Source organism: Nyctereutes procyonoides, unplaced genomic scaffold, assembly GCF_905146905.1.
Source record: "Nyctereutes procyonoides isolate TBG_1078 unplaced genomic scaffold, NYPRO_anot_genome, whole genome shotgun sequence".
Classification (NCBI taxonomy): domain Eukaryota; kingdom Metazoa; phylum Chordata; class Mammalia; order Carnivora; family Canidae; genus Nyctereutes; species Nyctereutes procyonoides.
The window spans coordinates 68,596,376-68,739,069 of record NW_026575049.1 but is presented as its reverse complement, the minus strand read 5'-3'; the positions used below and the strand labels follow the sequence as shown (position 1 = coordinate 68,739,069).

At 50.5% G+C, this 142,694-nt stretch overlaps 2 protein-coding genes and 1 pseudogene across 3 annotated transcripts in view; 1 reads left to right on the top strand and 2 right to left on the bottom strand.

Moving 5' to 3' along the window:
• The window catches only part of BMP10 (bone morphogenetic protein 10), a 7,392-nt gene extending 2,827 nt beyond the window's left edge, over positions 1 to 4,565 (top strand). The window contains exon 2 of the mRNA XM_055329197.1: positions 2,890 to 4,565. Coding sequence (XP_055185172.1) covers positions 2,890 to 3,830 — 941 coding nt within the window. The 3' untranslated portion in view covers positions 3,831 to 4,565. The remainder of the gene's footprint in view (positions 1 to 2,889) is intronic.
• A 28,969-nt stretch (positions 4,566 to 33,534) lies between these two features.
• Positions 33,535 to 121,707, bottom strand: ARHGAP25 (Rho GTPase activating protein 25). 2 transcript variants are annotated; one of them, XM_055329248.1, is made up of 11 exons: positions 121,248 to 121,707; positions 81,434 to 81,630; positions 74,042 to 74,129; positions 70,017 to 70,133; positions 56,013 to 56,220; positions 50,988 to 51,120; positions 48,014 to 48,087; positions 41,964 to 42,085; positions 40,956 to 41,152; positions 37,602 to 38,131; positions 33,535 to 35,366 (listed from the first exon to the last, which is right to left on the bottom strand). In XM_055329248.1, exons 1-11 carry the CDS (start codon positions 121,306 to 121,308, stop codon positions 35,159 to 35,161), a joined length of 1,935 nt encoding a protein of 644 aa, XP_055185223.1. In that variant the 5' UTR covers positions 121,309 to 121,707; the 3' UTR covers positions 33,535 to 35,158. The 2 variants fall into 2 exon arrangements, with proteins under 2 accessions (XP_055185223.1, XP_055185224.1); XM_055329249.1 differs by lacking the exons at positions 70,017 to 70,133; positions 74,042 to 74,129; positions 81,434 to 81,630; positions 121,248 to 121,707 and adding an exon at positions 62,797 to 62,945.
• Positions 121,708 to 134,409: 12,702 nt separating this feature from the next.
• On the bottom strand, positions 134,410 to 134,587 carry LOC129512246 (U2 spliceosomal RNA; annotated as a pseudogene).
• Positions 134,588 to 142,694: the final 8,107 nt, after the last annotated feature.

Sequence of the window (142,694 nt, the reverse complement as noted above, 5' to 3'; positions counted from 1 at the left end):
CTTATTTTTTCAACAGCTTTACTGAAGTGCAATTGACCTGCGATAAACTGTACATATTTGAGGTGTATAATCATCAGGTTTTGACAGTGGTAGACACCCGAAGAAACCGTTGCCACAGTCAAGATGGTAAAGATATTCATCACGATGAAAAATGTTCCTGTTCTCCTTTCCCCTGTTCTGTTCTCCTAATCCCTTCCCCCCACTACCATGAGCTTTTTATTCTGTACTTTTCTCATGGATGGAGCAACCAGTCTACTCCATTTGTGGTCTTCCCATGCTCCCCATCCAAGGAGAGTCAAGTCTCTCCATTCTTATAAGAGGGGAACAGCTCCCAAGATCCTTGATGTGTCAAGGACCCATGGATGCCCATGGGAAAATAGTAAAACAGTTTATCAAACAGATAAATCAGTTTGATCTGATGTCCAGAACCATCAACTAGTCAATATTTTAAAAGCATTGCCTCAATTTAAGACATCGTGGTAGCCTGGAGGCCTAGAAGGGAGTTTAAGCTGTGCGACCTCCCAGCATGATGACTATCTGGTTGGGGAGAGCCACTCATAAAAAGGAAACTGAAGGGCAGTCCAGGTGGCTCAGCAGTTTGGTCCCTGCCTTCGGCCCAGGGTGTGATCCTGGAGACCCGGGATCGAGTCCCGAATCGGGTTCCCTGAGTGGAGCCTGCTTCTCCCTCTACCTGTGTCTCTGCCTCTCTCTCTCTCTGTCTCTCATGAATAAATAAATAAAATCTTAAAAAAAAAAAGGAAACTGAAATGTAAAGGATGTAAATGGTAAAGCTCAAAGGAGAGAGAGAAAGTATTCGAATCACGAAATCTACTCCTGAAACCAATATTACACCGTATGTTCACTAAGTAGAATTTAAAGAAAAACTTTAAAAAAAAGGGGGTGGTGGTGGTGGTGGTAAATGCTCAAGTGACCCAGAAGACAGTGAACTTCTAGATGGAGAGGTGAAGGAAGGAAAATCCCACAAGGAGGGGACACAGCTAGAAAGGTGGAGGCGAGGGGAGAAGGCTTTCCAGGAGCCAGAAGCACGTCTCCAAACGTGCGGCGCACAGCAAGGCACAGGAGTGTTTTGGCAAATGGTGAAGATATCAGTCTGCTTCAAAGAGGAGGGCTTATAGTTTCTTTAAATCTTTCAACAAACCTCAAGTGTTCAATTACAATGTTCCATGGGCTGTAGGGGAATGAATGGGAACTATGACTCGATCAAGAGGCGAAGGCCTGGTTCTGGCTGGTTTTAAGAGTCTTGCTGGAGAGTTTAAATCCATCTCATTGACCCATATTTCCCACTGGCAGTGTACGAGATGATTTCAAGTGGTACCCTTCCCAGAGAACGCTGTGAATCCTGTGAAATTATTATATTTTTTTTCACTAAGGTGGATCGGATAAAAGAATCCACGTGACCATCACCTCGGTCTCCTCATTTCATGAATGTGGTTGCTTAGGACAGGCCTAAAAGAGAGATCATGTCTAAAAATCATCTTACAAAGTTAAAGAAAAATATTAAGAATATGGTCTGAAACAGGGCTCTGCTGTCATGGAACCCTTTGATGGATGACAGATGCCTCCAGGGGCATTTTGGAGTCCTGTGTTACCTGGGACAAGTGTACAGGAGCGTTGGGCTCCTACAAAATTCTCAGATAGGAAGTCAACATGATAATATTTGGAGGTGTGCTGCTTCTTCTTTTTTAAAGATTTTTATTCACTCGTTCATGAAAGACACAGAGAGAGAGAGAGAGGCAGAGACACAGGCAGAGGAGAAGCAGGCTCCATGCCGGGAGACCCATGTGGGACTTGATCCTAGGACTCTGGGATCGTGCCCTGAGCCAAAGGCAGATGCTCAACTGCTGAGCTACCCAGGTGCCCTGGAGGTGTGCTTCTGAGACTGAAGGAACTTTCACAATTTATTTCATAAACATTCGGAGGGATTCTTATGCGCCAAACTCCATGCGGGTCACTAAGGGTACGAGACTGAAGCAACCCATCGGTCCCAAGGTTCAGTTTCTCCCATTCCTCCTGTTGAAGACCACACCCCCCAAATTCAAGCACCGCGACCCCCCCCCCCTTGGTTTATGGCTATCTTGTCGACCTCATTAGACTTCGGTGTCTAGAGCAGCAGTCAGCAAACCCTTTCTGTAAAGGGCCAGATAGCAAATATTTTAGGTTTCGCGGACCATGTGTTCTTACAACTCTGACATTGCAGGGCAGCAGTAGCCACTGATGACACCGAGATAAATGGGCCAGGCTGTGTTCTCCTGATCCTTTATTTCCAGAAATAGGTGGCAGGCCCAACCCAGCCCATGGGCTAGAGTTTGCCAACCCCTGATTAGCCTGGAGGTCTTTTAGGGAGCCCAAAGCTCAGCCCACCCTGTGGGGAATCTTCACCCATTACAAATGCAAATATGAAAAGCCATCAAGTGCTCCTCCCTGAAAAGTTTCAAAAAAAAAAAAAAACAAAAAAAACCCAAAAACCACCACTCCATGTCCCATTTGATGTCTCTTCCCTGTTTAGGATAATTAGGGGCTTGCCTGCCGGGTCTCCAGGGTCCCTCCCATCTTTGTAATTCAGTGGCTGATAAACCATGCAAGCAAGGCTGGGAGAGTGTCCTCCCATTCATTAGGGAGCCACTTTCCATCCCACTCTTGGCAGCCTGAGTCAGTTTAGGCTTCTACCATTGACCTTTCAGTGCTTTCTGTTGGAAAATGCTAACATTGTGTTTGTTTTCATCGATTGTCCCCCCCATCCCGCCCCATTTCTCTGTATCAAGCTTCCCCCACAGACAGGCCCTCTGAACGCATAAAGAAGCGTCTGTTTTTTCCCCGTGACACACTACAAATCTGATTTTTGTCTTTTCTTTCTTTTTTTTTTTTTAGATCTGTTTTCCCAGCCAGCCAGTTTTAACGGGCTCCGAAAGTACCCTCTCCTCTTCAACGTGTCCATCCCTCATCATGAAAAGGTTATCATGGCTGAGCTCAGGTTGTACACACTGGTGCAAAGAGACCGCCTGATATATGATGGAGTAGATCGCAAGATTACCATTTTTGAGGTACTAGAGAGCAGAGGGGACACTGAGGGCGAAAGGAGCATGCTGGTCTTGGTGTCGGGAGAGATCTACGGAACCAACAATGAGTGGGAGACTTTTGACGTCACCGATGCCATCAGGCGTTGGCAAAGGTCGGGCTCATCCACTCACCAGCTGGAGGTCCACATCGAGAGCAGACACGACGGAACCGAAGATGCCGGCAGGGGACACCTGGAAATAGACACCAGTGCCCAAAATAAGCACATCCCTTTGCTCGTCGTGTTTTCTGACGACCAAAGCAGCGGGAAGGAGCGGAAGGAGGAAGTGAATGAGATGATCGCCCATGAGCAACTTCTGGAGGTCAACAACCTGGGCCTGGAAGGCTATTCCAGTGGGCCGGGAGAAGCAGCCCTGCTGCAGATGAGGTCAAACATCATCTACGATTCTACTGCCCGCATCAGAAGGAACGCTAAGGGAAACTACTGCAAGAGGACCCCGCTCTACATCGACTTCAAAGAGATAGGCTGGGACTCTTGGATCATCGCCCCCCCCGGATACGAAGCCTACGAATGCCGTGGGGTTTGCAACTACCCCCTGGCAGAGCACCTCACACCCACAAAGCACGCGATCATCCAGGCCTTGGTCCACCTCAAGAATCCCCCAAAGGCTTCCAAGGCCTGCTGTGTGCCCACCAAGCTAGAGCCCATCTCCATCCTCTATTTAGACAAGGGCGTCGTCACCTACAAGTTCAAATACGAAGGCATGGCAGTGTCCGAATGCGGCTGTAGATAGAAGAGGAGTCCCGTGCTTATTTAACGACTGTAAATGTGTATATTTTGTGCTCCTATTTAATGAGATTATTTAATAAGAGTGTACAGATCACAGAGGCTGGCTGCCTTAGGGAAGTGGGCAAATCAGTTTGTTGTAATGTTGAAATGCGTATTTTGCTAATTCAGTCTCGTCCCTTCCAATCCGTTTTTCTCTGGACTTGCCGTTTGCTGGCATTGCCACTTCCGGCAGCGAGTGGCAAGCCCCGCTCACTGTCTAACCCGAGCTAGAGTGTCAGATGGTAGGTGTTTGTGTATGTATATGTGTATATAGGCCAACTCATAGAACTCTTCTGGTTCCATAAAGGTAGATTATACTCACACGTGTGCACGACTCCATGAAATGTGTATATATTAAAAACCAATGGTACGTTTCCAGTCAACTCTTCTCTGAGTAGGATCTGTCTCAAGATAATTAGCACCCAGGGTTCGAGCATCCTGGGATCAGTCCTAGGAATTCCTAAATGCTACTGGAGGCGGAGGCGTCGCTTTTATGGGTTGCGTTTTCCCTGGTGCTCAGAGCCACAGGACCAGGTAAAGGGCACTCGCTGCCTGTTTGAGGGGAGAGTGATCTGATGTGGAAACCAGGTGGTTTCCAGAGGCAGCGGCCTCAAGCTACACTAGCAAAGGAGGAGCCCCCGGAGCACCGCTGCGCTCTAGAGGGCAGCACCCGGTCAAGAAAAGGCGACCGAGGAGCCTGCAGGACGTTCCTGAGAGAACAGGACCGCAAGGCCCAGCCCGGCCGCGTGTGTTGGACTGTCGGGAGCGGAGGGCAGAGGAGGGGGGGGGCGCTCGTGGGAGAGGAGACCAAGGGATGTAGATGCTCTCCTAGGATGTGTCTGTAAAATTATCAGCAGTTTTAACTGGAGAATTAAAGCTTTTGGACAAAATAAAATCACCCAAGACCAAGAGGAGGAAAATCAGAAGGGCTCTTGTCTGTTGGACTCCTCTTCATATTTTGCCTCGATTTTTCCTAGTCCTCCCTTGCCTCTGCGCCTCTGCTTTTGCTCTTTCTCTTTTTGCCCCCAGCGCCTCGGGTCCTTCTCTCATTCCCATGTCCGCCCCTGCCCCTGTCTCCACCGGTCCTCAGTGCCCTTGCTGTGGGTTGGAAGGGGACATTCGAAACCACGCGCTGTCGGGGAGAGTGAAGTTAGCCCTCTGATCTCGAGATTTCCTCCCAGTATGTCATTTGATTTTGTGCTTCTTCTTTTTTTTTTTTTTTAAGATTTTATTTATTTATTCCTGAGAGACAGAGAGAGAGAGAGGGGCAGAGACACAGGCAGAGGGAGAAGCAGGCTCCAGGCAGGGAGCCCGACGTGGGACTCGATCCCGTGTCTCCAGGATCACGTCCTGGGCTGAAGGCGGTGCTAAACCCCTGCGCCCCACAGGCCGCCCTTGATTTTGTTCTAATAATGTTCTTCACTAAAGGTTTTATCCAAGAAGAATAGTTAAGTGTAAGGAAAAGGAAAGCAGGGTCCAACAGGATAATTCTAAACAAGCGAACTCATCAACAGGGCAGGTGACTCAATGGCTAAGGCTGGAATCTGCAGTCGGGGTTGTAGAAACCCTACGCCCCCCCCCCCCCCCCCCCGTTCTGCAGTCTTCCCAGTTCGGAACTGGCTCGGACAAGGGGCTGGGCTGCTGTCCTGATGGGGGTGGTCCCCTAGGGTTGCCAGCACCGCGGGTGGGATGGACACGACCTCGGGGCCCAGCGCCGGCCCATGTGCAGGAGGTGGGTGCTTGCGGGGCACCCAGCGCCATGTGGCCCTGACCCATGCGGACCCCTCCGGGCATCCACGCTGATGCCTCGCGCTTCTCCAAATGGGTCTTCAGCACGTGGGCCCCCACTCGCCCGCCGAATGCCTCCTGGTGAAGCCTTGCTTGTGTGCGTGAGTCCCAGCCACAGCCTCCCTTTCACCAGCCTCCGGGGCCAGCAGCCCATATGGCGCCAGGAACCAGAGGTGCGGGGAGCTGCTCTGCCGGACATTTTGCCCAATTTGGACAACCTCTCTGCGCGTCCACCGCCCACCCGAGTCCAGAGGGCAGGTCCTGGGAATTCCCTGCCTCCAAAAGGTGGCGTTTTGACCATCGCGGGCACGACGCAGTGAGGGACGCTTGAGGTGCCCCTTGGCTCAGAATCGTCTGTGTGCGAGAGGGCGTCCTGGAGGCTGGCGTGCGGACGTGCCTGAGTGTGCATGTGCCTGTGTGTGCGTGTGTCTGTGTGCATAGCCGGCTGGGACAGCCCCCTCGGGGCCCTGCACGAGCTGGGGCGCGTCCTTGACGTCCGCGGGACGCCCCGTCTGCATTTACCTGAGCTCTGCTTCTCCTTCCTGAGGGACATGCGCTACAGCCTCAGCTGAACGGGGAAGCTGCTGTCAGACAAGAGGCCAAGTGCTCTCTCTGTATAAAACATCGACGTGACGGGCTCGTGCACACGTCGAGGGGGGCCATCCTGCCACCGCAGCCTGCTTCCGCTACCCACGCGCTACCACCCGGCTTTTGCCAAATTGCTGAGACCTTGCCAGGCCGCCCTCAGGGACGCGCGTGCAGCCCTAACGTTAGAATGGAGCGGGATGTGCCAGGCCCTGCCTCCTTGGCGCTCCCCGCCGACGGGGCCAGGTTGGGGAAACACCTTGCGGCGAGCGCTCACATCCCTCTTCTGCTGGAGACACGTGAAGGTCCAGGCCGTCAGCGAGCAGGCCGTGGACCCCAGACGTCGGTCCTTCTACCACAGGCCGCACAGAAGCACGCAGTTCTGTGGTTTGCTTCTTCACTTGACGGAGAAAAGAGCACCGAAGGCCGCAGACTGGTTCTTCAGATGCCGCTAGTTGCATTCTTTTTTGTTTTTTTTTTCTCATGGAGAAATGCAAAGGCATAAATGATCAGTAGGAGCTCCCCCGCCCCCGCCCCCCGCCCCGGGGCTCCTCTCAGGCCTCCTGCAGCGAGTCAACATCGCTGCTGCAACGCCATCCGCCATCCTCGGGAAGCAGATGTCCTCTCTGGTCACAGATCATGGCTGCTCCCACACTAGTCATTTTTGACTCTTTGGTAGAAGAATCATGGTCCCTGCAGCTGATGCACCTCATTGACCATCGAGGAGGCTGTGGCAGAGGGACTTGGACGGCCAGCAACCAAGACACTCTTGTAAAAGTTCCCAGGCTTCTCACCATTCCCTGATGAGTATAGTTATTTTTGTAATATAGTGTAGAGTATCAGAGATTTTGTTATTTATTTATTTATTAAAATATTTTATTTATGTATTCATGAGGCACAGAGAGAGAGAGAGAGAGAGAGAGAGAGACAGGCAGAGGGAGAAGCAGGCTCCATGCAGGGAGCCCGATGTGGGACTCGATCCTAGGACCCAGGGTCATGCCCTGGGCCGACGGCAGATGCTCCAGCGCTGGGCCCCCAGGTGGCCTCACCCTCTGGTTTAGAAGCTAAAGCCAATACGCTGCTCCTTCAGGCCGTGTTCTACTAATATGGCGGGAAGTTTTAACTGACCTGGGTGTACTGTGAGACGAAAACGTAAAAAAGAAGTGTGGGGGGAGGGAAGGGCTGGTGGGGGGAGTCCCAAAACGCATTTCATCTTAAGGAAAAATAAGCTTCAAATAATCGTCGTCAAAATAGTGTTTCCATTTTATTTAACAGGATGACTCCAAACGTACACTTGTGGTGTCTGCACACAGCGAGGTGTCTCCCTCCCCGTCTGAGGTCAGCCATCGATCACTGCCGAAATTTGGACACAAACGGTGAACACGTTTTACGCAAGAAAAGAAACGCGCGTGCTTGAGCTGCCCCCGGGTGACCGTGGTGTCAGCTGGTTCCTGGATCTGCGGGAGTTCGGCAGGTGGGCACGGGCGTCCTCTCTCTCTCTCTCTCTGGGTCGTCCATGAATAAATAAATAAAATCTTTAAAAAAAATAAGAGAGTGAGCTTCTGCTATGTGGTTTTCCCATTTCACACGACTTTCTGTGACTCCCATGAGCATCACAGACACACCCAGAAAATGAAATGAGCTCTTCTTTGTCAATAATCAGGAGATCTTTCTTCTTCGGATTTGGAAAGACGCAGATTAAAGAGATATTATTTTAAGAGGCACATTTAGGCTACGTTTCACTGGAATCTGATTACTGATCCTCACGGGACCTCAGGTGGAGGGGACTTGTGCACCGCAGTACGCACCCCCAGCAGCCCCCAAAGCACTTTGAACCTTTTCTGCAAGTATCAGTCAAGGGAAGGTGGTGGTGCACTACCTTCTACAAGGCACCGATGACATTTTTAGAGGGCTCTGCCTCGATGGGCCTCTGTCTAACCTGTGCACACAAGGGACCGCGGGAGAGACGAATGGTTGGGGGGATGGAGCCGAGAGCCCAAGAGGGGCCGCAGGCCGGGGCGGGACTGAAAAGGCCTGGAAAGCCACTCTCACCCCTTGATTTTGAATTCTTCAGCAATCCATGCTCTGCTCCGTCAGTAATTCCGTTTGCAGTTGTCTCACACACTGTGGGGCCTGGACCTGTTCTCCACGCGTGGCCCAATGGCACAGGAAATCATTATCCTAGGACTTTCTTATCTTCTGAGACAGCCTGGGTTCGCAGTGGATAGACACGGCTGCAGGTTTTTTTTGGGGGGTGGGTTGTTTGCAGAGTGAGAGAAAACATGATCTTATTTTCATAACGTTGCATTTCATTTGCATACTCCCAGCGTTTCATACTCCTAGTATTATTTCATAATGCTGGGATTATGCGTTTAATACAGTTTCTGGTGGTGTTCCTAATGTGAACTGGTCTTGGGGGTGTTGCAGGAAACTAATGCCATGAGATGGGCTGCATGTGACTCCAGTCACATGGACGAGAGCCCACTTTTGCGCCAGAAGTGACTATTTGTAAATAAGGGGCCTATTTGGAGAAGGTGAGAGCTTGTTAACTTGGGTGTTTATAAATGGATTATGTGATTATCTCCAACTCACTCTCCCGAACTGTCAGTTTACAAGAACCAGTTCCTGCCCTCTCTTACCCTTCCTCAGACTGGTAGCACAGATCCAAGGTGCTCATCGCGTTCCGAGAAGGGAGCCCCCGAAACACGAGGACACCTCGGGCTGTTTTCACTCTTAAATGTGATTCTGAGAATCCTACAAAAAGTTTTAGGCCATTTAGTTCAAATTGAGATTCTTCAGTGGGAGGCATGAAGCCCCACAGTCAAATCAGGATTTGGCAGAAAATATTTAGTTCGCGGGACGCAGGGCCAACTTTCTCGCACCGCATGGGGGTAGTGCTAGAAAATCCGGTTCTAGCACCTTGGGAGTATTCCTGCCTGAAATGCATCACCTGACCTGACCCAGACTCCAGAAGCATCACATGAGCCCATTAGAAGGACACGCTTACAAAATAACTAGACTGTACTCTTCAAAAACATCCATGAGAGGCAACGGCAGGCGGAGAAATTATTATAGATTAAAAGAGACGAAGAAGATGTGACACCTCAATGGAACGTGTGATCCTGGCCTGGATCCTAGGTTGCTAAAAAAATGGCCAAAAAGGGAAATTATCTTTTTGTTAGGCTTCCTGCTGCTCAGTTTGGGCGAGTGTCCGACTTTATCAGTTGCAGACTCTCAAATGCTATTTATTCTCAAAAATCTCCTGCATGGTTTTTTTCCTCTTTTTCGGAAGCAGCGAGGTTTGCACAGGAGGACCAAGTAGGCGTTTGCTCAATGCATGGTGGAAGAAGCAAGCGGGCTGCACAAAAAATGAGACCTCTGCCCAGTAGCAAAGATGAGACCTGGCCCAGTCGTTTTGAGTAGCAAAACTCAACGGAAGGAACAGCGCAGGGGGGCGGGGGTAGGCGGGGGTGGGTAGGGGCGAGGGGACGCACTTCATCCGTGTGGCAAACCTGACGTCAGTACGTGAACTACAACAAAACATTTCCCTGAATTAACCAAGCTCAACACTCCGTGCCCGAAAAGAAACATGCTTTTCAGGCAATAAACCATCTGTTTCAAGTGTTTAGAAAACGAATCTCCAATCGCTGGTAATTTAAACTTCCTTATACCCCAGTTCAATGCTTGATAAGGAGAGAGTGCTAACAACATGGGAACTGAGTTACTATATTAAGGAACCCAGACAGAACACAAACCAGCCCCCTGTGGTTTTTTTGTTTATGCTGTAGACCCATCTGCTTTAATTAACGTCATATTTACATGAGGCCAGCTCCCGGCACATCTTTTGCTGCAACTGTCCCATGTTCTGTTCTTCGTTTTCATGAAGTCCCTGCAGAAGCGTAACTGAGACCGTGCTGTGTGAGGGATATACAGTGGGATCCCGTCCCAGCATCCCAGCTCCCACAGGCCAGGCCCACCTGCTTTGTGCGATTGGGAGGATTGGGAGCCAGGTGTCAGGTGGCCAGATAAAAATATAGATGTCCAGGTAGATTTGAATCTGAGATAAGCAGCGAAGAACTTGTTGGGTGTAAGTAGGTCTCAAAAAATTACACGGGACATGTTTATACTAAAAACGTGCCCATTGTTGATCTGAAATGCAAGTTTAGTTGGTCGTCCTGTGCATTTATGTGCTAAACTTGGCAGGTAGGGCTCTGCAGGTTACACGAGTGGAGCCCGAGGAACATAAAAGAGCTATCCTTCCTTTCCCACTCAGGCTATTCAGAGGATCACAGATCAAGGCTCGCCGGGTTCGTTGTTCAAGAACAGCTTTGAGATTGGAGGTTAAGATCTACTTGACCCTGATAACTGTGATACTGAAGACAGTAGCATTACCTGACTCCTAATCCTCCCCAGTCTCCTGAAAATCTCACCTTTACCTCTTTTAAAGATTTATTACTTATTAGAGGGAGAGAGGGAGAGAGAGGCAGGGGGAGGGGCAGGGGGAGAAGGAGAGAGAGAATTTCAAGCAAACTCCCCACTGAGCATGGAGCCCCAAGTAGGGCTTGATCTTACGGCCCTGAGATTACAGCCTGAGCCAAAATCAAGAGTCCGACACTTAACCAATTGAGTCATCCAGTCGCTCCAAAAATATTACCTTTAAAAATTCTATTTTTCTTTCTCTCTTTTTAAAAAGATTTTATTTATTTATTTATTTGAGAGAGAGAGAGAGAGAGAGAGCATGAGCAGGGGGGAGGGAGAGGGAGAAGCAGGGTCGCTGGGATCATGACCTGAGCCGGAGGCAGATGCTTAACCTACTGAGTCACCCAGGCGCCCTCTAAACATTCTCTTTTTCATGTTGACTTTGCCTGTTTTAGATTTTGTCATATTCATACAAGTGAAATTGCTGGAGAAAAGGACATGCACATTGAGAATATATCATTCTGAAAGATATCAGCAAGTTCACCTCTGAAAGGTCGTATAAATCATACTCTATCAGCTGTATACAAGAGTACAGCTTCTTTCTTTCTTTCTTTCTTTCTTTCTTTCTTTCTTTCTTTCTTTCTTTCTTCTTTCTTTTTAAAGAATTTCATCATTTATTTGAGAGAGAGAGAGGGAGAACACGAGCAGAGGGGAGGCGGAGTGGGACAAGCAGACTCCTCATTGGGCAGGAGGTCCGACGCAGGACGCGTTTCCAGGACCCTGGGATCATGGCCTGAGCCACCCAGGCCCCCCAAGAGTACCGTTTCTACACAGTTTCCAATATTCCACACTATTACTTTTCTTTTTTTTAAGATTTTATTTATTTATTCATGCGAAACACAGAGAGAGAAAGAGGCAGAGACACAGGCAGCGGGAGAAGCAGGCTCCATGCAGGGAGCCCGACGTGGGACTCGATCCCGGATCTCCAGGATCACGCCCTGGGCCAAAGGCGGCGCTAAACCGCTGAGCCACCCGGGGATCCCCATACTATTACTTTTCTTAATGGATGATGCTCTCGTTGATGGGATCCCCCAAGTTCATAGGTTGGAGCTATAACTCCCAGTACCTCAGAGTGTGAGCTTGGTTAGAAATACGGTCTTCAAAGAGGTAGTGTAAATGAGGTCGGTCGGGCAGGCCCTAACCCAATACGATGGAGTCCTCACACAAAAGGCAGATTTGGGCCTAGAGACAGACATGAACACGGGGTGAACACCCTTGGAAGATGAAGGCAGAGGGCAGCCTGGCGCGTCTTGAAGCCAAGGAACGCCAGCGATTGTCAGCAGATCGCCAGAAACCAGGAGGGCGGCACGGGCGACACCGTGTCCCACGGCCCTCCGGAGGAGCCAGCCTCGCCAACACCTTGCTCTCAGGCTTCCAGCTCCTACAAGCACGAGACAATCACCTTCTGTTTTTCGAGCCCACCCAGTTCATGGTGCTCTGTTACAGCAGCCCTGGGACACGAACACAAACACTAAATACAATAAACATGAATAAACTTACATTTATTTCTGTCGTGATTGGTGAGTTTGAACGTATTTGCACATTTTTCTTGACTAATTCTCCTTATTCTATCAGTAGACTTCCTGTCTGTTTCCCATTACTCACGGTCTCCTACCGGGTTCGTTGGCGTATATTATCCCATATAGACTGTGTGCAATTAATCCTTTGGCAATAGTTTCCCCGTTTGTTGCTCATCTTTTAACTTTTCGAAAATACTGTATTTTGCGGTTCAAAAGTTTTACATTTTCATTCAGTCTTTCCCCTTGTGGCTTCTCGGTCTTGTGCATCGTGCTTAGAAATGGTTTCTCCATCTCAAAATTATGAAAATGTTTATTCCGCAAGGGACCGTTTGGCCTAGCTTAATGAAACAGCCAAAGGGAGAAGAAGAGGTAGAGGGAATAGGGACGTTTTTCCCTGCCCCAGACCACCATAAGCCGGTCTCACACTGGGCCTGGGAGACGTTTAAAGCCTCACTTGGTCGTGTTACCGTCTCCAAAAACCCTCAATTTTGCAGTTGCCTCTCAAACTGTAGTTCCTGTGACTTGAGAGCTCCTATGCCCAGGGAACCAGGAGTTGGCCCCGGGTTCTTTCGTGCTGACGTTGCATCACATCTGTAGGCGATCTTACCGGACGCTCCCATCACCTGTGCCCATGTGATAAACCACACCCGGACAGTGCTTGGAGCCCCGACGGTAAGTGGAAGCCTTCCTCACTCACCAGTGGGGAACCTGGCCACGGGCTCCTTGAGTGTCTCTCTCTTCCCTGTCTCTTACATGGCTACCTCCGGGTAACCAGACCTCTTCTTTGATGGCAGAAGTTTCCAGAGTCCATGTCCTAAGAGTGATGGATGAAGCTTGTTTGGTGTTTTATTATCTAGCCCTGAAAGACACGCAGCATCACTTCCTCCACTTCTATTAGGTAGGAGCGAGCCCCGCAGGCCAGCTCGTGATCAACGGGATGGGAATTACACCCATGTTCTTAAGGGAGGTACGCTGATGATTTTTCAGTAGGAATTCCCAATAGCATCTAAGAAATCTGAGAAACCTCTAAGCTGACTGTCTCTCTCTTGTGTACACTGTCCTTCGGGGGTCCATGGGATGCACCTGCATTCCTTGCCCCGCTAACCCAGAGAGAGCCAGCCTGTCCCCGCTCAACAGTAACTTCTCTTCTCACTCCTCCACCAGAGCAGGGCAGTGACGTGGCAACTGAACTTGGATCTCCTGGGTGGGGCCCAGATTTAAGCCCTTGGTCTCCTTCCCCACAAACATAGGGAATGCATAGCAGGCTCTCTGCAGGGCACAGTTTGAAGCAACGCTTACTCCACGTCAAGTGTAGGTTGGCCATTCCTCCCCTCCCCTAAATTCTGAAATGCAGATGCAGTCCAAATGAACTCCTTTCACAAGCCACGTTTTGAATACATGTTTGTGTTCATTTGGAATGCACTGGAATGCATTCGGTTCGAATACATTCGGAAAATGTTTTTCTTAAATTAAGTCAAATTGTGATAGGTTTCAAAAGCTCGGTGACTCAACATGACTAAGCACCACGTTTTAGCAGGAGTCGTAGGCCTCGTTCGGTTCTTTTTGTTTGTTAGGTTTTTTTTTTTAATAAATTAATTTTTTATTGGTGTTCAATTTGCCAACATAAAGAATAACACCCAGTGCTCATCCCATCAAGTGCCCCCCTCAGTGCCCATCACCCAGTCACCCCCACCCCCCACCCACCTCCCCTTCCACCACCCCTAGTTCGTTTCCCAGAGTTAGGAGTCTTTCATGTTCTGTCTCCCTTTCTGATATTTCCCACTCATTTTTTCTCCTTTCCCCTTCATTACATTTTAAATAAATTCTAATTTGGAATTGCTTTTTGGACAAAGTAATAACAGCAAAATTAAGTGACTTAACTAAAGTCAACTAGTCAGTGAAAGATTAATCACTAAGACCTAGATACCACAACGTCTTATGTCAGGCTTCAACCTCAGGCAACCAAGATGTTTTTGGTGAACTTTTACCCTAAGACTTGCCTCAATACTTGGTGGTAGTGGTGGTTGTTGTTTTTAATGAGAGGACACAAACAAAAAATCCCGGACCCTAATACACCATCCTCTACATTTTCCAAACTTTTATGAAAGTATTTGAACAAAAGCCACATTTTAACAAATAAATACTGCCGAGCAATATTATTTAGTGAGCACAGACCTACATAATGTGGTTGGATGCCATTGGCTCGAGGAGTTGCAAAGTGAGAAGCAAAGTGCTTTTGAAACAACCCAGGAACGTGGTGTTGAAAAGTAACATGTGGAGTTAAGTAAAGGTTGGAGGTGGTGTGGATTCACGGGGCGAGTACAGTAACCAAGTCCCATGATCCATCACCTTTAGGTTTGTTGTTTTTTGCCATGACAACTGCTTATCTTTGGTAGATGTTTTTGGATCAACAGCTGACACTCGAGGAGGTGGCTTTCTAACTGGACTGACAAATGAAGACCAAATATGAAAATGAAGCAGCAGGGCAAGAGATTTCTATACTGAAGGATATTAAGGGATTTATTATAACCGTTCTTTTCATAATTGCACAAGTGATGTCAAAAAAGACATTAGATGGAAAATACTGGTTTCTCTGAGCTCTTATTTTCACAAATAAGATGCAGCTAATCACTCACATGGCAAATTTGAGCCCTTTGGAGCTACTACTAGTGCTATTACTAGCACGATAACTTAAAATCGGTAATAGATGAAACCGTTGGCCTCTAGCGCTTGCATCTGGGCAAATTAGATCAATCTCAGTCCCAGGGACAGATTTCAGACTCTGCTAGGCCACCACCCTGAGTTCGTTTGGCCCTCTTGTCGTTCTGGACAAGTACAGTGCTGGCACTGGTATGGCCCTCGTCCTTGTCTTCTTCTTAGGCCACCCAATGATCCCGCATTCTCTTCGAGCTATCTGGAGCAGGGATGGCAACTCTGGGGGCCCAGTAAGTAATAAAAACAGTGAGGTGGCCTGGAGACGGTGGAGGGCTTCGCTTCTACCTGTTGGCAGCAGCACTGGTGCGGTTCCAGACAATTGTTGCCTCGGTAGCCTATAGGCCCATGTGTGCCCGATTTTCCATTTTTTAAAGATGAACTAGAAATCTGGAATTGAAAATTTTTTAAATGCTTCCATCTGATTCCAGGAAGTGTCTACATTCTGCAAAGTACAAATAATGCACATCTGTGAGCCAGATTTGGCCCACACCCTACCTCTCTGGCCTCGAGGTTAGCTGGAACACTGGGAGAGTCGCAATCCCCCCGAATGGGTCTGTGGCTCTCCCAGCGAGCCAACAGCTCTAGCAACTGTGTCCAGGCTGGAACTGTTCCTCCTGAGGCCTCTTCTCTCCATTTGGCTCTCAGCTGCTGTTCTTAGTTAAGAAGAATCAGGAATTGGTTGGGAGCTCCCTTGCCCCCCAGAGCTCGGGAGTTTACCTCTGCTCCTTGGTGATGCAAAGTCAGCAGCATCTTTAGCGTCCCCAGTAGGCCTGTTAAGGCCTGGCCTTGATATTGGAATTGTTTCGACATATTAACATTAGAGTAGGACTTTCTCCAACAAAAAGGCATTCTAGTCCAATAGTTCTCAGGTTACATTAGAATCATCTGAGGTATTTAATAATTTTTAAAAAACAATGTCTGGTCTTACCCAGGAGAATCAGATTTAATCAAAAGGGGTGTGATGTTGGGCAGCAGTTCTCAAATGTTTTGTCCTCCAGACTCCTTTGTTAAGGATGCTTAAAAATTACCGAAGATCTTAAACAACTTTATGTGGTTTGTATCTATTTATATTTACTGTATTTACTATTTATGCCTACTATATTTTTAACTAGAAAAACTTAAATATTTATTAATCCATTTTAAAATTAATCAGCTCATTGTATATCAATATAAAATATCTTGTGAATAATACATTTTCCAAAACAAAATTGATAAGAAGACTGTCATTGCCTTTACAATTTTGCAAATCTCTTCAATGTCTGACTTTAATGGAAGACAGCTGGATTATCTTCTCTGCTTCTGCATTTCATCCATTGTAATATGTTGTTTTGGTTGAAGAGATGAAGAAAATTTGACCTCCTACAAATTTGCAGCTAGAAAAAGGGAGACATAGGGGTGCCTGGGTGGCTCAGTCGGTTGAGCATCTGTCTTCTGCTCAGGTCATGATCCTGGGGTCCTGGGATCGAGCCCCATGTCAGGCTCAGCAGGGAATCTGCCCCTCCTCACCCTCTCCCTCTGTGCTCTCCCTCCCTCTCTCAAATAAATAAATACAATGTTTAAAAAAAAGGGGGGGAGACATATTTTAAGAGCCTGTTCAGATAATTGTGAATATCCTTTAATACTACACTAAAACTCATTGAGTGATAGTTCCATAATTGTTACTGGCAGAGTGAAATCTTAAATAATATTAACTCTGTACTAGTTGCATTCAATCCATTGGCCTTTTTGTGCTTTTTTTTTGCTTCACAGTTCTGGATGCTAGAAATCCAAAATCAAGGTGTCAGCACGGTTAGTTTCTTCTACTTTTAAGAACATTTTTTGTGTATGGTGATGCACACTGGTACCTTAGTTTCAAGTGTATGACATATTGATGCTGTGCTCACCACAGGTGTAGCTGCCATCTGTCACCACACAACGCTCTCACTGACCATACCCCGTTTGCTGTTCCTTTTATTTATTTATTTTTTTAAGAAATATTTTATTTATTTATCCATGAGAAACTCAGAGAGAGAGGCAGAGACACAGGCAGAGGGAAAAGTAGGCTCCACGCAGGGAGCCTGATGTGGGACGTGATCCCGGGACTCCAGGATCATGCCCTGGGCCAAAGGCAGACACTCAACCGCTGAGCCACCTAGGCGTCCCAATTTCTTCTTTATTTTTTATTTTTTAATTTTTGTTTTATTTACCTGTTCATTCCACGACTGGAGGTCTGGCAATTCCAGTGGATATTTTACCCAAAACTGATCCTACAATATCATGCATTTGTCATTTTGAAAATATTTGTTTACGGATCTTCCAACCGTTGGCATATTTCATCTTACATACACGACATCACACGTCATGTAGCTTCTGGAAAACTGCACTGTTCATTCTGTGAGAGAACGAAAATGATAAAAGCATGTGTCTTGGATTGTTGCGAAAATGGTCTTGACCTCTACAGGCCCTCTGGTATGTCAGAAAGAGCCCTTTTCTAGAACTGTGCGGATCTACTCTGGAAGGTGCTACCAGCTAGCTAAGCAACCTTAAGAATGGCCTCATCTTTCCGCAACAGTTTCTCAATTTTGAAATGAAAGTTTGGAACTCGAGTCGGTGTTTATCGGGGAGGTACTGTTGGCATTCAAGGCGGGAAAATGAGTGGTTGTGAGGGACTGTCCCTTGTGCGAGGGGATGGTTACATCTCTGTCTCCCTCACTAGACACAAGTTGTATGGCGCCCCATCTTCAGCCCTTGCAACACACCCAGGACCCCGGAGGGAACCCTCTAGGAGCTGATACTGCCTCCCATTATGATCTTTTGGACTAAATGAACTGTAAAATGACCTAAAATAATGCCTGGGTGCTCAGTGGTTGAGTGTCTGCCTTCGGCCCAGGCCATGACCCCGGAGTCCTGGGATCCAGTCCCACATCGGGCTCTCTGCAGGGAGCCTGCTTCTCCTTCTGCCTGAGTCTCTTCCTCTCTCTCTGTCTCTCATGAATAAATGAATAAAAATCTTTAAAAAAATAAATAAGAATTTTAAAATGACCTGCAATAAGCAAACGTATTTTGAGTTTCTCTTTTGCTTTGTGTGTATATGTGTGCATGCGTGGGTGCATGTGTGCCAGTGTGTGTGTGCACATCTGTGTTAAATACATCTGACTTGAACAAATGTTTGTGCCCACTTTGGTCTAGTGACACAGAAGTAGCACAATGAGAGGAGCCGCGTGTCCTAGGAACTCAAAGCCCGAGTGCTAGGGCCAACCTGCCTGCTTCTTGCTGAGCCTCTCTATGCCTCTGTCCCCTCCTTTGCCCAGTGAGAAAAAGAAAAGCATCTTCCTTATAGAATCACGGGAGGAATGAACCATGTGAATGCGTACAAAGTACTTGGGACAGCGTGTGCAAGTGGATAGAGAAGCAATAAATGTCAACGATTAGCCTTACTAAGTCGAGGCAGGAAGCCCCACTTACCTCCGTGGAAAATTTTGGGTCACCTTTGACATTTTGTTCATCTTCCTCGATTTCATTTTTTCATTCTTTTTCCCATAAGGCTGAATATAAAACTGACTTCATCATACTTTTATGTGACCACATGTGCAGTTGGTTTTAAGGTGGGGGAGGGACACCATGTTCACAATCCCTGATGGCTTCAGTGAAGAACTCGCAGGCTGCCTCCCTGAGGCTCATTCTAGGTAAAGGCAAGGACATCTCCCAACGCCCAATAAACCTGGCACAACAGAACTTGGGGGGATCGGAACACACGGTTTTAAATGGGATTGATCTGAAAGTCTCTCTGTCGGCAGCAAAAAATCCCACAGAAACAGGCCAAAATGGAACTCCTGAGATTTTTAGCTTTGCGAATGACCCGTAAGAAGAAATTTCCAGATGTAAAAGGGAGACCCCCTTGCCAAATGTTGAAAAAGGCTTAGAGAGGAATCCTGGAGGTTGGGTCATCTTCATCTTCCTCCTCCAGGAAGACAGAGATGGATTTACATCTGGCACGCTCTCTCGGAGAATCTTCCGCGGGGGGCCGGAGAATCTGCCCACTTTCACATCACCAGAGAAATGAGGGTGGTGGGGGGATAAGAAAGCAAAGGCACCTGCTTCGTGGGCCAGCTGTGGTCCTGCTTGCAAACCGACCTCCCGCTGACTCGCGGACCCGGTCGGCACTGCAGAGGTGAGGGGAAGGTGAGCCCACAGCAACGCTTCTGTACCTTCGTGTACCTTTGTCTCTGAATAAACCCCCTCTAGTAGAGCTCCTCGGCCTGTGTTTCCTGTGTCTGTTCCTAAATGGCCCAAGCACTTAGCTACTCTTTCTTCAAGATTCTACAAACGACCAATTTAAGAACTTGATGGGCAAGATGCATTTAGGGGTCTCTTGTAATTTAGGGTTTCTTCCAATTTAGGGTCTCTTCCAACTCTGTAGGTGCACACAGTTATATATCTGTAGAGTTGGAAACGGCTTTAGAATTCATCTGGTTGTTTTCATCTGTTATTTTTCGACATGGAAACTTCCTGGATCAGAAATCACTTTCACAGCAGGACTGAGCCAAGAACTCCCAACCCACAACCCTTTCTACCGCTTACCCCAGTTAAAGATTCATCCCTGAACATGACCCCGGGGGAGGCAGGGGCTCCATCACTGTCAGGCCTGGCTCTGTTGGCGATACGTTGGGAGGTGGAACGCATCCGTGAAAAGGTAATAGAAATACGTGGGCATTTGTGAATCTTGATAGAAAAATGGACACTTGGGAACAGTGTTTCAGAAACGCAGATGTCAGACAAGGGACCTCTGTGATGTGTGACACGGGCGGACAGAAATAGGGTATCCCTGGCTCTTACCTCATAAGGCATGCGGCTAGGTCAGCCCCCCGGCCGCTCAGCCAGCTGGCCACCCTTCTAGTTCTCTCTCTTCCTCCCTGTCGCTCACTATACTTGTTCTTGGACTGACTTAGGGTAATCCTATATTCTCCAAAATTCCTCACCTGACTGTGTGACGTTTCCGGCTGCCTCATTGCAGACAGGATGAATGGAGACGACGAGGGGGTCAAAGAAAGAAGGAGATGAGAAACTGGCCGGCACCAGGCCATCAGCAGAAAGGGAAAACAACATTCTGAAATTCCAGATTTGCATCAATTTGCTCAGAGGCCACTTTTTAGAAGTTTGAGCTGGGAACTAAGGACATACGACCGTTAATGGGCCTCTTGAGAGACGTGAACTTTGAATAACTGGCATGAAATCCTGCTCCCTTTATTTCAATCCAGTCTTGTCTAGCCCCTTCTGGGACCTAGAGCCATCCCGCCAGAGTGATGCCGGTTTCTGAATTAACTGATGGTTCTGCTTTGCGTGTGACGTCTCCTCCGACCGGAACCACCCTTACCCTACCTAGTGTAAGACTACACCCAAGTGTCACCTTCCCCCAGGGGCTCCCCCATATTTGGCATTGGGTTCTTCTTTTTTGCTGTGTCCCATCAGCACCCGCTATGCCTCGCCATTACAGCACTTGTCCTGTTGATCTGGAAGCGTCTACTCACAAGAGCTGTATTTTTAATAATTTCATCCCATACCTCCCGGGAACATTGTCTCCACTGTTTCCTTTGCCGGAATGCCCTTCTCAGAGCTCACTCTGAAAATCCATCTATTCCCTTCCCAGAACCCTATTTACTTCTTCTCTAGCATGAATCATCATCTGCAGTTCTTTTATTTGTTAGCTTTCCAGTATCTCCTCTAGAAGGACCCTTGTGTGAGGGTAAGAACCTTGCTCTTGTCTCCATCCCAGAGCTTGGCTTTCACATATTAGCTAGAATAAATAATAACATGCCTGGTATACATACATGATAGTCCAAAAAAAAACACCCAAAATTCAATCCAGAGGGGCATTACTGTATGTTTTTCCAAAACCTAATTACCCGTATTTTTTGTTGTTGTCATGGAAAATTTTTATTTCACGCTGGCCAGTATCATTAATATCACACCACACACACACACACACACACACACACACACACACACACACACACGTTTAGGGGAAACCATGCAAAAGACTTTTTCGGTGAGATGGTGTCTGCCCGTGACAAGGACCGGGATACTTCCCGGAGACTACTGGTTCCTCAGGGGTTTGAGATAAAGCGTATTTTCTTTAGAAACCCTTCTTTTTGGAACTATGGGAAGCACCCTTGGGCATTCCATTCTAGGTTTAAGAGCAGGGGCCAGACCCAGGAGACCTGCCCTGTAGCCAGGTGGGATCCGTACGAGGCTCACTCCAGCCCAGGGCTCTCTACCCACCCATTAACATTCCCACCTCCACTAACCTATGGTGCTGACGATCTCGGATGATATCGTCTCCTCAATCCCCACTGCCCCCCCAGCAAAGAGAAATGTTGTTTGTCACCATGGAGTAGACAAGACATGATCTTTCCTTTCTCTCTGCATTTTTTTTCTCGGCATAGCCGTCATTCAGGTCCTGCACAGGTGATTGCAGAGGGCAGGAGGAGGCGGGGCCCCGTGGATGCCCCGGCCACTGCTCGCACCGGTCACTTCCATGCAAACCACTCTACAGCTAATTCAAGCGATGGAGCCCCTCCAGAGATGAAGTGCCTGGTGCTGAGAGGCCCGTGGGCTCCCAGATGACTTCACAACCCCCCTGAAAAGACCCACTGACTCTTAAGAACTTTGGCTTCCTTGCCTTCACATTTCTTGAAACTTCCAGCTCACTCGGGACTGTCCCACATCGAACTATGTCAAAACGCTGGAATTTAATGAGTCTTCCTTCCTCATCTACCTCCCTTGCTTTTGACGTCAGTAGCCAACCCTTGCCTCTGAGTAATTTCCCTCTCGAGTAGCCGAGTTTTCCCCGGAAGCTCCTCATATTTTGCCGGCAGCGTTGACACAGGGCACCCTCAGTCTGAATTCAAAACTGGGCTCCACCTGCAATAGCAGCAAGAGCGAGGCTGGGCATGTGGCCTCCTTCACCCATTGATCGTGTGCTCGTGTAGCATTATTCAGCGAAATAGGAGTCACTGTCCTAATGATGGCAACTCCTCAAGATTTTTATTATTCAAAGAAATAATCCGTGTGAACTGCATATACAACGGCTAACATACAGGTAAAGCTTACATGTGAGCAGCAGTAATAGAACCGGAATGAGCCGCCAATCATGATAAATGATCAAAGTTTATCAGCATCGTCACTGTTAGGGTGTTGATGAAGAGAACAGGTGTTAGGATAAAGCAAGCCCGTCTTTGAGCCTTCCGCCCACCACTTGCCGTCTTTGCCCTCTTTTCCTCCGGTGCAAATATGAGCAACATTCGCTCTCAAAAGACTGCTGAGGGGATTCGGTGAGGTCAAGTCAAAAACCAAAGAAATGAAAACTTAGGGCCTGGCTATTGGCTAGGGGTTCAGTAAACCCCGAGCTGCTCAAGGAGAGAGCTCAGCGGCAGATCTCTTTTCTCCTCTGTGAGGACAAAGCTCAGCGATTCTTTTTTCTCCAATGATGCTTTTTTGTTCCTTTAGGATTATTTTGTCGGTAAAGTGACCAGGCCCAGAACTGTGCTCCTCAGGCCATCTGTCAATCAACCCGTGGTGACTGAGCTAGAGGCTCCCGAAATTCAGTTCATGGTGCTCTTGCTTTCTCAGGAAGAGGTTCTCCATGTCCCTGGGCCAAAACAACTATCTAACGCCTCCATTTATTGAGTAGGTTAAGCCCAAACAATTTAGTAAGCATTTATTTATTTAATAGTTCAGTGGCCGTTCAGAACAAAACATAATGCACATACATTGAAACAAAAACAAGACCATTCTTCATTTTACTTTTAAATTGACACAATTGGGGCGCCTGAGTGACTCAGTAGTTGAGCAGACTCTGCCTTCGGCTCAGGGCGTGACCCCGGGGTCCCGGAATCGAGTCCCACGTCGGGGTCCCCGCAGGGAGTCTGCTTCTCCCGCAGCCTGTGTCTCTCTTTCTCTTTCTTTGTTTCAAATAAATAAATAAATAAATAAATAAATAAATAAATAAATCACCACAATTACTAGCAGGCGGTGCTCTTCTCGGGCATTGCGTGCTTTCCCAAACCTTGGCATAACTGTGGACCCGCCACTCTTGTCCCCTGTTCCACATCGGTCTCGTGCAACCCGTGCATTTTGTCACAGCCACCGTCAAAAGCCGAACTTCAAAAGATTCGATGTCATTGAAAGGGATGCGGATGATCCAATGCTGAAGCTGTGCGCTATCTGCAGCTGGTAGTCTGCGCTGGGTCCCGCGGATGTTGAGCGTCGCTGTGTTTCCCTCAGAAAGATGAAACACCGCGGCGCCCTGTGGGTGTGCTGCAGCTCCGGGCCGGGGTGCCTCAGCACACAGTGTGGGAACTTCCCGTCGGATTGGTTGCCAGGTGCCGGGAACTCTCCCCATCACTGGGTCCCAAGCACCACGCAGGTGGACACGGTCTGTGCCCCGTGACTCGTGACTCTTAGAGGTTAGTGGATGAGACCAACATGAACCAAAGAATCTTACCAAAAAAGGGACTCTCACAAAGCGCGTGCAGGGAGTGAAACCAGCCCGTCCCTGCCTGGGCCTCGCTCTCAGGCCTCAGGGAAGAATCTGTCCTCATACGGTTCACAGCAGGTGCTTCCTCTGGCAGCTGCAAACCTAGAGTTGTGCTCAGCACCGTCCTTCCTAAACAATGACTTGGACGGAGAAGAAAACTAGTATGTCTACAACTGGGGAATTAAAAATAACAACATTAACCTTAATGAGATGCATCCGGTGGGGACAAGGATGCCCATACTTACCTGGTTCTCAGGGGAGATATTCAGAGGGGGCTCTCCAAGAAAAATCACTTTATTTCCACAAGGCTTTTGCTATAAATCCTACAGGTTGGGCCAGGGTGCGTGTCTGAGTCTCTTAGGATGGATGCTTTTTGTCCAGGTGCCAGACAGACGAAAACCTATAACCTGGAAGCAGGCTATCTGGCATCTTAGGCCTCTGTACACTGGACCCTGGCTCTCATCTCCAGAATTGTAGTTTTTATTTTATTTTTATTTTTTAAAGGATTTATTCATTAGAGAGAGAGAGAGAGAGATCACAGCAAGGGGAGCACTAGAGGGAGAGGGAGAAGCAGGCTCCTCACTGAGCAAGGGCTTGAATCCAGGACTCTGGGATCATGACCTGAGCCAAAGGCAGACGCTTCACCGACAGAGCCACTCAGGTGCCCCTGAACTACAGTTTTTATTATTTTATTTTTTTAAAGAGTTTATTTATTTATTCATGAGAGACAGAGAGAGAGAGAGGGAGGCAGAGACACAGGCAGAGGGAGAAGCAGGCTCCATGCAGGAAGCCCGATGCAGGACTCGATCCCAGGTCTCCAGGATCCCGCCCTGGGCTGAAGGCCGCGCTAAACCACTGAGCCACCCGGAACTACAGTTTTTAAATTCACAGCGTGTAAGTAGAGGAAGGCCCCACAGCTGTCTTACCAAACTAGTCGTGTGAAGCAAGAGTCCCAGAAGATGACACTGCAGGGGATGGGTGACCTCAGCCTCTCAGCCCCTCAGCCCCACCCAGGCCCACCCAAACATCCTCGCCCCCCGGTCTAGCCCGACCTTGGGTGGATGGAGAGGCGTGAATCTAGAGCTCCCACTGGTGGCAGCAGAGGGCCTCCAACATCGGTCCCCTTGCCCCGTTCCTCCCTCGCTCACAGGGAGTTGAACCCCAGGCTGACGCTCGGCAGGAAACATTAAAAACTACCGTCTTCCCTTTTACGGGGACAAATCCGCCCAATGCTGGCAGCTTTCTGGGGACCTTTGGGGAGCAATGGCTGCCTCCAGGCCTTTATGGACGCTTCCGGACTGCTGAGCCCCAAGGCCTCCGCTAGTAGGAGGAAAGCATAATGAATCGCCTCATCCCCACCACCACCTCCTCGCCTCCCCTCTTCCCTCCTTTCTCTGAGGACCTTTTGGAATCAAGATGTGCAGTTTACACACACAAATACACAGACACACAAATGTACAACTGGGCTACCGGTGCCTCCCACCAGCAGGGAGATGGGTGGGGTTGCTGGTGGCCAGGAGGGGGGTCTGCAATGAGAAGTTCAGAAAAGCCCCACTCAGGAATTAAGAGAAATACCTCCCTCCCTTCCTTTCCTTGTTGATGCTTCTTCCTAGGTCTGCTTTATCTCAGGCCAGGGTAGTGAGACTGCCAGGGGTAGGGAGCAGGAGGGGCTGAGGAGGCCGCTCAGCCTTCCCAGAGTGCAGGCGGCAAGTCCAGCTCAAGGGCCTGGTGCTGCCAGGAGGTCCAGCCCGGGTTACCAGGGGATCAAACTGTGGTTCGGACCCAAACCTTTGTAGCAATAAAGAAGCGCTATCCTCTGGCATAGCCCCACGAGCCCGCTGCGGGGAAGACTGGGGGGGAGCAGGTTCCGTATCCAGGGTTCCTCGGTCAAGCCAGAGACTGCCTCACTACAGCTTACGAACAAAAACACCAATCCTAATTATAGCTTAATAAATAATCTAAGAAAAATCTAAGAAAATCTAAATAATAAATAAAATCTAAGAAAATAATATCTAAGGATATTAATGAATGAATATTAATAATGAGCTTAATAAATAATCTAAGAAATCTAAATAATAAACAAAATAGCATCTAAGAATATTAATAAATTAATATTAATAATAGTCTTAATAAATATTAATAATAAGCTTAAATAATTAAGAAAATCTAAATAATAAATAAAATAATAAATACAATCTAAGAAAATAATATCTAAGAATATTAATGAATTAATATTATTAAGCTTAATAAATAATCTAAGAAATCGAAATAAAATAGCATCTAAGAATATTAATAAATTAATATTAATAATAGTCTTAATAAATATTAATAAGCTTGATAAATAATCTAAGAAAAATCTAAGAAAATCTAAATAATAAATAAAATAATAATAAATAATAAATAAAATCTAAGAAAATAGTATCTAAGATTATTAATGAATTAATATTAATAATGAGCTTAATAAATAATCTAAGAAATCTAAATAATAAGCAAAATAGCATCTAAGAATATTAATAAATTTATATTAATAATGATCTTAATAAATATTAATAATAAGCTTGATAAATAATCTAAGAAAAATATAAGAAAATCTAAATAATAAATAATCTAAGAAAAATGGGATTTATCATCATGTAAGGCCGGGTTTCCTGACCCCCATGCAGTGATCTTTCACGGTACCCATGGATCAGCGAGATTTTAGAGTTCTGACCCTATTGATCTTCTGTGATAGTTTAAAACAAGATGCAGCAAAACCCCCGGCTTCTAGTTATGAAGATATAAAAATGTGTACTGATGGGTAGAAGGGATCCTGAAAGACCGGGGTCCCTCTAGGCTGGGGATCTAAGGATGAGGCCTTAAAACTGTTAGGTATGAGGGGCTGAACTGGGCCTGGCTCCCCCTCCTACGTGGGAGCCCAACCCCCAGTATCTCACAGGACTGTTGGTGGAGATACGCCCCTTGAGGGGTGACCAAGGTGAAAGGAGGTCACACGGGTCTTGGACCTAATCCAATAGGACCTTATGAGGAGAGGAGGTTGGGACAGGCAGGTGAGGACCCCGGGAGGGGGGGTGGCCCCCTGCCCTTGAGAAGAGAGAGCTTAGAAGCCAACCATGTGACACTGCAGGCTCGGGCCCCAATTGTGGGGAGAGGGCTTCCTGGGGCGCCAGCCAGCCTCTGGCTCCTGGTCGTGGTCATGGCAGCCCTGGGACAAGCCACCGCGGCGGGTGGGCCTCATTGCTCCAAACAACCCTATGGAGTGGGTGGACGTAGGGTCCCCACCGGTGCTCCTCTCTGGACACCGTACAGGCTCGGCAAATGCTACTAGGTGTCCCCTCGGCACTGCCAGGAGGCTCTGATGCTGGAGACAAGGGCTGCCGAGAGGCTGCTAAAGGGGGTGCGGGGTGGGGTGCGGGGGTGGGGAGGGCTCGAGGTTGGGCGGCTGCCTTCACTCAGGGCATGAGCCTGGGGCCTGGAGTGGAGCCGAGGCCAGCTCCCTGCTCAGGGGAGCCCACTTCTCCCTCTGCCTCTGCACCCCCCCCCCCCCCCCCCCCCCCGCCCTTGGGCTCCCTCCCTCCCTGCCTCCTCCCTCCCTAGCTCCCTCCTTCCCTCTCTCCCTCCCTCCTTCTCTCAGTCCCTCCCTCCTCCATCCCTCCCTCCCCCCTCTTTCCCTCCCCCCTCCCTCCATCCATTCCTCCTTCCATCCCTCCCTCCGTCTGTCCCTCCCTCTCTCTCTTTGTCCCTCCCTTCTCCCCCCCCCCCCCCCCCCCCCCCCCGTCCATCCCTCCTTCCCTCCCTCTATCCATCCCTCCTTGGGTCCCTTCATGCCTCTCTCCCTCTGTCCCTCCCTGACTCCCCCCCCCCCCCCCGCCCGTCCCCCCCATCCCTCTCTCCCTGCTTCCTCCCCTCCCTCCCTCCCTCCCTCCATCCCTGGGTCTGTCAGTCCCCCTCCCTCTCTCTCTCTTTCTCCCTCCTTCCATCCCTGCCTCCTCCCCTCCCTCCCCTCCCTTTTCCCCTCTTCCCTGCATCCCTCTGCCCCCTCCCCCATCCCTGCAGTGGCATGGAGGAGTGAGCAGGGACCCTCCTGTGCATATGCTCATTTCACCCCCATCCCGGGTCCCAGAACAGGAGGCTTGATGGGGGGGGAGAGGACAGTCTGGCCGCTGCCTCTCTGCCAGGCGTTTGCTCCAAACTGAGTGCTTTGGTGGAGGCCCCCCCCACCCCAGCACCCTGGCCGGAGGGAGTACTGTCCTGAGCACCCCGGCTCCCCACCGTGAACTTGCCACACTGGCGACAGCAGCCTGTCTTGCCGGCTGCAGCAGGAGACCCACATGCCCTCGCTGACTGGGTGCCCGTCCTCGAGCCCCGGGGACTTGGAGAGCTGGCGAGGACCTCTGCGTCACTGGGACGGCAGGGCCTGGTGGCAGCTCTACTGCGGGAGAAGGCGTGCCAGTGGGCATGTGGGGCACAGCACCTGCTGATGGAGATTTCCTGGACCGGGGGTCGTGAGCTGCGGTGCACCCCACACTCGGGCCACTAGCTCGCCCATGTCCACATCTACCACCCTGCTCCGTCCTCATGTCCTCATGGTCGTCCTGTGCGGTGGGGAGCTCGGGTCCCTCACTGCTGGCAGGCCAAGGCCTGTAGGGCGGAGGCTGCGACTGCACCGAGATGTTCAGCGTTCAGCGCCCGGGACGTTCGGGGGGCTCAGCGGCTGGGCCTCTGCTTTCGGCTCAGGCTGTGACCCCGGGGTCCTGGGATCGAGTCCCACCTCGGGCTCCTGCAGGGAGCTTGCTTCTCCCTCTGCCTGGGTCTCCACCTCTCTCTGTGTGTCTCATGAATAAATAAACAAAATCTTTTAAAAAAAGGATGTTTAGTCTACCTTGAGATAAATAATCAAAGCCTTGTAGCACTTCCCTGGGGAGGAGACTCCTATTTAAGCCTCAGCAGAACCACCCACCTCGAGGAGCCAAGGAAGTCATGTTACACGGGAACTTGCAGCCTCCTTGTTCTCTCCGTCACTGAATCTTTCTGATATTGACTCTTTCATCCCCAAAAAGGGCTTCCCGTCTACCAGAAGTAATAATAATAATAATAGTAATAATACAAATAAATAATAATAATAATAATAACAAAGAGCCACCTTAAGATGGACTTCTTGGAAATCTCCCGAGGCCCAGGAGTCCTCTTATCCCACATCCCTGAGTTGTTACCCAGCCTTGTAATAGGGTGCGGTCTGCCCCCGGCCTCGCGGCCTCATGTGCCGCCCCAGCCCTCCATCGGAGCAACCCCCTGCAGCCGGTGGCTCCCGGGCTGGGCTGAACACTGCCCACCCAGGCTGGTATGGCCTTGAGGGAGTCGGCTGTGAGTCCTTGCGCAGGAAGCGGCCCCCATCCCCTGGGGAGCTGTCGGGGTGCACAGCTCCGAGGGCGGAGTGGGCTCACCCGGCTGAGCGCCTGGGGCTGGTGCAGCAGAGGCAGGAGGCGCTCATCCCCAGCTCCAAACGGCGAGTCCCCTCTGCCTCCTGACCCTGTCTTTGGGGTCTCAAACCATTGCCCCCTGCCCCCTAGCCCTTGCCGGACCCTCAGCGCAGGGCTCCAGCACAAGCCTCAGCCTGGCCTCGTCGGCTTCGTGCAACTCCCCCCGGCCGGTGTGAACTTCTTGCTCTGCGACCTCCCTCCTCACGCCTCTCTGCTTTCTAGCAAATCTGTGTCCACTTGGCCGACGTGGCCATTAATACGCAACAGCAGACTCATTTGTCAAAAGCCAATTTGTCAGGTGAGCGTGTCACCCGATTACTGGAGATCTTCTGAAGTGTTAGCATTGCCCTACACCTGCCCCAGCTCCGTCTCTAACCCTAGAGACTGTCAGGGAAAATGTTTTCCTCCGAACGGGAGGCGATCAGCAGAGCCACGGTCAAAGGCGGGAGCAGAAGCAGAAGCAGATCACTTCGCTGTGGAAAGGGGACCCTGCTCTCTGGCCGTGGGAGATTTGTTAGGACGAGCTCAGCTAATGCAAATACGGCACTTTCAACAGTCTGGTGGGCGATATCCAGGCCCCAGCGCACGTTGGCTGTGACTGCTATCATGGCAACTGTTGCTTTGAATCTTACACGTGCATTTAAATTGTAGGAATTAAAAAAATAATAATAAAAAAATAAAAAAAATTGTAGGAATTAATGAAAAATGAAAATAAGAATTGAAATAGGAACGCTGGGATCGCGAGGGCTGACCCTCTGGTCTCGTCATTCACCTGGGAAGAGGAGAAAGGCTGCAGACAGAGTGTAATCACCGACGGCCAACGACCCCATGAACGCTGTCTACGCAGTGAAGCCTCCATAGAAACACCAAGGAACAGGTTTTGAAAAGCTTCCAGATCGGTGAACACGTGAACACGAAGGGAACAGAAATCACGCAACAGGTGTATTTCTTCAATGTCCTTGGTCAAAGGTAGTTCTTGCAAAACGCTCAACGGCAGGAGGAAGACCCAGCGTTGCGACAGTTTGCTGTATCTTGGGTGCAGCTTCCTTGGGGTAAGTAGAGGCATCGCTGGCAGCACAGCTCTCTGGGTTATCGCTGCGTGGAGATCGGCTTTCTCAAGACTGGCAGGGCCGCTGCCGGATGCTGTGCGATTCTCAAGTGTTGTATTTCTCCGGCAACCCTCGACTTCTTTGCGAGATAGATACCCCCCCCGCCCCCGTACTCTCGGAAGAGCGAGAAAGACGCATGCAGTGACTGGCGGTGACTCCGCCGGTAGCGTGGGTAGCGAGCCACACCATCGACGTGCGCCTCCCTGACCTCCACTGGCATCCGCGAAATCCAACAGAAGAGATCCCGGTGAGGATCGTAGCTGGAGCGCTGGGTCCCCGTTTTGCATTAATAAATAACCAGCAGTTCAGCAGGTCAGGAAGCTCAGCAGGCGGAGCACGGTGTCGGCTTTTTCCGATCGGGGTTGGTTTTCCATTGAAGGTCACGTCCAGCCTTAAAACAGACCCAGCACTTGATCTTGAGACCACCTGCTTCCTGGAGATCAAGCTCAAGGTCCCACGGGTGCGTGTGATGTCTCCCCAGCCCTGAGCTCACCCAGCTCTTTCCCCGGGCCGACCGCCGGCCTCCTCCACAGCAAGGAATGAGTGACTCCGAAGGGAAATGAGGGTTTTGAATCTGAGCTGAAAATCAGTAATGAAAATAATGCAAGAAGCAGGGGGCGAGTCTAAGCTAGTGCATCGCTAGATGGGCCCCGGCTGCCGAGGAGTCCCGTTCGGACACTTGCTCTGCTCGCGGATCTCCTGCGAGTGTTTTGCAAACAATTCAGACTCCGTGCAACACGCTGAAGACACTCCGGGGCCTTGTACTCAGAAGCTACAAAGCCTTGTCAGGATGGGCCCTTGGAGGGTGCAAACACCCACAGAGCAGAGCCCATATTTACCTTACGACACATCTGAAGGTGAGGGAAGGATGGAGGGTTGTGTCCCCACCTCCTGCCACCAACACTACCCCGCTCACGTGGAGGCCCCAAAGTTTCTACGTGGAACAGGAGGAGGTTCTTCTCCTCTCTCTTAAAGGACTCACCGGCAACACGTGCTTCACACCTGTCCGGGAAGTGCACTCGAGAGCCCGTCTGGGCACCTGGAAAGAGAAGAGTCTCTACGTGGAAAGAAGAGCAGAGAATATGCGAGGGAAGTCAGCAAAGAGGTCTCAGACACTCGGCCCTAAGCGCCCTGGAGCCAGAGAGCCTCTGGGGAGACCCTGAGGCCAGGGTCATCCCCCCGGGGAGGTTTCAGGTCTGGAGTGCACGCCCTGGGATCCTGAACCCACTGCGGGTGGGCCTGCAGCCGCCATGAGGACCCGGGCAGGCGGGCAGCTGGGGCGCCTCCGACTATTGTACCTTGCCACCTCCACGCAGCCACAGCACCTAGTGGTTCCTGCCTGGGCTCGCACCAGTGTTCTTTAAAACAATCTTCAAAAAGTCCTTGGGAGCTTATTTTCATTCATCACCACGTAGAGGTAGCTGCCTGGCAGCAGGGGAGCCCACAGGAAGGTGGGGCTGCATGACCTGACAGGCAGCAGAGGGGCCCCGCTCCCCAGAAGCTTCCGTCCCTGCATCCCGGAAATGGGTGGCATTGCACTTCAGCTGGAGTCTCAGGTTTTGGGTTTTTTTTTTTTTTTAAAGATTTTATTTATTTTTTCATGAGAGACATAGAGAGAGGCAGAGACCCAGGCAGAGGGAGAAGCAGGCTCCCTGCAGGAAGCCCGATGTGGGACTGGATCCCAGAACCCCGGGGTCATGCCCTGGGCCAAAGGCAGACGCTCAACCACTGGGCCACCCGGGCTGCCCTAGAGTCTCAGGCTTAATGACAGTGCCTGCGAGGAGCATCCCAGCAGTGCTGGAGTGGACAGTCACCGCAGGAGGCAGTCACCGTGGGGGGGGTCACTGTGGGTGTGTGTGTGTCACCATGGGGTGGTCACCACAGGGGGTAATCATGGGGGGCAGTCACTATGGGGCGGTCACTGAGAGGGGTCACCATGGGGGCGGTCAGCATGGGGGCAGTCACTGCAGGGGCTCATCACGGGGTTGGTCACCACGGGGTCACTGTGAGGGAGGTCACTGTGGCGGTGGTCACCATGGGGGCAGTCACCGCGGGGTATCACTGTGGGGGGGTCACCACCGGGGGTTACTGCAGTGGGGGGCAGGTCATCATGGGGACGGTCACAGTGGGGGGTCACCGCAGGGGAGTCACCATGGGAGCAGTCACTGTGGGGGGTCACCACAGGGTAGGTCACCACAGAGGTCACTGCGGGGGGTGTCACCGTGGGGTCATCACCGCAGGGGGTCACTGTCGGGGGTCACCATGGGGTTGGTCACTGCAGGGGTCACTGCGGGGGGTGTCACCACGGGGGTCACTATGGGGGTCACCATGGGGGGTCACCATGGGAGCAGTCACTGTGGGGGGTCACCACAGGGTAGGTCACTGCAGGGGTCACCACGGGGGGGGTGTCACCACGGGGGTCACTGTGGGGGTCACCACAGGTGTCACCGTGGAGGAGCACCATGGGGGGGTCACCGTGGGGGCAGTCACTGTGGGGGGGTCACCGCGGGGGTCACTGTGGGGGTCACCATGGGGAGTCACCAGGAGCAGGCCCACAGGGAAGTCCCTTCGCCAGCCCCCACCAGCCGTCAGGCCGCCGACCTCAGGCCACTTTCAGTCCTGCCCCCTGACCCCAGATCCCGGGCCGCCTGCCCTGACCTCGCCCCACATGCCCTGGGCTCTCTGCAGAGCTGTGGTCACACCACACTGTCCCTTGATGACATCCCACACTCCCTGCCCCCCCACGCGTCCCCCACGTGCCCCCCACGCACCCCCCCGCACGCTATCACCCAGCAGCTGCCTGCCTGGAATTGGGGACGAACACAACAGCAGTGTGTCCCTAACGGGCGGAGCCAGCGGGCTGCCTCCAGGCACAGCGCACCCCCAGTGCTCCGGGCCCACCACGTAGACCGCCTTCCTCCGCCACCGTGACTTGGAGAGGAGGGTGCTTTCAACCAGCGCTGCGTCCCAGACTCTTTGACTCAAGGCCCAGGTGCCGCCCTCTCCTGCGTGGAGAGCCACCGCCGAAGCGGAGTCGCAGTGTTCCGTACATGACAGACGTCTCCGAGTCCTCGAACTTGCTCATGACCAAGCTACTACTATCCTAATTTTTTCCAGTAACGTCTTTGGGCTCAGTCTTCCCCATCTGAAAAATGGGTCTACAACGTAGATCCATCTTCTAGGTCTTAAGCACCTGTTATCCTAAGTGAGCGAACACATGATAAACCCTAAGTGGGGAGCACAGAGGATTGTGTTGACTGGGACAGAACAAAAGGAGCAGGTGATAAAGTCTTTTAAAAAGTGCGGGGAGATGCCTGGGTGACTCAGTCGGCTGAACCTCCGCCCTCAGCTCAGGTCATGAGCTCAGGTCCTCAGGGGGTGGTCCGCCCTTGCCTCTCCCGCTGCCCCTCACCCCCCCCCACCCCGCTCTGCTGCTCACGCACAATCTTTCTCTCAGATAAATAAAATCTTAAAAAAAGAAAAAAGGCGTAGGTAGATTTAATATCATCACTAGTCACGAGTTGAGCCAAACTCAGCAGTTTTGCAACCATGTGTAACAATTCTGTTTGCATATTGGAAATAACTGGGAGGTTTTTTTTTTAAAGAAAGAAGTTCTTAGGCTCCACCGCCCCCCAAATCCTGATTCTGTCGACACGGGGGTAGGGAGGGTTTGAGCATCAGAATTGTTTGTGCCCCCGTCTGCACCCTTTGCTCCGTGGGGCCGGCGCCACGGCCACCGGCAGGGGGAGGACAACGGGGCGGAGAAAACAAAGAGGAGAAGGAGTGAGAAAACGGAAGCAGAAAAAGGAGTGAGGGCGGAAACTCGCGCAGGGAAGCCACCCCCCCCCCCACACACACACGGAGACCGCAGATCTCAGCCCCGTGACGCGGCCACCTGCTTGCGGGGTCCGAGTCCGTGCACGGCCGGGATGGGGGGACAGGCGCCTAAGGAGCCCAGGCGACACCTGCTGGGACACCTGCTTCCACTGGTGGCCTCCAGGGTGGAAGGCACCTCGAGAACGTGCACGTGTCTGGGGCCGTTGCTGCTCCACGTCTGCGCTGTGTGTGCCTGAGAGCGACGCCGCAGCACGTATGGGATTCCAGGTGGAGGCACCGCTGGGGAGCCTCTGTCCGGTGTTTTCTACCGCTGGGGTGCAGGTCCGCAGAGCCTGGAGAGCGCCTAACCAGGGCGACGGGCCTCACCAGCCCGCGAGGCTGCGGGGGCGTCCTCCGGTGGCCAGGAACACCCCACAGCTACTCCCTCCTGTGTCTGGTCCCCTTCAAGAGCCAAAGCACTTTCATTGTGATGAAACAGAATAAAAAACCCCCATTACCGTGACTATCGTTCTCTAAAAGCCGCAGCGAGCCTCCAAGGGAGCCCAACACCGTGGGGGGAAGGCGCCGTTCCCGGGCCCACCGCCCCGCAGGGGCTCCCGACACACCTGCCTTTTTTGTTTGTTTCTTTTTTTGTTTTTGTTTTTTAATATACTTCTCTCATCGATTTTGCCTTCATAAATACAAAGTTTATTGTTCGTTTTTGTCTCAGTCTAATAATACGTTTGGGTTTCCAGCCCCCGAGGGTAGGCATCCAGGAGGGGCTGGCGGAGCGGGCTCTGGTCAGCAGGTGCAGCCGCCCAGACCACAGCTCATCAGGTGAGCACAAGAGGGCGAAAGATCGTCTCCGCCCTGCGTCTCAAGGACCCCGCGAGGCCATGTGCCTGGATGAATTGTTCCCCCGAAGCAAAAAAAAACAAAAAACAAAAAATAAGGAGCTAACGCCTCCGTGCAGCCCGCGGCGTCGGCCCTGGGAGAGGGCCTGCCCGATGCCTCCACCGGCCCTGGCCTCCCCGCCGTGGGAGGTTCCGTCTCACCCTCCTGAGACCCCGCGGGGCGACGTGGGCCTTCTGAACAGAGCGGCAGGGGGTCATCGATGTCCCCGCGCGTCCCTGCTCACCCTCACCTTCCTGTAAATTCCACCGATTAATTTTCCTGGGAAATGGGACGTGTCCCTGCAAATGTCTCCTCCCGACTCCCTGGGGAGTCGTTTGCTTCTCAGTCAGGAGGCGGCGCGTTGGGGGGGCCTCCCCTCGGCTCCCGTGGGCCCCTCACGCGTCGGCCTTGGGCTCTTTCATGGATTTGACGAACTCCTTGACTTCCTCCTCCAGGGCCTTGTTCCTCCTCTCCACGTCCTCCCGGGAGCGTTCCACATTGCGGAGGCTGATCTCCAGGGCCGCAAACTTCTTCTTCTCCTTCTCCAGCTCCTCGTTGAGCCTCACCACCTTGGCCCACACATCGTAGTTTTCCTTCTCGAGGCTGCGAGGGAGGACATAAGAGAGTGAGAGAACGGGGCCTCCAGACCCCCACCCCCGGCCTCACCCTTCCTCCCCCACGAGTCCCTTATCCAGCCCGTCCCTGTCATCCGGGCGCCTCCCCCAGGTGCCGACCTCCCAGCCCACCTGCAGCCCCAGGTGCACCAAGCCCCCTTTGCCAGCTAACGCGCCCCCCCCCCCCGTCTTATGCCGTCGGGTTTCTCCTTGTTCTATGGTCTGCATCTTCCACCAGGTAGGGAAGCGCCCGACACGACGTGCTTTCCCTGCAGCCCCTCGCGGGTCCTGCCCAACAGCCTGCTGACGGCCTGCACCCCAGACTTCCCAGCGCACCTCGAGGTCCCACACCTTGGCTCACCCCGCCGGCCTCCACGGCGGGACCAGGCCTTCTCTCCCGAGGCCCCTGGGGGCAGGCGATCCGGAGAAGGGCTGCTCCGGGCGGGTCCCTTGGGCGTCAGAACCCGCAGCACCCGTGCCCCAGCCTGGGTCCCGGGCTGGCCCTGGCTCTGCTCCGCCCTGCCAAGCTGCGCTCGGCCACCACCCAGGAGCGGGGACAATGCCATTTTGATGCCCAGAGAGGGCAATCTCAGGACAGGGGGCGGGGGACCGCATGATGGGACATTTGCTCCAGAATTTCCTTCTGGGGGATGTTGCCTCCCTGCGCCCTCTCCTCGCCCCCAACTGGCCTATTCCTCGTAGAAACCTGAGCCCCCGTTTGAACCCAGCCTGGCCTCTCTCTTCAGCGGCCACGTAAGGGCCCCTCTTTCGAGCCCTGCCGACCCCGCCGGCCCCTGCCCAGGGCTCTCCTCCAAGTTTGCACCTGCTTCCCTCTTGCTCTGGGAGAAGCCTCAACCGAGGGGATGCTGCGGGTTTTGACCACTGATGCTGCAGGAGAGAGAACCTGGGTGGGCCCGGGAGCCTGACGGGGCCAGGTTCAGATCCCAGCCCTACCGAGGATCCGATGGGTTCCCCCGAGGAATCTTCTCTACTCTTCCCAAGCCCCCATCTCTTCTGTAAAACGGGGGTATTATCTGTCTTACAGCATTGCTGTGCGGATTGCACGAGAAGGCGTCTGAACCACGAAGCTCGGAGCGGACACTACGGACTGGTAACCATCCTCCCAGCTGAGGAGGGAGGACCCCTCGGGGGGGGTGAGTTCAGGGGCCTCGGTTCCCCTCAGGAGGAGCGACCCCTCCGTGGCAGCTGGTTCTCTCCCGACCCTGCCAATGGCAGCCACTCGAGAGCGCAGGGGGACACTTCCCTGGGGCTGCCTCTGTCAAGGACAAGACGGCACGCACGCCGGTCGCATCCCGCAGAGGACGGATCTCAGGTTCTTAGACAAAGGATCTACGCTTTGCTTTTAGGCGGGAAACCTCTTACGTAGAGGGCAAAGAATGGGGGCTCCCGGACATCTGCCTTCCACGGCCAGAGCCTTAGTAGACTGGAAAGGTACCCGTAACTCGAATACCTGACTAGTCCACATTTCACGACATCACGATGTGGGTTAGTCCCGGCGAAGCTGGATTGAGCTTTACGCTCAGGAAAAGCCGGTGGTGTGAAAAAGATTTCGAGAAAATAGCTTATCTCCCCATGAGAGCAAACTGGGGCTGTGCACCACCCTATTTAACACAGGAACCCCTTCTTGAGCCTTCCAGCCTCCTGCCCTGCTTTATTTTTCTCCATAGCATGTTCCTCCCTCTGACAGCATATATTTTAATTACTTATATATATATATATTGCCTGTCTCTTCCTGATAGATGGAAAGTGCTATAAGCACAGGGACCTGTCTGCTTTGTTCAGCGCTACTCCCCCGCAGCAGGCACGGGGGGTGCCCAATAAACAGTACGGGAGGTACTCAATAAATATTTTCAGAGTGGATGAATCATGTTAATATATATAAAAAAAACCCTAAATTTCCTCTTAGTTTTTAGAGCATGTCAATCCACAAAGAACCAGGATATGAAAATAGTTGCTTAGGCTGTGTAAGCTGCATACTTAAACTTTTCATGAATTTAACCTAAAAATGAGAGCTTTCACCAATGTAGTCATCTCAGCATTCCCTTTACCCCTCTCCTTAATTAAGCCCAACTGCTGTAGATTAACGTTTTCTCTAAACTTGAGGCTGTTTAATATCATTTCTTTGGCAGAGGAGAAACATCCCCGTCGCTTCCGCAGGTGGAAGCCCAGTGGCTGCCCAAGGCCCCCTCCGCAAGTGACTTACTTTTCGATCTGTTCCTCGTACTTTTGCTTCTGTGTTTCTATTTCCTTTCGCAGCTCCTGGACCACCGTCTGCAAGGATTCAAGTTCCTCCTCGCCAGAGTTCTTTTTCTCAGGCCTAGTTTCAGAGCTGGGGCTGGCAACAGTTTCTCTCTTGGAGTCACAAGCAGGGGAAGAGGCCGCGGCTGCCTCTTCCCCGGTGGGCCCCGGCGGGGTGGGGACGTTATCGTAGGTGGAAGTCCGCTGGGCGTCGGGATAGTGAGGCACACCTTGAGACAGCGTTCTCCTGTGCCCGTCCCCTGCCTTTACGTCTGAAGGTGACCAGAACTCATTTTTAAAGATCTCCACTTTGCCGCTGTTGGCACCTTGAAACGCTGACGTCAAGAAGCATTTCCGATTAGGGAGCGTCTGAGTCCTTTTTCGTGACTGCAGCTTCCAATCTCCTAGCTTTTCCCTGGGGGCTTTACTGCTCTCTTCCAGACACCCATCGCTCGGCTGTTGTCCAGTGGGGCTAGTGGCATCCGAGTTGCTGGTCTAGAAGGAAATGGCCATGGACGTCACATGAGTTTTCCCCGTGTGTATCACATTCCCAAGATAAGGATTAGCAACTTGAAAGCAAGCATCTTCTGACTGCACACCCATGAAACTCTTAATTGAGTAGACCATCTCTTAATTAATCACATTATTGATGATCTGCTTAGTGTTTTTCAAAAGGATATTACACGTGAAGAGAACTAGCTCATGCTCTAGAAATCAATTGTTATTCGTGGTAAGAGTCTTAAACGAGGATTCTTTCATAGCTTTAGGATAAGGAGGCCTTTCTAACTAGAACTCAAAAATCCAAAAGCCATAAAGTATAAGTCTGACAATTTCAACCTACATGGGTGTCCAGGACCCCTCAAATTAAAAAGAACAAACGTAAAACAAGGAAAACGGCATATATAAAATCAAAAAAGAAATGACAAACTAGCAAAAATATTTGCAAACATATCACAGACAACAAGTTACTCTCTGCTAGACGAAGTTTATAAAAATTGAGAAGAAAAGGACCAACAACCAACAAAAATATGGACAAAGGATAAGATCAAACAGTTCATAGAGGAAAAGAAAAATGCAACAAGCCCTTACACATAAGAAAAGATGTTCAGCTTCTCTCACTGACAAAGAAACCCAAATCAAAATTAAAATCATTGAAATATCAGGGCAACTGGGTGGGTCAGTTGGTTAAGTGTCACACTCTTGATTTCAGCTGAGGTCATGATCTCAGGGTCATGAGATTGAGCCCTGCATTGGGCTCCAACCCAGATTAAGATTCTCTTTCCCTCTCCCTCTGCCCTCCCCCCCCCCCGCCCACCTCCTCTTGCATACACACTCATGTGCTCACTCACTCTCTCTTTAAAAAAGAAAAAAAAAGGTGAAATATCAATTTTCACCTATCTGATAAGACACTGCCCCAAATTTGAAAACACATTTTGCTAGTGAAACTGTAAGGAAGCAGGTCTTTTTGTGCATTGTTGGTGGAAGTACAAAATGGCACAACTTCTGTTTGATGATTTTAATAAAAACTATACACAAATCTACTTACCAAACTCAGATACCCCAGCATCCCAATTCTGGGAATTTATCCCAGAAATATATCTACCTGTGTATAAAATGAAGCATGGTCAAGGTTATTCATTGCAGCCTTGCTTGCGGTACAAAGGAATGAAAACAACCTGGTCAGATGAGAGGCCTGTCCATGTATTGACCTAAAAAGGTCTTCAGGACACACTCTTAAATGGAAAAATGCAAGATAAAGAGTAGTGTGTGCATATGTGTGTGTAGAGAAAGAACAAGAGAATATCTTATTTGCATTTAAAAAAGAAGTAAATAATTTACATTCACATCTGTTTATATTTGCATAAAAGAACACTGGGAGGATAAGTAAGAAACTAATAAAGGCAGGTAATGGATGGAGATAGAAGAGGGAGCAGGAGTTTTCAATGTATGTCTTTTTCTCTTTTTGATTTTTTTTGAAAGGTGCATATGTATTTTTAAATTAAGTTAAAACATGAAAAAAAGAAAGAAAAAAAAAAAAGAATGAGCCCTAAAATCAGAAAATCAAGGCTCAAGCTCTCCTTCTAACTACGCTAGCTAAACACTTGCTTCCACAACCCCTCCTGGAGTCAGAAGCACCCAGGCCTTGAGGTGAGAACTAGAGCTAAATCCCATTCTGTAACCTCCTAGCATCCTGCTGCTACCTTAGGCCAGCTGGTCAATCTCCCTGAGACTCTGCTCCTGAAAGATAACATGTGGGTGACAAATGCTACCCTACCGAGTTATGGTGAGAACCCCAGAGGAGACCTTTCTAAGTTTCCCAGCACAGTGCCTGCCCATAGCTGCCCACACTATTACAATAAATAGCAGAAACCTGTCAAATAAGCATAATGACATCCACCCTCAAGGGCCACTAATAAGATTTCATTATATGAAGTATGAACATTTCTAAATATTAATTTGAGAGTGTTGGTAAAATGCATTGTGAACAGACGTCACCTAAGAAAAAACAAAACCACTACCACTACCTACCTTTTCTTCAAGACTTTTTTTTTTCTTTTTTTTTCTTTTTTCAAGACTTTCCTAATTGTCCTCAGGATTAATAGTACTATAGACAACTTACATTACCGGGTCAACCAGAAATGTTAAATTCAACTCTTGGTTACAAATAAAGAATTAAGCTGCTACATGAAGTTCATGTTTTTTTAAAAAAATATTTGTCTCTATAAATATATAAAAATATTTGAGTTTTGTATATTATTGGCCTCAACAAGTCTACATTTCAGAGGCTGCAGAGTTTTTTGACATTGGGAACGTGAGCCCCAACCCTTCAGTACAAAGGAGGGGTGACATTGCTGAGACAGCTTATCAGGGAATGAGAAATATTACATGAACACATCACATACTCTGAGAAAGAAATCACGTTTCATGGGTTAGCGGAAACCAGTTCTCTCTGGACTTTCACCCGGAATTTTCAACAACTCTTGCTAAAATGCTTATAATGTGATATATAATTTCCCCTATTGACCTTCCCTGGACAGTATTTCCCTTTTACAGTGAGCTTTAGTACAGATTCCCGTTACTCAGTCATTAGGAGACTGGCACACATGTCACTGACCTCACCTCTAGGATGCCAACAGAGACTGGATTTTGAAAGAGGCCAGACTTCCAAGATGCATTCAAATGGGTCTGTACCATCTGTGCCCACTGTCATGGCGTCATCTAAAACTCCCCAAGCTGCCACCCTAGACCAACTCTTACGTGGAATGACTTGGACTAAAGGAAGAGTCAGAGGGAAGGAAGAATTTTCTCTGCACCTTACCGTGTTACTGAAGCTATCTGCCCTAGAAATTGGAGGGTCTTCAGTGGCATCCCAGCCCACAGAACTTCGAGCTACTGGAGGTTTCTTAGGGTCATTTTTCTGAGCAGGGGGTGAGAGGGGTACATCCTTGGACTTTGGGAAAAGAACTTCATGGTCTCTGATCATCATGGTCATCACTCTTTGGATCTGAGGAGTCCCTGAAAGGTGAAAGAAGAAAGAGATCTGTCGAGCTGGACCATGGCAAGAGGCAGGCAGTCCTCAGGGTCTCCACCCATGGGATGTCTCTAAACTTGGGTCTAAGACCACAGGGCCCAAAAGGACCTCATTTTGCTCTTCATGGGACCCTTCCAAATTGCTTGAGATAGGAGATCGTGGTGGAAGAGAAGGGATAGAAGAAGGATATGAGAGTGGGGTGTAAGAGGGTTATTTTCAGCCTATACAGTCCTGTGCATCAGTCTTTGATCAGAAAATAGGTAACATAATATTTCTCTCCCCTGATGTGGTCCTTAATATGACATTTGTTCTCTTGCTGCACGGATAGTACATACATGCCAGATGCACTGCCTTCCAAATCCATGGCAGACATCAATACTCTCTGCTAAGACTTCTGCACAGAGAACCAAGGTGCAGCCACAGAAGTCTTTTCAACACAACTTCACAAGTGGTCTTTCTGTGAGTTGTCTTATAAAATCAAACTTGCTTTCTCTACTTTCTTGCAAACTGTTTTCTCTGGTTAAGGTTATTTAAAAGTCATAAGAGACAAAGAAATACTAGCTGTGGTTGTGCTAGCCCTGTTGTACTGTGTACAGAGAGGTCAATTTTTAACCTCTCTGCTCTGCTGTGATCTGGAAAATGGATTTAATTCCTGCTCTGCTCCTTTCACAGGGCTATTTCACAGTTGGGGCAAGTAATCAACTGAAAATGCTTGGCAAATTGCAGAGCACTTTGGTAGCTAGATAATTGTTGTCACTTCCTCCACCCCTGCCTTCCACACAGGACCAGCTATACCTCTCATGATCACAGCAGGGTCTTCGACCTTTGACCGGATGAGATTCACACCAATCACGGTAGCCAGGTTATCCACGCTCATCTTATTAACAGCACAGTTCAGCTGGATTTCATGTAGGAACCTGTGGACAGCCAGGAAATCCCGTAGTAGGAAATAGGAAATTGCCAGAAGGAAGCTTCCGGGTACCAATGAGATCTCAGAGATGGATCCCATCTCTTCCCTTCTAGTCTCAAGAATAAGACTAGTCTGCTTGGCCCATATGAGTTTAGCTTCACCCTGGAAGATTCAAGATCAAGGCAGAAGAGAAACCAAGAGGAGCCTACCCGGCTGCTGGGGTGGTGTAGGGGATTGGGGTGGGCACCCTGTGGGCAGGAGGTAAGATCCGGCTCAGGGAGCTAAGAGGAAACTAGAAGGACTCAAATAAGTATGTGACTACCACTCATCCCAACCTTATAGGCTTATCTCCCAGGCTTTCGGCATCCATCCCACCCACGTTTCCACAGATGAAAACTTTATCATGAGGAGATGTCACAGAGGGAAATCCAGTGCCTCTTTGCTCTCATCCTCCAATTACAGCACCAAGCATCTCAAATTTTCAGTGGATGCTCAACAACTAGCAATGAATTTTTACTATAATTCCACCCATTGGAGGCATGAAGCTCTCAGTTTCCCTATAAAAAAATGAAACTAAAAATATCAGCAAAGGAATTTGTAAATACCTCTCCAAAAAACACTTTTAAATGGATATGCTGAGGAGAGGGAGGCAAGATGGTAGAAGATTAGGGGTCCTCATTTCATCTCATCCCCCCAAATTTAGCTAGATAATCTTTCAAACCATCCTGAATACTTATGAATTCAACCTGAGATGTAAAGAAAGAACAGGTGGAACAAATAGAAAAGTGACCATTTCTTGCAAGCCACTCTGCACTGGACAAAATGACTAGAAGGACAAATTCACCACAAAAGAAAGAACCAGAAGCAATACTCTCTGCCATAGATCTAATGGAAATGGATTTAAGTAAAATGTCGGAGATAGAATTCAAGATTACACTTTTAAAATTACTCGTGGCTCTTGAAAAAAAGAATAAAAGACTCTAACGATTCTCTTACTGCAGAAATAGGATCTAATCAGGCTGAAATTAAAAATACTTTAACTGAGATGCAGTCTAAACTGGATCTCTAACATCCAGGGTAAATGAGGCAGAGAGAGTGAGTGCTATAGAGGACAAGTTGATGCAAAGGAAGGAAGCTGAGGAAAGAGAGAAAAACAACTAAGAGCCCACAAGGAGACTCCGAGAATTAAGTGATAGTTTGAGAAGGAATAATATCCATCTTATTGGGGTTCCATGGGATATGGAGAGAGAGAGAGGACCAGAAAGTATGTTTGAACAAATCATAGCTGAGAACTTCCCTAATCTGGAGAAGGAAACAGGCATTGATACCCAAGAGATAGGAACCCCCACTCCAAAATCAGTAAAAACTGATCAACACCCCAACATATTGTGAAGCTTGCAAATTTCAGAGATAAAGAGAAAATCCTAAAAGCAGCCAAAGACAAGAGATTCCTAACTTATATAGGGAGAAATATCAGATTAACAGCAGACCTCTCCACAGAGACCTGGCAGGCCAGAAAGAGATGGCATGATATATTTGGGGTACTAAATGAGAAAAACATGCAGCCAAGAATACTTCATCCCGCAACGCTCTCATTCAGAATAGGAGGAGAGAGACGCTGGGTGACTCAGTGGTTGAGCATCTGCCTTTAGCTCAGGTCCTGATCCCGGGGTTCTGGGATCAAGTCCCACATCAGGCTCCCCGCAGGGAGCCTGCTTCTCCCTAAGCCTGTGTCTCTGCTTCTCTCTCTGTGTCTCTAATGAATAAATAAATAAAATCTTAAAAAAAAAGAATAGAAGGAGAGATAAAGAGCTTCCAGAATAGACAGAAACTGAAAGAACATGTGACCACCAAAGCAGATTTGCCAGAAATATTAAGGGGGACCCTGTAAGCAAAGAGGAGCCCAAAGAAACAATCTGCAGAAACAAGAACTGTATAGATATTAGGATGACACTAAATTCCTCTCTTTCAATAGTTACTCTGAACGTGAATGGGCTGAGTGATCCAGTCAAAAGACGCAGGGTATCAGACTGGATGAAAAAGCAAGACCCATCTAAATGCTGTCTACAAGAGACTCATCTTAGACCTAGGGACACCTTCAGACTGAAAATGAGGGTGTAGAGAATCATTTACCATGTGAATGGTCCTCAAAAAAAAAGCTGGGGTAGGAATCCTCAAATCAGATAAATTAGTGTTAAACCAAAGACTATACTAAGAGATGAAGAGGGACACTATATCATACTTAAAGGGTCTATCCAACAAGAAGACCTAACAGTCATGAATATTTATGCCCCTAATGTGGGAGCAGCCAATTATATCAACCAATTAATAACCAAGTAAAGAGACACATAGATAATAATACATTAACAGTAGGAGACTTCAACACTGAACTCTCAGCCAAGGACAGATCTTCTAAGCACAACATCACCAAACAAACAAGGGCTTTTAATGATATGCTGGACCAGATGGATTTCACAGCTATATATGGAACTTTCCATCCTAATGCAACAGAATACACATTCTTCTCAAGTGCACGTGGAATTTTCTCCAGAATAGAGCACATACTGGGTCACAAATCAGGTCTCCACTGATACCAAAAGACTGGGATCATTTCCTGCATATTTTCAGACCACAATGCTTTGAAACTAGAACTCAATCACAGGAAGAAATTTGGAAGGAATGTCTTTGGAGGTTAAAGAGCATCCTACTAAAAAAATCAATGAGTCAACCAGGACATTAGAGAAGAATTAAAAAGACTCATGCAAACTAATGAAAACGAAAGCAGAACTGTTCCAAATCTTTGGGATACAGCAAAGGCAATCCTAAGAGGGAAATACGTTTCAATACAAGCCTCCTTCAAAAAATTGGAAAAAAATCTCAAATATACAAGCTAACCTTACACCTAAAGGAAATGGAGAAAGAACAGCAAGTAAAACCTAAACCAAGCAGGAGAAGAGAAATAATAAATATTAGAGCAGAACTCAATGAAATAGAGACCAGAAGAACTATAGAACAGATCAACAAAACCAGGAGCTGGTTCTTAGAAAGAATTAATTAGATAGATAAACCCCTAGCCAGCTTTACTAAAAAGGAAAGAGAAAAGATTTAAATTAGTAAATCATGAATGAAAGAGGAGAGATCACAACCAATACCAAGAAAATACAAACGATTTTAAAAATGTATTATGAGCAACTATATGCCAACAAATTAGGCAATCTGGAAGAAATGGAGGCATTCCTGGAAAACCTACAAATTACCAAAACTGAAACAGAAGAAATAGAAAACCTGAACAGGCCAATAACCAGGGAGGAAATTGAAGCAGTCGTCAAAAACCTCCCAAGAAACAAAAGTCCAGGGCCAGATGGCTTCCCAGGGGAATTCTATCAAACATTTAAAGAAGAGATAATACCTATTCTACTAAAGCTGCTTCAAAGGATAGAAATGGAAGGAAAACTTCCAAACTTGTTTTATGAGGCCAGCATCACTTTGATCTCAAACCCAGACAAAGATCCCACCAAAAAGGAGAATAATAGGCCAATATCCCTGATGAACATGGATGCAAACATTTCTCACCAACATACTAGCCAGTAGGATCCAATGGTATATTAAGAGGATTATTCACCATGACCAAGTGGGCTTTATCCCTGGGATGCAAGGGTGGTTCAACACTTGTAAAACAATCAACATGATAGATCATATTAATAAAAGACATCTCAACAGATGCAGAGAAAGCATTTGACAAAATACAGCATCCTTCAAAGTGTAGAGGGAACATATCTCAATATCATAAAAGCCATTTACAAAAAGCCCACAGCAAATATCATTCTCATGGGGAAGCACTGGGAGCCTTTCCCCTAAGATCAGGAACATGACAGGGATGTCCACTCTCACCACTGCTATCCAACATAGTACCGGAAGCCCTAGCTTCAGCAATCAGACAACAAAAAGAAATAAAAGGAATTCAAATTGGCAAAGAAGTCAAACTCTCCCTCTTCACAGATGACATGATACTGTACCTAGAAAACCCAAAAGCCTCCACCCCAAGATTGCTAGAACTCATACAGCAATTTGGCAGTGCGGCAGGATACAAAATCAATGCCCAGAAGTCAGTGGCATTTCTATACACTAACAATGAGACTGAAGAAAGAGAAATTAAGGAGTCAATCCATTTACAATTGCACCCAAAAGCATAAGATACCTAGGAATAACCTAACCAAAGGGGTAAAGGATCTATACTCTAAAAACCACAGAACACTTCTGAAAGAAATTAAGGAAGACTCAAAGAGATGGAAAAATATTCCATGCTCATGGATTGGAAGAATTAATATTGTTAAAATGTCAATGCTACCCTGGGCAATGTATATATTCAATGCAATTGCTATCAAAATACCATGGACTTTCTTCACAGAGTTGGAACAAATAATCCTAAGATTTGTATGGAGCCAAAAAAGTTTCCAAATGGCCAAATGAATGTTGAAAAAGAAAACCAAAGCTGGTGGTATCACAATTATGGACTTTAAGCTCTTACAAAGCTGTGATCATCAAGACAGTGTGGTCCTGGCACAACAACAGATACACGGATCAATGGAACAGAAGAGAGAACTTGAAATGGGCCCCCAACTCTATGGTCAACTAATCTTCAACAAAGCAGGAAAGACGATCCACTGGAAAAAAGACACGTCTCTTCAACAAATGGTGCTGGGAAAATTGGACAGCCACACACAGAAGAATGGAACCGGACCATTCTCTTACACCAGACACAAAGCTACACTCAAAATGGATGAAAGATCTAAATGTGAGACAAGAATCCATCAAAATCCTAGAGGACAACACAGGCCACAACTTCTTTGGCCTTGGTCACAGCGACTTCTTGCTAGACATGTCTATGAAGGCAAAGGAAACAAAAGCAAAACTGAACTATTGGGACTTCATCAAGATAAAAAGCTCCTGCACAGCAAAGGAAATGGTCAATAAAACTAAAAGACAACCTACAGGATGGGAGAAGGTATTTGCAAAGGACACATCAGATAAAAGGGCTGGTATCCAAGATGTATAAAGAACTTATCAAACTCTACACCCAAAGAACAAGTAATCCAGTCAAGACATGGGCAGAAGACATGAACAGGCATTTCACCAAAGAAGACATAGACGTGGCCAACAGACACATGAGAAAATGCTCTGCATCACTTGCCATCAGGGAAATACAGATCAAAACCACCACGAGATCCCACTTCACACCAGTGAGAATGGCTAAAATTAGCACAGGAAACAACAAAGGTTGGTGAGGATGTGGAGAAAGGGGAACCTCTTATACTGTGGGTAGGAACGCAAGCTGGCGCAGCCACTCTGAAAAATAGGGTCGAAGTTCCTTAAGAAGTTAAAAATAGAGCTGCATTACGACCCAGCAATTGCACTGCTGGAGATTTACCCCGAATATACAGATGCAGTGAAACGCCGGGACACCTGCACCCCAGTGTTCACAGCAGCAGTGTCCACGATAGCCAGACTGTGGGTCAATCTACATGCTCCATGTCACTACAGAGATTGCACACAGCAGGTCCCCAGAAAGGGAAATAAGTGGCCTGAAATGAATGTCTCTAAGGCACTAAGTTATGGCCCAGAGCCAGGAAGATGGGAGATCATTCTAGAAACATTTTAAGGATTCTGGGTGTTACTGCATGTCCCGGGACTCCAGGCAGCACTGCGACAGCTCTGAAGGAAGACGCATGTCCACTTTGTGAGCCGATCAGACTTTCAGTGGGTCTTTTTCATTATGTTGTGGATAAAGGGAACTGCTTTGGCGCCGCGGGAATACAGTTGACCTTCCCAAGGTCTGCAGCAGAAGCTCTGATTTTACAGAGATGTTCTTTCCTCCTCTAACCAGGGGCTTCTTTCTGATACAGTCGGCTGGAAACTGATGCCAGGGGATTCTTACCTGCACAGGTAGCTCAGGAGGCTGTAGTTGTCTCGAGGAAGGAGGGACAGCTGCTTCACCAACTCCTGCTGCGCCTGGGAAGAGATTTTAACACCGTAAACAAGCCTGCTCCCTCGCCAGCCAGGAGCCTCTGGAACACAGGGAACAAAACTGGCGGGTCCCTGCAGAGGGAACACCGGCAGTCATTCCTGTTCCCGTAGCTTGTGTGTGTGTGTGTGTGTGTGTGTGTGCATATGTGTGTTTTAAGATTTTATTATTTTATTTAACAGAGAGAGAGCACAAGCAGGGGGAGCTGCAGAGGGAGAGCGAGAAGCAGAGTCCCCGCTGGGCAGGGAGCCCAATGGGGGGCTCGATTCCAGGACCCCGAGATCATGACTCAAGCCTAAGGCAGACATTGAACCAGCTGAGCCCCAGTTTTTGTGTTTTTTAAAAAGCTTTTTACTTTGAAATAATTATAAAATCCGAGGAAACTGAAAAAAAAAAAAAAACCCAGCATGTAAGAGGCACACAGGTTGCTTTGTTTTGTTTTTTAGCATATTTTTTTCATTGTCTCGAATCACACCCTCTTCCCCAGCTCAGAGCTACTCTAAAGCCAGGACAATTCTATGACTCATACAATAATTGTTTGCTCAGTGAATGCTTGCGATGTAACACTGCAGTAAAGAACCGGATCATCACCAAACACCCCAAGTCATTTTAAAAGTATTGAGAAAAGAAAAAAAAAATCAGTATTGAGAGAAGGAAGCTTCTGAGAAGGGTTTTAAGCAATGTGGCCTTGCTGAGACCTGCTGGCACACAGGACAGGCTGACTAATCTGGGGGAGGGGAGCAGGTAAAGGTCAGAATGTTCTAGATCCATGAGACTGTCATACAAAGAATGCATGTGCCGGCGGGGGTTGGCGGGGGAGGTATGAGAGGTCGTCTGGAACGCGGATTTTTTTAGTCAACTTTTAAACCTTATTCCATAAAATGTTATTATTTTCACAAAGGTACGCTGATATGCCCGAATAAGACTTTTCATGTCCTCTTCTCACCCCTGATCAAAAACAAATAAATAAATAAACCATAAATCATGCACAGAATCACGCACACAGCTGCTAATTCTCAAGTGGCTCAGGGTATTTGGTTCTAGTCTGTTCTTTATTGGATCGTTACATCCCAGGAAGGCTGTCACCATGTTGCTGAGGAAGGTCTATAGGAGATCATGCAACCTAACTTTTTTTTTAAAAGATTTTATTTATTTATTCATGAGAGACACAGAGAGAAAGAGAGAGAGAGAGAGGCAGAGACACAGGCAGAGGGAGAAGCAGGCTCCATGCAGGGAGCCCAACACGGGACTCGATCCCGGGACCCCGGGGTCTCACCCTGGGCCAAAGGCAGGCGCTAAACTGCTGAGCCACCCGGGGATCCCAGCAACCTAACTCTTGTGCCAGAAAAGAGCTAAACTGGCTCCAGCCTGTTAGCCGCAGCACTATCACCCCGTTCATTTCCGAATGTTGAAATGCAAAATCAGGATCCCCTTAAATCATGAGGCTTTTCATCCTGAGTCAGGAAAGAAGTTCTCATAGCTGTGCTTTCTACCAGGTTGAGGGGACTGTTGCTCTGTTGTTTAAAAATTATGACTATCATATATATATATATATATATATATATATATATATATATATATATATATGTTATGTTGTATAATCCCAGAAAATAATATATATTATTGTCATTATTTGTTATTTTCTAGGGGTATACTACATAAGAAATTCTAAATAGAGAATAAATCTCTCCCTAAACCAATAATTAAAGATAAAAATATTATTAATTTTTAAATTAAAAATAATTTAAAAACATCACTCACCTACCTCATATCCTTTGTCCTCAAAACTATCCTAAGTATAGCAGATGTTATGCTAAAGCTTGTCTCAGTTTGTGCTGTCTGGACAACAGCTACTTGACACAAGTGACTATTTTAAGTATTTGAAAAAATAAAATGAAATCAGGAATTTGGTTCTTTAGTTGAACCAGCCACGTTTCAAGCACCCAATGACCATGTGTGGGTTAGTTGTCACCATATTGACCAATGACACCACCTACCCGTGCACCACGATAGAATGCTGTGTTGCTCTGAATAAATAAACTCTCATAGAAAATGCTTAATTTGCCTAATGGCAAAATCAAAGTTAAATCCAGGTCTTCACTGGAGGCTTTCCCAAGTACCACTTCGCCAAAAAGAGCTTTAACCCAGTATTGCTAAGAACTAACATCCCAGAACTGGGGAGTGAGACCCCAATTATTAGCAACATAATAAAAATGTATCCTTTGGGCATTTGGTTTTGCGAATCCTGGTTAAAATTCATGAACGTCTTATTGTTGTTAGATGGGTTTTCCTCGTTTCTTTCATTGGTTGGTTTGTTTAATTAACATGACTCCAGTGCAGTGAGTGTGGACTGTAAGACCTTCCAGGAAACGATTTACATAAGGTCACAAATCCCGCAGGCGAACTCGTGCGCTCTGACGAGCAAGCTGCCGCGGATGCCGGCCATAGCCCTGTAAGCAAAGGGAAAGCTCCTTGTCCTTCCCTTCTCCAGCACACGCCTTCCTTGTATGGCCGTGCTGACACCCGTGGAACTAGAACGTCCTCACCTCTCACCCGACTTCCAGGCTGGTCGGCGCATCCTTGTGTCGCACTGGGCCTCGGCAAGGCCATACTGCTCGGAACCTTGCTCAGCAGCTTCCTCTTTTTCTTGTTAGAGTGGCTTGAGTGTGTTCATTATAGTCCATCTGCACTGGATTGTCATATCCCAGCAAGGCTGTCCCTATGCTTGGCCTCAATTGCCTTTTGTTCCTGACAAAGTTCCAATGTGACAAAGTATCCCACTAAAAGGTGTAGTCCCCTGACCTACTGTTGCTCGCCCACCAGAATCATGTTCAATAACCATCACCTTCTTCCAAAGCAGGACAACTAACTCTAATGAGATACAAACCTTTGCCTCATCCGCGTTCATGAGCTGCCCACATAGCAGGAACCCCTCGTACTGGCTCCAGGGAACCACTGGCTCTGGGAGGTCTCGGAGGTAGAGCTTTAACAGGGAGGCCACTGTGTGCACATCCGTATCTCTGCAAAAAAATAAGCAATGTCCTTTGAAAGTGAAACTCCAGAACATTCCTCACCTCTCCCTTGGTGATGCACTGAACAGAATCCTAGGTTCCAAAAGGGAGTTTTGCAAAGGGGAGAGTCTGATAAAGATGTATTCAAACAAAACATCTTTGCTAATCTTCTTGGGAATAATGATTCCCAACACCTTTTCCTTTATCTCTTCCACCCACCTCAAAGGTAAGTTCAAGATCTACCTTTCCATTAATCCTATTAAGTTATTTTTATCTTCACCTCTTTCTTTTTTCTCCAAGTCACCTTTTTTGCATTCTCTACTTAGTCTCTAATTTTTCTCCAAGTCACCTTTTTTGCATTCTCTACTTAGTCTCTAATTTTTCCTGTGATTTTTCCTCCATTTATATCCATGGCCCATGATCTCTTTAAACTCTCCGAGAGCTTAAAACATTTCTGGGATTCATTCATCTATTTGCACGATCATGCACTCGGTCAGTAAGTATTGAGAGAACCTACTAGGTTCAAGATTCTAGGTCAACCACTGGGATTTCAGCAGTGAACCTGAGGGATACACATGACACTTGGCCTGATGGGCCACAGAGCCATGCAGACTCAAACATTACCAAGTCATTACAATATTGTGACGTTAGTAGCACAACAAGGAAGTCCAGGGCCTGGGGATGTATGGAAGTATGAAAAAGGGGTACCCAGTGCAGAGTTGGGGAGCGAGATGGGACGAGATTGGAAGAGTGGCAAGGAGTTACAGCATGGGGAAGGGAGCACATGTACCAACCCGGAGGGTGGGGAGCAGAGACCCTGCTGTAGAAAGAGAGGCAGCATTCAGATGACTGCCTGTTCACTGAAGGAGTCTTGGGTTTTTCAGTTCAGCCTCTCCAGTTTACCGCAGGAATGGGCAAACCATGACCCAGGAGTCGAATCTGGCCCACTGCCTGTATCTGCACAGCCCCTGAGCTAAGAATGAGTTTCATGTTTTCAAATGGTTGGGAACAAAAGTCAAAAGAAGCCTATTTCATGGCCTGGGGAAATGATGTGAAATTTGATTTCAGCACCCATACGGTGTTCCCAGAATACCATCATGCGCATGCATTTTTGGATCATCTCTGGCCAATTTTGCGCTGTAACTCTGCTAAGAGCAGAGCAGAGTAGCTGCAGCAGAAACCATCTGGCCTGCAGAGCCTCGATGTTTCACACGCAGCCCTTGATCAAAGTCTGCTGACTGCTTGTTCATAGAGCTAATGCATTTGTTCTGCAGCTCTAGAAGAGAAAATAAGTCTGGATCTACCGTATGTTTGAGGTTCATTAGTGAAGCGATTATTTACTTCATATTTATTTACCTCATATAAAAAAATGGTGTTCTTAAGCAACTGTCCTGGTTGTATTTTGAAAAGCTATGATGCGGTAGGAGGTTTGGACAGCTACGGTGTGTCCTGGGTTTCAGTGATGGGGAATGTAGAATGGGCCACATAGAAGTGGCTCCCGAAGAAGGGACAGGAGGGGTCGGTTTGGCCAGAAGGAGAAGAGAAGAATGGAGGGAGAAGCAAGAGCATCAGGACTTGACTGTGAACTTCTGTCTTGACATCCTGGGTAAGCTTTGTCGTTGGCTTTAGACAGCCCATGTTCGGAGCTGTCTTCTGAAACGGGGCCCCCTTTGCAGCCTGTGGGCTTCTCTTCCTCAGAAGGAGAACTCGAGCTGGCATGGAGCCCTGACCGTGCTCCACTGCTGCCGCAGGAAATTGGGGCTGGGAACCATTCACTTAAGGTGGGGATTCTGGAAAAGCCTTCTCTGCTGAGTCACTGCTTAAAAATATTCCTGGGCGAAGCCCTCTTTTTAAAATACATGAGATGTTCCCAAGAAAATGGCGGAAGGACAGCCAGCTGACAACTTTGCAGGGGGTGGGCATTCCCCTAAAGTCCCAGAGTGGCTTCTCCTCAAGCCCCAGCATTGCAATCCTCTCTATGGTTTTAGTCAGAATCCAGGGCCTCTCCCTCACCCTGCCTCCAATTATGCTCCCCAAGCCCCTCAATTCTATCCGAATGTCATGTGAATTGCTCTAAGTCCCACCCCCCACCCCCCCAAACACTGCCCTGTTTCAGAAGGCAAGGCCTTTTGCCAAGATCCCGCCCCAGCTTCCTATGTGGCCTCCTGCCTCCACGCGGTTGGTTCCATTCTCTGACCTTCCGTCCACTGCCTGGCACAGCGCCCAACACAAAAAATAGACCCAAGCAACGAATGTCGCAAACAACAATTTGAAGTAAGAAAATATAGATAACACATTTTTTTTAAAAAAAGAATCTTTTAAAGATAAATGACAATAACAAAACCCACAAATGACTAGATAGTTCAATCAGAAGAAACTACAATAGCAAAAATATCCAACATTAGAAAAAAAGAAAGGGCTGTAACCACTGATGTAGGGTAGCTGCTTCAAAGCTATAACCAAAGAACGCAATTATCTTGGAACATTTAATACCAGAGGAAGCTTCCCGATTCATTTTATCAGGGGAAGACAATGCTGCTTGTCCTGGCTAACTCCTCGTGCCTGCTTAATGTGTCTGGGTGAAGTGTCATTTCTTCTTGGAGCTCTCCCTAAATCCACTAGAATATGTCAAAAGGCTCCTGTTCTGGGACACCAATGTGTATTGGGGTGGGGGGGGATGTGCACAAGGATGGTGCAATCCATCAAGCGTCCCACTCTTGGTTTTGGCTCAGGTCATGATCTCAGGGTTGTGAGATCGAGCCCTGGGTTGGGCTCAATGTGGGGTCTGCTTAAGATTGTCTCTCCCTCTGCCCCTTCCCCCACTCTCTTTCTCTCTAATAAATAAATATATTTTTTTTTGAAAAGGCTCCAGTTCCACGTTCTCATGGTACCATCTAGTTTTCAACTTGAGCACCTAACACAATAGAAATTATACAATTATTTCTATAAATCTCTGGTTTAATGTCTGTGCCCCCGTTGCAACAGGGCCAGAGCAGTTGCCACTGTTAGAGTCTAAATTTCCAGCATGATTTTTCCTGAGTTTGCTATTCCTTCACCCCAATGAAATATCTTTAAATGGCTTTTCTTAAGTCAAGGACTAAGGGCAACTCAGGCGCCAGGTTAACTCCTGAGTTCAACACCTGAGATTAGCCCAGGCACCACGAGTGGCTCTCCCTGGTAGCCCTGGCCTTCAGATGTGGCACATCTGCATGTTTCTCACAGAAATATAGGCATCAGAGGTGTATTCGTTCTGTGGCCAGATAGTGTCCAGCTCAGCAGAAACTTAACAAAGAGATTTTAACTTTTATATGCAAATGTTTAATGAGAATCAGATATAGCTGCGCTAGAATCTGCCAAACAATAGCTCCTTTGCCTCTCTTCATTCCAGTGGGACGATCTGGGGCATCTCAAACCACACATATGACAAGTGTAGGGGATCTAGATGAGCATCCACAAGGATTACATAGACCCCAAAATTAGCCCTGGGAGGACTCTCAAGAGTCCGGGGTGACCCTTCCTATTTCAAGGTGTGCAAACTCTACATCTTGGTTCTGGGGGTGGAGAGGTCATGACGAGCTAAGTTTCCTTCTTTCAGCCCCAAATATTTCACAGGAATCAAAGACTGTGACTCTGCCACCCAGGCTGACATTATAGGTACATACAAAATCAAGCCCAGGACAAGTGTGTGACGAACGCCTGCAATCCTGGCTCACTGTTCACATTGCTTTAGCAATAACCCACCTGTATCTTTTTGATCAACTCAAAGCTAATGAAGAACGGAAGAAAACTGGATACAAAGGAGGCGAGCTTCGGTGAACAGGTGCCTGATGATGAATCGCAATTTATAGTGCTGCTGAGGGCTCTGTACACTTGGTGCCCACAACCCGCCATATATTTATTTGCATATAAATGTTAACCCAGTAGCAACCACACCTGTTGCTTCCCTGTAAAAGTACGGCACCCTTGGTAAGTCAACCTGCTGCACGCCGACGGCGGCAAAGCCAGTCAATGGTGGTCCAAGCTCAGGCCGTGGCTGTGAGACCCGAGAGAGCAGGTGGCATCAGACATGCTGCAGAGGGAGAACGGCCATCGCCGGTGGCTGGGGTGGACGGTGGGGAGGGGGAGCTCATGGCACTTCATGATTTTCCCAGGATTAGCCCCGTTCCTAGGTCCTTTTAAATAACCTCGTGGAGAATTGCAACCTTTGGGAAGCAGATAGGGTTTAGGCCTGTCTCACCAAATCTTGATTTATGGGCTGCTGATTTGGAAAGAACAATGGCTCTTTCTTGCCAGTGGGACAAGCACACGCAGGCAACCAGGGCAAATATTGCACAAGAGGCAGAGACTGTCCAATGTCGGGGTGGAGGCGGTACTAGCTGACAGTGGTAGGGCTGACAACCTCGGCGGGGCAGCCGGGAGGTGGGGGGCAGGTAGGCCATGATGAGAAGAATTGTCACTACGGCTGCTGTGCCCCCCCCACCTGGGCAACCTCCATGGGGGACACAGGGGAGGATGGCAGCTGCCACGGCATCACGTACTTGCTCTGAAGAGGCTCAGAACTGAGTTCCCAGGTGGACACCACTGTGTCTCTCAAACCAAACAGAAGCCCTGGCTCTGGCCATTTTTGGAAAGCCGAGCCCTCGGGCACAGACATGGCACAGGGCTTTGAGCGAGCTCCCGTCTTCCCCCCTCCCGCCTCGGCACCTCCCCAACATCCCCTGACTGCCCGGCAAGGCCCGGCTTCGGGTTCACAGCATCGCTCACTTAAGTGGTCGGTACAACAGAAGGCTCTCTCGTTGCCAGTGGGGCTCTGGGGGCATCTGTGGGTCCCCCAGCTCAGCTGGTAGAGGGAGGGCTCCAAGCCCACTGGGGCCGGGGACGGCGGGCCCAGGGCCGTGTACCTGTCAAAGGAGGGCCGCTCCCCAGCATCAAAAGCATCTCTGAGTTGCTTCACCAGGTTGTCCTGCCCAGGGAGCCGGAAGATGCCCTCTTCATGTAGGCCGTGCTGGAGGATGAACTCTGCACACTTCTCCACGAGGATGGGCACCAGGTGGGGGCCGAATTTCTGCTCATAGGCCACCGTCTCATCCAAACGCTGGCCAAACACAGCTGGGAAGAGAAAAATAGGACCCGCTCATCGCTCTGCCTTCCGTTGGATGAACTGAAAGGTCAAATGCTGCGCCTCTAGCTAGACTCGTCCATGTTACCTGTAACCCCAAAAGTTTTAGTGCGATGGTGCTAAACAAAATATAGGGGACGAGGTGCCTGTGACGTTTCCTAAAACGTCTAAATGTGGAGCGTTCTCTGTCACTCTTTTTCTCTTGACCCACATTTTTACTCGGCTAAGATAACAATTTGCTTTCACTGAGTATCTGTTGTGTGCTAGGAATCGTGCTGAGCGTTGCGCACGCTGTTCTCATTTCACCCTAACGGCAACCCCACAAGGTAGTAGAACTGTCATACTCACCACTCGCTGAGCCTCAGAGGCACTACCGGACTGCCAAGGTCAGGCGCCGGGGCATGGTGGTCAGAATTCAAGCCCGGGCAGTGAGCTCACCAGAATGTGCTCTTGACCACGGCAGCAAGTAGGCAGTTTTGAATTTTGCTTGTGTCATAGAGCATCGGAAAATAACAGACCATCCCAGGGACGTCTCATACTGTATTAAATTGCGGCGCTTTGCAGAATTTAGATTTTCTTCTATGTTTTACTATTTTTATTTTTCTTTAAGATTTATTTATTTATTTGGGAGAGAGATGGAGAGAGAGAGGAGTGGGAGGTGGGGGGAGGAGCAGAGGGAGAGGGAGAGTCCTCAAGCAGACTCCCTGCTGAGCACAGGCCTGACCCGGGGCTCCATTCCAGGACCCCGGATCATGACCTGAGCCTAAATCCAGGGTCAGTCACCACCCAGGCGTCTCAAATGTTCTACTATTTTTAAAATTGCCACAGTGAACGTGCTTATCCACCTAGGAGGGTTCCTGGAACGTATTCAGTGCAATGTATAATTTCTAATTAATTGCTTAATTAATTAATTAACGTTTGGATGAGTGAACGTAGGCTTTTCACCCTTTTGAACTATTTCCTTAGGGCAAATTCCCACAGGTAGAATTACTGGGTCAAGTGGTTTGAACATTTTTATGACTCAGTGGTATGCAAACTGTTGTCCAGAAACATTTTTCCAAATGACATCGCCTCCAGCAAAGCATGTGTGGACCAGCTCTAACTCAGCCCTGCCGGGCCTGGCCCCGTGATCCACACCCCCGCCCTGCCCCGGGGTAACAAGGTTAGTGGTTAAAGCAGGACGGTTGTTGGCTCCCCGCCCTCCCCCCAGAGCCCCATGCCCTTGGACTCCTGCAGGCTCAGAAGACAGGCCTCGGCCTTCAGCTCTGTCCTGCGCCTCCACCTCCGTCACACTTCGGAGCCCGATACCCCGACCCACTCAATTCCCAGGGCAGCGCTCCCCGAAGCCCTTTGGTTTTCCGCATGGTTCTCCCTCTGGCTGGTCCCGGGCCCAGCCTCTCTAGTGTGAACCCGCGTGCTCTCACTGCCCCCAGCCAGGCAGCGGGGTCCCTTCTCTGCTGTGCTCGGGTGCTCCTGAGGCTCCCCTTTCTAAATCGGCTCCAAGTTACCTGAGCACACTGCTCCCCACAGCCCCCCCCCCGTTTGTAACATCATTCCCATCTTCCCCAGGTGTCACAGTAGCATTTTCCAAATTACCCCTCAAAGTCCATCATCCCAGCAGGTGAGCCAAGGAGGGAGACGGGGTGGCCCCTGTGCTCCCCACTCCCCACCAGGCCTGCTGGGCAGCCGTCTGCTTGATGCACCGCATCTCAGTGAGACTGTTTGGTTAAATACTTCTGACAACGTTTGAAAGTTGGGGCTGGCTTGGTGGGTTGGCAGTTGGTCTGGCCCCCACCCCCCTCTCCTGTCTGACTTCAGGTCACGTCCCCAAAGGCACCTCACTCCGCTGTTTCCCAAACCCACAGAGCTCTCCAGTCATCGTTATGCCCTTGCATGGTCTTCTCATCGCCCGGTCTGTTCACCTCTCTTTCCGTATCTGCTGGACTTGTATTTGTCTTCCTTGGCCTGGCTCTAATGTCATCACAGACATTATCCATGTCATTATCTACGTCATGATGACATTATCCATGTCATCACCTCTGACAAGCTTTCCTTGACCCCCACTTGGGAGATCCTGTCCCTTCCTTCTCAAATATCCCCATCCCTTTTGACACTGTACAGGATTATTCGTAGGTACCCACACCTTCTGCATGACTAGGCTCCCTGGTGCCGGAAATACGGGGATGCCCTCTTTTCATCCCCAGGATGCAGCACCGGGCCTGGCACAAGGTCGATAGTATGTTTTGCCGAATGACTTAAGAGTTATTTCATCTTTAAGCAGGTGCTTTCCATGATTGATGACAACTGTGGCATTTCTAGCTTAAACACTAGTGAGATCTCCTCGGTGAAGGATTCAGCTTCACACGAACATTTCCTGAGTGCCAGCGGCAGGCCACGTGGAATGGGTAATGAAGACAAGAGAACATAGGACACAAGCCTTGTTGTCAATAAATTTACTCTAGTTATACGAAAATGAAATGAGGGCAGCCCAGGTGGCTCAGCGGTTTAGTGCCTCCCTTCGGCCCAGGGCCTGATCCTGGAGACCCGGGATCGACTCCCACGTCGATCTCCCAGTGCCTGGGTCTCTGCCTCTCTCTCTCTCTCTGTCTCTCATGAATGAATAAATAAAATATTAAAAAAAAAAGAAAATGAGATGAGCGCCTGCAATATGGTGGGAAACTGTTAGAAAATGTCAATGGCAGGATAGACCCTGGTTTCACATAAGCCTGTGAAATTTGCTAGATAGACATTTGGAAGAAAATGATTGAAATGATCTGACTTCAAACATAGACCACATGTGTGGCGTGTGAGGAGCACCTCAAAGGGAGAGGCAGACGTGTTTCAGAGCAGCTGAAACTCAGGCTCAAGGGGCTGCCTGGACTCTGAGAGGCAACTGCCTCCCAGACACAACCTGGGGTGTTCATGGTGACATCAGAGCTGCCAAACGGGAGCTCCATTCCTGGGGTCCCAAGGCAGATGCTCCATTTTGCAGGTGGCCTGGAATCCAGCTCCTCCGTACAACCCACTGGGTAACAAGTCCTGTAGTTTTTCTCCCCATCCCAGCCTCCCAGCCTCATCCTATGCTCATCCTCTATCCCTCACAGACCCCACAGCCAGTCCTTGCGATGCCACTGTCACCGGTAAACCCACTTCCCAAGCCTCCTGTCTCCTCCAGCACCTCTGCTCTGCTGACTCCCGGTACCCTCCCCAGGCCTTCGTCTGGTCACCCAGAGCTCCCAGGGAGCACAGTATTCCATATCATGGAAGGTTATATTCCCAAACTTGGTAAAACCTTCATTCCAAACCCTCCCCCTCTGCCTTGCCTTCACCACCCTTCCTCCCTTCTGTCTCAGTGGATGACCGTGTCTCCTCTTTTCCTTCTCTCCCTAAGAGGAGGGCACCATGAATTAACACCCTCATTCCCCGTCCCTGCATTTCTGGCTCCTCTGTCTATCTTCTCGCAGAGGAAGGACCCTGTGCTTTCCTCTAAGATGTTGCTTTTCCCGCCTGTGTGTCCCATCCGTTTGCACCTCTTTCAGGACTTCACTGGATCTCTTTTCTATCTTAAATTTCTCTTTTTCCAGTCGGAGGAGCCCAAGTGAGTCTAAGTCTGCCAATTTACTGAACAATAACTTCCTACCCCAGCCCTCAGACAACCACTAGTTGCCTTCCTTCTCCTCATCAGTAGACTCGTAAAGGAACATGTCTGCTTCCATCCTCACAGGCTCTACTTCTTCCCTTATTGACCTCTCAACCCATCCCAGGCCCAGTCTGCTTTCATGAGCCCGCATCTTTCCACCCAATCCACTCAATAAAGTTTCCAGTGCCCTCCTAATGGCCAGACACGGCCTATGTCCATTCCACACCTTGTTGGTCTTCCCTGAAGACTCTTGATGCTGCTGATTCTCCTTCCTCTTCAAGACTTTCTCCCTACGTCATGACAAAACCATCTGCTCTCATTCAGGTCCCATCTCCTTGCTGGCTTCTCTGGAATCTCCTTTACTGTGCTCCTTCCTCCACCTGCGCCTTTAGTATGTCACCTCCTGGCATTCCAACGTAGCTGTCTCCACCCTCTAGACATTTTCTTTGACAAAGGTCCTATGATTCTGTACATTTGGTATCACCTACAAATGGGTAACTTGTAAATCCACCTGTCTGGTCCAGATTGATCAATCGTGAGCGGATCGATCCACTCACGTGGTGGATCTCTCCATCCATCCATCCATCCATCCATCCATCCATCCATCCAACCTTTCTCATCCAACATCTAGTGGCAGTTCTCCCAGTGTCTTCTCCAATCTCACTCTTGTCTCCTCCCCCATACTCCCAAATCACACTTATCCCGTAGCCTTCTTCCCAGGCAACAGCATTCAGTCACTCAAGCAGTCAAACGTCAGGCACTTTCCTAGGCTTGGAGAATACAAAGCAATCAACGCAAGGTCCCTGCGCTCACCGAACCGCATTAGCAAAAGTGTGCGTGTCAGGATCCTCTGCAACACCCTCTCGTTCCCTCCAAACAGATCAACACTTTCTAAATTAAACCATCTCTCTTCTCTGTCGAAATTATCGTGATGGTTTCTTTTGCGCCTCTGTTTCCGTAAACTTCTTCCCCTGGAATTCACAAAATCATTCAGCAAATACGAACTGAGCATGTGCTGGGGGCCAGCCTCTTTGGTAGCTGGAGATTACGATTAAAAGAATGAAAAAACAACAACGACAACAGCGGTCTTTGCTTTTGAACACGCTGGAGCTCATACCCTTCCTCCCTCTCCCCGCCTGGACACCTGATGTTCCTGCAGCAGGAGCTTCAACCGTTTTCTCATCAGACGGAACCCGTGGGTCCCTGCAGATGCTGTCTCCTGCCACTTCCCACGTAACTTAGTTTTAAACGTGTCTCTCTTCTCCTGGACTGACTGCGGGCTCCTCCAAGGCAGACAGCCCACCCGGCTCACCATCTATTTGTATTGCCTGGCACAGAGCCTGGCACGCGATGGACCAGTCCTCGAAGAGCCGCCGCCAGTGGTCTCTCCTATTTCTCTCGCGGCCCTTCTCTCCCGAAAGTACTCTGACCAGCACGTGCTCTTGTCAAGGAGATCAATGGCCTTTACTTTGGTAAAACCGAGGAGTCAAATTCTCAATGTTCCTCCTAACTGCTCTATCAGCACCATGTGGCATCGCAAATCCCTCCTTCTTAAGACCCTTCCCACCTGGCTGTTGGCACTTGCACTGGCTTCTCCATGTATCTCGTGGGCCACACTCCCTCAGCCTCCTCGGATGACTCCTTCTCCCCGTCCTCTGAATGCTGGAGCGTTCTGGGCCTCCCTTCCCTTACCCTCACATGCCCCCCCAGCGCCCCCACTGCCTTCCTACTGCCCCTACAACGGCGACACGGGACCTCACACCTCCCGCTGAGAAATCAGTCAGAGCTACTCCCTCCAACAAGGCATGGCCCCTACAGGCTCCAGAGGCAGCAGGACGCCAGGGGAGAAAGAGCCTCCTGCTTTGCCTTAGTTTGCTTCAATCAGGACGTGGCCACTTGCCATCCCGGGTCACGTGTGAGGAGTCAGAGGCAGAAGATCTCCCTGGAGCTCCCAAGCCCCCGTCCTGAGTTACAGCCACCTCTGACTTCTCAGTCCTCGCCACCGCCCTTTGATCCTGCGTGGACGTGAAAGAGCCTAGAGCCCAAGGAGACTAGGGAGGGAGGAAGACGGCAGACTGCGGGATGCTTGGCCCCTGAAGGCCTCTGTCTGCCCCAGGCCCCCCCGCGCCGTGGCTGCACCCACTCCTTCAGCGAGAGCTAGTGCATTAGCCTCCTGCCCTCCCAGCCCGCCGTTCACTCCTGACTGCTACTCGCTCTGTACCAGGCACTGCCAACGGAGGCACTGCCGTCGCAATGGGTGTGAAGCTGAACTGACGGATGGATTATAATATATGATGTAATAATTCTAATTACGAATGCATTTAATTAGTTCAGCTAATTTCATGAAGTACCCTAGAAGCTTTCATGCGTGCTTTCTCCTAGTCCCCATAAGAACCTCACAAAGTAGGTACTGTCGTTCCATTTCGCAGACGGATAAACGGAGACTGGGGCTAGGAATGTCTCCACCGTCATACCGCCCCGTGATTCTAGATTCAATACCTTCATCTCTCTGGCTCAGAGCCAGTGGAATACAAGCCTCCAGGTGAAATTTTAGGGATCACTAAGTCTCAGGGGGAAGGAACAAGGGCCGGCAGCTGCTCGGGGACCCCCACACCCCAGACCTCTAACTTCCTCCCCAGATTTGCGAGGCCACCCCAGGACCCTGAGGCACTTTGGGGAAGCGGAGCAGGAGGATTCTGAGCTCGTCCCCCTTCCCCATCGCCCAGACCCCGCCCCCCCGCCCAGCCTCTGGTGCAGCCCGGCCCCCCTCTCCCGCTGGCCTGGCACCCGCGCTGGCCCCTGCGTCCTGTCCCTGGGGCTCCGCTCCAGGACGGCTCCAGGATGGCCACCCCGCAGGACAGGGACGGGGAGCTGGGTAGAGCACCTTGCAGGGGAAGAACGGAATCACAGAATAGGGAGGAAATACCTTTCTTTCGGAGCTTGGGGGTTTTCCTCCTGAAATTCCAGCAGGAGAGCTGTGCCAGGGCGGCAAGGCCACGGCCCAGGCCCCAGCGCGGCGACCTGAGGACGTGAGGCATGGCGAGGCCGCGGAGCCACGGCGGCCTCCCCCCGCCGCCCCGCCCCAGGACAACCATCCGGCTCGCTCAGCACCTGCCTGCAAGGCCGAATCGCTGATCTGTCCGCACCTGCCCGGGCCTCCCTGGCCCTGCCCACACCTCCTCCCTCCCCGCTCACCTTCACACGCGCCGCTCGGCCTTTAGAGAGCGAGCCTGAAGCCCGCGGGCCGCCCGTGTAAGCGCCTCCTGTGACTCAGCAGCTGATTGTCACCTGCCACCCGAGGGCTAGCACGGAGGTGGGCCAAAAAAAAAAAAAACAAAAAACCCAAAAACAACAATATCCGGCGCACCAGCCCCAGGCGGCCTCGCTAGCACACCTCCCTTCCTGCCCTCCGTGGAGCACCGTGTGGGCAGGAGCACAGGCCTCCGCCCGGTGCCCCCACCCCCCACCCAGAGGCCTTGGTCCAGCCTTTGGAGACAAGGGTCCCCGGGGGGTGGGGGCACCGGGCTGGTTCCCCTCCCGCTGAGACTTTAGCAGACACCGCGGCCTCCCTGCTACCCGGCCGGGGGACTAGGGATGGCCTCAGCGTCGGGGGCTGGCGGGCCGCCAACCTGAGGTCCACCCCCTGTTCCCGCAGACGCTGGGGATCGGGGACTCGACCGCCACTGCCCCCTCCTTCCCTGTCGTGTCCATGGCCACGTCAGCCTCCACCAGCACCGCCCCCACCCAGGCCACCCGAGGGCCGAGGCCACCATCCTCAGTGGGGCCGCGTCCACGCGTCTACCCCCCGGCTCGGCAGCCTGTCCTCCCTGCCGAAGGGCCTGGGCGGGAGCTGCTCCTCCGGCCGAGGTCCGTTCCTCTGCGCCCCCCTCTGCCCGCCGGGCCTCCACTGACCCTTCGGATTTAAGCTTAATCATCACGAGTTCAGGGGAGCCTCCCCCAATCCTCTTGCCCAAGACATTTCTCCCCCGTGCATTCCGCGCTCCTCCTTCAGGGCCCGTCCCAGCCCTCGGGGCGCACAGGCTCACCGCTCTGTGTCTCCTGCTAGATGTGAGCTCCGGAGCAGAGCATCGGGGGCACCGCCGCACCCCCGGGGCTAGCACCGCGCTTCGCACCTGGCACACGCTCAACGGATATTTGTTAAGTGAATAAATAAGGGTCTGTCTCGGGGGCGCCCGGGGGGCTCAGTCAGCTGAGCGCCCGCCTCTAGGTGTTGGCTCAGGCCGTGATGTCAGGGCGCTGGGATCGCCACGTCAGGCTCCGCGCTCAGCGGGGGAGTCTGCTGCAGAGTCTCCCTCTGCTCCCTCTGTCCCTCCCCCTGCCCGTGCTCCCTCTCTCTCTCTCTCTCTGTCAAACAAAATACAGAAATCTTTAAAAAAAAAAAAGTTTCTGTCTCATGATCCCCAAAGAAAAGGGGATCGCTGAAAATAAGTAAAAATCCTCCTTCTTGGGGAGACAGTAAAAAGAAAAAAGAAAGAAAGAAGAAAACTCATCCTTCTTAATGTCCCTTTTAGCTAGAGAAAAAGACTCAGGGGACGTCTGGGTGGCTCAGTAGTTTAGCGCCGCCTTCAGCCCAAGGCGTGACCCCGGGGTCCTAGGATCGAGTCCCGCGTTGGGCTCCCTGCATGGAGCCTGCTTCTCCCTCTGCCTGTCTCTGCCCCTCTCTCTGGGTCTCTGTGTGTCTCTCATGAAGAAATAAAATTAAAAATCTTAAAAAACAAGGAAAAAACCCCATGGGCCCCAGCCCTGGCCTTACCGGCAGGCTGCTCACAGCAGAACTGGGCACAAGGTAGTGCAGTTGCTTCCGTGCCCAGCAGCGGCCTGAGGGAAAACAGAGACATGAGCCTCTGGGGCAAGAGGGACACGCAGGTTCTGAGGGAAGCCGGTCTGTGATGCGGCCGCCCGCTGCCTGCGGTGGGACACAGAGGTGGGGTCGGCGCGGGGACCCGGGAGGACAGGACCCTCCCGCTGGGGAGAAAGAGACAAGTCCAGAAGTCCAGATGGGATCACCTCCCTTCGCTTTCTTCCACTTAAAGCAGGAAAACTTGGAATTGCATCCACAACTTCCAGGGGAAAAAAAATTAATCTCATTTTTCCAGCCTGGCCCTTAGGAAAGAACCATGCAGGGGGCAGGCGGGGTGGGGAGTGGAGAGAGAAATCGGCTTGGCTAGGAAAGAGAAGGCTGGGACATGAGGGCGCACCAAGGTGCTGCATCCCAAGGGGGCACATTGGGATTTACTATAAGAAGTGTATTTTTGGTCTTTTACCCATTTCCTCCCGGGAACTCCCTAAAAGTCCTGGAATTCGCAGTGACGAGAGAGATAAAGGTTGTCTTTTGTTATGTTAATGAGGTGAGTTTTTGAAAAGCACGTGGAACCAACTGAAAGCAAAACTGACCCGGACACTAGTGGAACCAGGACGACAGGGTCAGAAAGTGCAGCCCCGCTGCCCTCCAGGGGGCGGGAGGGGCTGGAGATGCCGTCGGCCACTAACAGCCAAGGATTTAATCAACCATCGGATGCACCAAAGCGTCCGTAAACCCCAGAAGGATGTGGGGGGTGCAGAATTTCTGGGTTGGTGGCCGCCTGAAGGTCTGGGAGCGTGGCACTCCGGGAGGGCGCCCCTGACCCCGCCCCAGGGCACCTCTTCCCTCGGCTGTCCCTGAGTTCTATCCTTTTAGGACAAACCAACCCTCTAACCAGCGAGATGCTTCCTGGATTCTGGGAGCCGCTCTAGCAGGTGACGCACACCCGAGGCGGGGCGGGAGGAGGGTCTGCTCTAAGCCGGGTGGCCTGAAGCACGGATCCCAGCGGCACCTGGGGCCTGCGGGGCAGGGGCAGGGGCAGTTCTTGTAGGGCTGGGCCCTCAGCCTGTGGGGTCCGATGGCATCTACCTAGAGACAGCATCAGAACTGAGGTCAGTTGTTGACACGTAGCTGGAGCCCAAGGATTCCCAGGACGAGTGGACATGGCCCCAGGATGGGACGAGGTGAGCGGAATGATTAGGGGCCGAGGAGCCAAGGGGGCGGTGGGGTGCGTGGCTCGTCCCAGAGGGGCTCTACGTCACAGTGTGGGTCCAGTAGCCGGGCAGCAAAAGGACCGCAGGCGCCGGCTGTCGCTCTATCGGAACATTTTTCTGGGAAGTTTCCACAGCTTTTAGCAGATTCTCTCAGACGTCTACAAACCATAGAGGGTCTCACCAAAGCTCACCGTCGACACATTGGGAGAGAGATGGTTCTAGAGGCGGCCACCCATGTACCCAGTGATTTCCCAGCTGGTGGTCGTTCAGCAAAGAGCAGAGCCTGCGGTGTAGACCCCGGGGCCACCACGGACGGGAAGGCCACCCCTGCCCATCCCCGGCCTCAGGCACCGTTTAGATTCTGGGAAGGAATTCCCGAAGCGAAGCGGGTGGAAGGCTCCCTCCAGCCCGGGGAGACCAACGTCAGGCAAACGAGCCAGATACTCAGCACATGGGCAGAGAGAGAAAGGAAGCAGGAGCGAGGGGAAGGGGGCGGGAGTGGGCCAAGGAAGGGACCCCGCGTCTCCCCGGCTGAGCGGGAGGCTCACGGAGGGGGGTCCCAGCAAAGACCTGCCAAGCGCCGAGTACCCAGCCCCGCAGCTACCCGGGGAGAGAGGGTTCCAGAAGGAGCACATGGCTGCGTGCCTGATAGGAACGGCCTCGGGGGTCGGGGGAGGGGAGAGCACATGGGTTTCCGGGCCATCGCTGGGGTTTAGACGAGACGGTAGGGCACCTCACAAAGGATGGAGGTCCCGGAGGTGAGGAGAGGGAGGTGCCGGTGGGAAGAGCCATGGGAAGCCAGGAAGCCGCAGGAAGCTGGGGGTGTGTGCTGCAGGTAGGCGGGCCCTACAGGTGGGGGGGGGCTGCAGGTGGGGCATGCGCTGCAGGTGGGGGGCCCTGAAGGTGGGCGGGCCCTGCAGGTGGGGGGGACCAGGCCCAAGGCCCCCTCCACGTGGGCCCAGGCCCGGTGCGCGGGCCCCTCCACTCATCAGCTACTTCCTCAGGACAGAGGCTTCCCATACAAGCAGGAGGAACCAGGGTGTGGCTTGCCTGGCGGCCCCACACTGGACTCTGCTGTCTTGAAACGCCTTCTGTCCCGGGCCGGGGCGTTCGGACTCAACGAGAGGCCTGAAACATCTGAGATGCCACGTCACGGACGAATTCTGTTCTTTGAATAAATAAATAGGCTTCTTCTGGACTTTCCCCTGCCCACAGGATCTCTGCTCGATTTGCTTCTCAGGTGGTGCAGCGGGGTAAAGGAGAAACCCCCGCGTGGATTAGAACCTGGAGGGCAGCTCGCCACGGCCGCGCTGAGCCAAGCACCATCTAAGGCACACAGACGTCGCCGTCGGGGCAGCATTTGACTCAGAATAAGTGCACAATCTGGCAACGGCCGGTGCCGTTGACCCTTGTCGCTGCAGGCTGCCTAAAGCCCTGGGCTGGGGAAGGCAGGAAACGTGGACGGGGCCCACCGTCTTGGGGCAATCAGGAGGGTCACAGCTAAGCCTATCCAGGCTGAATGGGATACAAGGGAGCTTTCACCACGAGAAACCTCTCCTGGGACTGATGAGCACAGCCGGAAGCACAGTGTTTAGGACCTGGGAGATGGGTAAGGAAGCCGTGCTCCTCCTTTGGTAACGGGATGGCGGTGGCGGGCGTTCTCCAGCTTGGGTGTCCCATCAGTGACTCCTTTCCTCCCAGGCCCCGCTAGGCAGGACCGCCCCCTTGCCCCAGCGCCTGAGGCTGCACAAGTGGTCTCCTGACCCCAGCGAAGCCCGTGGAGCTTCTTTCCCAGGAGGCTGGAATGCGGAGGTGCAGGCTGAGCTTGTCCCTGCTGTGCTTGGGACGGAAATACAGCAAAGCTGGGGCTGGCACCTCTGTCTTGGGCCAGGAAGAAGTACCGGGGGCCGCTAACCACGCAAAAACAGGCAGGCACGCAGGGAAAAGCAGAACGCTAAGCTACGTGGCCCCAAAGAAACCTACAGAATAAGCTCCGGGCCCATGGTCCACTTCTCTGCCCCAAACCCTTGACTCCTCTTGGCAGCTCTCCCATGGCTTCCTTCAGTAGCTACCGTACCAACCCAGTAAATCCCTCTCTGTGATTTGATTTCCATTTTTTGTAACCAAAGAATCCCTAAAATGAATCAATACGACAACATGAGAAAGAAAAAAAAAAACCCTTTAGCTACAAAATAAAAGGTATTAAATTGTATATATTAGAATCCCTGAAATGAATCGATACGACAACATGAAAAAGGAAAAAAAAAACCTTTAGCTACAAAATACAAGGTATTAAATTCTATATATTAGAATCCCTGAAATGAATCGATACGACAACATGAAAAAGGAAAAAAAAAAAAACCCTTTAGCTACAAAATAAAAGGTATTAAATTGTATATATTAGAATCCCTGAAATGAATCGATACGACAACATGAAAAAGGAAAAAAAAAACCTTTAGCTACAAAATACAAGGTATTAAATTCTATATATTAGAATCCCTGAAATGAATCGATATGACAACATGAAAAAGGAAAAAAAAAACCCTTCAGCTACAAAATAAAAGGTATTAAATTGTATATATTCCATGCTTGTCATTCTGGAAAAAAAAAAAAAGGAATACATATATGAATACCACCTGGAAAGAAAACATAAAAATTCCTCCCGGTGGTTTCAGGGGTGATTATTTTCCTCTATTTTTTTCCAAATTTTCCCAGAATTGTTACGGTGCTCATAATTTTTTAAAGAAACCATTGAGCAACCCAATAAATATTTAATATTTGAGCTGTAAAACACCCTCCCCAGCACACACACACACACACACACACACACACACACACACAGACTTCCAAAATAATAGGCAGAACAGTTGATAAATAACTATATCCAGGTATCCTGGAGTTGACCCAAAGTATGTTCCTAAAAAGTTGAGGGAAAGCGGCCCCTCGAGATCTCCCATATCAGTTCTTTCATGCCTCTCATGAAAGGAAAAAACATATTGGGTTCTCCTGTTTGTTAATTGCAGTTTGTTCTTGTTTTGTTTAATTTTTTACTTATATTCGATTTAGTTAACAGATGGTGCAGTATTAGTTTCAGGGGTAGAATTGAGAGGCTCATCAGTGGCACGTAACACCCGGTGCTCATGCCATCACGTGCCCCCCTTCATGCCCGTCTCCCAGTCTCCCAGTCACCCGGTCCCCTCCCCCGTCCCCTCCAGCGACCCTGTTTGTTTCCTAGAGTTGAGCGTCTCTTATGGTTTGCCTCCCTCTCTGTTTTCATCTTATTTTATTTTTCCTTCCCTTCCCCTATTCACCTGTTCATCTGCTTTGTTTCTTAAATTCCACATATGAGTGAAATCACATGGTATTTCTCCTTCTCTGACTTTTTCCACTCAGCACGATACCGTCTAGTTCCATCCATGTCATCGCAAAGGGCAAGATTTCACTCTCCTTGACGGCTGAGTAATACCCCACGGCACGCGTATACACCACCTCTCTTTACCCATTCATCTGCCGATGGACATCTTGGGCTCTCTCCGTATTTTGGCTATTGTGGACACCGTGTTAACTGCAGGTGTGTTTTTCACGGCAGTTTCTCCTCCAGTGTGGACCCAGCACCAGGGCACCCAAAAAGCTCAAACGCTCGAGCCATGGAACCCAGAGAAGTGCTCACCCTGAATTCACGGAGAACCTGTGAGCGGGACACAGTTCCTGAACCTCTCCCCAGTCTGACCACCCCAGTTTTGACCAACCGCTTGACTTTCCTGTGCTGCTCAGCCTCCCCTAGCTTTGGGAATGGATCTTGCCATCACCCTCTCAGGCCCCACGACCCCATAACCAGGCAGAGTCCTGGTGCTGCAGAACGTTGGTGCTTCAGGGCATCACATAGGTGCAAAGGGCCGCGGGCGGCCCAGCTAGTCTAGATTCGGCTCTTTGAGGTCATGTAGGGGGGAGGCTAGATGCTTGGCAATGAGTGTGGCTTCAGAGTTGTCCTCTCGTGGTCTCCCCTGGACACTGTTCAAGGAGGGAGCTATCTATCGTGTCTGGAGCTACTAACTCCCCACCTTGGAGACGTCACAGACACCTGCCCAGGAACGTCCGCAGAGTCCTTACCTCCGGAGGGCGTGCCAGCGACTCTCCTAAGGAATTTAACCCACTCCTCCATTTCCGCCTGAGAGCTGGCCATGAGGACATAGGAGTCCTGTCCTGTGCGACTCTGGTCCCATGAGGCTGGAGGAAGAAGTAATACTAATGAAGGTCTTCGAGTGGCAAGCGGCCCAAGGGAAGCAAAGGGAAACTAACCCTCAGCTGCTTCCTTGGTTCAATTAAACAAGCAGGCACACGACACAAAGGCATTATCTGCTCATCCTCAAGGGAACCAAAACTCTAATTCCGTAGATAAATCATTGAGCACCGCTGGTTTGCAATTGGGATGCCCTGGGCTGCGATGTGCTCCTGTGGGGGAGAGAAGCCATTTCCTGCCAGAAAGGAAGAGGAGTTCACGGGGCAGCGTCAGTGGTAGAGGGGACAGGCTCAGCCCACACGAGTTTGAAGCTCGGAGCCCATCCCACCTTCACAGAGAGTTTCCCAAGCTACTCATGAGCTCAGCTGTTGGGGTGGGCATGTAATAGCAACTCAGGAAGGAGGGACGAGGAGCACCAGTGTGCCCTTCTCACAAAATCAGTGCTTCCTTATTCAGAATTTCTACTCTCCTACCTGCACGAGACGTTGTGAAAAGGAAGGTTCTCAAGACGTAGTTGATGGACAAACGAAGTTCGTTAGGACTTTATCATTTTCACTCTAAACCCACGATTATGGACAGACGTATGGAATGCTTCCCGGGTCTGTGTTAGCAAGTAGACAGAAAGGCGGAGGAAATGACGAGGCGGGGTGGAAGGGGAGAGGAAACCAAGAGGAAGAATGAGAGAAAGAGACAAAAAAGAAAAACCAGGACAGAAAAGGAGAAGAGCGGGGAGAAGGAAAGCATCAAGCGCAGGTCTTAGGAAGGATAAGAACACAAGAGCAACCCCTTTCAATTACGGGATTTCTATTAAATTCTATTAATTAGGGATCCCTGGGTGGCGCAGCAGTTTGGCGCCTGCCTTTGGCCCAGGGCGCGATCCTGGAGACCCGGGATCGAATCCCACATCGGGCTCCCGGTGCATGGAGCCTGCTTCTCCCTCTGCCTATGTCTCTGCGTCTCTCTCTCTCTCTCTCTCTCTCTCTCTCTCTCTATCATAAATAAATAAAAACTAAAAAAAAAATAAATTCTATTAATTAAATTCTATTAAAAGTGTCTATATAAACATCAACCCATTCTTCTCACAATGTCAGGGCCTTTCTCTCAAAAAGAGTTAGTTCCAGCACCCTAATTGTGCCCCACACTGAATTTTCTCCAAGGGCAACGAAAAACTTTCAAATTCCCTTTGGTCCGGATCTCTCGAACCTCTATTAATGTCACCACCACGTTCTTTTGAGCTCTGGAACAACCCAGTTCTGAATCTATCTTATCAAAAGGGTCATCGGCTCTTCTGACCAGAAGGGTCAGTCCATGGAGGCCCTTGACCACTCCTCAGAGCTAGGTGTTTCCAGAAGTAAAAGAGGAAGTGGAAAGCGGTCGGGGTGGAACTAAAGGATCCTGTAGCAATCACGGCGTCCCGTTGAAGTAGAATGGGCGCTAGGATCATTTCCGCGCTACAGCTAATGGAACTCAAGTCCCGAGACACAGACACCTGCCCGCTGGCACCCCGTAAGTTATATGGCCAAACTCAAGGCACGGCCCCTGCTCTTTCTCCCAATAGTTGCCACTGGCCCCTGCTGCTTCCAAAAATTCGCCAAATTTTGGCCAAAATTTGTCTGGCATACTTCTCCACCATGGCTGTTCTCCAGTTTCTCTGTTATCAAAAACATGCCCTTTCGGTTTACCCTGACTTCTGGGAGAGCTTTTAGTTTTGTCTCTCAATGCGGTTGAGAAAACACCCTGCTCTCAGGATGCTCCTGAAGGGCTACGGACTCACCCTTCTGGTCAAAAAAAGCCAATGACGCGATGACACGACGGCGTCTGAATCGAGTCATCGCAAAGGGTAGAGAAGGTGACGCTCCATGATATGAGATGGGTTCAAGCGGTCAAAACCAGAGGGAATTTGAAAATCTTCCCTAAACATCAACTAATGGGATATCCACTCTATTTGAAATGGTAAGTGGCCGCCACTGTCCCTACGTCAATCAGGGTTTTTTTTTTTGCTCTTTCTTCCCATTTAATTATTCCATTGTGCTTAGTCCATCATAAGCCTCCCCTAGCTTCGGGCATGGATCTTGCCATCACCCTCTCAGGCCCCACGACCCCATAACCGGGCAGAGTCCTGGTTCCCCATTAGACTAAGAGCACACGAGCTTGTTCTTTGCTGGATTCCCAGTCCCTGTCACAGGGCCTGGCTCATATAGCAGGTACTCAATGAATCTGTTGTGACATCTCACAAGGCGAGATGAGAATTAAATGCAACAAGAGGAAGAATGCTCGGTATCCCTGATGACTTCCTTGGGGTGGAAGGAGAACCGGTGGCGATTGTGTGAGAAGTAGGCAGGGAGAGGGAAGCGTGTCCTGCATTCCTGCCCGCCCCAAAACGCAGTGTGACTCCCGTGGAAGTCTTCTCCCTGGCTCTCGTGCACCCAATGCCGGTGGTCACAGAGGCCCCGGTTAGGAAGAGCGTGACAAGAAAGGAACTGAAACGTCTCTGCACCGTGAATACAGAGGCTTGCCTCATTCTAAGTTGGGTGAAGACTTGACAATGATGCCTTTAGGGAACCTTCAGGAAAGTGGCTCCCACCTGACTACCACTGCTTTAGGGTTGTTTGTTCTTATGAGACGTGTGTGCCCACGTGCACGCAATGCACCTGCACACCCAGGAGACCGCAGCAGGTGTGAGTGATGATGAGAGGATAAACCTTCGTCCTGCGTAACATAGCAATCCTCACGGGTCCACGGGGAGTCAGCAGCCAGAGCGCCCAGTAGGGTCAGCCTCGATGGAAAGCTCAGGCTCTGGGACGCGTGTTACCATGGACGCTTGCATCCCATGAACCGGGAGAGGGGTCCTAGGACTGGAAGAATCTTGGGGGAAAGAAGTGGGGCTTTCTCAGAGAGGAGACACTAAAAAAATAAACTCTTTCTTTGGGGGTGGGGAGAGAGATGGACAGACCCTTAGATGAAAAACAAACAAACACACAAACCAAAAAAAAAAAAAAAAAAAAACAAAGGAGTGCCCATCATGAAGGAGGCCACCTGGGAAGAGCCGAACTTTAAAAAAATTTTTTTAAATTGTTTTTCTTTGTTTTCTATAGTAGTAGCCAGTTTTAGGATTGATTTCTACATTATACTTTCCTCTAGTGATCCCCAAATGTCAAGCGCTTGCTACATGGCACTAGCGACATGTCAGTCACTACACCAGGTGGCCCCAATATGTTTCTTCCTTTAATCCTCACTGTCATCCTCGTTGTGCCCATTTCACAGATGAAGAAACAGTGGCAGGAAGAAACGAAATCACGTGCTCACAGTTACGCAAATACAAGGTGGCAGGGCCCGGGTCGGAGCAGGGCGGGCGAACTCTGCAGCGGGGTCACCTGTCAGGTGCGGCCACCTTGTGGGAGTGTTAGGGAGGGGGCCCGGGGCCCCCCGGCTGCACCCCCCACCCAGCAGCCCCCAAGGTCCTGAGCAGGCCGGGGCCAGGAGATGAGCCAGAGACCTGGAGCAGGACGCCCGCAAACACAAACGTCCCTCGAGACGGAGCAGGACAGTCCCCTGGCCCCAGGAGCACTTGAGAAGGGGGCGTTCACCTGGGCAGCAGCACCCGCGTGCGGGCGGCCCTAGCCCCGTGGCAGAGGCGTCCCAGTGCCTGACCGCTGTCATTCAACCGCAATGACTCAGCCGCGCTGGTCACAGGCCACCTCCGACCCCGGAGATGGCGACATGTCACCGCATTCGTCTCCACGCACCGCTCAGCCTCAAAACTGCGCTGCCTGCGGCGGGCGGGCCGGGACGCCTTTGGGAGCCCAGGCCGAGTCCGCGGCATCCCTGGCTCCGCGCCCCTGAGTCTCCCAGCTCGGGATCCCACAGGGCCTCCGTCCCCACACGTGCTGCCTACCTGGGATGACTTCGAAGACAAACTTCCCTGCCTCCTCTGGGTTGGTGGCGATCTCCTTGATCGTGCCTCCTGGTAGGTACAGGCAGCCCTGAAAGGTCAAAGTTCAGCCCCATGAGACCAGCAGCACTCCTGTCACCTAAAGTTACGTTGAGGGACAGACGGGAGAAGGATGGGCTGGGACGCGGGAGCCACCCAAGGACACGCCAGGCGCCTGGAGCGAAAACAAGGCCCTGACGGAGGGCCAAGGGGACGGGCCGGTGCTGGTGTCTGTCCGATGACCGGTCTCCTGGCCGCTGCCATCCCATCCTCATAAGCAGCGTGGAGCCGGGCATGCCCCGGGCTCCCACCAGCTGGTCAGGCGGGCCCTCCAGTGCCGGCTGCCTGGGCCCCGGGGACTGAACCACGGGCGGCACCGATCCAGAGGCCGACGACTTGGCAGCAGCCCGAGCTGCAAGAGCACATCCCAGGGTCTGGCCCTGGGCCCAGCACGCAGGATACGCGCCCATCTGGTCCCGCAGTGCTCCTTCCAGCATGTGTGGCCCCGTGCACCTAGCAGTGGGGGGACCAGGGGGCCTACGTCCCCCGATGTCATGGGGCTGGGGAGGGACGGATGGGAACCGACCCCGGCGGGAGTTAAAGCTGACGGGGCAGGGACCCAGCAGCTTAGTGTCCCCTGGGAATGGGGACGAGGATCACGGATGCTCAAGGCCAGTGAGGGTGAACGCAGGATGGAGGAACAGGGCCTCCCGCAGGGCTCAGCTGGCGGCCTCACCATGCAGGGCACCCTGCGGCAGGTGGCATCTCCCCAGGTGCCTGCCCAGCATCTCCCCAGGTCTCCGCCCGGCATCTCTCCAGCTGCCCACCTGGCATCTCCCCAGGCCCCTGCCTGGCATCTCCCCTGGTCCCAGCCCGGCATCTCCTCAGGCCCCCGCCCGTCATCTCCCCAGGCTCCCACCTGGCATCTCCCCAGGTGCCCACCACATCCCCCTAGGTCCCCACGGCCACTGCGTCCTCTAGTCACAGATGAGAAGGCCAGTCCTGCGGCGACTGCACCACGGGACGTGGCTCCTTTGTGCCCCCTCAGTCTCTATCAATGGCCAGGGTAGACAGCGGCAGGTTCCAGCTGCGTGAGGGCAGGGGTCCCGGGGCAGAGTGGCCGCGAGGAGCACGGGCACCAGAACCTCCACTAACGTCGAAAACAGAGGGCGGCCTTGGAAACTCCCTGAGCAAACAAAACCAGTGCAGCCAGACCCAGCAGGGCATTGCTTACTTTGCAAGGCTGAGGTGACCCGGATCATTTCTTGCTTATGCCTCTGGAAGTCATGGGCAGAACTTGAACTGCAATCACTGACCAGTTTCCTATCATTTAAGGAAATGCTGGAGCCGGGGCCGGGGTGGGGGGCGGGGGGAGAGGCAGAGGGAGAGGGAGAGAGGGCATCTCCAGCGGACCCTGCCCTGCGTGGGGCTCGATCTTACGGCCCCGCGGTCCTGACCTGAACTGACCTCAAGGGTTGGGCGTTTACCGAAGTCACCCGGGCGACCCTAAGGAAATGCTAACATGATAACTAACTATTCACCTTAAAGAATGAACAGCCAGTGCTCTCTCTCTCTCGCTTAAAAGGCTGCTTCGTAACAAGCTATCCCTGAGCCTCATTCCCCGTCGCAGTGTGAGGGCTTCCGGTTTGCACCCTTTCTGCTGCATGCACAAATTTTTTTTTGTTTGTTTTTGCCGGCTACTACCTCCGGGATTCACTGGTTTTACTTCTGTTATTTCTGAACTTTTGAGAGCATAAGGGCCAGAGCCTTAATGAACTCTCAGGTCAGCTCAGGAGCCTGAAGGGAATACATGCTTCTTGAGAGTCTAGAGAGAAAAATGTCTAAGACTGAGTGAGAAAAAAGAGTGGAAGCAAAAGAGGAAAAGGCAGAGGAAGGGGGGACAGAGGGGAAGTGGAAAGGAAGGGGGAGGGACAAAGGGGAAAATATCTGTTTATAAAATATCTGCACTTTTCTACATTTCTCCAATTTTATTGCTTGAGAATAACCTCCACCTGCATGGTCCTCATCATGTCCAAGTAATATCAGTGTCCTCGGGGGACGGGGCGGGGGGGGGGAGCGGAAATGCCCTCGAGACTGTGCAGCTGGGCTACTTTGCATGACTTACGGCCCTGAAATAAAAAGCCATGTTATTTTTAGACAAGGAGGAGCAGTGCCGGGCAAAAGAAAAGAATAATTTCAGAGGCACCTGCCTCTTCCCAATTGACCTGTTGTTTGATAGGCCTAAACCACTTTCATCCAAAAACAGTAAAAATAAAATACCGAGCTCCTAAGTACCGTGAACCGAGCAGTCTCGAGGAGCCGGGCCCTGGCTCCGCGCCCTGAGCACGCTGGCACGTCGAGCCTGGGCGAGGGCGCAGGCAGGGGCCAGGGAGGTTAGGTGGCTGGCCCAAGGCCACGGCGCCCGGTGGAGGAAGGCTGCGATCCCAGCCCCAGTCAGTGGGACTTGGACGTACCCCAGGAGAGGACGGCACCCTCAGGTGACTCGCCAAGCGGCCGACCGTACGCCCTTCAAGGGCCTTGAGCATCGTGAGGGCGGCCAGCAGTGGGGGGTCCTGCACAGGGCCGGGGAGGATGTCCCCGTGTCCCACCGGGCAGGTGACTGGGTGCACTGTGAGCAAGGGTGCAACGGGGGGACGCGCAGGCTGCGGGCCTCCAGCCCCCTGCGGCCAGGTCGGGCCCACGGCCTCGCAGGGACTGGGGCCCACCCGCGGCCGCTCGCCAGGCTGAACCGTCACAGTTTCAAGGGACACGGTGAGCCAGTCGTCGAGCACGGTCGTCATCACGCGCTAAGTCGTCTACGCTTATGAGGAAACCGTTTTGTATAAAAAATAAAGGGGAGGATACTCGTGGCCCCCAGTTAGCGAGTGTATTTTACTATTATTCCTGTTCGTGTACGTGGTGGTGTACATCTGCTCTGGGTGGTACAAAAAATGCTCCAAGACCTTGTGCTGGGCGCCTCTCTTGCCCGCTCTGCGCTCAGCGGCGGCCCCAACCGTAGGGACTCACGGCCGCTCACAGCCACGGCCTGCCCCCGCCACAGACCGCGGCCACCCGGCCACCCGGCCACCGCGGCCAGGCCCCCGGAGGCAGGGACACGCCACAGGGCCCGATGACACTGGGACTGGCCAGAGCCTCGCTGCTGCGGGGACGCCAGCACGTTGGCCGAGCTTCTGTTTGGAACGATTGCCCTGATGAAGAACCTTCTGGAAGGAGCTACATCAGGCCCACTGAGCCCCAGGCCGCCAGAGCCGGGCCCCTCGCGGAGACCTGGGGGACATGCGGGCGCCCCGGGAGGCAGGCACAGGCGTCCCCCAGAGGGGCCCCTTAATCGACTGCACCCTTCTCCTCTGTCGGACATTAGGCTCACAGTTCTCCATTACTGACAGCACCGCACCTATCTTCTTTCTTTTGGATCATTTCCTAAAACCAAAATGACTCGATGTAAGCCTATGATATATATATATATATATATATTTTTTTTTTTTTTTTGGCTCTTGGAAATCTGGCCAATGGCTTTCTAGAAAGTTTGCACCAGCTCATATGCATATCATCAGCGTACACGAGGGCCTTTTTCACCTGATTGCTCCAAGATTACTGGGGTTTCTGTTTGAGATTGTTGTTTTTTTTTTTAAGAGATAGAATATATGGGCATGTTCTTTTTTTTTTTTTTAAGATTTTATTTATTTATTCATGAGAGACCCAGAGAGAGAGGCAGAGACACAGCAGAGGGAGAAGCAGGCTCCATGCAGGAAGCCTGATGTGGGACTCGATCCCAGGACCGCGGGGTCACACCCTGAGCTGAAAAGCAGATGCTCAACCACTGAACCCCGCAGGTGTCCCTAAATTTTTTTATATACATGTGTTGGTTATTACATTTCTTGGTAGATTGTCCACTTGTGTCATTTGCTCACTTTTCTATTGAGCTATTTGGACATTTTTTAAAAATAGGTTTGACTACGTTAAATATTAAGTATATTTGTTTACCACATGCATACATATATAATATTTTCTTCCTTATTATTTGCCTTTTCACTTTGTGATGTTGGTTTTTAAGATACAGTTATTTTTATTCATGCAATTAAATTAGCCTTTCCCTTGTGCTATTTTTGTTGCTTATCCTATGCTTGAAAAACACCTGCCTTCCAAAGATTATGCAAATAACTGCATTTTCTTCTAGGTCTTTTATGAACTCATTTTTTTTTTAACATTGAAGTTTTCAGTCCATCCAGAATCATGAATGGTGTGAAACAGAGCCTAGAAACATGCCTTTATTTTTTTTCCCAAGAATTTAGCTCAACTTTCATCTCATTTCTAGATCTTTCTCTCTGAATCCCAAAACAATATTAAATGATAGCATAAAAAAGTGCTTTGTTTTTAACAGATTTTTTTCATCTTAATGAAAGAATTGTTGATATAGAAGTCTATGAGAAAAAAAAAGAAGTCTATGAGAATGTCCACTTAATTCTTATTCATAATATAAAAATATCAACCCAAATTTTCAACTAATTAGTTAAATAAATTATAGAGTGTCCATACAGTGGATTATTCTGCAACCATTAAGAATTACATTGTAAAAGAATATTTAATTATAATAATAATAATAATTCATGGCTTATTGTTAACTTTTTAATTAAAGAATATTATTATACTAATTTGCATTTAGAATAGACTGGTTTCTAAATGTATATGTATAGAAAGGACTGGAAAAAGCGAGAATTTAGGTGACCATTTCTTACTAATGGGATCATTTTCATTTTCTGCTTTGTGCTCATCCTCATCTTCCAAATTTCCTACCATGCACACATATAGCTTTTGTAATCAAAGTATCCATAGCTAAAGGCAGTAAAATCATCTTTCTAATACATTATCATTTTATCTCTAAAAACTTTTTTAAAAACTTTTTATACCTAAAATGAGTATTGGATTTTATCAAGTGCTTTTTCAGCCACAATTTTTCCTTATCTGACTTATTGATCTCAACCTATTGATATTCTATTCATAGATTCCCTTAAAAACAACAACAACAACAACAACAACAACAACAACAACAACACAGGGCAGCCCGGGTGGCTCAGCGGTTTAGCGCTTCTTTCAGCTCAGGGTGTGACCCTGGGGTCCCGGGATCGAGTCCCACATCGGGCTCCCTGCATGGAGCCTGCTTCTCCATCTGCCTGTGTCTTTGCCTCTCTCTCTCTCTCTCTCTCTCTCTTTTTCTCATGAATAAATAAATAAAATCTTTTAAAAATAAAATAAAAATTAAATTAAACTAAATTTAATTTAATTTAAAAAAAAAACAAAAAAAAAAAACCTAGAATAAGCTTTGCTTTATTATCCCAGGTCCCAGGCTAGTTTAACCCTGGGAAGATTTTGAGTTTCCCCCTTCAAATTCAGGGACAGAAGCTAAGACCTCCAATAATTTCTTTAACCTCTCACATTAGTTTAATGCTTTCACAAAACATTTTTTTACGCATGCTTCATATCATTCGGGCCTGTGATAAGCGCAGGCCAGGTATGATGGTCTCGTTTCACGGAAGAAGAAAGAGGGATCTAGAAAAATTAAATAATTATCTGGCCAGACAGGAGAAGAGCCAAGAAAAGAACACAAGCTTGGACATATCATACCTCTCATCGTCTACACCTCGCGGAAGCCAGCCCCACTGAGCTGTCCTTCGGGCTGACCGGGGAAGGCTAATGCGGTAGTGCCACCTCCCTCACCCTGCAGACGGGAAGATGTGCTGCGTTGGCTACTCGTGCACCAGCCACCACCACCTTAGCCTATAGCTGCTGGGCTCTGATAGGGTCTGGGTTGTTCATAAAGCAAAAGGAAGTCGGGCTACCATGTACAGGTCACTGAGCAAGAACCCCGTCTGTGGTAGGGTCGCTGGTCCTTCTCCAGCCTTTGCAGTGACAGACACTCACAGCCCTCAAGCTGGGGAGGTGCGGGCTGGTTAACCAGGTGCTGGTCATGTGTCACGGAGCCCCAAGCTGATGCTCACAGATAACTGTCCTCTTCCAAAATGACTGTACTCTTTCTTTACATACCCTGCCACCCACCCTCAGTATCCTCACCCTTCTCGGGGCCTTTTCTCTGGATCCAGGAGGTTCTAGACTCTGTCTTCCCTAATAAGTTCCCTCTGGCCAAGCTCACTCTTGCACCTCCACCGATAGGAGCTCTAGATGGGGTGGCCCGTCGTCCTGGTTGCTCCAGGACAGGGTAACTGTTAATAGCACCCCCCTTCACTTTCAGGCGCCGTGATGGCCATGAGGACTCACTCTTCCCAGGATTTAGGGCCAAAGTGCTCTCTGGCCTCATGCATTCCCTCTGGAAATCCTGTTGTCTGTGCTTTCAGAGCATACCAGGAACCTGACGACTTTCCTCCAGCCCGCAGCCCTCGTGGCCATTCTAAGCAACATAACCTCTCCCCTAGATGACCCTCGTGCCTCTCTCCTCTGGCCCTGAGTCTCCTTTTGCCCAGCTTTTTACAGCATTAGCCGAGCGACGTCCCCTTTCTGCTCGGAGCCTTGCAATGCCTCCACAAGGCCCTCAGCACGACCCCTCGAGTCCTCGCAGCGGTCTTCGTCTTTGCTCTCTGCACTGTGACACTCGGGCCAGCCGTCCTCTCTCGGAGCCCGTCCCCTCTGCCCCTCTCCGTCCCTGGCTCTGTCCCTGGCTCTGTCTCCCTGGCACTGCGAGTGCCCAGCAGACGCGCACCACCGTCGAGCTGGGCCCTGGCCCTCCCGTCTGCCTGGGGTGCTCCTTCCCCGGATTGCCGCCCGGTGGCCACCTCTCCTCCAAAGTCATGCGACCACCCTCGGTGAGATGCTATCACCTCCTTGATCTCCCCTTGACCCATTCTTCTTTTTTTTTTTTTTAATCTCATGGAACTGGTCATTTTATTGTTTTGTTTTGTTTTGTCTGTCCTTAACAAACCACATAGTCTCCATATTTGTCCTCCTGTCTCCTTATCTTCTGAGCTCCCCACGCAGGGCCTTTTATCCGTTTGCCTCGCTGGCCGATTTCAAGTACCCAAACCACGCCTGGTACCTAAGAGACACCCAGTAAACACCGGGCCCACAAGCAGATCCATTTGCCCGAAGGCAAGTCCTCTGTCTCTGAGCCCTGGCACTCTGCGTCACCGTCTAGGCCATGTCAGGTCTAGACCATGTCACCATCAAGGCCAGGTCCCCGACCTCGGCGTCAGGGAGCCCCTCAGGGCTCACCCCCCACCTTGGAGGATGCCCCGTTCTGTCTGTGGTCAGCTGGCAGGTCTAAACCCTGGTGGAAGAGGGGGGATGCCCGCAGGTGCACCCCCCAGGAGCCCCCGCCCGGCCTACCTGCGGCTTCCCGTCCTCCTCGTCCTTGTAGTAGCAGAGCTGCTGCGCCCTCAGCACGAAGTACCTCTGCTGCCAGTTCTTCACGATGGAGCGCTGCTTCTTCAGCCAGCCCATCTTGACGGGCCTCTGCAGCGGGCTGGGGGCCGGCAGGTGCAGGGTGGCCATCTGCTCGCCGGTCATCACACTCCTGGAGCGCGCTGCGGGGGACACGCGGGCTGAGGCGGCTCAGGGGCCCGGGTGGCGGGGGGACGGAGCGGCCGGCGACAGCCCGGGGCGCCCGGCATCCTGCACCCGGCGGCGGAGCCTCCCGGGGAGGAAGTGGCCGCAGCATCTGACAAAAGGCGCTTCCTTTTTCCTGCGGGGGCGTCAGTATCCGAGAGAGAGAGACGCAGGGCCGGGGTGCGGGCAGCTGCAGGGGTCCCGGGGGTCCTGGGGGTCCGGCCGTGCAGAACGCTGCCCCCTGCTCCCCCCTCCCGGGGCCTCCCCGCAGCCCCCCCTTCCCCTGGGGCTGGGGTCGGGGTCACCCTGGGCCCTTCCCTGCACTGACCATGCAAAGACCCCAACAGAAGATGACCCTGCCCCCAAAACACAGGAGGGGAATTTGAACCCAGACCCTCCATGCACTGCACCTCTCAGTTGGCTTCTGTTGAGCACTAGAGAGCCCTGCTGTCCCTGGCCAGGTCCACAGGTCCCCTCACCTTGGGGGAGCTCCCAGCTGGGACAACTGTCTCCCTTCCTCCACCCACAGCAGCCGGTGGGCAGGCCTGGGCCCCACTGGACGGCCCTCTGCGCCCACCTGCCAGTTCTGCGGTGCCCTTCTACACAGTTCCACCACGTGGGAGCTCAGCACCCCGCTCCTGCGCTGTTGCCCCTCCACCACCACCACCACCACCGAGTGCCTGCCCTCTTCTCCCTGCTGGGAGAAGTCTCCGGCGTACAGGCCCTGTCTTCAGCTTTTGTGGGTTCCCAGAACATTCATGACACAGCCGAATGCAGCCAACTTCACTTTGACCGGTTTCTCCGACTGCTCGGAGACCAGTCCTTCCCTTCCTGGTTCTCAGGCCCTTGAGTACATTCATTACACAGCTTCTCTGAGCACCAGTTTCACCGCTTGTTAAACCAGGGTGATAACACTCCCTCCTCGGTGGAATTATTGCGGAGATGAAACAAGCTGGTGTATATAAACGTATGAAACGTGGGCACATACAACAGGTCCAAGGTAGGCGAAGGTGACTCGCTCATTTTATCAACAGGTGATGTCGCTTCCCACTACAGGGTTGGAGACCATCTCGGAGCGCCTCCTATTTCCCTCTACATTTCAAAATGTCGCTCCATCGTCAAGCTCCTTCTCTTCCTTTGTTCTTATCTTTAATGCATTGAAGCGACACCTTTTCCCATCGCTTCTGATTCCTTTCTTTCTATCTTCTTCTAGGCCTATGGTCCTCAACCTTTATTTATGCTTCTGGTATACTTTCAAATACCAGAACTTTACATGGTGTCACAGGCTAGTTGCATTCAGAGTTATCACCCTATCTGTGTGTTTTACCCGTAAGTCCTATCTTGCTGTCTGAAGAGGACTCTGCTCCCTTCGATGCTCACAAGGAGCTTATGTTCCTGTCATGAATCTTGTAGCCTGTAGTCACCCCTCAGCTCCCATCAGGGACTGGAGAGGTCATACTGTGTTGTCCACCGGGGGACGGGAATACCTAGTTCAACCTCCTGTCGGGTAGATGTCATCATAACAGTGCATGAACTCGGTTATAGTAAAAAGGAATTTGACATTTCGATGACAACATAGCAGCGTGCCTGCAGAGGGTATGCTCTATATCATGTGTCCTGGCACCCTGGTTAAGAATTTTATCTTAGATCTTGCTCCTCAGCTAACTACTGTCTTCATGATTTTCCACCTATAGCTCAAAGAACAGCCACTCTGAGGCTAGTCACGTACTCTGAGGCTGTGTACATGATCTGCAGGGATGATAGGAGGGTCTTGGCAGGAATACAACAGGAGGAAGGAATTTGAAGAACTGTGTACAGCTCTGTGTCTCTCTAGGTCAGAGACCATAACTTGTGAAAGCTCCTAACTGTCCTAGAAAGAGGGCAGATAGTAGACAGAGAAGAAAAAGAGTGGTTTGCACCCACAATCTTTGGAGAAATTGGAGGACTGGGGCATTCTGACAAGTTCATAAGGGCTCTCTTTCCTCTCAATAGCTTCAGCATAGCCAAGGCCAGCGTGACCATTCACCTAACGTGGTCTCAGACCTGGGAGGGAAGGCCACCCTCTGAACAGGGCCGTAATGAGGAACCTTCACTTGGCTTCTGGGGTGATGCCACCAAATGACTCCAGCCCAGAAAAGGAGAGAAACAAGCAGATGCTGCACGACGGTTATGAAGACTCAGGCCTCCCGAGCCCCACAGACACCCAAAGAAATTGTGAGAACCACGATGGGAGAAACTAAAGGTCTCCAAGAGCACTGAAGAAGCCGGATGGGGAAAACAGGAGCCAAAAGGACACTGTAGACTGAAGAGAATTAACTCAGCATGGAACTCGGTTGCCGGGATGTTATTCTGTGGTTAACTCTGTGAAATTTTTATGCTCTACTGTGACGAAACCGATGACAAAAACAAAATCTCCTCTAGAAACATCTGTGCATTGTGGAATGGCCTGACAAAGGCAAGAGGGGGGATGAAGATCTTATGTTCTCAGGCCTGGCCATGAGGCACTTGGATGCCCTTGTGACCGGTAGGCAACCACTTGCTCTGCCTGCGTACGGTCAAGGCCTCGAGTAACCACCTTTTGTATTCCAGAAGTGATACCTTTCACGCATACATCCGCCCAGTGCTTCTTGAGTATTTGTTCTCATCCTCGCTGTGGGTGGTCTGACTATACACACTGGGCCAAGTTGGTGTATGGATAGCTCAGTACAAGCCTCCATGCTGCTAGAATCCGCCCCAAACACTGGGGAGGTGACAGCTGGGCCTCCAGTGAGCCAGTGACTAAGCAGGGGAGCTTTCTGTCCCACATCAGAAGCATCTCCCACCTTGGCCTTCAGCTCTGCTCATCAGTCAGGCCTATCATGAGACGATTCAAATAAGCAGGGAAGGAAGCCTGGTGGGCTTTGAGTGTGACTTGTTTTTGGCTAAGTTTCCTTATTAGTTCCTTTGAACAGTCTCTCTTCTTTGTGGGTGTGGCTTGTTCCCACATAAAGTAAACAAAGAGATCTGTTACTATTAATGGAGCTGTTTCTCATAATGAAAATAATAACTGTGATAAGCTTCACTTGTGAGCCAGTCACTGTACACTTGAGTGCATGCTCCCAGCCCTGTGGGAAGGAGATCTGAGCCAGGCTGTGGGCTGGAGAGGGGGCTGCAGGCAGACCAGGCAAGGCAGGAAGTCAGAAGGCAGTTGCTAAGCATTTATAGAACACTCTGGGGAAGTGGGAAGTGAGGGCCTCAGTACAGTCAGAACCCCCCCTTACTTTCGTAGAGAGAGGAAGAAGAAGCCCTAGCACTTGTGCTGTCCAAAGCAGTAGCCCTTGCTGTGAGGGGCTATGTCCACGTCGATGCATTAAAATATATCAAATGTAGTCCTTCAGTCACACCCACGGCATCTGAAGTCCTCAGGAGCCCTTTGTGGCTCATGGCCACAGTACTGGACAGTGCAGATAGAGAACATTTCCATCATCACAGAAATTTCTGCTGGTCAGCACTTCCTGGAATCTGAGTCTTATCATCACTAAGCATGAGACAAAGATGGATGGTAAATGGTGGGGCAGCATGTCATCCAATAGAAAATCAAGCTAGAGGTCCCTGAGAAGAAGTGGCTTCGGGAGGCCGAGTGAGAAACACAGCCTCGATCCGAGAAGTGATATGGAGCCAGTTCACATACCTTGGCAAGGGAGGCCCATGAGAAAATACGGATGAGTTCCATAATAGTACTGTGTGTGCTGAGCTTTAGTCTGCAGTATGGAGGGCCCCAGAAAGAAAAGAAGAGAAATGGAAGAAGTGCCACATGCCCAGGGGATGCTGTTTCTGCAGTAGAAGTAGAAGTAGCTACTCTCTGCCCCAAGCTGGAGCAACAGAAAATTCTAGACAGAAGTATCAATAGAGAAGTTAGCTTGGGAAGCATTATCACTTCCTTTCTTCATCTTACCATCTTCTGACCCCTAACCCCCAAAATAATCCATCACAAAATCTTCTAGGGTCTACTTTTGAGATATTTCTTTTATCTGCTCTCAATTCTGCTTCAGTTTAGATTCTATTCTAGATGGCTCCACATATGTGGGTGAGATGCTAATAGTTCACCCAAAGCTGGGTATTTTCTCAATATGTTGATACGAGCAGTGCATTAGTCTGGGAACCATGTTTAAATGGATTTGAAAAGGAGAAGAGGGGCCCCTGGGTGGCTCAACGATTGAGCATCTGCCCTCAGCTCAGGTTGTGATCCCAAGAGTCTTGGGATCGTGTCCTGCATTGGGCTTCCCGCAGGGAGCCTGCTTCTCCCTCTGCCTGTGTCTCTGCCTCTCTCTTTGTGTCTCTCATGAATAAATAAATAAAATCTTTAAAAAAAAAAAAGAAAAGAAAAGGAGTAGAAATTATATGCTTCACCTGCAGAAACCCTCTTCTAAGCTACAGACCCATCCGTCCAACTGTCTATAAATACTTCGATGGAATCTCTAGGTCACCATATTGTTAGTGAAAGTACCACCTTGCCCTGCCCACCTCACCGTTCCCTTCGCCTTACACCCACAAACGCACCCAAACCCACTTCACCTCCACTGGTCTCCATGATGTGCTGTGAGCCATGTCTTCCCAGCCAACCCACCAAAGCAGAAAGCCGCCCCCCTCCACAGTCACCACAATCAACAACGCTCTCTCAGACTCAGCCGTCCTCTCTACACACCCACCTCCCTGCTTTTGTAGGCCCTTCTATCCTCCCCCTGGATTCCCACAGTAGTTCTCTGATGCATCTCTTCTCCTACCAGTGTCACCTCCGGTCCGTGGGTGACATTGTCTACGACGAGGTCCTTCTAAAACACAAATCTGATCAGGTTACTCTCTTGCCTAAAGCCTCCCATGATCCTCCGGCACCTTCATCACTAACAGATGCAGGCTAAACTCCCTCCCAGGGGTTCCCTTCAGTGCTTCCCACCCCTTCTCCCCAGGCCTACTGCTTCCTCAGGGCAGCACGCTATTGTCTCCGCTGGAATGTTCTCCCCACCCATCCCCACCCACCTCCAATTTGACCTCTTGGAAAGCCTTTGCTTATCCTTCAAGGCTCACTTCAAGCCATATCTCCCATGAGAAGCCGGACTGCCAGAAGCCAGAGCCCACCCTGGGCTCTGTTCCCTCTAACGGGGGACATGTCCATCAAAGCACTTCCCATCCTGCCTGGTCCTTTCTCTTACTCTGTCTTCCCTTTCCACATGTGCTCTAAAAAGAAAAAGGGGCTCAGCCTTTGGCCTTGCTCATCCGTATAGCCCCAGAAGCCTGAAAGAGAAGGCACAGGCTTCTACATATGTAGCCGTGGGTGAGTCATGTTCTATCTCTGAGGGTTGGCTTCCTCCTCCATAAAGTTGTGATAATGATATGTGCTTTGCAGGCAGCTGGTCTATACAAATGAATAATGATAACTGGGCAGGCCCAGGTGAAGGCTATTATTACTAAAACGGACTCAATTTTATGTTTGATGAGAGAAAAGACAGGAGAGATGAGAGAGAGAGAAGGGATGAAAGGAGGGAGAGGAAGGGAGAAAAAGAAAAAGAGAAGATTGACTGGACATTGTGCAACATTCCAGGTGCCAATCCAGAGGCCTAGTTGGGATGTGGAGTGGAGAAGGACGGAACAGGAGAGGCAGTTGTGAGGGGAACCACCTGACAGGGAGGAGAGGGAGGCAAAGACCTGTGTGAGCCCGGGGCCACCTCGGGTACGGTAGCCTTCTCCATCTGTCCGTTTGCTCTACCTTGGCTGAGCGCACAGTGTGTACAGGACCCGTGTCAGGGGTCGGGATATAAGATCAACTAGACACAACTCCGTCCCCAAATAGCTCATGGATCCGGGACACTTGTTTGTAAGGGCCAGAGAGGAGGTCAGAGGACAAAGTGGGTTTGAACAGGCAGGGGAATCCAGTCCTGGACCCCGTTAGATGTCAAGCTGGACCAAGAGCTGTAGACTTCACGAGAGCTCTGGTGTTGACGAGTGGGATTTGGGAATTAAGAAAGAGATCAGAGGGATGCTTGGGTGGCTCCGGGGTTGAGCATGTGCCTTTGGTTCAGGTCATGATCCCTGGGTCCTGGGATCAAGTCCCATATCAGGCTCCCCACAGGGAGCTTACTTCTCCCTCTGCCTGTGTCTCTCATGAGTAAGTAAATAAAATCTTTTAAAAAAGAAAGAAAGAAAGGTAGATAGATAGAAATCAAAGCGAAAGGTGCAAGGGAAAGCCAGGGTATTGGAGTGACGTGAAAACCTCAGATCTGAAAAGTAACACAACAGATGTGCAGAAACCAAAGAAAAACCTGGGCGCACGGGACAGCAGCACAAGGGGAAGCAATTTTGACTTGAGGCTATGGAGATAAACTGAGATAGGAGATGAAGACATTAACTGTTCTCCTTGGCACTTTAGAGAGAGCTTGCAGCAGGTCTAAACATGGGGGAAAGGAAGTGTAGCAAGAAAATCCATTATCACCATGAGTTTGGGGCTGGAGCAGGCAGGGGCTGCCGCCTAGAAGGGCAAAATCAGAGGGATAAGGCTGTCATCCTGGGTCAAGCAGAGCCCCAGGGCCGGTTCTGGCCCATTCCACATCCCTGGGCCAGGAGCTGTCCTTGGGAGCACGTGGTCCTTTGAGTGGAGAAATAGGTTCCTCTGCCTCTGGATGGGTGGAGGCAGCCACACACCAGGATAACAGCGGTGATGAGAGGAGCCCCAGGGGTTTCAGCCCTACTCTCCCTTTCTGCCAAGGCCCCGTGCAGTGCACACTCCTGCAGCCTCCCATGTTCTGCAAGAGGTCACTTAAGGGTGTAAAGCAAGACATGCAAAAGCAAGACATGCTTTAAAGGCATTTTTGAGTCTCTGATCTCGGTGTTCTCTCTCAGGAAGTGTACTTGACTACAAAGGTGGGCTGAAGGCCCCGTGGCCTCCGGGACGAACATCTTTGTGCTCTTATTGCGTGTCTGCAGGTGGTAAGTCACGGGAGCCATAAAGAGGCTCTTGAGAGCACGAAGGACCGTGTCTCACTCATTTTAGTATCCTGAGCACCCTCATAGGGTCTGGCTCAGAGAAGTCAACTGGGAGGAATGAAGAAAAGAGAGAGAGAGGTGTGTGTGTGCATGTGTGCCTGAGAGAGAGAGAGAGAGAGAGAGAGAGAGAGAGAGAGTAATGGAGAGAAAATAATGTTGAATAATGTTCAAATAAAAGATTCATAGTGTGAATTTTTAACCAAAAAACCTAGTCTTTCTCTCTCATCTCTTTTATCAACCAATCAGAAAAGTTAATTGGGCATTTCTTATGTGCAGGGCAGAGTGCTGGAGTTTAAAAAATAGAGGAAACTCTTTAGATGAGTGAACTTGAGTCTTGTGGGGTTTCAAATATTTACTGTGCACCCCGGCATACAAAAATGCATTCCACCATCCGCTGTTTCCAATGGCTGTCCCAATCCCAGCCCTATTTCTTGACGACCTCAGCCCCATCACACTCCCCACATACCGAATGGGAGCGGCGGGGGGGGGGGGGGGATTCATAATCAGTCATGGATCACGAAGTGCCAGAGGGAAGATTAACATCTAGTCGAGGCTTTCTTTCTGGTAAAATCAGAATGAGTAAAGAGTAGCACAGATGAAGAAAATGGAACAGAAGCTCAACCATCAGAACGCAGGGTCCTGGGAGGGCAGGGAGTTCTATCTTGTTTCTTCATGAACCTAAACTCACCGCCTAGAAGAGCATCTGGCCATTTGAAGTTTCCCAACAAATATCTGCTAAGTGAATAGAATAAGCATTTTAGAATGAGACGCAAGTCACTATCGGGTGTTGTACACATGCAACAAATGTAGGCCAGGTTACCCATTCGTGGGACTTCTGGACGGCCTCACACGCGCCCGCTCAAGCAGGGTGGCGGATAGACGATAATAATCCCTGATCTAATAATGATGCACATCGGTGGGGATATACTTATTGAATATTCTCCGTGTGCCAGCCGCAGTGCAAACGCTTCTAAATCTAGGTTCACTTCATGCTAACGGGACGCGCCCTCTCTGTCTCACAGACAAGGTCATCTCCGTCTTAGATTAGAGACAAGGAACTGAAGCTCACGGAGGTGAAAGGCTACGCCCCGATCTTCCTGCTGGAAACCTGATCTCAAAGCCCCGTACACACACCAGGCTTCATGCCCACGGAGCAGCGTGTAGTCCAGTGGTAACGAGAAGCCCCTAAACTGGGAATCACTGTGTAATATCGCCAGGGTCAGGGAGTACGCAGGAGGTGAAGGGGAGATGGTGCCACCCTTCCTTGGGCAAGGGACCAAAGAGCCTCTTCTCCAAACCCATCATGGGAGACGCCTGCTTCAACCCCTATCCATTTTGCCTCAATATCACGCATAAACAATCTTGTGCTACGTTTTCCCGCCCACCACAGGCTCTGCAAGCCTCAACGGGTCTCGGAAGGACAATGACAAAAGATGGAACTGAAACCTTGTGCCCATCGCTAAGGCTGTGCTGACACCCTGGCAGGAAAATGGGCATAGCCGGTGGTCCTGCCACGTCTGGCCGGCGTCGGCCCCAGCTCATCAGAGGACACCCAAGGGTTCTGCCCAAAGCCCGGTGGGGCGGCAGGGAGGAGCTGACCCGGGCACGGCGTGCGGCTGGCGGCTGGCGGCCCACCCAGGCTGAGGACGGGGCTGCGGGGGAGCCGTGCACGGCAGTAGGGCCTGTCCCTCTGTGCGCAGCCCCCCAACAGCCTGCACGCCCGCCCACCGCAGGCCGCCTGCCCGGCTCCCGACACTGGGAACGCGGCCCTCCTGCAGACGGTTGGGTCTTGGCCGTCGGAACCTCCAGGCTCACCTTCTCTGCTCCTCTCTTGTCCCTCTCCAAGGCAAGCTGCCCTCCACGTCAAAGCACCCCCATTCAGGGACGTGGGGACCTTCTCACCTTCAAAACCCGGCCCTTAAACCTTAGGAAAACTTCATCCTGTGATTACTCTCCCGGATTTTCCTTTTAATCCTACATGATTTCTAATTTTTTGTATGAAAAACTTTGCCACCGGCAGAAAACAGCAAGCCATAGAGATGGAGAGGCGGGGGGATGGCTCTGTGCCTGTGAAATCAAATCACAGGGGCTTCCCCGGACGCTCACTCAGCCATGCCACCCATTTACATCACTTAACTCAAAGAAAATATCTATAAGTCGTTCTCCGAACGCCTGCCTCCATTCCCAGGAGCTGAGCAGGTTTAATTCTCCCATGTTCTGCAGCTTGTAGAAATGCCCGTCATCGTTTGACAAGTAAGCACTTCAACCCTAGAAGAGCAAATTGTGTTTTGGAAAGCCACTTAGGCCAGGTCACTGTCTTTCGCAGGAAGAGGTTTAAAATGTGGTCTCAGTAGCCATATAAAGGGGAGAGAGAGAGGGAGTGAGACAAGCACGGGGTGGGGGTGTCAGAGAGGGAGAGAGAGAGAGGGACGGGGGCGGAGACGGGGCAAGGGAGGGAGAGAGCCGCTGGCTTCCTGTTTCTGGGCCTCCAAGGCCTCCTGCACTTACAAACTGAGTCAGGCCAGGGCGCCTTTCCAGGGCCGCCCCTCTGGCGTCCACATCTGGAAGCTTCTGTGTTTCTTAGGGATTTAGAGCCCGGTTGCCTTCTGTGGGTGTGTGTCTCCACCGGTTGCAACACCGAGGGCCCCTCCCCTCCTCCTATCTTTGCATAACAGGAAGCCCCGTGTAATAACGAGAAGCTTGCAGAATTGTGAGTACTTCCTACTCGAGGCTGCGGGGCTGCCTCTTGCTCAGCACGAGGCGGAGCGCAGTGGGCAGTCGGGGGGCACACGGCCTCGGGGGGCAGCGCGGCTGTGTGGGTGGAAGCCGACGGCCTCCTCGCACATCAGCGCCAGGAAGGCCTTGCGTGGGGTGGCACTGGGGCCCCTTAGCTCCCGGGAGGCCCTGCGTGCTGCTCACGAGGCCGTGCTAGGGCCAGGAGGGCCTTGCGAGGGGCAGTGACCCTTCCATGGTCACCGTTGGTCTTTTTTTTTTCTAGTGAAGAGGTTCTGCTGAGTCACTGGCATTCATACGTAAATAGCACGATCCAATGCCTGACGGATTCATATTCTACAAGCCCGGATGAGTTCTAGGATCCCAGTGTTTCCCAGCAGCGCCCCAGCCAAGGCCATGCTCAGGACTGGCCCCCGTGGCCAGGTCGAAGGTCACCCATCCTGTTCCCGCAGCCTTCCCCTGCTCTTCAGGAATAGTGATTTTTTGACCTTACGATCCTACTAAGAGTGTGGACGACGAACAGTCCTTGCGGCGGGTTGGGCCTGGCATACGAGCCATGACATGTTTCTCTTATTCTGCAACCTAATAAAAAGATTCCATTAAAAATAGAGGTAATTAAAAAAAATAGAGGTAATTAGGCTACAGGGAGAGGGGAGATGATGCCGATAAATTATTAATGAGTTTGCTAGCTGTGATCAGTCAGCGTGGTCAGGAAACAAGATGTTCCTACTCTTTTTTTTTTAATAATAAATTTTTTATTGGTGCTCAATTTGCCAACATACAGAATAACACCCAGTGCTCATCCCGCCAAGTGCAAGATGTTCCTACTCTTAAAGGTGCGAACATAAGGATGAGGAATAAAATCACATAGCATCCGGGGTTTGCTCTAAAATGTCTCAGCAAAGGAAAGAAAAGAAGAAATAGAAAGGGATGGCTAAATGGGCCAAAATTCCAATAACTGTTTAATTTCAGGATTGGATACACACGGAGGTTCATTACACTTACCTTCTAGATCGGTGTTTGAAAAGCATATGAAATAAAAAAAAATCTTTTTCCAGATTCTATTAAGTTTTTAAAAATACATTCTATGAGTTTTCTTTTTTTTTTTTCCCACACATCCACGATTGCCCTGAACTCCAACTTGCTCATTTTCCCAGGCCTGCATTTGCAGACCTGTTAGTTATTCCTCCGAGCCCAGCAGAGTGACACTACGCAGACGTTACACCACACACGGACACATTCTTCCCGGACGGATCCTGCCCCTGCGTTCCCCTGCGCTGTCACTTTATCAGTTAATGAAGGGGAAGAGCTGAGGGACTCCTGATGCTCCCAGTTATGGATAGTATTTCCTGTGAAAGTCAACTTTTACCCAAACTGTTAGCGGCGGCGATGGCGTGTGTGCGTTTGTACACGCGTATACGTGCACACACACACCCTTCCCCACGGAGGGAGAGGAGGAATGGACGGCTGCACCTTGACAGCCGTGGCAAGGAAGGCAAAGAGGCTCCATCTCGTATGACAATCCCTTCCTCCTAGGGGTGACGTCTGGGGCATCGGAGGCCTGGTACAGCTCATTGGGGGGAAATGGAGTGACTGGATGGGGGTTTGCAATGCCAGACGTGGGACAAAGTGGTAGCCCACAGACTTTCACTGCAGCGCGGTAGGTGGCCCGCTTGACCTTCGCTCCCCCGGCCCCGGGAGAGAGGCAGGCGGCACAGTGCAGGGGAAGGTGTCTCTGGGTGGGCACCACGAGACCTGGGTTCAAGTTCCAGCCCAGACACAAACCAACCGTGTAATTCTCTAGGCCTTTCTCAGGCTTCATTTCCTCATTTATAAAATCAAAGGATGACAATAAACCGCCTTGAATCCATTTCCAACTCTAAATTTTTTTCTGATTAATCCACAACACGTCTTTCAGCCGCTTAATTTGTGCTGTAATCTTATTTTAGGTGCCATGGGTCTAAATTTGTCAATTCTGTTCTATATCACGAACATGGGCCTTAGGACGCCTGGGGGGCTCAGTGGTTGAGAGTCTACCTTCAGCTCAGGGCGTGACCCCAGGGTCCCGGGATCGAGTCCCACGTCGGGCTCCCTGCCTGGAGCCTGCTTCTCCCTCTGCCTGTGTCTCTGCCTCTCTCTTTCTCTGTGTCTCTCATGAATAAATAAAATCTTAAAAAAAAAAAAAAAGAACATGGGCCTCCAGCAATGCATTTATTTAACGGATTAAGAAAAATTGATTTGGCAAAAGACATATTCTAGGCGGTTTTAATTAAACACAGATGGTTTTGCATGGCCCTGGGTAGAGTGTTTGAGAATTCCACTGTTAGGCCACAGAAGAGCCCCTGAGAAGTCCCACTGATAATACAGAGTGGGAGGTACAAAGACAGAAGCCACTGTAACTATTACTCAAGGGTTGACAAGGCAACAGGCTGTGTGGTCGACTTCTTCTGGAGTAATATCTTAGCTCCCACATATTACAGACCCATCATCCTCTGCGTATATCTCCGACTCTAAACCAGACCTCATATATCAAAAACTGCAAACCCATCCGTGCTCTTTCGACCAACGAAAACTTCTAGTGTTTTAGTTAAGGAGATAATAAGGTTAGTGTGTTAAGTTTATTTATAAGGATATTCGCTGCAGTACTATTGTTTTAAAAACGTAAACTACTAAATGTCCAACAACATTGAATCAGTTGAATGAAGTATGGGATGCCCATAAAATACAATATTATATAGACTTGATGATGATATTAGTTTATAATGACAGGGGAAAATGCTGAATGGACATTAAAATTAAAAATTACTTATTCCAGAATAGTACATACAAGGTGACTCCATTTTGTCAAAAAAAAAATACACATGCACACCCACATACACACAGTGTAGCACAGGAAAATCATAAATACAAATGTCCTATAACACAGAAAAAACATGATAGCAAGATTCACACCAGACTGATGTAGGGTTAAAAGTTATTTTCCCAGAGAGGTAGGTATATGGGTATTCGTTATGTCTTCTCTTTGTTGTCATTTTTCAGTTTAAAAAAAATTATTTGTAATAGCTCCATGTTACCTTTCTCTTCTATGACCTTCAGGCTGAGTCTCCCAAAGTGAAGATTTTAAGACTAAAGTAAGTGAATCGAGAAACAGAAATCAGTAAGGACGATCTGTTCCAGCGTTAGAAAGAATTTAAATTTACACAATCTAAACCAAAGGGAAAGGAAACTCCAAAAGTTTTGAAATAGAGCATTTCGGGGGCTAGTTATGTCATCTCGGGCACCTCACCCTGTCCTGCCTCGAGGGAGAATTTGGCAGCAGGCTACAATATATAAATGATCCTTTTTGGAAATATAAAGTAGGTCTAGACGTGCTTTATTATCATTAACAGGAAGAGCTTCTGCAGAGCCAGTTGCTCCATATACAGAATGAGGAAGTTTAACTGGCTGCTTGCTAAGGTCCTCCTCGACCCCCAAGTTCTTCTATCCCCCCCCCACCCCTGTTCACCGTTCACCGGGTTGAGGGTCAGAGAGAAGGGCAGCAGGAAGGAGGGATTCATTATTTGGGAAAGAATCAAAGAGAAAGTGCTCCGGGAGGAAGGGCAGGAGTGCAGCATCAGGGAAACCACAGAACCCGAAGGACCCCGTGCTTTGGGGCTAAGCAGGGGCCATCCTTGGGGAGACAGGAAAGGCAGTGGGGATGCCAGAGGGAGCACAAGAGGATGCTGTGAGGGAGCCCAGGGAGGAAGGAGCGCCTCGGGGTGCGGGGGGGGGGGGGGCCGACCTCCTGGCTCAACAGTCTCATTTGCAAACTGCCATTGAAATGACAAAAAGTTCCTTTTGTAAGAAGATGGGAAAATGTGAAATTAAAGTAAAAGAAAGATGCTACCTGCCTGTTTCTGGAGGGGAGGAGGGTTTCTGTAAGCTGTGGGAGGGCAGGGCTGACCCACCTGCAGTGCAGTGTGAGTGCAGGAAGGGCCACCTGCGGGGGTGGGGGGAGGTCTCAGGAAGGTCCCCTCCGGAGAGGGAAGAGCAGCGCTGGAGATGGGGGACAACGGGGACCCCAGGAGCCCTCTGAAATGCTCAGAGAATAGAAGCCTGGCGAGGAGTGTCATTTCCAGCTTACCCCACACGCTGAAAGTCTGGCCAGAGAAAAAGTGGTGGCCCTGTCCTGCCGGCTCTTAAACCGGGTGGTCACTGTACTGGCGAGAGTAGGGGACACTTTTCCAACTACTCTGGGGCTACCAGAAGGAGAAAAAAGGGAAACCTTTCAGAAGGAGAGTTACTCTCCTTACTCTGGATGCTTCTTTTTTTTTTTTTTTTTTAAGATTTTATTTATTTATTCATGAAAGACCCAGAGAGAGAGACAGCAACAGAGGCAGAGGGAGAAGGAGGCTCCCTGCGGAGAGCCTGATGCAGGACTCGATCCCAGGACCCTGGGGTCACGGCCTGAGCCCAAGGCAGACGCTCAACCACTGAGCCCCCCAAATGTCCCCCCTGGATGCTTCTTAAAAAGTCACGCTTAAGCTTCTCATAGTGCCCAGCAATTTCCTCTTCTAAGAATGAACTCATGAGGAGCAAAAGCACAAACTTTCATGGATGCAAACATTCCCAGCAGCATTTTTCTTAGTGGTCAGACTGGAAACAACCCAGAGGCCACCAGCGGGGGCTGGATAAGCGCAATCAACACGAAGCGGCCCGTCCAGGCAACGCTACCCAGACATAGCAAGGAAGGGGAGAGGTCCTTGGTGAGCCTCGGGGACAGCCCGCGGTGGAAGAAACCGAACGCCCAACCCGGCACCTTCCAATCCCCTACGTGAGAGGCCCCGAGCTGCAAGGCTGTAGAGACAGCGCAGATCCTGGTTGTCTGGGGCTGTGGTGAGGGCAGGGGAAGGCTGCAAGGGGCAGGAGGGAACTTTCTGGGGTGATGAGGGTGTCTTAAAATGGGCTTATTTATGGTGATTGCTGCACATCACTATAAATTTACCAAAAATCACTGAATTATACACTTACAATGAAAAAATGTTATGGCATTGTACCATAAAAGCTTCTTAGTAAAGTTGTAAAAGGAAAGCCCAAGAACTAGGAATATTTAGCGCCCCCCCCCCAAAACACACACACACAAAACCCACATGGAAGTACGGAAAAGCACAACAGTCTCTGCATAGAAAAATAAGGAATAATTCCCAACTCATTTTATAGAAATCATTTTAAATAGGCCACAAACTCCACAAAGGTAGAGAGTTGCCTGTTTTGTCAGGCACGTACCCCAAGTGTCTAGAATACCCCAGGAACGTAAGAATACTTGAGCATTGGAAAACCTATCCTAATAGTTTTGTCACGGTTTAGTATACCAGTCGGTCGGAGAACTAAGAAGCCGCATGTTTTCCAAGGATTGTGAACCTACACTTGATAACGTTCGATATCGATTATTTGCAAAGTCGATGGTCGCCAACAGAAGACTATGTCTTGGGGGGTAAAGACCGTGTATACAGGTGGGGGATTGAAGGCACATTCTGTGTCCCTGAGAAGTCGACTGCCGAAGGGTGGAGGGAAGGCTCCTACATTCTGGGGGGTCAGGTCAGGTGTTGGCGGTCTGGGCTGTGGAGGGAAAAACGACGACGTGCAGGTGAGGCACGTCACGGGAACAGGTAACAACGCAGCAGAGAACTCTCTGCACGTCCACGGCGTCGTCTAACCGAGGGCTGCCCACTGGATGAAAATGTCCACCGTCGTGACATTTTGCAATGTTGGTTAAAAAAAAAAAAAGATATTTCGGGCTTTGACAGAAGAGATCATTCTACAATTCAGGAAACACAATCAAACGTCAATGCCCATGTCTCGCGTAGAGCTGCTGACTTGTGAGAAATTATCAGGCTCTTGCTTTGCTGCAGGACGATGTCCTTCCCCAGCGTTTCGAGCCATCTCGGCCCGTGCTTCACCGTCCTTGAGTGAGGCCTTGCAGAGTGCAGAATTTCCCCTGTGACTCTGCTACTGACATCCTGCAGTTCTGTTTCCTCTTCAAAGCTGTCACATTTTATCAGCTGTCTGAAAACAAGATGCTTTGGCAGGGGTGGGGGGCGTGTTTCCCTTCCGTCGCCCGAGGTCCTCACAAAAATGTTAGGATTTGTTTGGTCTCCATCTGCGGCAACCGTGGTGCACCTGTGCGACCCAAGCTTTCTCGGTGGCGAGACACAGGCCTTTGCCCTGATGTGTCCCTTTGCAGTGGCCCTTGACGGCTCTCGCCGCCTCTACACCAAGTCTCCTGGTACCCGCTAGGAGAACCCCAAGAACATCACACACTTTCTTTTTCCTTCATCCATGTGTTTGCTTTCAGCCCATGGTCACTGAAGGACAAACGAAGCTGTGAGGTTCTGGGTGCAGAAGATGAAGAAGCAGGAAATGCAAATAGACAAACAGGAAGTGGAAGAAGGGGAACCACGAATGGGGGACTCGGTGACTTGACCCCATGACATGCAGGATTCGCTCCCCCACGGAGTCCCTCTGGCCTGGCGCATCTTCTAACAGAAAAGACCTTTTCCAGCTGGAAAAGTCACTTGTAACATTTGGGTCGGGTTTGTTCTAAGGCAGTAACTTCACTAAACTCAAGGTAGACGCTAAACAGAGTCATTGGACCTAAAACAACTGACATGTCTTATAATACACTGGCACGTGGCACATGTAGAAAAGAAATGGTTAAGATTTTCATGCAGAATTTTTTTAAAAAAATGGAAGAAAGGACTTACTTCACGTGCTCAGGAATGAATCATATGTTTCCTCTTCTGTGCTTTAACGCCACCCTCCTCCCACCCCTCTTTCCTGGCATTCCCTTATTGGATCGACTGCGACATGACATGGCTTCACATCGGACCGAAGTGGGATGGAACTGTACCCAGACCTAAGAGCAGCCCCTGAAAACATCTGTTCCTTTGAATATATGGGGAGATGGGGAGATGGGAGATGGGGAGATGTTTCAAAAAAATAAATCGATAAGCATAGTGAGCTACTCAATGGCACATTACAGTCCATTGATCTATAGCATGACTTTGTGACACCGGGGGTGGACGTAGTTTGGGCGGTGGGGGAGTGGGACATGAGTTTCCAGAATATCATTTCTACTTGTGTAATTTTGAGAAAGAGGATCCAGAGTGACATTCTAGAGGGTTCGGCCCTAAAAACAGCACGGGCCATTCCAATCTTCCAGCACTCTCCCCTGCGTGATTTAAAAAAAAAAAAAATTACTTTGGAAAATGTGACTTTTGTGATCTTTGGGAGGAAGCCTGGAAAGGGTGGGCTGATGGTTCCGAGTGACACAGGAAATCTGTGTTTGTAATGCTTAAGTGTGTGGGTGTGTTCACGTGGGCGGTGCTGGGGAAGCAAAATGAAAGAAAATGTTTGCAGACCTTTGCAGGCAGGAGCTGAATGAGAAACCCAAAGAGCCCACAGCATTTATGAAGCATATTTGGTGTCCACAGAATATCCTGGATCGAGATTGTCAGAAACAACCCTTGACATCGAAAATACAGTCTATAGAAGAAAAATTTGACACTGGACTTCATCGAAATTAAAACCTTTTTCAAAAACAAAAACAAATTTGTTTTTAGAAAACAAATTTGTAATTTTGAGAAAGAGGATCCAGAGTGACATTCTAGAGGGTTCGGCCCTAAAAACAGCACGGGCCATTCCAATCCAATCAAAACAATTACAAATTTGTTTTCTAAAAACAAAACAAAACAAAAAGCCTTTTTCTCTGTGAAAGGCACTAATAGAACGAAAAGCGAGCCACAGATTGGGATGAAACATTTGCAAATCACAAATCTGACAAAGGAGTTGTATCCAGAAGATGTAAAGAACTCTCAAAATTCAACAACAAGAAAACACACAAACCAAGTTTTGAAGTGGGCAAAATATTTGGGCAGACACTTCACCAAGTAAAAAAGATGCTCGACATCGTTAGTCATTAGGTAAACATGCAGTAAAACCACAGTGAGAGGCCACTACAGACATTTTAGGGTAACAAAAATAAAATTTCAGAACAAACTAACAGTATCAAGGACAAGTGAGGATGAGAAGCAACTAGAATCTTCGCTCACGGCTGATGGGATTCCACAAAATGGTTCGGCTACTTTGAGAAACAATTTGGCAGTTTCCTGCAAAGTTCAACGTACATTTATCCGATGTATGACATCATACATACGTATCATAACTCAGCAGTCCCACTTCTTGAGGTTTCCGTGAGACGTAGGAGATCTTAACGTTCATTCCCAAACCCACAGGCACATACTTAAGTGTCCAAAAATTAGAAGCAACCCTAATGTCTCTCAACCGACAAGTGGCCGCATCGTGCAATGGAGTACTATTCAGCAACGAGAACGAAACCGTTGGGTCAATCACGCAGTAACATGAATGGATCTCAAGCGCATCCTGCTGAGTAAAAGAGATCGGAATCCATCAGCTACGGACTTCACGATTTCATTTACGAGACATTTTGGAAAAAGCAGAGCTATAGGGACGGAGAACAGATGAGTGGTTGCGCAGGCCGAGGGTTGGTGAAGAAGAGTTGATGAAGAAGAGACATAGGGGGACCTTCTTTGCGATGATGGAACTCCTTTGTGCCCTGATTACGGTGGTTGTCACAGGACTCCAGGCTTTTGCCAAAACTCATACAATTGCAGGCCAAAATGAATAAACTTTATGACATGTCAGTTTCAAAATCATCCCTTCCATCTGCTCAACTTTGCTGCATGCCTGTCACACAGAACCATTCGGCATTCTCACCTCCTCGTGACCTTCAGAGTTTCTGCAGCTCATGCGAGTTCTGAATGGAAAAAACAGGTATTTCCACCAGTCAGCCACAGTGGCTCGGGTGAGGTGAGTGGCCTCAGAAAACACGGGAGCGTGGGGAAGATTAACACGTCAAGTTAAAGCTCTCCAGGTCTTTAGGGATCTTAGGGATCAGGACCCCAGGGTTGGCGGTCATGCCCTTCATTTGGCTGGTCTCTTCCATGGGCGCCAGGGAAGGTCATGACATGCTGTCCCCAGCAACAAGCCCACCCTCCGGTCAAGAAAGTTTGAACGTGACCCTCATCTGGATGATCCATTTTGGCGTCCCAAACAAACAAGGAAATATAGCCAGGGGGGTTTCCTTCTGTCCACATAATCTCCTAATTCTCAAGGTGCTGAGTTTTTAGTGTAAGGGAGGGCCCAACGGCAGGCGGGTTGGTGGGGTTAGAGACCCTGCAAAGAAGCTCTCTTGTGGAAAGCAGTAGGTAGACTCCCGGGTGCTGTTCAGGAGACCTCATACTCAGTCCTAATTTGCTGTGTTCAGATTTGAGCAGTCACAGAATTTCTTCCATGTTTCCTCACTGTCTTAGTTTTAACAGTTATCTTTTTTCCCCTCACTGTCTTAGTTTTAACAGTTGTTTTGGCTATAAGAAATAGATTCTGAATCAAACTGGTTTTAGATGATGATAGATAGATATATAATAGATCGATAGATGATTGGATCGATAGATGATAAATAGATGACAGATGATAGATAGATGGACAAATAGTTATATAGGTAGAAAGATGGATAGATAGATGGACAGATAGATGATAGATCAATAGATGATTGGATTGATAGATGATAAATAGATGACAGATAGACAAATAGACAGATGGATAGATGGATGGATAGATAGATGGATAGACAGATGATAGATCGATAGATGATTGGGTCAATAGATGATAAATAGACGATAGATGATAGATAGGCAGACAGATGGATAGATAGATGGATGGATGGACAGATGGATAGATGGATGGATGGATAGACAGATGGATAGATAGATGATAGATTGATAGATGATTGGGTTGATAGACAGATGATAAATAGATGATAGATGATAGATGGATAGACAGATAGATGACAGATCAATCTATCTCTAGTGGGGACAGTCTTACCCCCGGTGGATATTTGGTGACGTTTAGAGATGTCCAGGGTTGTCACACAGGGAGGGACACCAGTACCATCAGGTGGATCCTGGCCAGGGCTGCCAGGGCTGCTGCTAATCACCCCACGCAGCCCAGCCCCGCAGCAGAATTGTCTGGCCCAGCAGGGCAGTCCTGATGGAAATACAGACGCACACACGCCCGTATAGAGCAAGCGTGCGTGTGGTGTGTACATATAATTTTTTTTAAGGATAATCTTATTTTGAAACAAAAGGAAATTTCAGAAAAAAAAAAATCACTCAGGCTCAGGATGAGTAGGAATGAAGGTAGATTCGGTGAGTTTTGAGCCCCGAATAAGCTCAGGGGCTCTCGTCCTAGTGTCCTGTGGCTTTCCAGGGCTCAGTCCTGAATGCCCGTCCCGCTGCGAGCCTCAGCCTGAGAGAAAACCAGACAGACACAGCCTGGGTCGGCTCTTCACCCGGTTCCTGTCAGCTCTGTCCCAAGGGCAGGGGGACAAAGGCCACGCCTGTGCCACCCACGGAGAGCGCGGAGCTGGGAATCCGGGAAGTGAGAATAGTGCCACCGAGCCTCCAGAAGCCCGCAGCGAAATCAATGACTGGGGGCCCCAGGTCACCGGGAAGTGGAAATGGCAGGTCGCTCCAAATGGAATTCCTAAATTTTCTTTTTTTTTTCTTTTTCTCTGTTTTTTTCCATTCTGTCTCGAAGAACAGTTTGCAATGTTTAAACTGCCCCGGAACAGATGCTGCACAGTTTGCGGAGCTGACTGCACAAGCCATGACAAGACCCGCATATTTCGGGGTGCCCCTCGTTAGGCCCGAGAGCTGTCGGGACGCGCCGGCGGTCCTGCTACGCGGGAGGAGGGCCAGTCACCCCGAGCAGCACAGCGAGCGAGGTGCCCCCCTTGCTCCCCGAGGCCCAGTTATTTTGAAGCCGATGCGAGGCCTCCAGGGTCCCCGGCCCACCGACGGCTCCGATGCCGCTGTCAGCAGACGGGAGGCGGCCCTGAGGCGGGTCTGACCCCCAGACCCGGGACTCTGCAGCCACCGGCCGTCCTAGGGATTTCCCCCTGTCGTTCGCCCTCCCATCGCCCAGGCCAGGGAGCCTGGCGCAGGACACGACTGCAGCCTGGGGGTCCGTCGAGGGGTTCCCACTCAGCCGCTCTCTCCAGGGATCACCCAGCGACGCCCTTTGGGCCGGAAGGGCAAGGCAGGGGAGCAGGGTCACTCGCCTGTCGCCCTGCATCCCGTCACCTCGGCGCCCCGGCTGAGGTGCTTGTCGCTGCTGGATCTTGTCGCTCTAGGGGATCTGCAGGTGCCTTGGGAACCTGCGCGGACACACTCGTTCTTACAACTCTGGGAAGGTCGTGCGCTGAGGCCGACCCAGGGCACAAGGGATAGGACCCCAACGACGGCCTGATAAAGATGTTAGTCGGGCACTAAATGTACAGTCACAAGCGGCCTGAGGTCCCGCGAAGCAGAAAGGGAGATGTCCGGGGTAACCCCGTGCTGACTGGGCAACCCGAAGCCCCTTACCGTCCCTAGACCGTCCTTAGACCGCGGCGGGCGCCTCCGTGACAACTTGGCCCCATCTACTCGGCTGTGCACACTCCTCCGGCCCCCGTAACGCTGGATCCCTGCCATGTATCTGAGGGTCCCCTGGCTTCCCCAGCTCCCCAAGTGTCTGTCCAGAGTCCCTGGCGGTGCAGCGGGTGGGCCTGAGCTGGGAGGGGCAAGCGCGTCCGCGGTTAGGCCAACACCCGACCCACCCTAGTGGCCGTGAGCGCCCCACACCCTCGCGGGGCTCCGACCCAGGACGAGCTTCCTCACGCCTGGGGATGGCAGAGGCACCGAGAAGAACAGGCGAAAACCACAGGAAGACGGGCAGCCCGCGACGTCCGAGGCGCAGCGGCGCTGCAAACGCAGGTCCTGGGGGAACCGGGCACCCCAGGTAGTGCTGAGACCAGCCCCGTAGCAGGCGGCCCCGCGCGTCACTGAGGAGCTTGTAATAAATAGTCCAAATAGGGACGCCCGGGGGGCTCAGCGGGTTAGAGCCTGCCTTGGGCTCAGGGCGTGACCCTGAGGTCCTGGGTTCGAGTCCTGCATCGGGCTCCCCGCATGGAGCCTGCTTCTCCCTCTGCCTGGGTCTCTGCCTCTCTCTCTCTCTCTCTCTCTTTCTCTCTCTGTGTGTGTGTCTCTCATGAATAAATAGATTTAAAAAATATTTTTAAAAAAGTCCAAATACCCGGACCACGCTCTGGCCCCTTAAATCGGTACCTCGGGAGGGGAACCCAGGCGACAAAAATATTTTAAGAGCTCCACAGGCAATTCCAAAAGCGGCCACGTGTGCGGACCAGCGGTTCAGCGGCGGTGGAGGGGCGCTGCAGACCTGGACGCCCCCCGCTCGGGCTCCCCGGAGGTCCGGGCCGACGCCGCTGATCGATGGAACCACGGACGCACGCAGGTGCCCCGGAGCTCCTAGCGAACCAGGGCAACATAGGGAAAACCAAGAGGCTGGACGGTACTTAGGAGGCCTGCCGCGTGGTCGGGGCCTGAAACGGAGAGAAGGCAAGTGGGCGGATCTACGGCGCAGGCAGGAGACAGAGGGGTAGGCCCTGGGCACTACCTGCAGGAGCAAGAGGCTCTGAGCTCAGCGGTGGGCTCAGAGGTGGCCCAGTTTCCAGAGTCAACTGCATAATTTTCAGGGCCCAGTGCGACATGAAAACGGGTGGTCTCTCGTTCAAAAATTATTGACTTTTCCAGGGCTCCTGGGCAGCTCCATCGGTTTCGCGTCGGACTCTTGATTTTGCCTCAGGTTGTGATCTCAGGGTCATGAGGTCAAGCCCCGTGTTGGGCTCCACGCTCAGCAGGGGGTCTGCTTTGGGATCCCCCTCCCTCCCTCTCCCTCCACCCCTTCCCCTCGCCTCAAATAAATAAATCAATCTTTAAAAAAAAATTATTGACTCTCAAGATGGCAAGAGTAGAGGGTCAAAGCACCCTCAGGGCTCTTCTGCAAGGGGCCGCGTGCACCTGCACGGGTCCCTTGGCCACACAGCCGGCCCTGAGGAGGGGTCCTGGCCACGGGCAGAGCAGGGAGGGTGGAGCCGGGTGCCTGGGGAGAGGCGACGAGAAGGAAGACCACCCGACGGACCCTCTGCAGGAGCCACAGAAGTGCTTGGCGTCCCCTCTGTCCTCAGGTCCCCTGCCCGCCCTCGCTTCCCGGCTCAGCCACGCACTGAGCTCTCCGACTGTGACACAGACCGAGACCTTGGATGTGTGGCTTCCTGGGTAAGGCCGCCTGGTGCCACCCGGTAAGGAGCTCCCGGGCAGGCGGGGCAGCTGGTGAGCCTGGCTCCCGGCCCCCGAGTCTGAGCTGAAGGGGTTCACAGCCACACTCGGTCTGGGTCCCCAAGAAGCCTGGTCATGGGGTGACCCCACTCGGCCGCTGGAGCCCCGACATCCCTCCAGGAGGGGTGGGCACGCTTTCCCATTTGGCTTCAGGAACCAAACGCCCCGCGTCCTCCTCCACGAGGGAGCCAGCACCGCCTCTCTGGGTCAGGCAGGTGACGTTCGGTGCCCAGGTCACTCCGACCAGGGAGGCGATGGGAGGGCGGGTCACCCCTCGGGCACCCTCCCCAACTCGGCCCCATAAGGGAGCAAGAGGCACCTTGCCTTCCTGCGGCGCACCCTCTGCCGCTCAGCATCCCTGAGGGTGGCCCAAAGCCCCGCATCGGTCTCGTCTTAACTTTCCTCCCCTCGCTGGGATAGGAGGGAGCCAGCGGCCGCAGGCCAGTCCCTGACCACTGTCCCCAGCCATGTGTCAGGCACTGTCCCCGCGGCCGTGAGCGAAAGGGAGCAAAGCAGACGGAGCCCCACCTTCGAGAAGCCGACGGCCTCGGCAGGGTTGGAGCCACAAGCACGCCAACGAGGAAACAGCGTTTCAGGTATAAAAAGTGTCGTGGAGAGAGTCCCGTAAGACACTGGGACACAGCCCGGCCGGGCGGTGGGCATGTCCCCGCGGTCACCCGAGAGCCCTTCGAGGGCTGACACCTGAGCTGCAAGCAAGCGGGTGAGGAAGGGCCATGGAGGGACCCAGAAGCCGCGCTCCAGAGACGGGGGCGCACTGGCCGGGCCGCAACCCGGGCACCGAGGTGAAGGCCTGAGGGCGGCTGGGCCACGGGCCGAGTGGGCAGCGCCACGGAGGGGCAGGAGCTCGCCACACGCCGAAGGGCTCAAAGAAGGCTTGATGGCGTCTGCCTCTGTGCCGAGGTTGTCGAGTCCAGCCATGGCGTCGAGAGCCGGGGCACGGGACACGAGTGAGGCGGGACAACCGCTTGGCAAGTGGCCACTAAAGACTCAGCACCCGGAGGACCAAGTACTCAGGTTGGAGGCTTTGCTCGCAAGGCGCCCCAAAGGTCTCCCCCGGTGGACGGGACGCGGGGTGAGAGAGAGGGCGCGGGTGGAGGGGCGGCGGGGCCTCAGCGTCTGTGCCGCGGGCGCCATGGAGCCTCTGGGAAGGCAGGTGCGCCCAGGGGTGGGCGGGGAGGGACGGTCCACGGGAGACAGAAGCCCGGGGGACCCAGGTGGGGCCGCGAGCAGCCTGGGGCCCCGGGGAGATGGTGCGATGGAGCTGCAAGCCACAGCAGCACTGCGGTCCCCCGGCTGGCGGGGAGAGACAGGGACCAGGGGCTGAGGCCCGGGCCAGGGCGGCCTCCTTAAGACACGCAGGCCGTGCGGTCGGCCAGGCCCCTGCGTGGGTTAGCGCTCTGCGCTCATGCCCCGGGAAGTCCCCGCCGTCTGGCACAGCAGGTTCCACACTGTCACGTTGGCCCAGGCACCTCAAGCGGGGCAGCTGGTCCTGCCCAGAGTTGGAGGGCCTGGCCGAGCAGGGGACTCCACCCCGAAGACTCCGAATGAGCCTCCGCAAGGCCGAGGGTGGCCGGGGGGGCGTGTGACAGGACATGACGGCCGAGCACGCAGGACGCCGCAGTGCCACCTGGGGACACGAGGGCCCGCTGAGGTGCGGGGCATTAGCAATCTCAGTGATGACCTGCCTGGTGGAGGGTGTGCGCTGGTGTTTAACGGGGTTCCTGAGGGACAAGCTGTGACCCGGCCGGGCACTGGGAACACGGACAGGGCCCAGCCCGCACTCCACGCCCCTCCTCTGTGCACCCAGCTCTGCTTCTCACAGGGGGGAGCTTCCCGCATGTGCCTGGGCACTGCCCTGCCCCAACCCGCCAGCTCTGCCCTGGGCCTCCCTGCGGTCAGGCCCTGGGGGGACCCAGGAAAACACTCGTGCGAGTGTGGAAGTGGCTCTAGGCAATTGTGAGGGAATGTCACCGTCCCACATGGCCTAGAGGCAAGCAGAGCATGTGTCCCCTCCCCGCCCCGGCCAGGGGCCTCACCCCAGGAAGGGGAACACGGCTGCAGCCCAACCAGAGCAAGAGCCCCCAAGGGCCAGGCCTCCAGATGGGGGTCCCCGCGGCCCCAACGTGGGGGTTAGCGTGGGAGGCGACAGCTAGGGCAATGGAAACACCGGGCGGTAGGGAGAGGATGGGGTAGCCACACAGCTGCCATGTGTTTCTCTATGAAATATAGAAGCAAGGGGGAAGGCAGAGGAGGTGGTTCAGAGGAAAGGACAGTAAACATGTGAGGTAGGCGCGGTAGGCCCGTCTGGCCCTGCTGAACGTCCACCCGGTACGACTGGTCACAAATCCAATCAATCCTGGTGGCTAAGGGGTCTGATGCTCCTCAGCAATGTTCAGCTGCCCAGGAACAGGCCACCAGGAAATGGGTTGTGGGGTTTCAACGGGGTCAGGGGACTGTCCCTGCGGTCTTGACAGTGGGACAGAGGCGGGAGCTCCAGGGTTCAGCCGAGCTATGTTGCCAGAAAGACGACTCTATGGGAAGGAAGCCATAGAGGAATTAATAATGAAAAAGTCGTAGAAGCAATGGAATGGGGGGGGGGGGACTCACAGAAGTCAGAGAATTCCTGAAGTGGGTGAAGAGGCCCCATAACCCAGGAAGCCTGGTCTTGGACTTCGAGGGATGGTAGAGTCATATGGGGTGACACGGTTCACTCAGGACCAGAAGCCGCTGGGCAGGGCAGAGAATGGATCACGGGAGGTGAGGCCATCAAAGCAGGGACACCAACAGTAATAACAGCGGCAGTCCATTGCCAAGAGACGCGACGCACGTTATTTGAGGCTTATAACAGGTCTATGAAGTGGGCGAGACTACCGGCCCCATTTTTCAGATAAAAACACTGAGGCATAGTGAGGTGGAAGCTTACGTGCCGCAGATCAAACAGGTGACCAGAGACTGAGTTCACAGCTCAAGTCAAATCCAGGTTTATTTGAGTTCAAGGCTGTGTTCCTAGACGTCTCTACCCCCCAACTATGCTCAGGTCTGGCTTCTTAGTTAACTGGAGTTGGTGTGTGCGTTTGTTTTTGTTTTTTTTCCTCTTTCAAGAGAAACTTTTTATCTGTAAAAGATACAAAAGGGACTAAATTATCTTTGCTTTCATTATAATGCCGTCGGCATTTCAGGCCACAGAAGGATAAGATACAAAGGGCCCCCTGGGAGGCTAGGCCATGAACCCGGGGTCCTGGGATTGAGTCCCACGTCAGGCCCCCTACATGGAGCCTACATCTCCCTCTGCCTGGGTCTCTGCCTCTCTGTGTGTGTGTGTCTCTCAGGAATAAATAAAATCTTTAAAAAAAAAAAAAAAAAAAAAGAAAATGAAGACAACACTATGCACCCAGAGAGGGTTAAATCCAGGGCTTTGATAGAAACACCCAGGTTTATGGTCACTGACTGCAGACGCCGTCTACTGGCGGCCGGTGGCAATAGCAGCCTGCCATCTGACAGGGTCTCTCTCTTCCTGGAAGAGAACACACTTGAATCACCAAGTGAAAACCTGCCCTTTGTAGGTATTTAGAGGCTGTAGTTGGGGGGGGGGGGGGGCAAAGGAAGCTGTAGTTACAGAAGCATTTTAAATCCCACAATCGCAGTTACTTCACTTAGGAAATTCTGCTTCTCTTTAGTGAGTGAGCCCTGCTCCCCTCTGGGTGTCTCCCCATTGACACTGTGAGCTGAGCTGCTACTTGAGGTCAAGACCTTAATCTTTGTTATGCCTTCTTACATCCTGAGCCTAGTAAAGCACCCAGCACACAGTAGGCATCTGATAAATATGTGTCAAGCACAACAGGAGGAAAATGAGCAAAGTGGTGCAATTTCACAGAACAAGAGGGTCTTGGGACGCCCGGTGGGCTCAGCGATTGAGCATCTGCCTTCGGCTCAAGGCGTGACCCCGGGGTCCTGGGATCGAGTCCCGCAACAGGCTCCCTGCATGGAGCCTGCTTCTCCCTCTGCCTGTGTCTCTGCCTCTCTCTGTGTCTCTCATGAATAAATAAGCAAAATCTTAAAAAAAAAAAAAAAAGAGCAGGAAGGTCTAATATGATTTGGGCTATCCAGGAAGGCTTCCAGGAGGAGATGGTGGTGGCCATGGTGATGATGGGGAGTGGGGGTGAGGAGTCGAAAAGAAAATCCAGGAAGCATAAGGGCAAACCTAGGGGGCAGATACAGAGATCTCCCTGGGCAGGGAGTTTGGTGTCAGTCTGGAAGGAAGTTTCCCACCGTGCGGCTGAGAGGGGCAGCTCCCAATCCCTCCAGAGGAAGTATGAGCAGGAAATAAACCAATTCCATAAAAGGCAGAGGAAGCTAGCATTGCAGACGCAGGTAGACTGAAGAAAGGATGGGGAAGGACTTCTTCTGACCCTGGGCACTAAACACAGAACAATTCAAGGTTTAAAGAAATCTTCCTATAATTTTGTGTGGCCTCAAAATTCAGTCTGAGAGATACACAGAGCACCTGTCACGATGTTCTCAAAATACCTTCTTTTCTCAGCCTGAGCCCCAGCACCAGGGCGAGTCTCCTGGTTCTCATCCCGAGGGTCTCATATCTCAGGAAAATCCCACGTTCCAGGCTAACCCCAGTTCCAGGCCAGCTGCCCCCCCCCCACCCAGCCAAGTGGGAGAACTCAGAAGGGCTCCCGAGGCGGAGGCGGCGGGCTGGTGGCAGGTGCAGCACGCGGGGCCTCGGCAGGGAGGGCCTGGGGGTCACAGCTCTACCCAGTGACAGTGATCATCGTAACCCCCGGTTGTGTGCATGGGGAGATTTCTAACCCCGACCTGCCCCCAGCAAAACGGGTTTCTGCTTCTAAATATCCAAGCACACGGAGCACGATGCAGAAGCAGGGGGAAGGATGCACTCACATAAACCCGCGGGTTGCAACAGAAGACCTGAGGCCAAGGGAGGCCAGGAGCCTCATTGTGGAGGTCCTGCTGTTTCTTCATAATGACATCTAAAAATAACGATCTGAAAATGCATGGTAGGCCACAACTGTGAGGTTCTTACAGAGCACCGGAAAATCCAGCCTGCTGCTGCTGTCACCCACACACAAGTGATCACAAATGTCGGCTACTGACTCCAGCGAGGCCCAAACAAACGGCCGGCGGCCTCACCGCAGCGGCCAGAGGCTAGACGTCCCTGGCACCTGTGATGGCAGGAGAGGTTAGCGGCTCCTCCAGAGGAAGTGGCTCCTCAGCCCGGGGTCACTCTCCAGAGTCGGGGAAGTTTGAGGAATTTCTCCTATCACCACAGCGTGGGGACTGTGACATTTCTGCAGCAGGCACTCTGCAGGAAACCCACCCCCAGCTCCCCGTCATGCTTCCGGAAAGTCGTAACTCAAGCACTTAATGGGTTTGGGAAAGAAATGATGAAGAAAGAAAGAAAGAGAAGAAAGAAAAGAAAGAAAGAAAGAAGAAAGAAAGAAAGAAAGAAGGAAGGAAGGAAGGAAGGAAGGAAGGAAGGAAGGAAGGAAGAAAGAAAGAAAGAAAGAAAGAAAGAAAGAAAGAAAGAAAATTAAAAAAATAAAAAATAAAAAGAAAGAAAGAAAAGAAAGAAGGAAAGAAAAAAGAAAGAAGGAAAGAAAAAAAGAGAGAAGGAAAGAAAAAGAGAGAAGGAAGGAAAGAAAAAAGGAGAAGAAGAAAGAAAGAAAGAAAGAAAGAAAGAAACAAGGAAGGAAGGAAAGAAAAAAGGAGAAGAAAGAAAGAAAGAAAGACAAAGAAGGAAGGAAGGAAAGAAAGAAAAAAGAAAGAAGGAAAGAAAAAAGAAAGAAGGAAGGAAAGAAAGAAAGAAGGAAGGAAGGAAAGAAAGGAAGGAAGAAAAGAAAGAAGGAAAGAAGAAATAAAGAAAGAAAGAAGAAAAGAAAAGAAAAAAGAAAGAAAGAAAGAAGAAAGAAAAAAGAAAGAAGGAAGAAAAGAAAGAAGGAAGGAAGGAAAGAAAAGAAAGAAAAAAGAAAGAAGGAAGAAAAGAAAAAAGAAAGAAGGAAGGAAGGAAAGAAAGGAAGGAAGAAAAGAAAGAAGGAAAGAAGAAATAAAGAAAGAAGAAAAGAAAAGAAAAAAGAAAGAAAGAAAGAAGAAAGAAAAAAGAAAGAAGGAAGAAAAGAAAGAAGGAAGGAAGGAAAGAAAAGAAAGAAAAAAGAAAGAAGGAAGGAAGAAAAGAAAAAAGAAAGAAGGAAGGAAGGAAAGAAAGGACAAAGAAAGAAAGAAAAAAGAAGGAAGAAAGAAAAAAGAAAGAAAGAAGGAAAGAAAAGAAAGGAAAGAAAAAAGAAGGAAGAAGGAAAGAAAGAAAGACAAAAAGAAAGAAGGAAGGAAGAAAAGAAAGAAAGAAAGAAAGAAAGAAAGAAAAAAAGAAAAAAAGAAAAAAGAAGGAAGGAAGGAAGGAAGGAAGGAAGGAAGAAAGAAAGAAAGAAAGAAAGAAAGAAAGAAAGAAAGAAAGAAAGAAAGAAAGAAAGAAAGAAAGAAAGAAAAAGACAGACAAGAAGAGGGAATGAGGGTGGACTCAGTCGGTGAAGCCACCAGCTTTTGATTTCGGCTCGGGTCTGATCTCTGGGCCCCGGGGTCGAGCCTGGCGTCGGGCTCCACGCTCTGCTTGGGGCCTGCTTGAGATTCTCCATCTCCCTGTGCCGCTCCCCTCGCTCGGACTCTCTCTCCCTCCCTCCCTCCCTCTATACTAAATAAAATCTTTAAAAATAAAAGAAAAAGCAAAGAGGAAAGAAGACGAAGGAAGGAAGGAAGGAAGGAAGGAAGGAAGGAAGGAAGGAAGGAATCCACACCTCCGCAGCCCGGAGACCAAGGGAGTAAGAAAGAAGCGGAGGCTGGTCAAATCCGCGCGGGCGGTTCTGTGGGCAGCCCGACGTGGGCGATGCCCTCAAGACCGTGCGCCTAAAGGAAGCACAGACGAACTAAACGGGACCAGGACAAGGCAACCCCTGGCGCTGCTGGCTGTGCCTTTCGGCCCCGGCTTGTCGGAGGGAGCTGGTATCGTAGGTACAGCGTGGGGACGTCCGCGCGGCGACGATGACGACCGATACTCATGCTGCGCAAACCAGGGCTCGCTATCACACTACAGGCGCTGGAGGATCGCGTCCCCTAGTCCTCACGGTAACCACGTGGCTTGGCACTAGGGTTGTGCCCATTTTACAGACGAGGAAACTGAGGACCAAAGCCACCCAGCCGGTGAGCCCCGATGGCGGGATGGAATTTGGGCAGTGTGACTCCAGAGCTAGCGTCCTAACCGCCGCGCCACACAGCCGGCCGGCCGGCTTCTTCTCGTACCAGCCAGTTCACACCCTATCAGGAAACTCTTTTTGTCGTCTTCAACAGGGTTGTTTAAAAAAAAAAAAAAAAAAACACGTGAAAACCATTCTGCGTAGCCTTAGAGCCTCCCTACTGCAACACTGCCCCTCTCACTGTGAGATTCCCCAGCCCGCAAGGAAGCTCGCGGATCTGGCTCGGGAGCCACAGGCCGGGGCACCAGCAGTAGAGCGTCCCCGGCCCCACCTGGAAAACCAAGATCCACGTGTGCGCGTTGGGGACTGGGGGGTGGGCAGCACCAGGAGGAAGCAAGGAAGTGAAGCAGCTGTCACCTGAGTCGGTCACAGTCCTGGTGACTGACGCCCCACAGCTTACGGGGGAAAATGTGGTGGCACCAAAGCCTAAGACACACATTTTAGAAAGATGGAGGTGCCGGTCTGGGGCAGGTCACCAGCGTGAGAAGCACGGCACCGAGGATGCTTCTAGAAAAGGATCTATCGTACAGAAGTCAGCAAAGGGGCATCGGAGGAATGAACGGGGGAAACGACCGGCCCCAAAGTCCTCAAGACGCCACATCTCATGCAACTCCAGGGAAAGAACGTAGGTGGCAGTAGGGCTGCATTTTCATTCATAAACTAAAACAAAACAGAACAAAACAAAAACTAACCGCATTCTCAGCACCCACAGTCTCAGAACCGGGTTCTTCAAAAAAAAAATCCTAATGCCTGGTTGCTACTAATCAATAGGAAACATAACCACGGTACTTCCGGGGAATTGTGCGCTCATCTCGCGCCTGGGATTACCCTCCTTTCCTCAGAGGCTTCACTGGCTTTTCACATCCAAACAGAAAACTAAAAAAAAAAAAAAAAAAAAAAGACAGAAAACTCATTTGCCGTGAACACACACATTTGTATCAAAGGCAAAGGAAGATATGAAGTGTTTTAGTTGAAGAGGCAAAAGCGGCGATGGAGCTTCAGGGTAGCGCTGAGCTCCCGGGCAGCCGAGATGAAAAGGAAAACAAAACAAAACAAAACAAAAAAAAACGCGAGGACTCGCACAATTGTGCAGAAAGGAGAAAGCGCCCTCCCTCCTGAGACGCAGGGTGTTTCCGGGTGCTGAGTTCTCAGTGGATTTTCTCGCACAGAGTGTAGGCCCCAGGGGCATTGTCCACACCTTGTTCTCATTTTCCAACACAATCAGGGGCGAAATCTCGTGAAGCCATCACTTGCGGTGAAGATGAAAACCGAGGGTGTGATGGGAAAGCACAACTCGGTGGGCCCATTCTGGGAGGGTGCCAAGGTCACCTGCTCCAAGTACAGCCTCTAGTTTGACCCGAATTGGAAATGAGATTACCTACAAAGAAAGGGAATAGGTGTTTGCTGAACACCAAACATGTGCCGTGCGTACAAAATATTCTTTTCCCTCTCAACATCCGTATCACTATCCTACTGAATAAGTGGGCAACTTGCCCTGGGATTCACTGCAAATTAGCAGGATTGTCTTAAGCTCACGGATTCTCTTCTCTACCACACACCCTCCTACCGGCCTACACGCCTCTGAAAGAAGAAGACTTCAACGCGCAATCCGTCCCGCGTAGACAATGTTTACGGGCTGTTCGAGTTTGTTTTCTCCGGGGAGGGCCCAGAGCACCCATGTTGCCTCTTTCAGATCAAGGCGAATGTCTACGCTCAGAAAACCAAGCAGTGGTTGGGCGGTGTGGACGCACAGAGGCAAGGTCGGGGACGTTCGTTGAGCTCATCTCAGTGGAAGTCCACGGTCTCTAACCTCTAAGCCTCTCTGCGTAAACAGCTTGAGAAAGGGTTATTGGACTCTCCTCCTAGTGATCTGCAGAGTTAGAGTCTCCACGAGGGCAAGACGTCTACACTGTGACCAACGCATGGGTAGGAGTTGGGTTGTAGACAGGGAACCCCCTATGGAGTGGGCTCGGGGGCAGGTGGGAAAGCGCAGGGGGCTGATAGGGCTGAGGCCTAGGGTCCTGGTATGCGTGCACCTGGGGAAGTCGGGCGGCAGGGGACCAGCGGGCAGGCGAGCAGGGCCAGAGCCCAAGGACTTTGAGTCGAACGCCTCCACCGACGGGAGGAGCCGTACAAAAAAAAAACGCTTTTTCTTCTCCCAAGAAACAAGCTATGTTCAGGAAGACCAGCCCGAGGAAGATGACAAGCCTGGGACGCGCTAGAGAAAGCACAAGTCTATATCCTCAAGCAAAGAATGGCCGGACCAGGGACCCTCCCCCGGCTCCCGCGGGACCTGCCTCGTGTCATCACCGGACTTGCTTTGCCTTCTAGTCGTCCCCTTGTCTGTGCCCCACTAGCCTGGAAGCCCTGCAGGAGCAGAGAGCGGGACTCTCTTTATATTGGGTCACCACACCTACGGGTATTGTTTTTTGGGTTTTTTTTTTTTTTTTTTTTTTGGTAAAGGAATATTTGGTTTTTTAGAAAACTTTCAAAGGAGAGAAAATCTCCAGGAGAAACATGGTGATGAGTAAAACATAAAACAAGAAATGTAAATTATTTTCTCTTTTTGTCACTTCCATATCTCAGTTCCTGTCTGGGAAGTCTACAGCGTTTACATACGATCCCCTGGAAGGAACCCCTCCATCGGCCTGGGCCTCCCTGTGGATAGCCCCTGGGGTTGCCCCGGGCTCCACCGTCGGGGGCGTCGTCATGGGTCTTGATCACTGGGGCCACAGCCAGGGCGGCGCGTCACCTCTTGCGCATCCAGTTATCCAGCCACGGTGCCGCTTCCCGAGAGGTTATACCTTTTTTTTCCTTTCAAGCACCTTGGGGTAAAGGACCCTCATCATCACCGGCTTCTCCTCAGTCATTGCCAAGATGTTTCCAAAAGCCCAGAATGCTCACCCCCTTATGCAGAGGACCGCACTCCAGCCCTGAGCCTCCCAGGCAGTCTCCGCGTGGTCCCCCGGAGCTAGACGCTCTGTGCAGATGCTTCATAAGTCGCGAGCCAGCGACAGCAGGAGTGCCCTGACTGGAAGATACTTCGGGCTGTGTCTACCACGGGAGGACCGCGGGGTATCTCACTCTAGACTCATTTTCCAAGACACAGACCCCAAGCCACTGAGCCCACCTCTGCCGATCCCAGTATACTTTGGTGCCCAATCCAACACAAAGTGCAGCCTCTAAATCACCCTTGCCCGGCATCTGCAGGGAGGACTTTGTCGACGAGTGAGCACAAAACAAGATCTTGACTCCAAGTCGACCCTCACTCTGCTGCTGTTTTTAGATTGACATCAGCCTCTTCCCCAAATGGCCGGCCAGGAGGCTCTCGGCCTGGGCAGCAGGAGACACACGCACCTCGTGGAAAGAACTTAATTTATGCCTAAAGATAAGTTCGATGACAACATAGGTCGGACATTTTAACTTGAACAAGGAATAAACCAGGGAACCCGGGTGCCTCAGTTGGTTAAGTGGGTGCCTTTGGCTCAGGTCATGATTTCAAGGTCTTGGGATTGAGCCCTGAGTCAAGCTTCCCGCTCAGCAAGGGGTCTGCTTGTCCCACTCCCTCTGCCCCTCCTCCCACTCATGCTCTCTCTCTCTCTCTCTCTCTCTCTCAAATAAATAAAGAAAATCTTAAAAAGAAAAGAAGGAAGAAAGGAAAGAGGGAAGAAAGTATTCACCAAAGCTGAATGCCGAATAAACAGACCAGCTCACTATGAGCTCCATGGCTTTAGGATTCCCAAATTGGGGAACGAGCATTTCTGTGTTCCTATAAAATGAGAAATATACTCAAACAGGATAGCGTGGTGACCTTGGGACCATGTAGCTCTTCCGAGAAAACCCTCTATCCTGAGTCCAGAGGTACAGAAAGTCTACAAATGACCAGCTGTGGGTCCTGGGTTGTTCCAACCTCTGCAGCTGGCTGTAGATCCCCGAAGAGCACATGATGCCTGTAGTATCTTACACCAACATGCTTGACCAAACACTTTGGAATTTGTTTTAGCTTTAGGTATTTTTTTTAAAGAGTTTGTTTATTTAGTTGAGAGAGACTGAGAGAGTGTGTGTCATGAGCTGGGGGTGGGCATAGGGGAAGGGTCAGAAGGAGAGGGAGAGGGAGAAGTAGAGTCCCCTGCTGAGCAGGGAGTCCAATGTGGGGCTTCATCCCAAGACCCTGGGATCATGATCTGAGCCAAAGGCAGACACCTCATCAACTGAGCCACCCAGACGCCCCTAGTTTTAGGTATTTTAATAACAGAATACCTGTTCATCATAGGAAGCCTGGAAAACATTTGTAAAATAATAATACAATCCCTATCAAAATACCGACAGCATTTTTCACAGAACAAGAACAAAGAATTCTGACGCAATCGGGCGCGTTCAGGGCGGTATGGCCGTGGACAAGAACAAAGAATTCTAATTTTGTTTGGAACTACAAAGCCCCCGAACAGCCAAAGCAATCTTCAAAAAGAAAAGCAAACCTGGAGGCATCACAATTCCAGACTTCAAGTCCTATTACAAAGCTGTGACCATCAAGACAGTGTGGTACGGGCACAAAAATAGACATGCAGGTTAATAGAACAGAACAGAAAATCCAGAAATAAACCCACAATTCTATGGCCAATTAACCTCTGACAAAGCAGGAGAGAATATCCAATGGGAACCAGACAGTCTCTTCAACAGATGGTGCTAGAAAACTGGACAGCCACATGCAAAAGAGTGAAACTGGACTACACCCTCACACTGTATGCAAAGATGAATCCAAAATGGGTTGAAGACCTAAATGTGAGGCCTGAAACCATCAAAATCCTAGAAGAGGACTCAGGCACTAACCTCTTTGACATGGGCCGTTAGCAACTGCTTTCTAGACGTGTCTCCTGAGGCGAGGGAAACAAAAGCAAAAATAAACTATTGGAACTTCACCCAAACAAAAGTCTGCACGGCAAAGGAGACAATCCACAAAACTAAAAGGCGGCCTTCGGAATGGGGCGGGGGCGGGGGGGGGGGAGATGTTGGCCAATGACGGATCTGAAAAAGGGTTAGTATCCGAAATGCATGAAGAACTTCTACAACCGAACCCCCAAGTAATCCAATTTAAAAACGGACAGAAGCCACGCACAGGCAATTCTCTGAAGAAGACATCACAGACGGCCAACGGACGCGTGAGAAGATGCTCACATCACTCATCAGGGAAACACATATCGGAGCTCCAAAGAGATGTCGCCGCACACCCGACGGCTAAAAACAACCGGGAACAACAGGTGTCAGCGGGCGGCAAGGATGCAGAGAAAGGGGAGTCCCCGTGCGCTGCCGGGGGGAGCGCAAGCTGGCGCAGCTGCCCTGGAAAACAGCATGAATTTTACTCGGAAAGTCAAAACCAGAATGACCCTACAAGCCAGTAGTCGCTCTACTATTTATCCAAAAAAAATACAAGGGCGCTCGTTCAAAGGGATGCACGCGGCCCTGCGGGTACAGCCGCGCTGTGCACCGTGCGTGTCCTGATCATCGCGAGTGCGCACGTTCCCGTGTGTTTACTGGTCGTATCCGTCCTCTTCTGTAAAATTCATGTTCACGTTGCTCATTTCCTTTTATCATTTTTTATTGATTCGAGGGACAGCTGTGTATCTGCGGATCTACGGATGCATCCATCTATCCTAAACGATACTTTAAAATCCGACTCCCTTAAACAAGAATAATAACCTTCATTGCAAAAAAATAAGATAAAATAATAAAATAAAATAAAATAAAATAAAATAAAATAAAATAAAATAAAATAAAATAAAATAAAATAAAATAAAATAAAACAAGCTTCATTGCATAAGACCTTAGGCTTTATAAATTGGTCTTGCAGTGGCAGCCTTAAGGAACAAACGTTTTCATTCCCCAACTCTGATTTTCTAAAGGGCCGAACTAGATGAACTGTATCAGGCAAATAACGATTTATCAAATAGGAGAAAAAAAATCAAGTGAGGAAAAGAAACCCCACATTGGCATTATTCCCTTTCCTACCTGGGAGCTTACAATAATGACATTGTGTTTCTCAACCGTTTCTGATTTCAACATTAAATGTCGCCGGGGTTGGGGGCAGGGGCAAGCATCGAGGCGCCACTTCCACAGCTCCTTTCACTATGAATCTCGGAGCCATTTGGTCTCTAGGGTCTGCTTCCCGTTTGGACTCAGGGGGAAATGAGAACAAATTCAGAGGCCACACGGGAGGTCCAGGAATTCACGGGTAATCTTCCCACTAGGTGCTCCCCACCTGCGGCCCATTAGCCGCCCTCCTCTGGCCCGATGCCCTCCGAAGGTGGCGCTGAGCCCCGGACCCCTCACTGAAGCTTGGAGAGGGATGGGTTTGAGAGAGAAGACGCAGGTAGCAGCGCAGGAGAGTCGGGAGGCTGCATCGGGTTTCATTCTGGGACTAAATGGAAGATGATAGAGGATGAAAGAAGTGCGCGCTCTGGGCTCCGCCGCAGCCCGGCCTGCCCCCCCCGCCCGGTCCTCCTGGGGTGGCCCACTGGGTGCCCCGGCCCTGCCGCACCCCTGGCTCCCAGCGGCGGGAGTACAGGGGATCCCCTCCCCCACTCTCACACACTTTCACTTTCACTACAGCCTGGCTGGCCTCCCCCAGCATCTGGGGGAACTGGAAGCACAGCTGGCACAAAGGAACAGCTGGGATCCCTCCCCGGGCCTCATAGCGTGTCAGAGCCTTGCAGCTGGTTCCGGTTGAGATGGGGCGGGGGTGCGGAGCTCCTCATGCTACTGCTCCCCCCCCACCTATATTTTCTCCTGAAAATTGACCCAAGTGGTGAATAAGGAGGCAACTGCCACCTGGGTTCCACCCTTTGGGGTGATCGTCTCCTCCAGTGTCTCAACCAGGGCAGACGTCTCTCCCCGGATATCTGGCAACATCTGGAGACACTTTCGGTTGTCATAGCTGGTGGTGGTAGGAGAGGGTCACTGTCACCTAAAGGGTAGAGGCCAAGGAGGCGGCTGACACCCTATAATGCACACACAGAGGAGCCCCCAGCCCGAAGAATTACCCAGCCCAAGATACCAGTGGTGTCCAGGCTGAGAAACCCTGATCCTCTCAAGGCCGGTCACTGGCCTCCCTGACGGGACTCCCGACTCTGCACGTCTGCGTAGCAGCCGGGGGATTCGATAGCCCCTTAAGCCGGTTCTAACCGTCATGCCTGGATGATGCCAGAGCAGGGAGCGGTGGTCCTGTGGCCGGGCCTCTGACTTTGTTTTCTAGGAGAATCCAGCCTGGGATCTGAAATCTCATCTGCATGACCCTCGTGGAAGGTGTTTTGGCTGCAGTCCAATCCCTGGGGGCGACAGGCTTGTAAACGACATGGATAACGGGAAGGGCTTCTTTGTATTTCACTACGGGATTATTTTTTTCGTTAAATAACACTAAATAATATCACCTGATCAGAGTCAGCCCATCATTCATTCAGTCGACAAATGTTGACGGCGTGCCCCCTAGGACCAGGGACGGCGCTCTACGAGGCCACTAACTCAGACCACAGCCCCTGCCGCGGGACTTCTTCATCGGGTGGGATGGAGGCCGGGGGGCTTGCTAAACTGCAGGTACATGAGCCTCCCTCCAGACAGTCTGATCTCACAATTCAGGAGAAGGCCCAGGAACCGGCCTTTTTGAGCAAGTACTTGAGGTGACTCCCATGTAGCCTGTCCACGGGACCACGATTTAATCAACGTTGGTAGAAATCACGAAATCTCCCCAACCTCCCCAACCTCTGAGAATATGCAGACCTGAGCTCTAACGTGGTCCTTTCCCATATCCCTGGAGGGGAAAAAAAAATCGTGTAGCCCTTGAATCAATTAATCATTTAATCACTAAGCTCACGTTTCCTATTTTTAAACAGGAGAGTAAGACCTGTTCAAACACAGGTGCCGAGAGGGTACGATGACCCCACGTAAACAGAAGCAGGACACTTCCAAAGGAACTAAACCATAGAAGTCTTATGTCTAAAAACTAATTTTTATGACATGTAGTAAAAAAAAAAAAAGAGCATTTGCCAAGGATGCTGGCATCAACGGGCCTTAGAAGAAAAATCTCTTGCTTCCGTCGGAGGTTCACACACCACCTATTTTCGGAACCAACCTCAGCATGCAGTGATTCCTGGCTTGATTAGGGCCTGCGGATCCTCCCTGGACACCACGATTAATGGCTTCTCTGATTACTCTCGATTTCCTTCCAAATCTCTGCTCAGACCGACATCATTAACCCTCCATTATGTGACTTGGCCACACACCACTTATTTTCGTGACACACGAAGCGCCTTCAGAAGACCAAGCCTGAGCCTTGTTCCAAGCAAGACTTTTCCAAGCCACAAGAAACATCTCCCGGCTCACCTAACACCAAGGAGGTTAGCTCACTGTGCAGGGGGGGGAGTGTGAACCCGGGAAATCGCTTTCAGCCCAACTGCTCTCCCCCAAATTACTGTGATTGATTTAATGATGGAAGAAACCAAAAAATAAAATAAAATAAAATACAATTAAATTAAATTAAAAATTAAAAATTAAAAAATTAAAAACAAAATGATGGAAGAAACCCACACAGAGGAACTCTTGATACCACATAGCAGATTAAAATCAACGTATCACTATCATCATTAATAAAGAGAGGAACGGACTAAAGGCCAGAATATGCCAGAAAACACGCCGCCATCCCTTAATTAATCTCCAACGCGTGTTTCTCTTTTTCAACTTCACCATCAAGCGGTCCCTTCCATTCTGTCCCTTTAAGCAAAAAGGTCTCTACGCCATCGTCAACGGTCTCTACGTTCCTGCCTGGTCTTCCTTGCTTATTTTTTGCTCTTTTTGCCTGACAAATAGGACGCCTCGAGTTTCTTCCCAGATGGAGCCCTTGAGAAAGACTCTACTCTCCGCGCTCCTGGAAAAACCACCCAAAATATGGAAAAGTGTCTGAATAGAAGGAAGATTATCCTTTCCCTAAAAATAGAGAAAACCCCCTCGGCCCCATGTGGGATCAGTAGCCCGAGCCCATTACAGGCCAGCGAGCTCCATTCCCACACCACCCCAAGCAGAGGAGAACCCCCTCCCTGCAGGTAATGGGAACTCTGAGCCAATGCACCAATTCGAATGCAAATTTTCCCCCAACTCAGGTTTGCTGACACCCATGTTGGAGCAGTGGGGCTCCCCGCAGACCAGCATGCAAATGGTGGGCGCTGGGCTAGAAGAAGCTATAAGAAGGGCGAGGGCGCGCAGACACGGACGTACCTATTTTCCCAGCCTCCACTTTCAGGTTGAAATCCCAGTTTCTTGGCAACTTCAGGGACATTTTGCTCCCGCTCGGGGTGAGTAGCTGCTGAAGCCACAAGTCCGTCTGGATTCCCTCCCCTGTTGCCTTGTTGCTCTTGCCGGGGGGCCGCCCTCTCCCTCCAGGTCCCGTGTGCGTGCTCCCCGGGTGATTTCTTCACGAGCGAGCTTGGGCTCGAGGCTGATTTGCCAGCCTGCGTCCTCGTACTGTCAGGAGAAAGGTCCGTCCATCCGTCTGTCACTTTGTCACTTGGGGCTGGCACCCAAATCCCCCCCAGGGCCTCCGACCGGCCGGCAGGGGCTGCTGCTTCCGGAAGGGCGCACCTCGCTTTTCCTGCTTTCAGTTCTTACCAGAACTATCCCGGGTGGCACTTGGCCCTGCGTCGCGAGGAGCAGGGTTCCCTTCTGAAAGGATCTCAGGCCTCACGGAGGCGAGGTCGTGATCAACAACTGCGGCCTCTCGGCCTTTTTATTTTTTTTTTTTTTAACTGTCTGCTTCCTTGCATTTGAGGAAGTGGGTGGTTGTTCGGTGTAGATGATGCATCATGAGCACTGTTTCTTGAGAAAACGGTTTTTGGAAATGCTCGTGTAAGTAGAGCGAGTGCTCATGGCATCAGGCTACAGCTTCAGGGAAAAGGGAAAGACGTGCACGGTCCGGGACTCCGCCGTATGCCTCTAAGGCCCCTCCGGCCCCAGTGGCTCACGCACCCGAAAGTGGTCAAGAGGCCACCTGCATCCTCCTCCAAGCTTCCTTCCTCTAAATTCTCCCGCTGTTAGACCCAAGCCGTCAGTCCTCCGCCCTCCACCATCCACGGGAGGGATGAGCCGCCTGCGCCCAGGGCCCTGAGGGACTGAGCCACCAAGTCAGCTCCAACGGGGGGCGGGGGACCCCCATGCTATGACGGCTCCTTGGCATTGTGTGCAGGGCGTGGGTGGGGGGTCAGGCGGCCACGGGTTCAACACGCAGAGCCTCCACTTCCCAGCTCTGCAGCTCTTCACGAACAGCTGCATCCCTCTGGGCCTCCATGTTCCCAAGTCGGAACGAGGTCGATGACCACAACCGTGACTGCAGCGAGTGACAAAGGCGTCCGGCACGGAGCGGACACGTGGCGACTGTACCACCAACGGTAGCTGGACCTGCGCGTCATGGGGCTCAGGTCTACGGCAGGCTTCCTACCTCACGTCTGTTGTCAGGCTTTACTGGACCGTAGGTGGACGTGCTCACAAGAGCCACCGCTAGCCAGCGTGCAAGGCTCCATCCTGGGTCCATCCATCCTTCAACGCTACCGGATGACGCCGTCATACTTTCTTCTTCGTCTCACATATGCTCACTCTCCGTTGATGACCGCGCTTCCCGTTTTATTGAGAAAAGCTGGTGGACACTGTCTACGAGCTCCCACTACTGTACCTGACTAAGGCCCACACGGAAGCCCACATAGTGGACCTTTTCCTAGTAACAGGGGGTGGACTGTAGTGTTCTCAGTCGTCCATTTTTTAACAATTATTATTTTTTTAAAGATTTTATTTATGTATGTATTTAGAAAGAGAGAGAGAGGATCCCGAGCCGACTCCACGTTGAGCACACAGCCCAACGCAGGGCTCCATCTCATGACCCTGAGATCGTGACCTCAGCCGAAACCAAGAGTCAGACAGACTGAGACACCCAGGTGCCCCCATCACTCCCCCATCTTTGCTGAATCGATCCTTTTTCTCTCTTGGATCATTCCCACCCGCAGTCAAGCTTGTTTAAAAAAAAAAAAAATCACTCTAAACTCCACTTCCCCTCCTGCTACAGCCCCATTTATTTTCTTCATTTTTGGGCAAAGCTTTGGTAAGAATTGTCTACATTTGCAAATGCTTGTCCTGTTATTCTCTCCTGACCCTTCCTGCTGCTGTTTCTGCCCTGAGGCTCTTGCCCAGTATGTTCTCGCCAAGGACGTGGGCAGCGTCTCTGTCACTGAATCACCGTCGATTCTGCAAGTCAGCTCAGCGCCCTCCGAGCAGGTTTGGACGCTCTGATCGCTGTCTCCAACTCTGGCTCTCTCTCCGGCTCCCTGGAGTCCTCACTGGCCTGGTCGTCTGCCTGCCTCCCCAGCTGCTCCGTCTCTGTTTCCTTGCCACCTAATTCAGATTCAAGGCTTATGGGAAAGCCCATGAGCAGAGGGGGTTTCTTAGACCACCACTGGGGAGAGTGGGGTAGGAGCTTGGTTAGGAGCTCAAAGCCTCCAGTAGCCAACACACACCATGTGGCCAAACCCCAAAGGCAGGGAGGCAGAAAGGACACATGTCCCTCAAGTGGGGAGGGACGGAGAGAAGGGAGTGACTATTTGCCGATCAAGACTCCAATCCATCATACTAACCTTGACCCTGACTCAGTCTACCAGAGACTTCGGAGCCCCACCTCGGCATCACTGCCAAACACCACCGCTGTTCCCTACCTTGACCTGGAGGAGAGGAGCAGTGGGTAACCATCCTGAGCCCCCCGCCCAGCGATGCCTCCATGGGGAAGGTGACACCACCCAAAGTTCCAGTCCTGGGATCTTTAAGTGAGGAACTCTGAACATATTTTGAAGCTAGCACTTACAGACATACAGAGAACTTCCTTCACTCTTTAGGGGGAGGTTCCTGTAACTCTTGGAAAAACTCGTGACTGATGGGGAAGTTGGGTGTGCATACTTGGAAAGGCAATCAGATGCAAAGCACCCCTGGAAAGGCCCAACAGGGCAGCCTTCCCTCTGGGGAGCCCACTGTGGGTCAGCCTGCAGCCTGGGCGGGGCTTCTCTCCTTCTTGACCTGCAGGGAATGAAGATCAGGATGTCCCACGTGGCTCCAAAGTTTAAACCAGCATATGCAATAGCAGAAACAAAAGCAAAAATCCAAGCATCTACGTGCTCACTACGAGCAACCGTTTCTTAAGTAAGGACTCGGTTTTGCTAGACTTTGGAGGAACATCCATGGACAAGCACACTTTGTTTCTGTTTTCATTCCACTGACAGTTTGTTGAGAGACAACAGTACAGCATGAGCAGGGTTATGCTGGGTGAGGTGTAGGAAGCTATGGGGGCTTATTCGTGAGGTACTGGATTGGGACTTGGGGAGTGAAGGAAGGCTTCCTGGGGGAAATGTCTTTTGCATTAAGGCTTATGAGTGACTTGGGGAGGCAAGAGGGTTGGGAGAGGCTTGCAGACAAAGCACAGGGCATGCAAGAGGCACAGAGGTAGGAAAGAGCTCATCGAGTTGCTCTGGAGAAGGATGAAAAGGGGTAAGAGGGAGGAGAGACAGACAGACAGACGGCTGCATTGGGGGTGGAGCCCCAGCGAGCCTTGGCATGGAGTCTGGACTTTACCCGGAGGAAAGAGAAGCCATTTGAACGTCATAACTGGGGTTGGGATGCGGGGCTGTGGCAAAGGGCGGGTGAGAGGCGGGAGACAGGGAGGTCAGCCACAGTGCACAGGTGGAGAAGGGAACGCGAGGCAACAGGCCTTCTGGTGGGACGCTGGCTGTCCAGGGGACTTTTGTGGGAGGGAAAGAGACCCCACAGGGCACCCACTGGCCTGGCTGCAGTCCCTGCAGGGGGATGGAGCTCCCGCCACTAAGCCAGAGAGCACACAGGAGGAGAGGGGGCTGAGGGCTGCTGCTGACTAGCAGGGAGTCGTCTTCCCAGGGAGGAGCGGGTGGGCTGGGCCCGGTGGGGGGAGCATCTGGAGACTTCTAGAAGCCGGGGGCCCAGCTGGTGGAGCTAGAGCTCAGGAGACACATGCATTCGTTCGTTCACTCATTCACTCCTTAAACACTGACCCAGGACTGGCCGGAGGCTAAGTGAACAAGGATGACTAAGGGTCTGCCCCAAGTGACCGTGTGGCGGACAGAAGTGTGAGCACAGCGGCAGTGCTGTGCGGAGTGTGGGGGTGTGTGCGGGTGGACATGGGTGGCTTCCCCCGACAGGCGACCCCCGGGAGAGGTGCCAGGCAGCAAGCACGGCGGGGCAGCAGGAGGAGGAGGTCGGGGCAGATGCCCAGCCCATGGATAGTAAGGAGGCCCAGGCCGGTCAGGGAGGTAGGGGATGGTGTCCTGGCGGGGGGGGGGGGTGCCTCAGGGAGAGGTGCACAAGGGGGAGGGGGTGCCCAAGGGGGAGGTGCCCCTTCCCATTCCCCCAACCCAGCCCTGGGCTAACACGGGTCTACACTACCTGTCTCTCCACTGTCTATCCTAGACATTTTGTATAAATGCTATCCTATGGCCCATGACACTTAGTGACCGGCTCCTTTCACTCTGTATAATGTTCTCAAGGTTCTCCTGTGTTGTCCCCGGCATCAGATCTTTATTTCTTTTAATGGCCACATCCTATCCCGCCGTACAAGTGTAGCACACTTTATCTGGTCACTGGTTGATGGGCATGTGGACTGTCTGCGCTCTCTGGCTGTTAACGAGTAATGCTCTCAGAAGCATTCACATGCAAGTTTTGTGTGAACATGTGCTTTTGGTTCTCCTGGATACGTACCTAGAAGCGGAATTTCTGGGTCCTATGGAGACTCACTTTTAAACTTTTGGGGAACTGCCTGAACGTTTCTCCAAAGTGCTTGCACCACTTTAGGTTCCCATCGGCAATGTAGGAAGGTTCCATCTCTTCCATTGCCTCCCCAACTCTCGTTGTCATCTGTCTTTCTCCTGCGTACGAAGCGGCAGCTCCCTGTGGGTCTGATTTGCGTTTCTCTGATGGCTAACGACGTCGACCCTCTTTCTGTGTGCTGATAGGGCTGGTTCGGTTTTCCAAAAGACTTAAGTTCTGCTTCTTGAAACATCCACAGATGTAGCCACAGGGAACCTGCATGTCTATGACTGCATTCAGCGACAGCTCGAGCCTCTGATTTTGACTTAACGTCCTATGTTGTTTTGTTTCCTTTAAGTTTTTTCTTAGCTGATGGAGACACACTGTGCTAAATATCACCCCAAATTTCCAGCGGCCTTTTTCCTACATGCTTCTGCTCCCACTGAAGTGCCATGTTCCCCCCCACCCCCACTTCCCCACTGCCTGGCTCTCTGGGATTTTCAAGTGATGCCCTGCATAAATAGCAGTCACACCTTAGGCAGTGATTAGGTGTGCTGGAGAGACCCACTTGCCAGTTGATCTCTCCGTCCCTCTCCCCACAGCATGCCCCAGTGGTGCTTGTCACCATCACCCTCATCACCATTACTCTTGGAGGTGATGTTTTCCACAAGGATTCATAACAATGCCCGAGGAGGCTGGAAGGACAACACACGAGCTGCCTCACTGACCAGCATGGGACAAATGGGTGGCAGAGAAAGGGAGTTCAGTTTTCTGAGTCGTCTACAGTTGGAGCATCTGAGTAGACTCCAGGAAAGCCACAGCGTGAGGGCCCACCTTTGCCAGGAGGTCTCTGTTCAGGAAACAAAGCCAGGGAGTCCTCTACGGGCTGGGGTCCTTGTGTGGCCGGATGGTTCCCTATGATCCGTACATTCTTCCCTTACCAAGGACAAAGAGGAACTTGGCTGCTAGTGCTACACAGGTGCTGTGGCTCATGACGTTTTTAACAGAATTAATTGTATACTGGGGGAGAGACACAAGCAAAGATGAATCTAGATTGAGCCTCTTGGTGGTAGAGCCTAAACAGAAGGGACTTTGCTTTTTTACTATTTAACCAAAAAAAAAAAGCTCATGGAATGTAAATAAAGAGGTGGCTGAGGCTGGGGCTTCATCGCACCTGGCTCCCCTAGTCCTTGAGGAGTTGCTTGGTGAAATCTTAAGGCCCTGACCATGGCGGCAGTTCCTTGAGTCCCATGTCTTTCTCCTTCTGTGGTGAGGGTGCAGTGGGCCGAGAAGGGAAAGCGATGGGAGGGGCCCACCCTCATCGGGCGGAAGAGTCCATTTAAAAGTATAACAAAACTAAAAACCACCTACTTTTTAAAATCACCACCATGCATAATAATTCTAGATAATGTCTGTGCCAAACAGTCCTCCCCTTTGTTGGACCACCTCCAGTCCCTGCCCTTCTGGTAGGTCCTCATGACCCCGCTGGTTACAAGAACTCCCACCTCGTCCAGGGGGGGAGAATTTTCTCCTTGCTGTGGAACCTGCGTGTTCTGATTGCTCATACCACTCACCTGCAAACTCCACACCATCCCCACTCCTTGCCACCCCAGCTTCTTGAGGATTTGAGCTCCTAACCAAGCCCCTACCCCACTCTCCCCAGGGATGCTCTAAGAAACTCCCTCTGCTTGTGAGCTTTCCCATAAGCCTTGGATCTGAACTAGGTGGTGTGGTCAGAAAGCCTGTAGGACGCTCTTCTAAAAAGAAATGCCCTCTTGGTGAGCACCGGGTGTGCAGAAGTGTTGAGTCACTAGGTTGTACGTCCGAAACTAACACTACACAGTGTGTTAACTAACTGGAATTTAAATAAAACCTTTCAAAAATAAATGAAAAAAAAAAAACAAATGCCTTAAAAACTACATCTTAATGAGCTTACCCTGACAATTTCAGTACAGCACTCATTTTTTTTAATCAACACACTTTATTTTTTTAAGCACTTTTAGATCTACAGAAAAATTGAATGGAAAGCAGAGTTCCCACAGGCCACCTCCCTCCTCAACACAGCCACCCTGCATTTCCCCCTCTTATTCTCCAATTCTCCTTCGTCTGCATTTCCCTCCTTATTCTGCATTTCCCCTCTTATTAACTCTGCATTTCCCTTCTTATTCTCCACTTCCCCTCTTAGTCTCCACTTCCCCTCTTATCTCCATTTCCCCTCTTATTCCCCAATTCCCCTCTTATCTCCATTTCCCCTCTTAGTCTCCATTTCCTCTCTTAGTCTGTATTTCCCCTCTTAATCTGCATTTCCCTCCTTATTCTGCATTTCCCCTCTTATTAACTCTGCATTTCCCTTCTTATTATCCATTTCCCCTCTTATCTCCATTTCCCCTCTTATCTCCATTTTCCCTCTTAGTCTCCATATCCCCTCTTAGTCTGCATTTCCCCTCTTAATCTGCATTTCTCTCCTTATTCTGCATTTCCCCTCTTATTAACTCTGCATTTCCCTTCTTATTCCCCATTTCCACTCTTATCTCCATTTCCCCTCTTATTCTCCACTTCCCCTCTTATCTCCATTTCCCCTCTTATCTCTGTTTCCCCTCTTATTCTCCATTTCCCCTCTTAATCTGCTTTCCCCCCGTTATTAACATCTAGCATTAGTGTGGTATGTTTGTTGTCACTGATGAGCCAATATGAATATGTCATTACTAACCAAAGTCCATAGTTTACACTAGGACTCACTCTCGGTGTTGTATCCTCTGGGACCTGAGCAGTGAGGTGGACAAGCCTCGTTACTGATCTCATCTCTGCCAAGGCCCCTAGTGGTGTTGGTTCTGATGTCTGGTCACAGTTTATAGTCTATTAACCTTTACTTCCTCCCATAGCAATAGAAAAAGAGAGGAAAGAAAAGAAAAGAAAGGGGAAAAAAGAAAAGAAAAGAAAAGAAAAGAAAGAAAGAAAAAGAAGAGAAGAGAAGAAAAGAAGAAAAGAAAGAAAAGAAAAGAGAAAAGAAAAGAAATATCTCTGGTCCTGAAGGCCAAGACTGCCACTGTCACCGGCCACGCTCTAACTGTCTATTGAAACATGAAATATATAACCATGAGATCATAAGCAGAATCTGAACTCTGTGAATCAGAGCACACACAGCAAATCAGAGGGAAACACTTCCCACCTAACACCTCCCTCAGGCCAGTCACAGCTGACATAGTTGGTTGAACCACACGAAGTTGCTGATACTTGCCCACGTTTGACCTGCAAACAACAATAGTTTCATAGGGTTGGCTGTCAGAGGCCCACTCTGCTTCCTGCCACGTATTCACTCAACAGATACCAAATGCTCCCTTACTGTGTACCAGGCACTGTCCTAGGTGCAGAGGAAGTGGCCAGAAGCAAGAGGGATGGGAATATCTCATTTTGTGAAGATTATTCTGGTGAGAAGAGACAATAACATAAGTGAAACAAGTGTGACAAGCTAGTGGGTGGTGAGTGCTGCAGAGAAAAAAGTCAGTGTGTCCTGGGAAGTAAGAGAAGCAGTAAGTTCCAGGAGGGGCGGACTGCAGCTGGGAACGGCCCCAGGTGAAGCTTCCTGAGGGATACGCGACATTTGAGTAAAGGTCTCAGGGGAGTGAGGCTGAGGCAGGTGAAGATCCGTGTTAGACCCTCCAGCCCGAGGAAGGGTGAGTGCCACAGCCTCGCCAGGGGTGGAAGCGAGCCCAGGGTGACCAGACCCAGCCAGGTGGCTGCCCGGTATCTTTCTCCTTTATCCTGGGGCCCGCAGGAGAGGGGCTGTGCCCAGGGGAAGCCAACCTTATAGGCTCAGATGTCAAGCAGTCGGAATTCCGTGTTGGTATTTAGGGAATTTGGGAGGAAGGTCAGCAACCCACAGCCTGGAGAACTGGGGGCCCCAGCGCGGTGGGAAGTTGAGGCCGGAAGAGTCGCAACCTCCCCCTGGAAGGAGGCAGCCGCCCCTCATGGCTGTGCAGAGTGGCCCTCAGGCCCGCTGGACAGTCCTGCCCAGATCACAGCTCTGCTCTTCGACCCCAGCAGCTCATCCATCAAGGGCATAGTTCCTTGGACCTGGATTAGAAAGAGCGAGACTCTTTGCCCCATCTGACCCATGTGCCAGCGTTGGAAGTGCCCTTGCCCAACCAGCCAGGGCCTCTTGCTTCCTCCAGAGTGAGCCCGATGATCCGTCTCCAGGGGGCAATGGGCTCTGTGCGGAGTGGGGAGTCTCCATCCCCCCACCACAGGGGACCAGAGAGGGTACTAGTCAAATCACCCAAAGCACATGGATACGCTCAGGTTGCGTCCCTCCCAGACTACAGGCCGGGTGTGCCTGTCTCCGCCCCGTCCCCACGCTCAGGGGGACAGCAGGTCACAGCAACCTGCAGCACAACCCGACCAAGGGGACCAGGGAACAGCTTCGTCCATCCCCCATCCCTCAGATCCCCACATTCAAGAGCCCACGGGTCTCCCTAGGGCAGGGGAGTCTCATCTGTGATGGGCCCTCCGCAAGTCCCGAAGCACGCCGCCCACGACAGACCCCAAAATATGTTGATGGGGTCAAGCTGCAGTGGCACTTTCTTCCCCTCCAAGCCCTGGGAACCAGGAGGGAGTGGGGGCTTGCTCGCTGATCCCTAGACGGGAGCCTAGGGCGAGAAGGGGGCCCTTGTTTCCCACCTTCCTCCTTGACCAGGTTCTGGAAGGTCACACTCTGTACAGTAACGGCTCCAGGTTTAGATCTACCCCCCGTACACCGGTCCCGACGACTACAAACCGCCACTAGCAGGTGCCCAATAAATGTAGATCACTCCTATAATTTTCCGCAGGCCCCTCAGAGATTCGGGGAAGCCCACTGGCTTTCTGTTTGGAGCTGGTCCTGGAGTAGCTGCCTGAGAGACCCGGTGCACTGCGCCCGCCGGAAGGCCTGTCCCTCGGAACGACCCACGCCCTCCTTCCTCACCTTGGCCCCACCGAGCCTTTCCTTGCTGTTAACCTGCAGCCACAGTGCCGTGCGGAGGGGGCTGCCCTGCAGGCTCTCGAGCCCAGATGCGGCCTCCTGGCCTTGAGCACAAGCCCTACGCAGGCCAACCAGGCCACGCGCCCAGACAGATGGCACTCATGTGACCCTGCGGAGCTGCTTTCCCTTTTAGACTGTCCATATTCTCCCCTGGTTTCAGACTTAGGTGCTCCTCCATTTCTCGTCCATCAAAAAAGCTGGTGGTCACCCCATCCGAGCCTCCCCTATCCTTCATCTTCTAACGCTTCCCTGGGGAGAGGCCTGGAAGCCGCACGCATCCTGTCTGGGCTCTTACTGTGTGTGAGGCTGAGCCTTCACGGCTCTTGGGGTCTCAGGGGGGTTCAACTTTGCATCCGGGTCTCTGGGAAGTTACACACCACACACGGGTATGCAGACTTGGCCATTGAGAGTCCGGCTCAACCTGAGGCCGGTGTGTCTCCCACACGGACCAGCCAGTCTAGAAACCTCATTTTGCCACAAGAGGCCCTGCATTAACCCCTACTGTGGCTTGTTGGGCCTTTGTCAGCCGCATAAAGAGTCCATGCAAAGATTCCTGTGGTGGGGGCCTTAGAAAGTCTAGTGTCCTTTCCCCAGACGGCCCCAGAGCATAATGGTGCAGAACTGTTCTCCCAGCGAATGCTTTGGTGCCATTCCCCACCCCCCAGTCCTTCACATTCATGAGGAGAAGCCAAAGGGTCAAATGCAGCAGCCCATGGCCCCAGTGCCCTACGCGTCATCCACAATCAGGGGCTCTGAGGACCCTCCTTCCAGGGTTCTTTGGTTCCACAGCCGACAACACGACCGCCAGACCATCAACGCTCGTTGGGGCCAGTGACCTGCCCTCTCGGGGCTTCTTCTGGCGACAGACACTGTGGTCACCCTGTGAGTGGTCTCCCCTGTCCTCCCGTGGACCGTATGCTACTAATATATCTTCCCCCTCGTGTCAATAGGGCAAATATTGTTCATCCATTTTACGGAGAAGAAAACCGAGGCGTGGGCCAGTGAGATACTCACTCACTGAAGGGCCGAGTTAGAAATCTGTGTTTTGCCCAAGAGTCGTTGCAAATCTTAATGGTCAGAAAATACGCCCCAGAACTCTTGAAATAAAGTATAAAATTCAAAATAAAGCAAGGAATTGATCTCCGACGGTCAGTTCTTCCGGTAAAAAGAGGAAATGAGCTTTGGTCAGTTTCACAAAAGGAGTCGCCGTGCTTTACCTGTCTCTGTACCTGTGGTTCAAAAAAAGCTTTGTTTATTAAATTCTAAGCAGCCAGGGCAATTAAGACTTGCACGCACTGTGGTCTGAAACATAACTGTCGGTTAACATGACGCTGGTATTAAAGTCGCTATCAGGAAGCTTCATGTGTGGTTCCAGACCCTGGGGGAAAGAATGAGGGAAAAAAGAATAAGGCTTTGGAGTCTGAGGGTGTCTTAAGCATTTCTGCATTCAGTCACATCCATGAGCATAGCTGGATTTCCATAAAAATGTATTTCTGCTCAGAAAGATCATACTGGCCAAGCAGAGGAGTCCATTAAGATCACCTTCAGATCTTCCAGAACATCTGGCAGGGGCTGGGGGTGTATCTGACAATAGCCTAACACCTTCTAAAACCACTTAGATTTTGCCCACCTCACTAGAGAACCTTTGAATGTGGAAGGTGGGGAAATGCCGAAAGCACCCACTGGTCCTTCTGCGGCAACAAGGTGCTCTTCCGGTTGATTCCAATAACAAAGTGATTATGGCCACAGAACCGAGGGGAATTTGATCTCTGCCCATAGCAAAGCTTCCAGGGCAAGGAGAAGAGTTGTTGTTGTTGTTGTTGTTATTATTATTATTATTATTATTATTATTATTATTTTAGGAAAACTATTTGAAATATTTCCACGTCTACAACTCTGTTCTGACCCAGCTTCACTCCTCTGCTCCACCAAAAGTTTGAGCTGCACTTTATCATAGAATCTCATCAAAATGGCATCTCTCAAACCACCTCCTGCCACCAGGCAACATTTCTGCCTGGCTCCTGTGATTTTTAAGGTGGGGACCCTCCCTATCTGGGTGTGTGATTTCTAGAAATGAGTCCTGATCAGTCAGCTGATAGTGAGCAGGAAGTTGCAAGGGTTTTTCACCAAAACCATCACCTTGGTCGCTGCATTACATCTAAAGACTCCTTCTTAAAATAAGCATGAACTTTAGACCAATAGAGATAACAGGTAACTGGACAAACCTAGGCTGTTTGACATCTCATGTGCTAAAAGTTTGGAAATACATCAGGTGCTTATGTTGGTGACATGAGCCAGGGGCCAAGAGGTGCTCGGTAGACCTGGATTCACGAGAGCAACCCCTGCTCCATCTCATTGTGATTTCTGAACCCTTCTCATCTACAGGGACAAGTTGATGATACCGACTGTGGGCTAGACTTGTAAAGATTAGGCTCCATGTATGGGAAGCTCCCGGACAACAGCAGCCATTGTTAAATAGCAATAATAATAATGCTAAATTTCCTCTAGGCAATAGTTGACAACAAGGTTGTAAAAAAGCTGACTAATGACCCCTAAAGATGTTCACATGCTAAATCCACAGAACATGAGAATGGATAAAGGGATTTTGCAGATGTGATTGGGTCAAAGATCTTGAGATGAGGACAGCGTCTTGGATTGTCCAGGTGGGTCCAGTATAACCACAGGGCCCCTATAAGAAGGAAGCAGGGGAGGATTGATGTGATTATGGAACAAGGTGAGAAAGGGGCTAATGAGGGGCACCTGGGTGGCTCAGTCCATTAAGCGTCTGACTCTTGGTTTCAGCTCAAGTCATGATCTGGGGGTCCTGAGATCGAGCCCCATGTGGGGCTCAGCACTCAGCACAAAGTCTATTTGTCCCTCTCCCTCTACCCCTCCCTCTGCTCTCTCTCCCTCTCTCTCTCATAAATATATAAAATCTTGAAAGAAAAAGAAAGAAAGAGAGAGAGGCGATGAGCCAAAGAATGCAGATGACCTCTAGAAACTGGAAGAAGGGGCAGCCCAGGTGGCTCAGGGGTTTAGCACCACCATCAGCCCAGGACATGATCCTGGAGACCCGGGATCGAATCCCATGTCAGGCTCCCTGCATGGAGCCTGCTTCTCCCTCTGCCTGTGTCTCTGCCTCTCTCTCTCTCTCTGTCTCTCTCTCTCTCTCTGTCTCCATGAATAAATAAATCTTAAAAAAAATAAATTAAAAAAAATTGAAACTGGAAGAAGAAGATAGATGTCCCCTCAGAACCTTCAGAGGGAGCTCACCCTGCAGACACCTTGACTTCAGCCCAGTGAGACCAGTTTTGGAGTTCTGACCTCCAGTACCATCTAAGAGTCAACCCGTGTTGTTTTAAGCCACTGAGATTGTATTGATTTATTATAGTAGCAAGCAGAAACTCATACAACGATTATAAAACTTATTTTCTTGGGTGGCCCATAAGCTGGCTCTGGAGGCAATTTCCAACAAAACAACCTTTCTCTTTTTTTTTTTTTTTTTCAGAACAAGGGTATCACATATTTATGACATGCCTATTTCATACCAGTTTCAAAAGTAGATGAGCTCCCCCCAGAGAGTGTATGAAGTGAGAACAGAAGCCCTAAAGCAGACCCTAGAGTAGTGATTCCTAGACTTCCCTGTGATTTTGAATTACTTGGATTCTTGTTAAAATGGAGATTCTGGTAAGAACAAATACTACACTTGATCTTAGCCAAAAGGCTGAGAAGCAGGAGGATTTTATGCTAAATAAAATAAATCAGTCAGAGAAAGACAATAATCATATGGTCTCACTCGTATGTGGAATTTAAGAAACAAAACAGAAGAGCACAGGGGAAGAGAGGAAAAAATAAAACAAGATGAAATCAGAGAGGGAGACAAACCGTAAGAGACTCTTAATCATGGAAAACAAACTGAAAGTTACTGGAGGGGCGGGGGGGCAGGGGGAGATGGGGAAACCAGGTGACTGGTACTGAGGAGGGCACGTGATGAGATGAGCACTGGGGCTTATGTAAGACTGATGAGTCATCACTGACCTCTACCTCTGAAACCGTAACTTATAAGTAATATGTTATATGTTAATTAATTGAATTTAAATAAAATATTTTTTTTTAAAAAAAAATGAAGATTCTGACTCAGAAGGACTGGAGTGAACCCTGAATTTCTGCATTTCTAACATGCTCCTGATGACCCCGTGCAGCTGGTCCCCACAGTTTGAGCGGCCAGGGTCCAGGGGACCACTTCGAAGGGAGCACATTTGATTGGCACACAAGAGTCTCCACCAGTGGACTCGTCCGTTGGCAGTTCCCAAGTCTATCCAGGTCTTTGCAAAATTCCTTGACAGGTGCCCAGGTCTGCAGAGCGCTCATGACGGGCAGCACATCATTCACGTCCACTCCCACCAAGTGAACTGTACATACTCTCTCGGTTGGATCTGTTCCCAAGCAAATGCTTGCCAGGGTGATCCAAGCTGTACTTACCCTAATCATATATTTCAATCATATGATGAAGTTGATTAGTTGAAACCAACGAAATAGGACTGCAAGGAAAAAAAAAGAACAGAGCTTTTTCTATTAAAATTAAGTAAATGGATTTGGAAAGAGAATATAAAACCTGTCAAATCACATGGGAGTAAGTGTGTGGGGAGGGGTGGGGGATCCTAAAACTCTCTGCACTTTAGAATGCTTTAAGATATGCCTTCAAATTTTCACCCCCATTTTTAAAGAAACCAAAATCCTCCTCTGAGGACATCGCAGATGAGAAACATTTTGACAAGAAAAACTGTAAGGCTACGCGTCTGGTTCTTAGGTGAAAAACTGAAGGTCGAGTGGCCGCTGCCTCTCTCGGTGGTGGTGACAGCGGCCTCGCTTATGCTGCAGACCTCTGGTTTTACTTACACAACACTGCCGTTGCTGCCTACCAGCCCTGTCAAGACTCAGCACCACAAACCTGTCAGCGGCTGTGATTAATCTCTGTTTTTTGCAGAGGAAGAATCTGAAGCCAAAAAAAAAAAAAGAGTGAATCGACTGAGTTCTGGAAGCAGCCAAAGCCTCACCACCATCAGGCTGGATCATGGTGCCCCTGCCCAACCTCACCCTTCAAGGGGGCTCCCTGCTTAGAAGCAGCACGAGGCCAATCGACATGCACCCAAGTGTAGGAGAAGCAGCAAGGAATGCACATGAGCCACACACCTGTAGACAAACAGAAGGTCACATTCTGACGTTTTTGGGGTTTTTTTTTTTATTTTATTTTTTTCATTCTGATGTTTAAAAAGAGAGAACTGCACGTATTGTTTTGGCGAACTAGGGTCGGAGAGTAAAGAGAAACAGCAGCTGTGGCAAAACCACATCAGGTTGAAGGAAGTCTAGGTCAGAAAACTCTAAAAAAACAGAATGCAGATGCCTGTGTGGGACGGCCCTAGAGACCCTACGGTGGTTTCTCACCAAAGTAAGTGCCATTTCAAGATTATATCGCGTGGTTGGGGGTTGGAGTGGCGCCGCATGTACGGTCTCTGTCGTCCTATGCCGGACGATGGGGACTTAGGTCGTAGAGCATCATCAAGCAGAAGGACCCGCAGTCTGCGTCCTCCCAGTTAGTCTTTGGGAGGGAAGGACGTTGGCTCGAGCTCGAGGACGTGCAGGCAACCCGAGGCCGCGGTCTCCGGCCGCGCTTCCTCGCCGCCCTGCTGCCGTCTATCTTGAAGGACCTGCATTCCGGGAGCGGCCGCAGCAGGTCAGGGGTGAGAGGAATTGCTGCGGCCTCAGCCTCAGCGTGGGTCCCACAGGGCGTCCACGGACTTTGCAGCGGAGACCGCACGGACAGCTGGCTCTCCTCCTCCTCCAGACGCTCCGTCGTCGCTTCTACTGAAATGGGCACCAACAAGCCGGCCTCCGGCCCTCCCCAAGCACCCGCGGCCCCTCGGGCCTCACAGGCCCACGCGGAACAAGGGGGCAGAGCAGAGGCTCAGCAGGCCAAGGGCTCCCGGGCATCTCCGGGAACCGGCGCCGGGTAGAGTCACAGGGAGGATAAACACCGGCCAGAAGGGACCCTGGCTCAGAACACGCCCCAGACAGACAGGGGCAGGGCAGGGGCGCCGGGGACGGCGGGCAGGAAAACGAACGATGCCTGTGGAGTAAAGGGTGGCGGAGGTTCGCTGTCCTGTCTCCTCGCTTCCCTCTCACACCGTCCAGGGTCGGATGCTTCCAGGACGGTTCGCTTCGGAGCCCTGGGAAGCTCCGGGATAGCAGGAGGCCTGCAGAGTCTTGCCATTTCCCGGGTCCCCTGCTCAGTGCATCAGGACCACAAGACGGCGGCGGCAGTTGCACCCTCCCTGCGAGACGTGGGAACCTCCAGCACAAGGCCTGAGGAGGGCTCCCCCTCTTCCAGGCCTCTTGTCTGCGAGCAACTGCTCTTTCCCGGAAGCCTTCCAGGCCAACCTCCTAGCACATCTCCTTAGCCGGGTCAGGGCCACACGCACAGCCCTGAACCAGTCCTTAGCAAGAGGGATGGGCTTTTTGTGGGTGACTCAGAGCCGAGCTCCTTAAACTCGAGTGGGCATCACAAAGGCCTGGGGAACTTGTGAGAAAAGAGCAAACAAACAAATTTCTGGCCTCTACCCCCAAAGGCTCCGACTCCGTGAGTGTCGGGGTGCGCAGGAGAGTCTGCATTTCTGCGGGGCTCCCACATGATGCTGATGGCGCTGGCTTAAGGATCACTGGATTTGGGGACCCAGCCCGCGGGGAGAGGGCCCATCCTGTTTTGGCATTTTGAGCGGTTCTAACGTGACTTCCTGCCCACGTGTTTCAAGTTAAGCCTTGTGAGGTGCACAGCCCGCCCCCACGCTCAAAGCTTAGTCATCCCGCTCGTTCAGGGAAGTTATGATTATAACCATCAGAAGAAGTAAAAGCAGAAATGGTCACAAGTGGCGACCTCGGGGAAGCAGGTGGGAGAGGAGGGGGACGAAAGGAAGTGACCATATATTTTATCATGCTCATGCGCCCATGTGAATGGATTGGATTTTTCTTTTCATCAGTATTATTGAACAATTATTCTTTAATAAGAAAACCTTTATAGGCATGTTTTTCCTACTAAAAGGTCTCAACTTCCTTTCTCCAACCAGCCATTTCCATGGACTTCTCAAGATCAAGGCTGTGAATCAAGCTTAACTGAGTTACATGAAGTGGTTATCTTTCAAGGATACCAGTAATTGAGTTAAAATCATCACGGTGATGTTGACAAAATATTAACCAATGGTTTGCACCAAAATTTGCCTTCAGAATGGCACGCTTCCCTTTTGAAAAATAATTTGAAAAGAACCCAGGGAACAGTTCACCTCCACTCCTCTCCAGGCTGCCGCCACCACCACCATCACCACCAGCACAGGCCACCATGAAGCCCAGAACCAAGGCTCAAGAGAAAAAGGTGAAATGCTCTGCAAATAAGCGGAGAAACCGCCAGACCTCCTCAGGGAATCCAGCGGAGAACAGAGAGGAGGAAGAGAGAAAAATGGCACGATTGAGAGGGACGGGCTGTGGTTTGCGATCACCTGGACCTCCTCCGTCATTTCCGCGGGACCGTCTTCAGCCAGGAGCCTCATCCACACTGTGTGAGTCGTGGCCACGTGTTGTGGTGGAAACTAAAGCGGCTAATGTTCCACCTTTGACATGGGGCGACCCCGACAACCTAGGAAGACAAACAGAAGGCCGAGGATGTTCAGAGGATAACGTAAGCTTGGTCGGCCTGCGGGACCAACGGGCCACTTCCTACAGGCCGAGTTATGAGAGAGTTGAAGGTACTGCACCTGTGTCCCAAGGGGCAGGCCAGCCCCCCGGTGACACCCGCTTATAGAAGAACAGGAGAAGGCCACCGAGCGCCCGTCAGGGGGCATATATTTCAACCTCGGGAAGCTGCCAGGAACCTGGGGGCTCTGGCCTCTTGACAAGGTGCTGCCTCTCAGAACCATCTTTCTGGAAGAGGCGGTGGGCAGTGTCTGGAGCCAGCTGGGCTCGGCACTACAGGCCCAAACCCCAGTGTGTCCTTCAGCTAGAACAAGTCTGAGAGCTCCTAGGCTGGCATTTGCCTACCAGAATCCAGAAAAGCCGACGCTGACCCATTGCAGAGGTTTCTGAGTGAATGAATGAGAAAAGAAAGAAGGAAAGGAAAGAAAGAAGGAAAGGAAAGAAAGAAAGAAAGGAAAGAAAGAAAGAAAGAAAGAGGAAAGAAAAGAAAAGAAAAGAAAAGAAGAAAAGTCCTATAGCTATTTTTAGCCCGATTCACTCTAAAATTGCTATTTCATTCACCATCTGAAGAATAGGGGCTCTGATTCAAGTAATACTTATGCTCCTTTCAGGTCTGGTCATCATCTCCCACCAATACCCAGGGAATAATCCCACGTTCCCCCACTAGTACAGACTTATTGTTATTATTCCATTTGCTCAGGACCTGAAAGGATTCTATTCATCAGCACATTTCTTTTATAATTAGTTTTTTTTCCCTTAAGTATCTCCATTTCTCTTTGCAATTGTAAAAATGGGTTGAATTCTTGTTTTTTTTTCCTCCTTTCTGTGGCTGATTCTCCTTTTCATTTATATATTACCTATTTGACTCATCTGCAGACCCAGCATGACATCCACTTCATTTTATCTAAAGTAATTAGCCGGGGAAGGATCAAACGGAGGAGCCTGCTCAGGCCTCCAATAGGGCGCCTCTCAGAAAGAATAACACCGTCACCCTAAGGAACGGGATTTTTTAGTTAGAAAAAAAAAAAAAAGAAATCCAAAGAGAAATGTATTGGCCTTTTGTCTTGCAATCCGGAGTCCAGTTTGGTTCTGCTCTTTGTCACCCTCCCGGAAAGGGTCATGGGGCAGCGGGGACGTCCACGTCGGCACCAGCGCGTTACATCCGTGCCGCATGGCAAAGCGGGGCTGAAATGCCAGGCACCCTCACTTGCCAAATTTCAGGATCTTAGGAGCCTGGTTTAATTTGCTCCAAATGGTAGAAAAAAATTACCAGTTTGTCACATCCGTAGCCCCAGAAACACGTGGCAAGAGGAGAGCGCCTTTCTCGGCTCCCTCTGCTGGCCTTTCAGAAAGCCACCTGTCCCCTTCCCTTTTCTTTCTTTCTTTTTCTCTTTCTTTCTTTCTTTCTTTCTTTCTTTCTTTCTTTCTTTCTTTCTCTTTCTTTTTTATCTTACGCTTGATTTATTTCTATTTATTCCTTTACTGTTAAACGCTTTCACGTTTCGATTTTTTTCTAGCACATACGAAGTTACTTATTAACACAGTAAAGCAAAGAAAGTGCCTACTCAAGTATGCCTGGGGAAAAAAAAACCCACTAGTCAGAGTAATGGCTTCTTTGAATATATTTGTTATATTCTTTTGGGAAAACTGGCCAATGATCACAAATAACTCGCGCCTGTCCCCTTCCAACCAGATCCTGCGCCGCGTGCAGGTCCGCAGGAGGCCACCTTCCTGCCGAAGGCGAGCCTTGGGCCCAGAGAGAGGTTAGGGCCACAGAGACTGGGAAGATCTTTCCAAGGCACCCGGCACCCCGAAAGATGAAGAAGGAAGAGGGAAGGGCCAACCCAATGGCGAGTCCAAACTGAAATGCTGATTCTCCGGCCCACCCTACAAAGAAGTAAGCCTGAGAGGGGGCCCAGGTGTGCGTACACTGCAGGAGGATCCCAGGTGATTCTGTTGCACCTCCTGGCTGGGAACCCCAGGTCGGAAAAGTTCTGGTTTATATTTCCTGTGGACTTGGGCTCCCACAGCCTGCTTTACGGGCTTTGGGGGGCAGGGAAGAATCACCATATTAACCTGACCCAGTGTGCTTGGTCATTTAAGTGGCACCTATAGCTTCGCTTCCTCAGGCTAAAAAAAACTCCAAATTCCATTATCGTTTTTTTTTTTCCCCTCAGTTTCTATCCTCTTGAAAGATTCTCAGGAACCAACAGTAGCAATTAATTCCAAGAGGCATTCGGCATCACACGCGCTCCCGTTCCGGAGCCTTCTTACTTTCTCACCTTCGGTTTCCCCATTTCTTCCCCTTGAGGGTTTTGCTCATGTCAGTGGGCTTCCTTCTGAGGCTGGTGAGCAGCCACTCAACGACAGGAGGGTCATACCACCCGAGCTGTTCACGACAGGAAGACGGGGCATGGTGCTGAATAAGCCACACAGCATAAGGAGCCTGTGGTCCTGACGTCTACACATCCAACCCACCCCTAGCGAGAGAAGAGGTCTTGGCACATCAGCTCGGGAACTGAAAGGTTGCTTCTCACTGGCCAGGGCCTGATGTACACCCAAATTCCATATGCCCCAGTGAGAGCTGCCCCAAGAAAACTGGTTACAGGGCTCTAGGCTATATCCATAACCTTGGCCAGACACCTTACAAATGTGTGGTCTTGGTTATTTCCTACTAAGGGAAATAACTCAGAATTTGTACCAAATAATCATGGGTCAAAGTACACACAAGACAAAAGAACAAAGCACTTACACAGTTTGTCTTTCTAAGAAAAGATTACACACACCTAATGCCACACCTCCCTATGACCGTTCTTTACCAAGCAGGTGAATATATGTTTTACAATCAAGTTTCGTAATCAAAAACGTGTTGACTTGTTACAACAGTTTCCTTACAGTTGATTTGTGTGTCTATATGTGTCTCTATATGTATATATATAAATGTATATTCTTACATACACATTTGATATATATTTACACAGAAACCTGTCATTTTTTAAGTCAGAAAAATTTTTGAAAAATAGATTAACATATTTAAAATACACTCCTTGATTATTGAAAATAATCTTTCAGTTTTGACGATATTTTGACCCAGAATATCTGTAAAGACTCAATGAATGGCACAATGAATGCACAAGCACTCAAATAAATCCCCTGTGAGTGACCTTCTGAAAAATATCCATTAGGATGCATTGAAATGATCTAGGTTCTATGAACGGGAAAAGGTATCCTGAGATAAATATGGGTAACACTCTCTGGGTTTTTCGGAGAGGTATCTTTTTTAAAACATATATTTTTTTCTTATAGACATAAGATAGATCTGTCATGCACCAGATTTGGGAGATCTTGTTTTGAATGTCAATAATGCTTTGCAAGCCATTTATGACTCTACAAGTGAAAAATGACACACACCTTCAAGCATCCACTAAGAATGTCCCCATTTACTCATTTAAATGTTCATTCTTCCATTCACTTTACCTTTTCTTCCCAACAGCTAAAAGATGAATGCAAAGCTCACACAAAGCCACCAAAGTGAAGTGAAAATACATTGGATCCTAGAAAGAATTAAGGAGGCCGATACTCTGGATCATTTCCTCTGTCATCTTACAGCTCAAGGGTGGAGCCAGGAGCAAGGGCTTAAAATCCCAAATGCTTAAGGTTTAACTGGGCCTCAGTGCCAGCTCATTTTTTAATCTTCACAATCATTTCACTATGATATTAAGTGTGACCTTGCCTGGCTTTCTCTATCATTTGCTCAGTAAATATCTATGAAGTATCTGTTGTGTTCTAGGCACTATTTTTAGAGCTGGGGAAATAGCACTAAGGAAAGTCCCTGCCTCTGTGGAGTCATATTCTCCAGGGGAAGATGGACAATCAACAAGTAAATAAACAACAGATGATGTCATGTAACATCAGGTGGGAAGAATAAAGATAGCAAAGGCTTAACTAAGGAAAAGAGAGCTATGGGTGGGTGTAGTGAGAAGGCTTACAGGGCAAAGGCCTCTCTGAGGAGGTGACTGGTGAGCAGAGCCCAGGGGACACAGGAGAAGGAGCAGAACCTATGAAGATGAGGGAAGAGTTCTTCAAAACAGGAGACAGTAGGC

What these genes read in the sequence shown, in the direction of transcription:
- ARHGAP25 (XM_055329248.1), bottom strand. Translation starts at nt 121,308, where the DNA reads ATGTCCCTGAAGTTGCCAAGAAACTGGGATTTCAACCTGAAAGTGGAG. An exon ending in TGTCTTCGAAGTCATCCCAG is followed by an intron (nt 70,134 to 74,041) that starts GTAGGCAGCACG and finishes TTCTTCCTCCAG; the next exon opens with CCTCATGGGACCAGAGTCGC. An exon ending in CAGATAGCTTCAGTAACACG is followed by an intron (nt 38,132 to 40,955) that starts GTAAGGTGCAGA and finishes ATTTCCTTCTAG; the next exon opens with ACCAGCAACTCGGATGCCAC.